The sequence below is a fragment of the Ranitomeya variabilis genome, chromosome 2, assembly GCF_051348905.1.
Source record: "Ranitomeya variabilis isolate aRanVar5 chromosome 2, aRanVar5.hap1, whole genome shotgun sequence".
Classification (NCBI taxonomy): Eukaryota; Metazoa; Chordata; class Amphibia; order Anura; family Dendrobatidae; genus Ranitomeya; species Ranitomeya variabilis.
The window spans coordinates 401,771,746-401,915,924 of NC_135233.1; the positions used below are offsets into that span (position 1 = coordinate 401,771,746).

Consider the following 144,179-nt stretch of genomic DNA (forward strand, 5'->3'; position numbering starts at 1 on the left):
GCTTTGGCTGCACATTGACTCACTGGTTGGTTTTGGTTGCACACTCGCTCACTGGTTGGCTTTGGTTGCACTTTGGCTCACTGGTTGTCTTTGGTTGCACATTGGCTCGCTGGTTGGCTTTGGTTGCACACTGGCTCACAGGTTGGCTTTGGTTGCACATTGGCTCACTGGTTGGCTTTGGTTGCACATTGGCTCACTGGTTAGCTTTGGTTGCACACTTGCTCATTGATTGGCTTTGGTTGAACATTGGCTCACTGGTTGGTCTTACTTCCTTCTAAAACTATAATTTGGGATTAGATTCTAACAAATAAAACATCTGCAATCAATTATCTTGATTATGTGATTTAGTTTGCCATAAAGAGTTTGTGTGCTTGGGATCCAGGGATTAGATTTTGACACCATTGAGTAGAGTGACTGATGTGGGATCCCTCTCCAAGTCCTAAGGGTGCTTTCACAATGTTATTAATTACACACTCGGCGGCCTTGTTGGGGCTTACATCCAAAACGACCCCCCCAATTTACAAGAGTGGGAAGTGGGGTTGGACCGTGCATATATCTTAGGGCATTGTGAAACACCGTAAGACACTAGAGCCCATCCCCCATCCTTCCCCCAGCTTTGATTGAAGGACCATAATAGTTTTCCACAATCTATGGAGATGAGAGATTGAACCATCATGAAAAAAAGTAGTCATGCAGGCTGATGAGGCGTAAATCTAGTAATGGGGCCGTCTTCTTCCTTGTCACCCTCCTATTACTAGTGATGAGCGAACCTAAACTGTAAAGTTGGGGTTTCGTACAGGACATTTTATGTCTGGTGCTTAATTCCAAACATGGACTTGTCCCGGAAGTCCATACAGAGAGAGAGAGAGAGAATTCTCAAAGTTCGGATCCCCATTGACTTCTATGGGGTTGGGATTCGGGTAGAGTTCTAAATTGACTAAATTGACGAACCCAAACATCCACAAGTCCACTCATGCCTACCTATTACCCATCTAGGCTGCCTCTGCTTTTAAGTCACAGTACCCATTTCGTATATGGTCACATATACAGGTGCTTCTCACAAGATTAGAATATCATCAAAAAGGGAATTTATTTCAGTTTTTCAATAATCAAGTGAAACTCATATATTATGTAGAGTCATTACAAACAGAGTGATCTATTTCACGTGTTTATTTCTGTTAATGTTGATGATTATGGCTTACAGCCAATGAAAACCCAAAAGTCATTATCTCAGTAAATTGGTAGCTAGAAGGAATATAGAGCGCACATAGGGTCTTATCCGAGATAAAAGGAATATTCGTGAGAGATAGTATAAATTCACTCACCTATTATGGTTGTGTGAGACACAAACACTGCACTGAGCATTGGCAGCTGCTGATCAATTGATTTGGATATTTCTATGGATTCTGCTCTGTTCCCCTGTAGAACCTCATTATTCCTCTGCACGTCATAACGTTTGTTTTTATTTATTTTTTTTAGAAAGGAGGAAAGAAGATAAAAAGAGAAAAAATATATATATACTAGCTGCTTCCAGCCAGCTAACCCTCGGCACGCTCATTGCTATCTAATTAACGCTGCTGGTGATTAAACTAAAGTAAATAATGACGACATTCAATAGCGCTTACGCAGGTGGTAAATTAACTTGAAGTTAATAACAATAATAATCATTAAAAATCTGAATAATACTAATAATCAATCCTACGATTTAGTCGATATTGTTGCTGTCAATCAGCTACTGCATCTCTGTCCGGATTTCCCTGCGGCCTGTGAGATGGACCTGGCGACTCTTCTTGGCTCATTTTGTTTGGGAGAATGCGGATGCAATTAAATATACGTTTACCTTGGCTGAAGTGGTTGAATTACATAGAAAGGAAGTACTGCGTGTGGTAATGTGGGGGGGCGGAGCCTCGTGTGGTAATGTGTGGGGATGGAGCCTCGTGTGGTAATGTGTGGGGACGCAGCCTCATGTGGTAATGTGTGAAGATGGAGCCTCGTGTGGTAATGTGGGGGGGCGGAGCCTCATGTGGTAATGTGTGGGGATGGAGCCTCGTGTGGTAATGTGTGGGGACGCAGCCTCATGTGGTAATGTGTGAGGATGGAGCCTCGTGTGGTAATGTGGGGGGGCGGGGCCTCGTGTGGTAATGTGTGGGGACGAAGCCTCATGTGGTAATGTGTGGGGACGGAGCCTCATGTGGTAATGTGGGGGAACAGAGCCTCGTGTGGTAATGTGGGGGAAGGATTATGTGTGGTAATGTGGTGGGGGGCGAAATTATGTGTGGTGATGTCATGGGGGGGCGGGAATATGTGTGGTAATGCGGTGGGGGGTGGGATTATGTGTGGTAATGTGGTGGGGGGCGGGATTAGGTGTGGTATTGTGGTGGGGGCGGGATTATCTGTGGTAATGTGGTGGGGGGGCGGGATTATATGTGGTGATGTGGTGGGGGGCAGGATTATGTGTGTTAATGTCATGGGGGGGCGGGAATATGTGTGGTAATGTGGTGGGGGGTGGGATTATGTGTGGTAATGTGGTGGGGGGCGGGATTAGGTGTGGTATTGTGGTGGGGGCGGGATTATCTGTGGTAATGTGGTGGGGGGCGGGATTATGTGTGGTGATGTGGTGGGGGGCGGGATTATGTGTGGTAATGTGGTGGGGGGGCGGGATTATGTGGTGATGTGGTGGGGGGCCGGATTATGTGTGGTAATGTGGTGGGGGGCAGGGTTATGTGCGGTAATGTGGGGGGGGGCGGGATTATGTGTGGTAATGTGGTGGGGGGGATTATGTGTGGTGATGTGGTGGGGGTGGGATTATGTGTGGTAATGTAGTGGGGGGGCGGGATTATGTGTGGTAATGTGGTGGGGGGCGGGATGATGTGGTGGGGGGCGGGATTATGTGTGGTGATGTAGGGGGGGCGGGATTATGTGTGGTAATGTGGTGGGGGGCGGGATTATGTGTGGTAATGTGGTGGGGGGCAGGGTTATATGTGGTAATGTGGTGGGGGGCAGAATAATGTGTGGTAATGTGGTGGGGGGCGGGATTATGTTTGGTGATGTGGTGGGAGGCGGGATTATGTGTGGTAATGTGGTGGGGGGGCGGGATTATGTGGTAATGTGGTGGTGGGATTATGTGGTAATGACGTGGGGGGGCGGGATTATGTGCGGTGATGTGTTGGGGGGTGGGATTATGTGTGGTGATGTGATGGGCGGGCGGGATTATGTGTGGTGATGTGGTGGGCGGGTGGGATAGTCTGTGGTAATGTGGTGAGGGCGGGATTGTGTGTGGTAATGTGGTGGGGGCGGGATTATGTGTGGTGATGTGATGGTGGGGCGGGATTATGTGTGGTAATGTGGTGGGGGGCGGGATTATATGTGGTAATGTGGTGGGGGGCGGGATTAGGTGTGGTATTGTGGTGGGGGGCGGGATTAGGTGTGGTATTGTGGTGGGGGCGGGATTATCTGTGGTAATGTGGTGGGGGGGCGGGATTATATGTGGTGATGTGGTGGGGGGCAGGATTATGTGTGTTAATGTCATGGGGGGGCGGGAATATGTGTGGTAATGTGGTGGGGGGTGGGATTATGTGTGGTAATGTGGTGGGGGGCGGGATTAGGTGTGGTATTGTGGTGGGGGCGGGATTATCTGTGGTAATGTGGTGGGGGGCGGGATTATGTGTGGTGATGTGGTGGGGGGCGGGATTATGTGTGGTAATGTGGTGGGGGGGCGGGATTATGTGGTGATGTGGTGGGGGGCCGGATTATGTGTGGTAATGTGGTGGGGGGCAGGGTTATGTGCGGTAATGTGGGGGGGGCGGGATTATGTGTGGTAATGTGGTGGGGGGGATTATGTGTGGTGATGTGGTGGGGGTGGGATTATGTGTGGTAATGTAGTGGGGGGGCGGGATTATGTGTGGTAATGTGGTGGGGGGCGGGATGATGTGGTGGGGGGCGGGATTATGTGTGGTGATGTAGGGGGGGCGGGATTATGTGTGGTAATGTGGTGGGGGGCGGGATTATCTGTGGTAATGTGGTGAGGGGTCGGGATTATGTGTGGTAATGTGGTGGGGGGCAGGGTTATATGTGGTAATGTGGTGGGGGGCAGAATAATGTGTGGTAATGTGGTGGGGGGGCGGGATTATGTTTGGTGATGTGGTGGGAGGCGGGATTATGTGTGGTAATGTGGTGGGGGGGCGGGATTATGTGGTAATGTGGTGGTGGGATTATGTGGTAATGACGTGGGGGGGCGGGATTATGTGCGGTGATGTGTTGGGGGGTGGGATTATGTGTGGTGATGTGATGGGCGGGCGGGATTATGTGTGGTGATGTGGTGGGCGGGCGGGATAGTCTGTGGTAATGTGGTGAGGGCGGGATTGTGTGTGGTAATGTGGTGGGGGCGGGATTATGTGTGGTGATGTGATGGTGGGGCGGGATTATGTGTGGTAATGTGGTGGGGGGCGGGATTATATGTGGTAATGTGGTGGGGGGCGGGATTATGTGTGGTAATGTGGGGGGGTGGGATTGTGCGTGGTAATGGGGCGGGATTGTGTGTGGTAATGGGGTGGGGGTCGGGATAATGTGTGGTAATGTGGTGGGGGCGGGATTATATGTGGTAATGTGGTGGGGGGCGGGATTATATGTGGTAATGTGGTGGGGGGCGGGATTATGTGTGGCAATGTGGGGGGGTGGGATTGTGCGTGGTAATGGGGCGGGATTGTGTGTGGTAATGGGGTGGGGGTCGGGATAATGTGTGGTAATGTGGTGGGGGCGGGATTATGTGTGGTAATGTGGGGGTGGCATTATACACTCACCGGCCACTTTATTAGGTACACCATGCTAGTAACGGGTTGGACCCCCTTTTGCCTTCAGAATTGCCTCAATTCTTCGTGGCATAGATTCAACAAGGTGCTGGAAGCATTCCTCAGAGATTTTGGTCCATATTGACATGATGGCATCACACAGTTGCCGCAGATTTGTCGGCTGCACATCCCAAAGATGCTCCATACAAGGCAGGATGGATCCATGCTTTCATGTTGTTTACGCCAAATTCTGACCCTACCATCCGAATGTCGCAGCAGAAATCGAGACTCATCAGACCAAGCAACGTTTTTCCAATCTTCTACTGTCCAATTTCGATGAGCTTGTACAAATTGTAGCCTCAGTTTCCTGTTCTTAGCTGAAAGGAGTGGTACCCGGTGTGGTCTTCTGCTGCTGTAGCCCATCTGCCTCAAAGTTTGACGCACTGTGCGTTCAGAGATGCTCTTAGGCCTACCTTGGTTGTAACGGGTGGCGATTTGAGTCACTGTTGCCTTTCTATCAGCTCGAACCAGTCTGCCCATTCTCCTCTGACCTCTGGCATCAACAAGGCATTTCCGCCCACAGAACTGCCGCTCACTGGATTTTTTTTCTTTTTCGGACCATTCTCTGTAAACCCTAGAGATGGTTGTGCGTGAAAATCCCAGTAGATCAGCAGTTTCTGAAATACTCAGACCAGCCCTTCTGGCACCAACAACCATGCCACGTTCAAAGGCACTCAAATCACCTTTCTTCCCCATACTGATGCTCGGTTTGAACTGCAGGAGATTGTCTTGACCATGTCTACATGCCTAAATGCACTGAGTTGCCGCCATGTGATTGGCTGATTAGAAATTAAGTGTTAACAAGAAGTTGGACAGGTGTACCTAATAAAGTGGCCGGTGAGTGTATGTGGTAATGTGGTGGGGGGTGGCATTGTGTGGTAATGTGGTGGGGGCAGGATTGTGTGGTAATGGGGTGGGGGTCGGGATTATGTGTGGTGATGTGGTGGGGCCAGAGCTACTGTGCAGGGGGTGGGATTATGTGTGGTGATGTGGTGGGGGGGCGGGATCATGTGTGTTAATGGGGTGGGGGGTGGGATTATGTGTGGTGATGTGGTGGGTGAGCGGGATTGTGTGTCGTGATGTGGTGCGGATTGTGTGTGGTAATGTGGGGGGGTGGGATTCTGTGTGGTAATGTGGTGGGGGTTGGATTGTGTGTGGTAATGTGGGGGGCGGGATTGTGTGTGGTAATGTGGTGGGGGGTGGGATTGTGTGTGGTAATGTGGTGGGGGTGGGATTGTGTGTGGTAATGTGGTGGGGACAGGATTGTGTGTGGTAATGTGGTGGGGGTGGGATTGTGTGTGGTAATGTGTGGGGGTGGGATTGTGTGTGGTAATGTGGTGGGGGCAAGATTGTGTGTGGTAATGTGGTGGGGGGCGGGATTGTGTGTGGTAATGTGTGGGGGTGGGATTGTGTGTGGTAATGTGTGGGGGCGGGATTATGTGTGGTAATGTGGTGGGGTGGGATTGTGTGTGGTAATGTGGGGGGTGGGATTGTGTGTGGTAATGTGGTGGGATTGTGTGTGGTAATGTGGTGGGGTGGGATTGTGTGTGGTAATGTGGTGGGGAGCGGGATTATGTGTGGTAATGTGGTGGGGGGCGGGATTATCTGTGGTAATGTGGTGGGGGGGTGGGATTGTGTGTGGTAATGTGGTGGGGGTGGGATTGTGTGTGGTAATGTGGTTGGGGTGGGATTGTGTGTGGTAATGTGGGGGGGTGGGATTGCGTGTGGTAATGTGGTGGATGTGGGATTGTGTGTAGTAATGTGGTGGGGGCGGGATTGTGTGTGGTAATGTGGTGGGGGTGGGATTGTGTGTGATAATGGGGTGGGGGCGGCATTATGTGTGGTGATGTGGTGGGGGGCGGAGCTACTGTGCAGGGGGCGGGATTAGCGAGTAATCATGATGCCTCTTATATATATACTGTAGATATATATATATATGTATGTGTGTATGTGTTTGTATGTGTATGTATATGTATATATATATTTTTATTTTTTTTCCAGGGATTTTTTTTGGTTTTCCACTATCTCTTTGATTTCACAGACTCTTGTGAAACTACCACCAAACAAACCAAGCCAATCGAATCCACCCACGGCTCAATGGTTCAAAACATCAGTAGCAGGGTCCTGACAAAGAATAAATGTTTTAACACCATAGGTTCTAGCACTCCTCCAGCTTGCAAAAGTTATTCATTTACTTAACTACTCTTTTTAATGTGTTTTTTTGTATTTAAATTTTTACATGTATGAGCAATGGTTTTAAGTGCTATACTCAGTTATATTTTATGATTGTTTTGTGTGTTTTATGATGTACATACAGTGGGGAAAAAAAGTATTTAGTCATTCAGCAATAGTGCAAGTTCCACCACTTAAAAAGATGAGAGGCATCTGTAATTTACATCATAGGTAGACCTCAACTATGGGAGACAAACTGAGAAAAAAAAATCCAGAAAATCACATTGTCTGTTTTTTTATCATTTTATTTGCATATTATGGTGGAAAATAAGTATTTGGTCAGAAACAAAATTTCATCTCAATACTTTGTAATATATCCTTTGTTGGCAATGACAGAGGTCAAACGTTTTCTGTATGTCTTCACAAGGTTGCCACACACTGTTGTTGGTATGTTGGCCCATTCCTCCATGCAGATCTCCTCTAGAGCAGTGATGTTTTTGGCTTTTCGCTTGGCAACACGGACTTTCAACTCCCTCCAAAGGTTTTCTATAGGGTTGAGATCTGGAGACTGGCTAGGCCACTCCAGGACCTTGAAATGCTTCTTACGAAGCCACTCCTTCGTTGCCCTGGCGGTGTGCTTTGGATCATTGTCATGTTGAAAGACCCAGCCACGTTTCATCTTCAATGCCCTTGCTGATGGAAGGAGGTTTGCACTCAAAATCTCACGATACATGGCCCCATTCATTCTTTCATGTACCCAGATCAGTCGTCCTGGCCCCTTTGCAAAGAAACAGCCCCAAAGCATGATGTTTCCACCACCATGCTTTACAGTAGGTATGGTGTTTGATGGATGCAACTCAGTATTCTTTTTCCTCCAAACACGACAAGTTGTGTTTCTACCAAACAGTTCCAGTTTGGTTCCATCAGACCATAGGACATTCTCCCCAAACTCCTCTGGATCATCCAAATGCTCTCTAGCAAACTTCAGACAGGCCCGGACATGTACTGGCTTAAGCAGTGGGACACGTCTGGCACTGCAGGATCTGAGTCCATGGTGGCGTAGTGTGTTACTTATGGTAGGCCTTGTTACATTGGTCCCAGCTCTCTGCAGTTCATTCACTAGGTCCCCCCGCATGGTTCTGGGATTTTTGCTCACCGTTCTTGTGATCATTCTGACCCCACGGGGTGCGTGGAGCCCCAGATCGAGGGAGATTATCAGTGGTCTTGAATGTCTTCCATTTTCTAATTATTGCTCCCACTGTTGATTTCTTCACTCCAAGCTGGTTGGCTATTGCAGATTCAGTCTTCCCAGCCTGGTGCAGGGCTACAATTTTGTTTCTGGTGTCCTTTGACAGCTCTTTGGTCTTCACCATAGTGGAGTTTGGAGTCAGACTGTTTGAGGGTGTGCACAGGTGTCTTTTTATACTGATAACAAGTTTAAACAGGTGCCATTACTACAGGTAATGAGTGGAGGAAAGAGGAGACTCTTAAAGAAGAAGTTACAGGTCTGTGAGAGCCAGAAATCTTGATTGTTTGTTTCTGACCAAATACTTATTTTCCACCATAATATGCAAATAAAATGATAAAAAAACAGACAATGTGATTTTCTGGATTTTTTTTTCTCAGTTTGTCTCCCATAGTTGAGGTCTACCTATGATGTAAATTACAGACGCCTCTCATCTTTTTAAGTGGTGGAACTTGCACTATTGCTGAATGACTAAATACTTTTTTGCCCCACTGTATATGTTTGAATATGTGTTTAAGTCAGATTCCCCTCCTACTGGGTGTGGTGTTTTTTTTGTAAGGAGGCGTCTCCATGTGCCTTCTTTTGCTATAAATACAAGACCATGTATGTGTATGTGTATAGACTGTCCTGAGGAAGTGGTGTGATCACCACGAAACGCGTAGAAATGAAGTCTATTCTCTATTACATCTACTTGGACATCTCTGGTACATTATCCTGACAGGCCAGCAGTACAGTCTGATGCCCCATTCTCTTCACCTAGCAAAGTATCTCAGTAAATTAGAATACTTTATAACACCAGCTTGAAAAATTATTTTAAAATGCGAAATGTTGTCCTACTGAGATGTCTGTTCAGTAAATGCACTCAATAATTGGTCGGGCTCCTTTTGCATCAAATACTGAATCAATGCGGCATGGCATGGAGGTGATCAGCCTGTGGCACTGCTGAGTGGTTATGGAAGCCCATGTTGCTTTGATAGTAGCCTTCAGCTCGTCTGCATTGTTGGGTCTGGTGTCTCATCTTCATTTTGAAAATACTCCATAGATTCTCTATGAGGTTAAGGTCAGGGAAGTTTGCTGCCAATCAAGCACAGTGATACTGTTGTTTTTACACCAGGTATTGGTACTTTTGGCAGTGTGGACAGGTGCCAAGTCCTGCTGGAGAATTACATTTCCATCTCTAAAAAGCTTGTCAGCAGAGGGAAGCATGAAGTGCTCTAAAATGTCCTGGTAGACGGCTGCGCTGACTTTGGGCTTGATAAAACACAGTGGACCTACACCAGCAGATGACATGGCTCCCCAAACCATCACTGATTGTGGAGACTTCACACTAAACCTCCAGCAGCTTGGATTGTGGCCTCTCCTGTTATGATCCTGGTGGTTAGAACACATGAACTGACCTGATAAGTAAACCCAAAAATACGGACAAGCTCTGGGAATGTGGGAACTTCACTGACCACAATTCTGATCCTATCAAACCACACTATAGGCAGCCGTGGAGCGTTCCTAACTCGGCCTAGACGCCTCGTTCACAGCCTGAGAAACTAGCTACCCCTAGAGAGAAACAAAGCCTCACTTGCCTCAGAGAAATTTTCCCCAAAGTGTAAGCAGCCCCCCACAAATAATAACGGTGAGTTTAAGGGGAAAACACAAACATAGAAATGAAAATAGGTTTTAGCAAATGAGGGCCGCTAATAACTAAAAAGTCAGAAGATAGCAAGGAATCTGTGCGGTCAGTATAAAATACTACAAAAGTATCCACGCAGAGAATACAAAAAGACCCCCACACCAACTCACGATGTGAGGGGCGCAACTCCGCACCCCAGAGCTTCCAGCTAGCAATCAAATAGCATATAAGCAAGCTGGACTGAACTCATAACATACTGAGAAACATTTTCAAATAGAAATGAGCAAAAAAGGACTAGCATGAACTTAGCTTCTCACGAGGAGACAGGTCACAAGGGAAGTCCCAGAGAGATCTGAACCAGTACTGAATACAACAACAGCAGGCAACAAGTAAAGGTCCAGATGGAGTTAAATAGGCAGCAGGCCTAGCAGGAAACGAGGCAGCTGGAGTCCAGCTACAGACCAGCCGTAACACTAAAGGCCACCAGAGGGAGCCCTGTTGTGAATTTGCTTTTTGCTCCCTCTAGTGGTTACTAGTTTTTTGACTCTGGTTTTTCTGTCATTCCTTTTATCCGCACCTGGGTCGTTAGTTAGGGGTGTTGCTATATAAGCTCCCTGGACCTTCAGTTCTATGCCTGGCAACGTAGTTATCAGAGCTAGTCTGCTGTGCTCTTGTCTACTGATCCTGGTTCCAGTTATATCAGCTAAGTCTGCCTTTTGCTTTTTGCTATTTGTTTTGGTTTTGTATTTTTGTCCAGCTTGTTCCATATCTACATCCTGACCTTTGCTGGAAGCTCTAGGGGGCTGGTGTTCTCCCCCCGGACCGTTAGACGGTTCGGGGGTTCTTGAATTTCCAGTGTGGATTTTGATAGGGTTTTTGTTGACCATATAAGTTACCTTTCTTTATTCTGCTATCAGTAAGCGGGCCTCTCTGTGCTAAACCTGGTTCATTTCTGTGTTTGTCATTTCCTCTTACCTCACCGTCATTATTTGTGGGGGGCTTCTATCCAGCTTTGGGGTCCCCTTCTCTGGAGGCAAGAAAGGTCTTTGTTTTCCTCTACTAGGGGTAGCTAGATTCTCCGGCTGGCGCGTGTCATCTAGAATCAACGTAGGAATGATCCCCGGCTACTTCTAGTGTTGGCGTTAGGAGTAGATATATGGTCAACCCAGTTACCACTGCCCTATGAGCTGGATTTTTGTATTCTGCAGACTTCCACGTTCCTCTGAGACCCTCGCCATTGGGGTCATAACAGTTTGCCAGGCCAGTATTAAATGTTTAATGCATTGCAGAAGAGGGATTATAAGAAAGAAGATTCTGAGTTTTTTTTTTTTTTTTTTCTTCTTCCCCTTTACCTCAGAGTGGCTATGCTTGCTGCAGACATGAATGTCCAGACCTTGATTACAAGTGTGGACCAGCTGGCTACTCGTGTGCAGGGCATACAAGACTATGTTATCAGAAATCCTATGTCAGAACCTAAAATACCGATTCCTGAACTGTTTTCCGGAGACAGGTTTAAGTTTAGGAATTTCGTGAATAATTGTAAATTGTTTTTGTCCCTGAGACCCTGTTCATCTGGAGATTCTGCTCAGCAAGTAAAAATTGTTATTTCGTTCTTACGGGGCGACCCTCAGGATTGGGCTTTTTCGCTGGCACCAGGAGATCCGGCATTGGCTGATCTTGATGCGTTTTTTCTGGCGCTCGGTTTACTTTATGAGGAACCCAATCTTGAGATTCAGGCAGAAAAGGCCTTGCTGGCTATGTCTCAGGGGCAGGACGAGGCTGAAGTGTATTGCCAAAAATTTCGGAAATGGTCCGTGCTGACACATTGGAACGAGTGTGCACTGGCCGCTAATTTTAGAAATGGCCTTTCTGAAGCCATTAAGAATGTTATGGTGGGTTTTCCCATTCCCACAGGTCTGAATGATACTATGGCACTGGCTATTCAAATTGACCGGCGGTTGCGGGAGCGCAAAACCGCAAATTCCCTCATGGTGTTGTCTGAACAGACACCTAATTCGGTGCAATGTGATAGAAAAACCGCAAATTCCCTCATGGTGTTGTCTGAACAGACACCTGATTTAATGCAATGTGATAGAATCCTGACTAGAAATGAGCGGAAAATTCATAGACGCCGGAATGGCTTGTGCTACTACTGTGGTGATTCTACACATGTTATCTCAGCATGCTCTAAACGTATAGCTAAGGTTGTTAGTCCTGTCACCGTTGGTAATTTGCAACCTAAATTTATTCTGTCTGTAACTTTGATTTGCTCACTGTCATCTTATCCTGTCATGGCGTTTGTAGATTCAGGTGCTGCCCTGAGTCTCATGGATCTCTCATTTGCTAAGCGCTGTGGTTTTACTCTTGAACCATTAGAAAATCCTATTCCTCTTAGGGGTATTGATGCTACACCATTGGCAGCAAATAAACCGCAGTATTGGACACAGGTTACCATGTGCATGACTCCTGAACACCGCGAGGTGATACGTTTCCTGGTTTTACATAAAATGCATGATTTGGTTGTTTTAGGGCTGCCATGGTTACAGACCCATAATCCAGTCCTGGACTGGAAGGCTATGTCAGTCTCAAGTTGGGGCTGTCGTGGTTTTCATGGGGATTCCCTGCCTGTGTCTATTGCTTCTTCTACGCCTTCGGAAGTTCCGGAGTATTTGTCTGATTATCAGGATGTCTTCAGTGAGTCTGAGTCCAGTGCACTGCCTCCTCATAGGGACTGTGACTGTGCTATAGATTTGATCCCAGGCAGTAAATTTCCTAAGGGAAGACTGTTTAATCTGTCGGTACCTGAACATACCGCTATGCGTTCATATATCAAGGAGTCTCTGGAGAAAGGACATATTCGTCCGTCTTCTTCCCCTCTTGGTGCGGGATTCTTTTTTGTGGCAAAAAAGGACGGATCTTTGAGACCTTGTATTGATTATCGGCTTTTAAATAAGATCACTGTCAAATTTCAGTATCCTTTACCTGACTTGTTTGCCCGGATTAAGGGTGCCAAGTGGTTCACCAAGATAGACCTTCGTGGTGCGTACAACCTTGTGCGCATTAAGCAAGGTGATGAATGGAAAACCGCATTCAATACGCCCGAAGGTCATTTTGAGTACTTGGTGATGCCTTTTGGGCTCTCCAATGCGCCTTCAGTTTTTCAGTCCTTTATGCATGACATTTTCCGGAAGTATCTGGATAAATTTTTGATTGTTTATCTGGATGATATTTTGGTTTTTTCTGATAATTGGGATTCGCATGTGGAGCAGGTCAGGTTGGTCTTTAAAATTTTGCGTGAAAATTCTTTGTTTGTCAAGGGCTCAAAGTGTCTCTTTGGTGTACAGAAGGTTCCCTTTTTGGGGTTCATTTTTTCCCCTTCTGCTGTGGAGATGGACCCAGTCAAGGTCCGAGCTATTCTTGATTGGACTCAGCCCTCGTCAGTTAAGAGTCTTCAGAAGTTCTTGGGCTTCGCTAACTTCTACCGTCGTTTTATCGCTAATTTTTCTAGCATTGTGAAACCTTTGACGGATATGACCAAGAAGGGCTCCGATGTAGCTAACTGGGCTCCTGCTGCCGTGGAGGCTTTCCAGGAGTTGAAACGCCGGTTTACTTCGGCGCCTGTTTTGTGCCAGCCTGACGTCTCACTTCCCTTTCAGGTTGAGGTGGATGCTTCGGAGATTGGGGCAGGGGCCGTTTTGTCGCAGAGAGGCCCTGGTTGCTCTGTTATGAAACCTTGTGCCTTTTTCTCTAGGAAGTTTTCGCCTGCCGAGCGAAATTATGATGTGGGCAATCGGGAGTTGTTGGCCATGAAATGGGCATTTGAGGAGTGGCGTCATTGGCTTGAGGGTGCTAAGCATCGTGTGGTGGTCTTGACTGATCACAAAAATCTGATGTATCTCGAGTCTGCTAAACGCCTTAATCCGAGACAGGCCCGCTGGTCATTGTTTTTCTCCCGCTTTGATTTTGTTGTCTCGTATTTACCAGGTTCAAAGAATGTGAAGGCCGATGCTCTTTCTAGGAGCTTTGTGCCTGATGCTCCTGGAGTCGCTGATCCTGTTGGTATTCTTAAAGATGGAGTTATCTTGTCAGCTATTTCTCCGGATCTGCGACGTGTGTTGCAGAGATTTCAGGCTGATAGGCCTGAGTCTTGTCCACCTGACAGACTGTTTGTCCCGGATAAGTGGACCAGCAGAGTCATTTCCGAGGTTCATTCCTCGGTGTTGGCAGGTCACCCGGGAATTTTTGGCACCAGAGATCTGGTGGCCAGGTCCTTTTGGTGGCCTTCCTTGTCAAGGGATGTGCGGTCATTTGTGCAGTCCTGTGGGATTTGTGCTCGAGCTAAGCCTTGCTGTTCTCGTGCCAGCGGTTTGCTCTTGCCCTTGCCTGTCCCGAAGAGACCTTGGACACATATCTCCATGGATTTCATTTCTGATCTTCCGCTATCTCAGGGCATGTCCGTTATCTGGGTGATATGTGATCGCTTCTCCAAGATGGTCCATTTGGTTCCTTTGCCTAAGCTGCCTTCCTCTTCCGATCTGGTTCCTGTGTTTTTCCAGAACGTGGTTCGTTTGCACGGCATCCCTGAGAATATTGTGTCAGACAGAGGATCCCAGTTCGTTTCCAGGTTCTGGCGATCCTTTTGTAGTAGGATGGGCATTGATTTGTCGTTTTCGTCCGCTTTCCATCCTCAGACTAATGGACAGACGGAGCGAACCAATCAGACTTTGGAGGCTTATTTGAGGTGTTTTGTCTCTGCTGATCAGGACGATTGGGTGACATTCTTGCCGTTGGCTGAGTTTGCCCTTAATAATCGGGCTAGTTCCGCCACCTTGGTTTCGCCTTTTTTCTGCAACTCTGGTTTCCATCCTCGCTTTTCTTCGGGTCATGTGGAGCCTTCTGACTGTCCTGGGGTGGATTCTGTGGTGGATAGGTTGCAGCAGATCTGGAATCATGTGGTGGACAACTTGAAGTTGTCACAGGAGAAGGCTCAGCGCTTTGCCAACCGCCGCCGCGGTGTGGGTCCCCGACTACGCGTTGGGGATTTGGTATGGCTTTCTTCCCGCTTTGTTCCTATGAAGGTCTCCTCTCCCAAATTTAAACCTCGTTTTATTGGGCCTTACAAGATATTGGAAATCCTTAATCCTGTATCTTTTCGTCTGGATCTTCCTGTGTCGTTTGCTATTCACAATGTATTTCATAGGTCCTTGTTGCGGCGGTACATTGTGCCTGTAGTTCCTTCTGCTGAGCCTCCTGCTCCGGTGTTGGTTGAGGGCGAGTTGGAGTACGTGGTGGAGAAGATCTTGGATTCTCGCCTCTCCAGGCGGAGGCTTCAGTACCTGGTCAAGTGGAAGGGCTATGGTCAGGAGGATAATTCCTGGGTGGTCGCCTCTGATGTTCATGCGGCCGATTTAGTTCGTGCCTTTCATGCCGCTCATCCTGATCGCCCTGGTGGTCGTGGTGAGGGTTCGGTGACCCCTCACTAAGGGGGGGGGTACTGTTGTGAATTTGCTTTTTGCTCCCTCTAGTGGTTACTAGTTTTTTGACTCTTGTTTTTCTGTCATTCCTTTTATCCGCACCTGGGTCGTTAGTTAGGGGTGTTGCTATATAAGCTCCCTGGACCTTCAGTTCTATGCCTGGCAACGTAGTTATCAGAGCTAGTCTGCTGTGCTCTTGTCTACTGATCCTGGTTCCAGTTATATCAGCTAAGTCTGCCTTTTGCTTTTTGCTATTTGTTTTGGTTTTGTATTTTTGTCCAGCTTGTTCCATATCTACATCCTGACCTTTGCTGGAAGCTCTAGGGGGCTGGTGTTCTCCCCCCGGACCGTTAGACGGTTCGGGGGTTCTTGAATTTCCAGTGTGGATTTTGATAGGGTTTTTGTTGACCATATAAGTTACCTTTCTTTATTCTGCTATCAGTAAGCGGGCCTCTCTGTGCTAAACCTGGTTCATTTCTGTGTTTGTCATTTCCTCTTACCTCACCGTCATTATTTGTGGGGGGCTTCTATCCAGCTTTGGGGTCCCCTTCTCTGGAGGCAAGAAAGGTCTTTGTTTTCCTCTACTAGGGGTAGCTAGATTCTCCGGCTGGCGCGTGTCATCTAGAATCAACGTAGGAATGATCCCCGGCTACTTCTAGTGTTGGCGTTAGGAGTAGATATATGGTCAACCCAGTTACCACTGCCCTATGAGCTGGATTTTTGTATTCTGCAGACTTCCACGTTCCTCTGAGACCCTCGCCATTGGGGTCATAACAGAGCCCATGAACAGAACTCACAAAGTACCACTCAAGACCACAGGAGGGAGCCCGAGAACGGAATTCACAACAGTACCCCCCCCCTTGAGGAGGGGTCACCGAACCCTCAACAGAGCCCCCAGGCCGATCAGGACGAGCCAAATGAAAGGCACGAACCAAATCGGCAGCATGGACATCAGAGGCAACAACCCAGGAATTATCCTCCTGACCATAGCCCTTCCATTTAACCAAGTACTGAAGCTTCCGTCTCGAAATACGAGAATCCAAGAACTTCTCCACCACATACTCCAATTCTCCCTCGACCAACACCGGAGCAGGAGGGTCAACAGACGGAACCACAGGCACCACATACCTCCGCAACAATGACCTATGGAACACATTATGAATGGCAAAAGATGCTGGAAGGTCCAAACGAAATGACACCGGATTGAGGATTTCCAAAATCTTATAAGGACCGATGAAACGAGGTTTGAACTTAGGAGAGGAAACCTTCATAGGAACATAACGAGATGACAACCATACCAAATCCCCCACACGAAGTCGGGGACCCACACAGCGACGGCGATTAGCAAAGCGCTGAGCCTTCTCCTGTGACGTCAAATTGTCCACCATGTGGTTCCAAATCTGCTGCAACCTATCCACCACAGAATCCACCCCAGGACAGTCAGAAGGTTCAACCTGACCTGAGGAAAAACGAGGATGAAAACCAGAATTACAAAAAAAGGAGAAACCAAAGTAGCGGAACTAGCCCGATTATTGAGGGCGAACTCAGCCAATGGCAAAAAAGTCACCCAATCATCCTGATCAGCAGAAACAAAACATCTCAGATAAGTTTCCAAGGTCTGATTCGTACGTTCGGTTTGGCCATTCGTCTGAGGATGGAAGGCCGAAGAAAAAGACAAATCAATGCCCATCTTAGCACAAAAGGACCGCCAAAATCTGGACACAAACTGGGACCCTCTGTCAGACACAATGTTCTCCGGAATACCATGCAAACGGACCACATTCTGAAAAAACAGCGGAACCAAATCAGAGGAGGAGGGTAACTTAGGCAAAGGCACCAAATGGACCATTTTAGAAAAACGATCACAAACCACCCAGATGACAGACATCCTCTGAGAGACTGGAAGATCTGAAATAAAATCCATGGAAATATGCGTCCAAGGCCTCTTCGGGACAGGCAAAGGCAAAAGCAATCCACTGGCACGAGAACAGCAGGGCTTGGCCCGAGCACAAATCCCACAGGACTGCACAAAGGAACGCACATCCCGCGACAAAGAAGGCCACCAAAAGGACCTAGCCACCAAATCCCTGGTACCAAAGATCCCAGGATGACCCGCTAACACTGAAGAATGAACCTCGGAAATAACTCTACTGGTCCATCTATCTGGGACAAACAGTCTCTCCGGTGGACAACGGTCAGGTCTATTGGCCTGAAACTCCTGCAGCACCCGCCGCAAATCAGGGGAGATGGCAGACAAGATCACCCCCTCTCTGAGGATACCAGCCGGCTCAGAAACTCCCGGAGAGTCAGGCACAAAACTCCTAGAAAGGGCATCAGCCTTCACATTCTTTGAGCCCGGAAGGTATGAAACCACGAAATCAAAACGGGAGAAAAACAGCGACCATCGAGCTTGTCTAGGATTTAACCGCTTGGCAGACTCGAGATAAATCAAATTCTTGTGATCCGTCAAGACCACCACGCGATGCTTGGCTCCCTCAAGCCAATGTCGCCACTCCTCGAATGCCCACTTCATTGCCAACAACTCCCGATTACCAACATCATAATTCCGCTCGGCAGGCGAAAACTTTCTAGAAAAGAAAGCACATGGTCTCATCACCGAGCCATCAGAGCTTCTCTGTGACAAGACAGCCCCTGCTCCAATCTCAGAAGCATCAACCTCGACCTGAAAGGGAAGAGAGACATCAGGCTGACGCAAGACAGGAGCCGAAGAAAACTGACGTTTCAGCTCCTGAAAGGCCTCAACGGCCGCAGAAGACCAATTAGTCACATCAGCACCCTTTCTAGTCAAATCCGTCAAAGGCTTAACTACACTAGAAAAATTAGTGATGAAGCGCCGGTAAAAATTAGCAAAGCCCAAGAACGTCTGAAGGCTCTTCACCGATGTAGGTTGAGTCCAGTCATAAATGGCCTGGACTTTAACTGGATCCATCTCGATAGTAGAAGGGGAAAAAATAAAGCCCCAAAAGGAAACCTTCTGGACTCCAAAGAGACATTTAGAGCCCTTCACAAACAAGGCATTGGCACGCAGGACCTGAAACACCATCCTGACCTGCTTCACATGAGACTCCCAATCATCAGAAAAGACCAAAATATCATCCAGGTACACAATCATGAATCTATCCAGATACTCTCGGAAGATGTCGTGCATGAAGGACTGAAACACGGAAGGGGCATTAGAAAGCCCAAAAGGCATCACCAAGTACTCAAAAAGACCTTCGGGCGTATTAAATGCTGTCTTCCATTCATCGCCCTGCTTTATACGCACAAGATTATAAGCTCCTCGAAGATCTATCTTGGTGAACCAACTAGCCCCCCTAATCCGAGCAAACAGATCGGACAGCAGAGGCAAAGGGTACTGAAATTTGACCGTGATTTTATTTAGAAGGCGATAATCTATACAGGGTCTCAGAGAACCATCCTTCTTGGCCACAAAAAAGAACCCTGCACCCAAAGGTGACGAGGACGGACGAATATGCCCTTTCTCCAAAGACTCCTTTATATAGCTCCACATAGCGGTATGTTCTGGTACAGATAAATTAAAAAGTCGACCCTTAGGGAACTTACTACCAGGAATCAAATTTATGGCACAATCACAATCCCTATGAGGAGGTAGGGCACTGGATTTGGGCTCATCAAATACATCCTGGTAATCCGACAAAAATTCAGGGAGTTCAGAAGGAGTAGAAGAAGCAATTGACACCAAAGGAACATCGCCATGTACCCCTTGACAACCCCAACTTGACACAGACATTGCTTTCCAATCCAGGACTGGATTATGAACCTGCAGCCATGGCAGACCCAACACGACAACATCATGCAAATTATGTAACACCAGAAAGCGAATAACCTCCTGATGTGCAGGAGTCATGCACATAGTCACTTGAGTCCAGTATTGAGGCTTATTCTTGGCCAATGGCGTAGCATCAATTCCCTTTAGTGGAATAGGGAATTGCAATGGCTCCAAGATAAAACCACAGCGCCTGGCAAATGACAAATCCATCAAATTCAGGGCAGCGCCTGAATCCACAAAAGCCATAACAAGTAGGATGACAGAGAGCAAATCAAAGTAACAGACAAAATGAATTTAGGCTGTACAGTACCAATGGTGACAGACTTAGCGAACTTCTTTGTGCGCTTAGAACAATCAGAGATAACATGAGTGGAGTCACCACAGTAAAAGCACAACCCATTCTGACGTCTGTGATTTTGCCGTTCAATTCTGGTCAGAATCCTGTCACATTGCATAGACTCAGGCTTCTGTTCAGAAAACACCGCCAGATGGTGCACAGGTTTGCGCTCCCGCAAACGCCGATCAATCTGAATGGCCAAAGACATTGACTCATTCAGACCCGCAGGCGTGGGGAACCCCACCATAACATCCTTAAGGGCTTCAGAAAGACCCTTTCTGAAAATCGCTGCCAGGGCACACTCATTCCATTGAGTGAGCACAGACCACTTCCTAAACTTCTGACAGTAAACCTCTGCTTCATCCTGACCCTGAGAGAGAGCCAGCAAAATCTTTTCTGCCTGGTCTACTAGATTAGGTTCCTCATAAAGCAATCCAAGTGCCAGAAAAAACGCATCCACATTTAGCAATGCAGGATCTCCTGGTGCCAGGGAGAATGCCCAATCTTGAGGGTCACCACGTAACAAAGAAATAATAATTTTAACTTGCTGAGCAGGGTCACCAGAGGAATGAGGACTCAGAGAAAGAAACAATTTGCAATTATTTTTGAAATTCAAAAACCTAGATCTATCTCTAGAGAACAGCTCAGGAATTGGTATTTTAGGTTCTGACATAGGACTGCGAACTACATAATCCTGAATGCTTTGTATCCTTGTAGCAAGCTGATCCACACAAGAGGACAGACCTTGAATGTCCATATCTGCAGCTGAGTCCTGAACCACCCAGAGATTAAGGGGAGGAGAGAGGCTAAACACACTGCAGAGGAAAAAAAAAAAAAACCTCAGAGCTTCTCTTATCCCTCTTTTGCGATGCATTAACACTTTACTGGCCTGCTGTACTGTTATGATCCTGGTGGTTAGAACACATGAACTGACCTGATAAGTAAACCCAAAAATACGGACAAGCTCTGGGAATGTGGGAACTTTACTGACCGCAATTCTGATCCTATCAAACCACACTATAGGCAGCCGTGGAGCGTTCCTAACTCGGCCTAGACGCCTCGTTCACAGCCTGAGAAACTAGCTACCCCTAGAGAGAAACAAAGCCTCACTTGCCTCAGAGAAATTTTCCCCAAAGTGTAAGCAGCCCCCCACAAATAATAACGGTGAGTTTAAGGGGAAAACACAAACATAGAAATGAAAATAGGTTTTAGCAAATGAGGCCCGCTAATAACTAAAAAGTCAGAAGATAGCAAGGAATCTGTGCGGTCAGTATAAAATACTACAAAAGTATCCACGCAGAGAATACAAAAAGACCCCCACACCGACTCACGATGTGAGGGGCGCAACTCCGCACCCCAGAGCTTCCAGCTAGCAATCAAATAGCATATAAGCAAGCTGGACTGAACTCATAACATACTGAGAAACATTTTCAAATAGAAATGAGCAAAAAAGGACTAGCATGAACCTAGCTTCTCACGAGGAGACAGGTCACAAGGGAGGTCCCAGAGAGATCTGAACCAGTACTGAATACAACGACAGCAGGCAACAAGTAAAGGTCCAGATGGAGTTAAATAGGCAGCAGGCCTAGCAGGAAACGAGGCAGCTGGAGTCCAGCTACAGACCAGCCGTAACACTAAAGGCCACCAGAGGGAGCCCATGAACAGAACTCACAAAGTACCACTCATGACCACAGGAGGGAGCCCGAGAACGGAATTCACAACACTCTCCACTCTTCCTCCAGACTCTGGGACCTGGATTTCCAAATGAAATGCAAAATTTACTTTCATCTGAACACAACACCTTAGACCACTGACAACAGTCCAGTTCTTTTTCTCCTTAGCCCAGGTAAGACGCTTCTGGCGTTGTCTATTGGTCATGAGTGGCTTGACACAAGGAATGTGACACTTGTAGCCCATGTCCTGGATGCGTCTGTGTGTGGTGGCTCTTGAAGCAATGACTCCAGCAGCAGTCCACTCCTTGTGAATCTCCCCCACTTTATTGAATGGCCTTTTGTTAACAATCCTTTCAAGGCTGTGGTTATCCCGGTTGCTTTCGCACCTTTTTCTACTACATTTTTCCTTCCACTGAACTTTCCATTAATATGTTTGTATACAGCACTCTGTGAACAGCTGGCTTCTTTAGCGATGACCTTTTGTGGCTTCCCCTCCTTGTGGAGTGTGTCAGTGACTGCTTTCTGGACATCTGTCAGCTCAGCAGTCTTCCCCATGATTGTGGAGCTACTGAAACAGACTACGGGAACTTTATAAACACTTAGTAGCATTTACAGTACAGGTGTTTATTGTTAATTATTCTAATTTACTGAGATAATGACTTTTGGGTTTTCATTGGCTGTAAGCCATAATCATCGACATTAACAGAAATAAACACATGAAATAGATCACTCTGTGTGTGATGACTCTATATAATATATGACATTCACTTTTTGATTATAGTCTATTTTTGTGAGAAGCTCCTGTATATTTCACCTATAACCTGATATCCCGACATGTTAGGTTATAGGGTGAAGTCCATGGACTTGTGTCCACCTTCAACTTAACAAACTATATATGTGAGAATAACACTCATCTTCCTTTAAATAACCTCCCGTGCACAAAGCTTACTGAAATCCTTAAATGTTTCATGGACTGGTGAAGTTTTGTGTCAGCGACTCCTCACGTGTTGTTCATTACAACTCATTATCAAAACCTTCTGCTGTTGTGAATTGGTTCAAGAAAACATCATGGATTACTTATAATTACCCAAAACCGACAGAAAAAGTGGTGCTGGCTCCCCTTTACCAACGACATTAAGAGAAACATGTTCCCGGATTAATATGTGCATGCTCCAGAAAACACAAACAGTCAAGAGATTATCGAGGAGGCTGGGAGATGGTTGCTTGATACTTTGGGTTTATTTAATGCAAAGGAAAAGGAAAATAAGAAGAATATAAAAGTAAGAAGTGAAAATGTCTCATCTGCAGAAGGAATAAAACTTTATAGTTTAATTTCCAGAATGGAACCGATCAGCAGATGGGTTTGGGGGACAATCCTTGGTCCAGGCTCCTTATATCCGCTATGCCCTGGGGCCAGTGCAGACATTGTACTTGTAATTGCCATCATGATGGACATTCAAAAGCGTACCCCTCCATTGCCTCCCTGATTTCTCATTGCTAGGGGCTGTATTGTATCTAAATGGTTGACAGTTCAGGCTAGCGGCATTCTCAAAGCACAGACGTGCACCCTCCCATGCTGCCGTATATGAGGCTGCAGGCAGTCAGCTTCAAACCTTTGCTTGCAAATGCTATGAAAAAGATGCAATTGAGAGTTATTTGCCTGGGAGACCAGCCACCGCAAACAGACCGCAGGAGTGGCTGGTAATGTACAGTGAGGACAATAAGTATTTGATGTGCTGCTGATTTTGCAAGTTTTCCCACCTACACAGAATGGAGAGGTCTGTAATTTTCATCTTAGGTACACTTCACCTGTGAGAGACATAATCCAAAAATAAAAAACAGAAAATCACATTGTAGGATTGTTACATAATTAATTTGATTTTAATTCCATGAAATAAGTATTTGATACAATAGAAAAACAGAACTTAATATTTGGTCCAGAAACCTTTGCTTACAATTACAGAGGTCAGACCTTTCCTGTAGTTCTTGATCAGGTTTGCACACACTGCAGCAGGGATTTTGGCCCCCTCCTCAATACAGATCTTCTCTAGATCTTTCAGGTGTCAGGGCTGTCACTGGGCAACATTGAGTTTCAGCTCCTCCAAAGATTTCCTATTGGGTTCAGGTCTGGAGACTGGCTGGGTGAGTCCAGGACCTTGATATGCTTCTTGCGGAGCCACTCTTTAGCTGCCCTGGCTGTGTGTTTCGGGTCATTGTCATGCTGGAAGACCCAGCCACGACCCATCTTCAATGCTCTTACTGAGGGAAGGCCAAAGTCTCGAGATACATGACCTCATCCATTCTCCCTTCAATACGGTGCAGTTGTCCTATCCACTTTGCAGAAAAACACCCCCAAAGTATTATGTTTCACCATGCTTCACGTTTGGGACGGTGTTCTTGTGGTTGTACTCCTTCTTCTTCCTCCAAACATGGCAAGTGGAGTTAACAACAAAAACTATTTTTGGGCCCATCTGACTACATGACCTTCTCCCGTGCCTCCTCTGGATCATCCAGATGGTCATTGGTGTGAAGCGATGGCCGGGGGACCACCACGGTGCAGGAAGACTACTGTACACAAGATGAGGTGCAAACAACAAAGGGTAGATTTATTGGAAGGCAAGGGATGAAGTGAATGAGGAAGATGCAAACAGGGATACAATGGCAAAAGACAATTTACAAGAGTTATAAACGTTATCTTTCCCATAAAATAGCACGGTGCTCCAACTATTACAGACTCAAAATATGTGTAACCAGCAAATGTAAACAATAAACAAGTGATGATGCTACTCTACGTATAACCTCCCTGGCCTTTACTAAGCAGGCCACACGGCTCCCATGTACTGACTATTGAAGCCTACACTAGGCCCTAACAGGTGCACCAAACAGGAACAAACTCACGGTGATGTTGGAGAATCAGCTCCAGTCCCGGGGGGCCCCCAGCAGTCTAATATGGTGGTGCGCACGGATTTCTGTCAGCTCTGTGAAGCGTGGTCTTCTCCTTGCTTCTGGATCCTAGGGATGCTCATGGAAACTGTAAATCCCTTCCTCTGTATCTTCGTGGCTCTCTTGCAGCTATATCAGGACACAGTTCTTCTCTTTTTCAGCTATCAGCACAAAAGTCCCCTCAGCAGCAGCCTCAGCTCACACACGCTGCTCCAGCTCCACACCTGCACTCTGTACAGACTAGCTCATTACACCGAATAATGCAGGGGAGAAGCAGAACATTCCATCATGCCAGACAAGGGGGTGCAGCCTCTTAAAGTGACAGCGTGTTCCATACTGTCCATAACAGCACCACCCTATTACATGCCTCCCTTCTTAATGATGGTCGTCCTCAGCCATCACAGCATCAGGGTCAAAGTGTAATGGAAGAACGTGCAATGTGGAAACAGCACCTATAGAGGAGGCAACAAAGGTGTAAAAACAGACAGAGCACACTGTTCTACTGTCACGGGGAGACTAGGTGGGTGAGAGCTAATAACCCGGGCCCCTGCAATTTCCCTCAGACTAGGGGAAATGCTGACTGACCCTCTACTTGAAGTTTACACTGATGGTGTGCATGTCCAGGCCTCGAACCTCACCCTGCCTCCTGTTACAACCCTAAGCTGAAAACCTTCGCCCTCCACCCAGTGAATGTAATACACCAATACCCACAGTTAGCACAGACAAGGATAAAGGAAAATATACACCACGCCGCAGTCACTCAGGAATACACTATAAATGTGCAGGGCAAAATAAACACAAATATAGGAAGGAGTAAATAAGACAAAGGAAAATACACCACCAGCAACGATTCTCCAACAACCAGCTCTCCACTCCAGACCGAGATAACAACGCAAGACAGAAGCTATAATCGGCGACGCCCAATGATCCGGAGAACTATTTAAAGGCCATGGGCATGGCCCAGCTTCCAATCCAAGGATCAGGTAAATTAACCCTGGAACAGCTGGACCAAACCTAGCCAACGCCAATGAGCAAATAGTGGTCAAAAGCGGAATTACCACTGTCGAACGACCTGGTCTGAACAGCGTCCGACATGACATCTACATATCGGACTGGTGGAACCCCTGCATTAGACCTCTGGGATCTCCGAAGCTCTTGGCTGTCAGGCAAGGCTTGACTACCTTCCAGAGGAACACTTGTTGCAGGAGACATTGTGAGCTCTTGTCTGGTCTTGTCCTCGCATGGTGGTACTGGTACATCCATGGGATTACTGTCTCTGTGCGGCTAAGGACCCCCTACTATGTCAGGGACGGTCCACCACTCCTCACCGATTTCACCATCAGGCATGACAGATTCAGGAAGTGGAGTCGTGCCTTCAGGCGACAATGGTGTAGAACAGACCTCAGACCGGCAAGGCCGCAGCATATTCCTGTGAAGTACTCTAGGGCGGATGTCCTATTCTCAATCTGTACCTTGTAGACAGGGCCGTTAGCATACACTCGCTCGATAACCTTGTATGGCTGTACTTCCCATCTCTCACTTAGTTTTCCCTTGGGGCGTTTCTCTCTGACTAATACTCGATCTCCAGGTTGGAGCGGTAACTCTTGAATCGGTTTGTGACCCGTATGTTCTTTTTCTTGCAGCTGCTGACCTGCCAACCGCCGTATCGTTTGCAATCGTTGCCGATGCTCTTTCACCCATGAGGTGACAGTTCGCTCCATCAGCTCCTCTGGCTGTTCCAAATTCAGCTCAATGATCTCTCGTCCAGCTCTTCCAAACAACAGTAGATAGGGGGTATAACCCGTGGTGGAGTGGACCCGATTGTTGTAGGTCCAGATCAATTCTGGCAGATAGTCTGGCCAACACGCCTTCTTATCCTCCTCCAACGTTCTCAGCATTTGAAGTAAGGTTTGGTTGAAGCGTTCACAAGCTCCGTTGCCTTGAGGGTGGTAAGGGGTGGTCCGGGACCGCTCGATGCCATACATGCGATACAATTCTTCCATCACCTTGCCTTGGAAACATGCGCCTTGGTCGGAATGGATGCACTTTGGGCACCCATACACCCGGATGAAGTCTTGACAGATGGCTCGCGCCGCCGATTCCGCAGTCTGATCTCTAGTCGGAGTGACTACTGCGAACTTAGAGAAATGATCGGTCAAAAAACAGTATTGCAGCCCCTGGGCCGAGTGTCCCACAAGGAGATAGTTGATCATTAAGACTTCTAGCGGTTCCTTAGTTTGTATGGTCTGGATGGGTGCCCTCTGTTTGGTACTCTTAATGAGGTCACATACTCGACATTGCAGGCAAACCTCTTCCACCACAAGCTCCAACCGGGGGCAATACACATACCGCTGTAACCATTGATAAGTCTTTGTGGGGCCGAAGTGCGCTCCAAATTCGTGGGCTTCTTTAGCTACTTCTTGAGCCATCCTTCCTGGGATGACCACTTGCCACCTTACTTCCATATCTTTTGGCTGTTGCCTCTTACGATATAGCACTTCCAGTCTATCCCACTGGTGTAACACACTCCTTATTTCAGAGTCCAGATCATCTCTCTCTTGTTTGCCAGGCTTACGCTTTTGAGTTACCCACCATTTCATCTGTCTCAGCCCTTCGTCTTCATCCTGAACGTGTCCCCATTCCTCATTGGTTCTCCTCAGGGACCGGGCTAATGCGCAGGCCTCCCTACTTGACTGGGCCGCAACCATTGGGGGCTTAAACTTACGAAAGTCTGGGGTTTCTTCCTCTTCGAATTGCTCATCAAGATGTCCCACTGGAGTCTCCACAGTCACTCTTGACAGCCCATCAGCATTTGCGTTTTCGGTAGCAGAGCGATAACGGATGGTAAAGTCCAACTTGACAAGGCGAGCCACCCACCGTTGTTCCAAGGCAACCAATTTAGCATTCTCAAGGTGGGCCAAGGGATTATTGTCTGTTCGAACTTGAACCTTGGTACCTGTCAGGAAGCCTGCAAACTTTTCTGTCATGGCCCACACCAGGGCCAGGAGCTCTAACCGGAAGGAGCTGTAATTGTGAGGGTTTCTTTCGCTGTCTCACAGGGACCTGCTAGCATACCCGATGACTCTCTCATGTCCATCCTGTATCTGAGAAAGTACTGCACCGAGTCCATGAAGGCTACCATCTATGTACAACAGGAATGGTTGATCGAAGTCTGCGTAGGCCTAAATCGGGGCTGAGGTAAGGGCATTCTTTATAGCCTGGAAGGCCTCGTCTTGTCCCTGTGCCCAGGGGATGCGCTGGGTCTTCGGCACTCCAGCGGTCCCCCTCAACAACTCATTAAGAGGACCCGCCACCTTCGCGAAGTCTTTAACAAACCGGTGGTAGTACCCAGCGAGTCCCAGGAAGGCCTAGAGTTCTCTCACTGTTCGAGGGACTGGCCACTTCTGGATAGCAGCCACTTTTTCTGGCGAGGGTAGAACTCCATCTTGTGACACTATGTGGCCCAGGTACTCGATCTCTCTCTTGAAGAGGTGGCACTTCTTTGGCTTCACATTCAGGTTATGAGCACATAGCCTACCAAGTACCTGTCCAAGGCGGGTAAGGTGTTCTTCGAATGAGGCCGAAAACACAATGATGTCATCCAGATAGATCAGGGTAGCCTCAAAATTTAAGTCTCCCAAACACTTTTCCATCAGCCGTTGAAATGTGCCTGGAGCATTGGAGAGCCCAAAGGGCATCCGGTTAAACTCAAACAGCCCCATAGGGAGGATGAAGGCGGTTTTCTCTTTGTCTTTCTCTGCCACGGCTACTTGCCAGTATCCGCTTGCTAGGTCCAGGGTGGAGAAGTACTTGGCTTTCCCCAACGTTGTCAAGGATTCCTCGATGCGGGGCAACGGATACGAGTCTCGAACAGTGCAGGCATTGAGTTTCCTGTAATCTACACAGAACCGGATGGTCCCATCCTTTTTCTTGATGAGCACCACCGGGGCTGTCCAAGGGCTTTGACTACTCTGCACCATTCCTGAATCCAGCATCTGCCTCAGTAATGTTTTCACCTCTTGATACATCTTGGGCGGGATCTGCCGGTATCGTTCTCGAATTGGACGAGCTTCCCCAGTCAGTATCTCATGCGTGATGGCTTCAGTACAGCCGAAATCTTCGGCGTGTCAGGCGAATGCGGCCTGATTTTCCCACAGCGTAGTTTCTATTTCTTTCACACGCTCAGGGCCCAGAGCCTTCACATCCACTTCCATTTGATCAAGGATGACCCGTCCACTCCACTCGGGGGATGGCGTCTCTTCGTCCCCTGCAGCAACTGCTAGGGTCCACCCCGCACCTTCTTTCGGTGATAAAGACATCTCCTTCTGACTCATCACTTCACCCTTATGTAGGTGCACCAGGGCCAGATCTGTCCCTCGTGGCAAGGTGACCTCCCCGGGGCCCACATTCAAAGCTCTTAAGGGGACATGTCCTCGCTGGACCACAGCTATCGTGCGATCTATCATGACTTCTTGGTCCACTCACCCGCCTACCACAGGCTGAACAACCACTTCCAGCCTGTCAAGGTTGCGGTGAGTCCTCACTGGAAGGTTTACTATAGTTTCTCGCTCGGGAGGTAGGATTACAGGTTCTTTGCCAGGGGCCCTGATGACCCCTACCGTCTGATAAGATGGCACACTCTTCTGTGTCCCACAGACGCGGATCAGTCTTTGAAGGGCTTCTTGAGTAGGCTTATGTGTAGTAGCCTTCTTCCAATATCCAGGTCCCCGTTTGGTAAACATAATCTGATTGAGATTGGCATTCTTCAGTTTCAAGAAATCGCACGTTGAACAAGTCGGGATATCCTGGTTAAATTTACATTCGGACCAATTTACAGACACAATTCCGATTATTTCATATCTTCAGCGTCTTGTCTTCCCCTCCTCTTTCTCTAAAAAGGTAAATAGTCATGCAGTTCTTTATATGCATTTTTTAGCGCAGGTATTTATATGTATATATATATTTTTAGGTATATGTTATATATATTTTATATTTATTGATTTAATTTCTCTCCCCCCCCCCTTTTTTTGGTTTAGGGGCCATACCAGCTGCTCTTAATGCATTTTATTCTCATTTCTCATTAGCGCCGCTACACCATTTATTTATTTATAATCTGATTGAGTTCACATAGGATATTCATTCCAGTACTACAGGCACATCTTCCTTGATAGGCTCAGGGACTAGCAGGATCCCTTTTCTCCCAACTTCTTGCCCATAGATTCGAATATTCATCCACACAACCCCTGTGACCGGGATCGGTTGTTGGTTAGCAGCAAACAACCGGATCAATGTCTCTTTTTCTGGCTTGGCCAGGTCCTGGAAATGCTGCTTGAAATTCGCTTCTGGCATCGTTGTCACTTGTGACCCGGTATCTATCAGGCAATCCACTAGAACTCCTTCGAATTCAGCATGTAGGATGGGGCTCCTAGCAATCAAGTGTTCATTATGATATGGAGCGGCCTCTCTTCTCGCCTCCCCCGCAGAGTGCCGCACTACTGCGGGGGTTGATAGTTTTAACGGCGGCTTCCGCTGGCCTTGAGTATAGTTCCGACAGTCTCTGGCAAGGTGCCCCTGTCCTCCACATTCCCAGCACTGGATGCCTCCTCCTCGCCGGGGGGTACCTCGAGCCTGTCCTTGTGCCTCTGGTGCCTGATGGGAGAGGGCTTGCTCCCACTGATCCCTTATCGGTCGGGCTGAAGAATGGTTGCATGGGTACGGTGGGTCAGACTGTTGTAGTTCCCCCACTCTTCGCTCCATCCGGGTCAGTTTCTCTTGCACGTTGACAAGGGACCGCTGCAAGTCCTGCACCACCTGGACCAGCACCTCCTGATGTTTTGGGTCCCCTCTGGTATTTGCGCCCTGGACACGCATCACCCCAGATGCATAGCTCTCTTCTTTACTTCGGGCCACTGTTTCCGCCAGGATTTGATGAAATGTAAGAGCCGGATCTGCCCAGACCCGTTCTGACAGTGCTCGCCTCAAGGATGTGCTGTGCAGTCCCAGAATGAATTGCTCCCAGAGTATCCGGTCTTTAGAGTCCATGCTGCCAAATCCATCCGCCTCCTTTCTCTGCACCTCTGATAACACTTCTTGCAGTGCTGTTGCATACTGAGAAATTCTTTCTTCTTCCCGCTGCAGCCTAGAGAAAAATTTGGCGCGAAGGTGTCCGGCGCTAGCAGTCTCGCCGTAGATCTCTTCAAGGAACTTCACTAGCTCCTTCAGGGTACTACTGGTGAGTTCTGGTTGTGGGCAGATGTTTCTACGGGCTTCTCCCTCTAGGGAAGTTAACGCAATGTTCACTTCGAGGTCTGGGCTGATGTTATAAATCTTCAGGGTGCCTTGCAGCCGGGACACCCAGTCGGACAGTGGCATATTCTTGCTGTCAAACTTTGGTAGCACACTAAATATGGTGCCTATAGGGAGTGTCCTTGCAGGGGTTCCACCAATGCCCACAGCATCTCCATTAACATTAGCATTCCCGTCATTGCTGTCTGCTGCCTCCAACTTAGTGACAGTACCCTGCTCGCAGCGCCACTTGAAGCGATGGCCGGGGGACCACCACAGTGCAGGAAGACTACTGTACACAAGATGAGGTGCAAACAACAAAGGGTAGATTTATTGGAAGGCAAGGGATGAAGTGAATGAGGAAGATGCATACAGGGGGATACAATGGCAAAAGACAATTTACAAGAGTTATAAACATTATCTTTCCCATAAAATAGCACTGTGCTCCAAATATTACAGACTCAAAATATGTCTAACCAGCAATTGTAAACAATAAACAAGTGATGATGCTACTCTACGTATAACCTCCCTGGCCTTTACTAAGCAGGCCACACGGCTCCCATGTACTTACTATTGAAGCCTACACTAGGCCCTAACAGGTGCACCAAACAGGAACAAACGGTGATGTTGGAGAATCAGCTCCAGTCCCGAGGGGCCCCCAGCAGTCTAATATGGTGGTGCGCACGGCTTTCTGTCAGCTCTGTGAAGCGTGGTCTTCTCCTTGCTTCTGGATCCTAGGGATGCTCCTGGAAACTGTAAATCCCTTCCTCTGTATCTTCGTGGCTCTCTTGCAGCTATATCAGGACACAGTTCTTCTCTCTTTCAGCTATCAGCACAAAAAGTCCTCTCTGCAGCAGCCTCAGCTCACACACGCTGCTCCAGCTCCACACCTGCACTCTGCACAGACTAGCTCATTACACCAAATAATGCAGGGGAGAAGCAGAACATTCCATCACAAGGGGGTGCAGCCTCTTAAATGACAACGTGTTCCTTACTGTCCATAACAGCACCACCCTATTACAGGTGAACTTCAAACAGGCCTGGACATGTTCTGGCGTGAGCAGGGGGACCTTGCGTGTCCTGCAGGATTTTAATCCATGACGGTGTAGTGTGTTACTAATGGTAATGTTTGAGACTGTAGTCCCAGCTCTTTTCAGGTCATTGAACAGGTCCTCCTGTGTAATTCTGGGCTGATTCCTGACCATTCTCAGAATAATCCTTATCCCACGAGGAAAGATCCTGCATGGAGCCCCAGAGCTAGGAAGATTGACAGTCATCTTGTGTTTCTTCCACTTTCTAATAATTGTGCAGACAATTGTTGCTTTCTCACCAAGCTGCTTGCCTAGTGTCCTGTAAGCCAGAGGTGTCAAACTGCATTCCTCGAGGGCCACCAACAGGTCATGTTTTCAGGATTTCCTTGTATTGTACAGGTGATAATTTAATCACCTGCACATAATGATTCCAGCACCTTGTGGAATGCTAAGGAAATCCTGAAAACATGACCTGTTGGCGGCCCTCGAGGAATGCAGTTTGACACCTCTGCTGTAAGCCATCCCAGCCTTGTTCAGGTCTACAATTTTGTCCCTGGTGTCCTTAGACCGCTCTTTGGTCTTGCCCATGGTGAAGAGGGTGGAGTGTGATAGAGTGTGTGGACACAGAGTTGGTGACAGCATTCATGCACGGTGCCCACACCCTGCTTGCTCAGGGTCCTGGCTCTTGCAAGTCTTATCTCTCCCTGTTCCACCTCTGTGGCGTCTTCTTATTCTGACTCAGCGACACTGAGGAGTTTGGAGCAGAGGAGCGGCCAGCGACGAGTGGTGAGTATTTCATTTTTTAATGTTTGGATCAATATATGGGGCCCATTATATACTGTATGAAGCAATATATGGGACTCATACTACATGGGGCCCATCCTACACTGTATGGAGCATTATATGGGGCCCATTATATATGGAGCAATATATGGGGTTCATTATTCTGTATGGAGCATTATATAGGGTCAATTTTTCTGTTTATAGCAATATTTAGGGCTCATTATTCTGTATGGAGCAATATATGGGGCTCATTATTATGTATGGAAAATTATATGGGGCACATTCTGTATGGATTATTATATGGAGCCCATCAGATACTGTATGGAACATTATATGGGGCCCATCATGCATGGAGCAATATATGGGGCTCATTAGTCTGCACACATCATTATATGGGGTCCATTATACTCTATTGGGCATTATATGGAGCCATTATTCTGTAAGGAGCATTACATGGGGCTCATTATTCTGTGTGGAGCACTATCTGGTGGCGATTATACTGTATATATGGGGTCTATTGTACTGTATGGAGCAATATATGGTGCTCATTATACTGTATGAAGCATTATATGGGGCTATTTATACTGTATAGCGAATTAAATGGATTCCATTATGCTGTATGGAACAATATATGTGGCTCAGTATACTGTATGGAGGACTGTGTGGTGCCCATAATACTGTATAGAGGATATACGTGGCTCAGTATACTGTATGGAGCATGATATTGTATTATGTCGTACCCATAATACTGTATGGAGGACTATGAGGTGCCCAAAATACTGTATAGAGGACTGTGGTGCCCATAATACTGTATGGAGAATTATGTGGTGCCCATAATACTGTATAGAGGACTATGTGGGGCTCATTATTCTGTATCAAGGACTATACTGTCCGGTTTCTGAGCTATTGTAGAATTTACAATAGATATCACTCATGTAATGTAACAAGTGAAATCTTTTGCATTATATTACACCTATATTTCTCTGCCATATCTGTGCATCATGAATCGTGGTATTTGTTAAAAGGACCCACTTTGACTCTTTCGCCCGGGACCCACGAAAACCTGGAGCCGGCCCTGTGTGGACAAGAGTCTTTTATACAGGTAACGAGATCAAACAGAAGCAATTAATCCAGGTAATGAGAGCAGAGTAAGAGGCTTCTTATAGAAAAGCTAACAGGTCTGTGAGAGACAGAATTCTCGCTGGTCGGTCGGTCATCAAATACTTATTTCATGCAATAAAATGCAAATTAATTATGTAACAATCATACAATGTGATTTTATGGTTTTTATTTTTAGATTCTGTCTCTCACAGGTGTAGTGTCTACGATAAAAATTACAGACCTCTCCATTCTAGGAGGGAAATCTCGCAGAATCGTCAGTGTATCTAACACTTATTTTCCCCACTGTAGGTAACAAACTGTAAATTATACAATTAAAAATCCCTCTGTTCTAGTGAATGAAGATGAATTTTATTAAGAGGTAAACTGCAGAGTTGTTGTTTTTACAGGCATTTTGCCATTTTATTCATTTATGACAGATGAGCTTCATGGTGAAAATGTTTTTTTTTATAAATATCCAATCACATTTTTGTTTAAATTGAATGTAACTGATTTACTCCTGTAGTTTACTACAATTAACTTGTATTTGTGATAAATATTCACTTGTGGTTGAAATCCTCGTCCAATATCCTGTCATATGTTACAAGCCCGGCTATTACTGAGCATCTGCCACTGATTGTGCAAAATCTTCCAAATTACCTACAGGTGTTTTTAGTAAAAATTAATGTGAGAAACAAAGTTATTTAGAAATTTGCCAAAATTATTTGCAAAACTGCCATGTGTCTGTCTATACAGTAATTATGTGAGGCCTGTTCATTGTAAAGAAGGCTCTTACTGACTCCTATCAGCAGAGTCACGTGAAATTGTAAGATGATGGATAATATATACTGAAAAACATCTAAGTCTAACTCCACGATGAGGACAAAAAGGGGACAAAATAATAACAATCAAAGTGAAATACGACAGATGTATATAGAATATAAGCTGGAATAAACATAGGTATAGTCAGTTTTTAACAAAATACACCACAAGGAAAACAAGTTTTTACTTTTAATATCAATTATTATTTATCCTGTACTGAACCTGAGTTACCTACTGTATTATACCCCAGAGCTCCACTCACTATTCTGCTGGTGCAGTCACTGTGTACAGACATTACATTACTGATCCTGAGTTACATCCTGTATTATACCCCAGAGCTGCACTCACTATTCTGCTGGTGCAGTCACTGTGTACATACATTACATTACTGATCCTGAGTTACATCCTGTATTATACTCCAGAGCTGCACTCACTACTCTGCTGCTGCAGTCACTGTGTACATACATTACATTACTGATCCTGAGTTACATCCTGCATTATACACCAGAGCTGCACTCACTATTCTGCTGGTGCAGTCACTGTGTACATACATTACATTACTGATCCTGAGTTACATCCTGCATTATACTCTAGAGCTTCACTCACCATTCTGCTGGTGCAGTCACTGTGTACATACATTACATTACTGATCCTGAGTTACATCCTGTATTATCCTCCACAGCTGCACTCACTATTCTGCTGGTGCAGTCACTGTGTACATACATTATATTACTGATCCTGAGTTACATCCTGTATTATATTCCAGAGCTGCACTCACTGTTCTGCTGGTGCAGTCACTGTGTACATACATTACATTACTGATCCTGAGTTACATCCTGTATTATACCCCAGAGCTGCACTCACTATTCTGCCGGTGCAGTCACTGTGTACATACATTACATTACTGATCCTGAGTTACATCCTGTATTATACCCCAGAGCTGCACTCACTATTCTGCCGGTGCAGTCACTGTGTACATTCATTACATTACTGATCCTGAGTTACATCCTGTATTATACCCCAGAGCTGCAATCACTATTCTGCTGGTGCAGTCACTGTGTACATACATTACATTACTGATCCTGAATTACATCCTGTATTATACTCCAGAGCTGCACTCACTATTCTGCTGGTGCAGTCACTGTATACATACATTACATTACTGATCCTGAATTACATCCTGTATTATACTCCAGAGCTGCACTCACTATTCTGCTGGTGCAGTCATTGTGTACACACATTACGTTACTGATCCTGAGTTACATCCTGTATTATACTCCAGTGCTGCACTCACTATTCTGTTGGTGCAGTCACTGTGTACATACATTACATTACTGATTCTGAGTTACATCCTGTATTATACTCCAGAGCTGCACTCACTATTCTGCTGGTGCAGTCACTGCGTACATATATTACATTACAGATCCTGAGTTATAGTGATTTTTAATCGCATCATCCGTATGACATCAGTATGACATCCGTATTGCTGTCCGATTTTTACGCACCAGTGTCCTTTGAAAAGCCGGCAAATCAGCGCCGTGTACAGTAAAATCACACTGACAGGTTAGAATAGAGTAGATATATGCACATAGAATAGGTATATATACATATATATATGTCAGTGAGACACCTATATATGTATATTTATATTTAATGCAGCGCTAGATAGCATAAAAGCCGCTAATTCAATTGCCGGCTTCTCATTTCTCCTTCACAAACCCGACATGATATGAGACATGGTTTACATACAGTAAACCATCTCATATCCCTTTTTTTTGCATATTCCACACTACTAATGTTAGTAGTGTGTATGTGCAAAATTTGGCCGCTGTAGCTGCTCAAATAAAGGGTTAAATGGCGGAAAAAATTGGCGTGGGCTCCCGCGCAACTTTCTCCGCCAGAGTGGTAAAGCCAGTGACTGAGGGCAGATATTAATAGCCTAGAGAGGGTCCATGGTTATTGGCCCCCCCGTGGCTACAAACATCTGCCCCCAGCCACCCCAGAAAAGGCACATCTGGAAGATGCGCCTATTCTGGCACTTGGCCACTCTCTTCCCACTCCCTGTAGCGGTGGGATATGGGGTAATGAAGGGTTAATGCCACCTTGCTATTGTAAGGTGACATTAAGCCAGATTAATAGTGGAGAGGCGTCAATTATGACACCTATCCATTATTAATCCAATTGTTTGAAAGGGTTAAAAAACACACACACACGATTTAAAAGTATTTTAATGAAATAAACACAGCGGTTGTTTTAGTATTTTATTGCTCTCTCATTCCATCAGCAACACCCTCGCTTGGCAAAACAATAAACACACAATATACATACCCTCTCTGATGAACTGTCACGTCCCACGAGGTAATCCATCTGAAGGGGTTAACTAATATTACAGGCACGAGCTGCGATAAACCACTCGCTGGTGCCTGTAATCCCCGGGTGCTGAAAGGAAAGCAGTGATCTATACTATGCGCCCCTGCTGGATGTTCTCATGAACTGCAGCCTGGGAACTTTTTCCCACGCTCCAGGTCATATGAGGACATCCACCAGGGGGCGCATCACCGCGACTGAAGGAAATGTAGGTCAATGACCTACATTTCCTTCATTCGCCGGGGAATTACAGGCACGGAGCACAGCTGCATTAGCAGGGCTCCTGCTTGTAAATTATTTTAACCCCTTCAGATGGATTACTTAGTGGGACGTGACGGGTCAGCAGAAGGTATGTATATTGTGTGTTTATTGTTTTGCCAAGCGAGGGTCTGCAAATGGATTGAGAGAGCAATAAAATATTAAAACAACCGCTGTGTTTATTTCATTAAAATACTTTTAAATCATGTGTGTGTGTGTTTTTTAACCCTTTCAAACAATTGGATTAATAATGGATAGGTGACATAATTGACGCCTCTCCATTATTAATCTGGCTTAATGTCACCTTACAATAGCAAGGTGGCATTAACCCTTCATTACCCCATATCCCACCGCTACACGGGAGTGGGAAGAGAGTGGCCAAGTGCCAGAATAGGCGCATCTTCCAGATGAGCCTTTTCTGGGGTGGCTGGGGGCAGATGTTTTTAGCCACGGGGGGGCCAATAACCATGGACCCTCTCCTGGCTATTAATATCTGCCCTCAGTCACTGGCTTTACCACTCTGGCGGAGAAAATTGCGCAGGAGCCCACGCCAATTTTTTCCGCCATTTAACCCTTTATTTGAGCAGCTACAGCGGCCAAATTTTGCACATACACACTACTAACATTAAGGTACCTTCACACAAAACGACTTGTAGCGTCCTCGCTAGCGATATCGTTTAGTTTGACACTCAGCAGCGATCAGGATCCTGCTGTGATGTCGCTGGTCACTGAATAAAGTCCAGAACTTTATGTGGTCGTCCGATCGCCGTGTATCGTTGTGTTTGAAAGCAAAAGCAACGATACCAGCGATGTTTTACACTGGTAACCAGGGTAAACATCGGGTTGCTAAGCGCAGGGCCGCGCTTAGTAACCCGATGTTTACCCTGGTTACCAGCGTAAAAGTAAAAAAAACAAACAGTACATGCTCACCTGCGCGTCCCCCAGCGTCTGCTTCCTGACACTTACTGAGCGCCGGCCCTAAAGTGAAAGTGAAAGCACAGCGGTGACGTCACCGCTGTGCTGTTAGGGCCGGAGCTCAGTCAGTGTCAGGAAGCAGACGCTGGGGGACGCGCAGGTGAGTATGTACTGTTTGTTTTTTTTACTTTTACGCTGGTAACCAGGGTAAACATCGGGTTACTAAGCGCGGCTCTGCGCTTAGCAACCCGATGTTTACCCTGGTTACCCGGGGACCTCGGCATCGTTGGTCGCTGGAGAGCGGTCTGTGTGACAGCTCCCCAGCGATCAAACAGCGACGCTGCAGCGATCGGCATCGTTGTCGCTATCGCTGCAGCATCGCTTCGTGTGAAGGTACCTTTAGTAGTGTGGAATATGCAAAAAAAAAAGGGATATGAGATGGTTTACTGTATGTAAACCATGTCTCATATCATGTCGGGTTTGTGAAGGAGAAATGAAAAGCCGGCAATTGAATTAGCGGCTTTTATGCTATCTAGCGCTGCATTAAATATAAATATACATATATAGGTGTCTCACTGACATATATATATGTACATATACCTATTCTATGTGTATATATCTGCTCTATTCTAACCTGTCAGTGTGATTTTACTGTACACCGCGCTGAATTGCCGGCTTTTCAAAGGACACCGGTGCGTAAAAATCGGACAGAACTCGCATGGTGCGAGTGCTGTGCGATTTTTTTCTCGCACCCATTGACTTGCATTGGCGAGTCTCGTCCGAGACTCGCAGCAAATCGCAGCAAGCTGCGATTTTTTTCTCAGTCCGATTTCGGCCGAGAAAAAAATCGCAAATGAAAAGACACCTATTGAATAACATTGGTCCGAGTGCAATCCGATTTTTTATCGGATTGCACTCGTCCGTTTTCCTCGCCAGTGGAAATGTACCCTATCCCTGAGATACCTGACGATTGAACATACAGGTGGCGGCTTCTTCAGTCTGTACAGATCCAGGGATGATAATTTATATTATCTGACTAAAGTCTTCACATTCTTTCATTTATCAGTACAGCGCTGAGGAGTCTGCGTGACATGAGGGTCCTCAGCCCAAAACTGCAGTGTAGTTATATGATGTATCGATTATCACAGGCACAATCTTTACTAATGTACAATGTTCTAAAGTCTCCAATCCTGACTGATACAATGTGATAATAGAAGATACAACATCACAAAGATGCAAAATAATAAAGTGTTCACTGCTACAGGTCCTTCTCAAAAAATTAGCATATAGTGTAAAATTTCATTATTTACCATAATGTAATGATTACAATTAAACTTTCATATATTATAGATTCATTATCCACCAACTGAAATTTGTCAGGTCTTTTATTGTTTTAATACTGATGATTTTGGCATACAACTCCTGATAACCCAAAAAACCTGTCTCAATAAATTAGCATATCAAGAAAAGGTTCTCTAAACGACCTATTACCCTAATCTTCTGAATCAACTAATTAACTCTAAACACATGCAAAAGATACCTGAGGCTTTTAAAAACTCCCTGCCTGGTTCATTACTCAAAACCCCCATCATGGGTAAGACTAGCGACCTGACAGATGTCAAGAAGGCCATCATTGACACCCGGCCGGCGCTTACACAGTGCAGGGAAGCGGACGCCGGGGGGCGCGACAGACACCGGAATGTAAGTATGTAGTGTTTGGTTTTTTTTACATTTATACTGGTAACCAGGGTAAACATCGGGTTACTAAGCACGGCCCTGCGCTTAGTAACCTGATGTTTACCCTGGTTAGCCGGGGACTTCGGCATCGTTGGTCGCTGGAAAGCTGTCTGTGTGACAGCTCTCCAGCGACCACACAACAGCGAAACAGCGACGCTGCAGCAATCGGCATCGTTGTCTATATCGCTGCAGCGTCGCTTAATGTGACGGTACCTTAATCCTATCCTGTGTGATACTGTGTGCTGAGCTGTGTATCTAATCCTCTCCTGTGTGATACTGTGTGCTGAGCTGTGTATCTAATCCTCTCCTGTGTGATACTGACTGCTGAGAGCTGTGTATCTAATCCTCTCCTGTGTGATACTGTCAGCTGAGCTGTGTATCTAATCCTATACTGCGTGATACTGTCTGCTGAGCCCTGTATCTAATTATATGCTGTGTGATACTGTCTGATGAACTGCTGTATCCAAACCCATCTAGTGTTATTGTTGGCTGAGCAGTGTATCTAATCCTATCCTGTGTGATAATGTGTGCTGAGCCGTGTATCTAATCCTCTCCTGTGTGATACTGTGTGCTGAGCCGTGTATCTAATCCTCTCCTGTGTGATACTGTCTGCTGAGCTGTGTATCTAATCCTATCCTGTGAGATGCTGTCTGCTGAACCGTGTATCTAATCCTATCCTGTGAGATACTGTCTGCTTAGCCGTGTATATAATCCTCTCCTGTGTGATACTGTCTTCTGAGCTGTGTATCTAATCCTATCCTGTGTGATACTGACTGCTGAGCCGTCTATCTCATCCTATCCTGTGAGTTACTGTCTGCTGAGCCGTGTATCTAATCCTCTCCTGTGTGATACTGTCTGCTGAGCTGTGTATCTAATACTATCCTGTGTGATACTGTCTGCTGGGCCGTGTATCTAATCCTATCCTGTGAGATACTGTCTGCTGAGCCGTGTATCTAATCCTCTCCTCTGTGATACTGTCTGCTGAGCTGTGTATCTCATCCTCTCCTGTGTGATACTGTCTGCTGAACTGTGTATCTAATCCTATCCTGTGTGATACTGTCTGCTGAGCAGAGTATATAATCCTATCCTGTGTGGTACTGACTGCTGAGCCGTGTATCTAATCCTGTCCTGTGTGATACTGTCTGCTGAGCTGTGTATCTAATCCTATCCTGTGAGATACTGTCTGCTGAGCCGTGTATCTAATACTCTCCTGTGTGATACTGTCTGCTGAGCTGTGTATCTCATCCTCTCCTGTGTGATACTGTCTGCTGAGCTCTGTATCTCATCCACTCCTGTTTGATACTGTCTGCTGAGCCGTGTATCTAATCCTATCCTGTGTGATACTGTCTGCTGAGCTGTGTATCTCATCCTCTCCTGTGTGATACTGACTGCTGAGCCGTGTATCTCATCCTCTCCTGTGTGATGCTGACTGCTGAGCCGTGTATCTAATCTTCTCCTGTGTGATACTGTCTGCTGAGCCGTGTATCTAATCCTCTCCTGTGTGACACTGTCTGCTGAGCCGTGTATCTAATCCTCTCCTGTGTGATTCTGACTACTGAGCCATGTATCTCATCCTCTCCTGTGTGATACTGTCTGCTGAGCCGTGTATCTAATCCTCTCCTGTGTGATACTGTCTGCTGAGCCGTGTATCTCATCCTCTCCTGTGTGATACTGTCTGCTGAGCCGTGTATCTCATCCTATCCTGTGTGATACTGTCTGCTGAGCAGTGTATCTAATCCTATCCTGTGTGATACTGTCTGCTGAGCCGTGTATCTAATCCTATCCTGTGTGATACATAGTTACATAGTTACATAGTTATTAAGGTTGAAGGAAGACTTTAAGTCCATCTAGTTCAACCCATGGCCTAACCTAACATGCCCTAACATGTTGATCCAGAGGAAGGCAAAAAAAACCCATGTGGTAAGAGTAACTCCACCATGGGGAAAAAAATGCCTTCCCGACCCCACATACGGCAATCAGACTAGTTCCCTGGATCAACGCCCTATCAAGGAATCTAATGTATATACCCTGTAATATTATACTTTTCCAGAAAGGCATCCAGTCCCCTCTTAAATTGAAGCAATGAGTCACTCATTACAACATCATACGGCAGAGAGTTCCATAGTCTCACTGCTCTTACAGTAAAGAATCCGCGTCTGTTATTATGCTTAAACCTTCTTTCCTCCAGACGTAGAGGATGCCCCCTTGTCCCTGTCTCAGGTCTATGATTAAAAAGCTCATCAGAAAGGTCTTTGTACTGTCCCCTCATATATTTATACATTAACATAAGATCACCCCTTAGTCTTCGTTTTTCCAAACTAAATAGCCCCAAGTGTAATAACCTGTCTTGGTATTGCAGACCCCCCAGTCCTCTAATAACCTTGGTCGCTCTTCTCTGCACCCGCTCTAGTTCAGCTATGTCTTTCTTATACACCGGAGACCAGAACTGTGCACAGTATTCTAAGTGTGGTCGCACTAGTGACTTGTATAGAGGTAAAATTATGTTCTCCTCATGAGCATCTATGCCTCTTTTAATGCATCCCATTATTTTATTTGCCTTTGTAGCAGCTGCCTGACACTGGCCACTGAATATGAGTTTGTCATCCACCCATACACCCAGATCTTTTTCATTGACGGTTTTGCCCAGAGTTTTAGAATTAAGCACATAGTTATACATCTTATTACTTCTACCCAAGTGCATGACCTTACATTTATCCCCATTAAAGCTCATTTGCCATTTATCAGCCCAAGCTTCTAGTTTACATAAGTCAGCCTGTAATATAAAATTGTCCTCCCCTGTATTGATTACCCTGCAGAGTTTAGTGTCATCTGCAAATATTGAAATATTGAAATACTACTCTGAATGCCCCCTACAAGGTCATTAATAAATATATTAAAAAGAAGAGGGCCCAATACTGACCCCTGTGGTACCCCACTACTAACCGTGACCCAGTCCGAGTGTGCTCCATTAATAACCACCCTTTGTTTCCTATCCCTGAGCCAACTCTCAACCCACTTGCACATATTTTCCCCTATCCCCATTATTCTCATTTTATGTATCAACCTTTTGTGTGGCACCGTATCAAAAGCTTTTGAAAAGTCCATATACACTACATCTACTGGGTTCCCTTGGTCCAGACCGGAACTTACCTCTTCATAGAAGCTGATCAAATTAGTCTGACATGATCGGTCCCTAGTAAACCCGTGCTGATACTGGGTCATGAGGTTATTCCTCTTCAGATACTCCAGTATAGTATCCCTTAGAATGCCCTCCAGGATTTTACCCACAGTAGAGGTTAAACTTACTGGCCTATAATTTCCGAGTTCAGTTTTTGTCCCCTTTTTGAATATTGGCACCACATTTGCTATACGCCAGTCCTGTGGTACAGACCCTGTTATTATGGAGTCTTTAAAGATTAAAAATAATGGTCTATCAATGACTGTACTTAGTTCCTGCAGTACTCGGGGGTGTATCCCATCCGGACCCGGAGATTTGTAAATTTTAGTGATTTTTAGACGCCGCTGTACTTCCTGCTGGGTTAAGCAGGTAACATTAAATTGGGAATTATTATCACTAGTCATATTGGCTGCCATGGGATTTTCTTTTGTAAATGCTGATGAAAAAAAGTCATTTAGCATATTGGCTTTTTCCTCATCCTCATCCACCATTTCACCCAGACTATTTTTAAGGGGGCCAACACTATCATTTTTTAGTTTCTTACTATTTATGTAGTTAAAGAATATTTTGGGGTTATTTTTGCTCTCTCTAGCAATGAGTCTCTCTGTCTCAATCTTTGCTGCCTTAATTTGCTTTTTACATAATTTATTTAATTTTTTGTATTTATTTAATGCCTCCTCACTACCTACTTCCTTTAATTCTCTAAATGCTTTCTTTTTGTCACTTATTGCGCCCTTACAGCTCTATTTAGCCATATTGGTTTCCTCCTATTTCTAGTATGTTTATTCCCATACGGTATATACTGTGCACAGGTCCTATCCAGGATGCTAATAAACGTCTCCCATTTTCTTTGTGTATTTTTGTGTCTCAGGATATCGTCCCAGTTAATTGCACCAAGATCCTCTCTCATCCGTTGGAAATTTGCCCTCCTGAAGTTTAGTGTCCTTGTCACCCCCCTACTACCCATCTTATTAAAGGTTACATGAAAACTTATTATTTTGTGATCACTATTCCCCAAGTGACCCCCAACCCTTATATTTGATATGCGGTCTGGCCTGTTGGTTAATATTAGGTCTAGCAGTGCCCCCCTTCTTGTTGGGTCCTGAACCAGTTGTGAAAGGTAATTGTCTCTCATAGTTGTCAAAATCCGATTACCTTTACTGGAACTGCAGGTTTCTGTTCCCCAATCTATCTCAGGGTAGTTGAAGTCCCCCATAATAATGACTTCTCCTTGAGTTGCAGCTTCATCTATTTGCTTTACAAGGATATTCTCCATTGCTTCCATTAGTTTTGGAGATTTATAACAAACCCCTATCAGTAATTTATTATTTTTTCCCCCTCCCCTTATCTCCACCCACAGGGACTCTACATTTTCATTAGATTCACCTATATTATCACGCAGGATGGGTTTTAAGGTCGATTTTACAAACAGACACACCCCACCCCCTCGCTTATCTGTACAGTCATTTCTGAACAGGCTATAGCCCTGCAAGTTAACAGCCCAGTCATGGCTCTCATCCAGCCACGTCTCAGATATCCCCACCATGTCATAATTATGCTCCAACAACATTAGTTCTAATTCGTCCATTTTGTTGGCGAGGCTTCTGGCATTAGTATACATGCACTTGATGTTCCTCTCTGTACCTCTATTCTTTCTTAAATTACTAACTGTTCTAACCCCACCCCCCATGCCACCGCCACCCCCAACTTCCTTATTTGTGCCCAGGTCTCTATCTGCACTATCTTCCCCACCTATAAAATGGATACCCTCCCCCCCCATTTCCTAGTTTAAACACTCCTCCAACCTTCTAGCCATTTTCTCCCCCAGCACAGCTGCCCCTTCCCCATTGAGGTGCAGCCCGTCCCTAGCGTAGAGCCTGTAGCTGAGCTGTGTATCTAATCCTATCCTGTGTGACACTGTCTGTGGAGCATTGTATCTAATCCTCTCCTGTGTGACACTGTCTGCTGAGCTGTGTATCTCTGTTAGTTTTTGTCACTGTATCTTCTGGCTCTACAGTTTGTGGGGGCCCCCCGCATCTCTGCAGCATTGCTTCTTTCACAATGTCTTGGAGTTCTGGAAGAAGTGAGAAACATTTCCAGGTGACATCATGGTCAGCTCCTTGGTCCTTTCATCCCCTGCCCCCATGTGCTGCTGTCAGGATTGGATACATTGTATCCTCACACATTACTGACAATGATGGAGGAGATTAACCCTGTAGTAGCTGCGGCCTGTATACTATAATATGGTCACCGCCTCTGCTCTCAGTCATTGATCTTCATGTATTTTACAACCAATCGTTGAAATCCTATACAGGTAAGCGTAGCTGTCCTTTCAGAATAAGTTGCGTGTAAATGAGAAATAACGCTATTCCTGACCATTATATGAGTGGTGTTATATGTAATTTTCACTTGTATCTGAGCTGGTGGGTGTGGATGAGCTGCTATGATGTCTCTGCACACACAGACATGAGGGTTTCCTGCTGCACATATTTAGCAGCAACATGCGTGTGGCACCCCAGGAGTCTGGTTGCCACAATGGCATTGCCTTCCTCACAGGGGGTTGATGTCATGTCTGGAAGTAAGGAGGGATCCCCTTAGCAGGTAACACAAACATACAGCACTTTCCTGACTCCAGACCAGAAGGGGGAGCTCTAAACCCAGTTTCAGGGTAACTTCCCTATAAGTTCTGGTCTGGAGGCGGGGTTAGTGAGTTCAGTGTGAGACAGTGAAGGGAGAGGAAGCATGTGAGGAGAGAGACTGGGAGTGGAGCTGTGACTGATCTCTTCCCAGGATTAAGATCAAAAGGAACCGCACACCAGAGTCCATGGTTGCACGGGTACTAAAGGCCCAGCAACTAGTATCGGAGGGCAGGAGATTGCAGGTCTCCTGGCCCATCTGACACCTGGAGGCACCACAGCAGGTCAGGAGCCTGGGGCAGCCAGTGAGAAGACAGTGCCCATGCAAGGCTCATGCTGTGAACCATATGGGTTAGGAGTAACAGACACGGAGAGGAACTTGTTAAGCTTTAGGCAGCAAGGGACAGAGAGCACAGCACAAAATTAAGGCTTCCGAACCCACCTGGCTAGGTGGATCCCAAGTTACTCCCAGGCCGGCCGGACCCCATCCTCACCTGTAACCTGTGCCCCGGACTGCACCTGCAATTCACCAGTAAAAGGTAAAGGAATCCCTGTGTCCTCCAATTATTTCCTGCACCCCACCATCTATCATCCCTTATCAATTGCATCAGTAGCCCTGGGGCCCCGCTCCACCTGTGGGGAGCAGAGCCATCCTCGCTGCGTTACTATCTGCCCCAGCGGATCTCTTTAAGCGGCGTCGGCCATCCTGGCCGAACACCATAGGTGGCGTCACAAATCGTCCCCCATAGACTTTATTTTCCACTTCCCTTCCTCATTTTTGATGGACGCCCAGAGCCACGGACCGGGTCACCGCCTCCGTGATCACCCATTTAAGTACCGCCAGACCCGGCCCGAGTGCCCCACGGTCCTAGCGTGTGCTCCATGGAGGCTGTTGTGCAGCAGTACTGAGCAGTGTAGCTGGGAATTCTGCACTTCATTGATTTAAAACACTTACTGGAAAGCAGCAGCTGGTTCTGTCTGTGCCTGTCTCCACTCTTCTCCATCTTTCCCCTGGCACCCTCCTGCTGCCCACTGTAAACTCCAATAAGCAGTTATGTTCTGATCCCTCAGGGAGCTGGATGTCCATCTTGCTTTGATGCATTTTAACAGCTTTTCAGAGTCAGGGAATGATGAATTCAGGAGGCGGGGTGGAGGAAATGAAGAGGCTCATAAGTGGAGGAAGAAGCTGAATTTTCTGATAAGCTTCTTGTATTCATTTGGTTGGTTTATTCAGATAGCAAAGGCCATGTAAACTACAGGAAAAAGCAGAATGGCTGAATCTCCTCTGCTGCGGCCAGGAAGGCGACATTTACCCCTAGGCCTGTGCAGGGAGTCTGGAGCTCTGTCATCTGCAGTTTTGCCTCTGTCCTACATATCGTTTGGACACTGGGGGAAATATTCTGGAAATTAATCATTCTAGTTAATGATATTAATGTCTGACATATTTCGATACTTGTGTATGACTGATATTAGCCCCCTCTTTTACAGCGCTGTGTCTCAATGACATGTGTGATTACTGTCTCTTTAAGAGATATACTGTATGTATTATACTGTATATCGGACTGGATGGTAAAGCGCTGCAGAACATGTTGGCGCCATATTAAAAAGATTATTATGTGCGACAGTACAGAGAGCAAATTATATAAGTGGCTCATGCTATGGGGAATATACCGTCTGAGCGCAGGGGTCTCCCAGGTGATGGGGGAGACGGAGCTCATGTCCGCAACACCTGCCGTCCCCCCACTCTGATTAATGTCACTTGTGCAGCTGTGAACGGAGAAGAGAAAAATGATCCAGACGTTTCCAATCAGATCCGCAAAGTGGAGAAATGTAATTAGGGAAAGTGACGCGATAATGTGAACCCGACAGACAGAAAACACAAACACAGCGGCCGGCGAGCGACGCGCAAATATCACACCGAGCAGAGCAATAAACAACACAGAGCAAGACGATACATCCAACCGTGCCACTAGGGTGAAATGTGGGCTTCTCACCCCCTCAAGCTCGCTGCTCCAATGTGAAGACCCCGTGACTTTGGCATAGTCTGTGTGCGGCCCATAATAAATAATCCATATATAATATACAAATCGGAAAGAAACACTGCAATAGAAATAAGTAATAAATCTAAAGAATCCAGTCTAATAGTTACTGAATAAAAAGTATTATTCCCAACCAGCTACTGAACAACGTCCACTATTCCAAGACCAATAATGCCACATACAAGGGACAAATTATGCCGCCACATGGTGACCACCAACCGGCTACTGAACAACGTCCACTATACCAAAACCAATAACACCACATACAAGGGACACATAATACCGCCACACGGCGACCACCAACCGGCTACTGAACAGCATCCACTATAACAAGACCAATAACACCACATACAAGAGACACATAATACCACCACACGATGACCACCAACCGGCTACTGAACAGCATTCACTATACCAAGACCAATAATGCCACAAGCAAGGGACAATACCGCCACACGGTGACCATAAATTACTACTTCATAGTGTCTGAATATAACCACCATCCTGTTACTGAGCAAAAGCCACTGTGCAAGACCCATACATCAATAATACTACATATCGGAGAAAGACTGCCACACCATGACCATATATCACCTGTATATACCCTGATGACTAAATAATACCACCACAATGATGATTAATCAAAGCCAGTATCACTGATCCCAATACTGCCCCGTACTGTGACCTTATAGTGGTAGACGGCAGCGGTACATGGGGGCTCTGCAGGCCATGTATACAGCGATCACTGGTGATATCTCCAGGGCTTTCCTCTTTTCTCCTTCACCCGGCACAGATGGCGGTGACTTCTCCCAGCCAGGACTCGTCTCTGCAGTAATATTCTCCTCGCCATATTGCCCCCCCAAACAATAGTATTGTCCAGTTTATACCCCCGTCCGTTGTGAGGTCCCTCTTTGTGGCCCTCATATAGTAGTAATATTCCCCTTTGTGCCTCCATACATTATTAATGGTCCCTTGTGGCCCCATCCAGTAGTAATGCCCCATGTTGTGTCTCCGCAGTGATAATAATATTGGCCCCCACAGTCGTCCCATTCACGCCACAATTTAAAAAGAAGCAATCGCTGACCTGTTCCCGCTGTCATGACGAGCGGCTTGTTCTTCCTCCTCCTCCCATCACAAGTGGCGCTATGGGGTTACACCATTGTGCCGCCTGAGATGGGACTATGATGGCCCCTGGTGGGCAGGGGGTTTCTATCATTACCGGGAGCCGGTGGTTCTCTGCTCTGCAATAGTTTTCAACTGGATGTGCAGTTTAGGAATTGTGCTGGAAGTCCCGTCCCTTTCTAGGTCTCACTCGTCCCTGTAATTGTGCTCTTCCATTGGGGAAACGTTTATGTCAGTAGTTTGTATCTTTCTCGCCTTTCTTCCTCTTGTAGCGGTCGGTCGGTCTCACTCACATTTTTGGTTATCAGTTCATTATCAGGAGGTGCAGACGTTTCCCTTTGGGACGTCAGGAATGTGTCATTTCCAGCAGTCAGGAAGCAGCAGCAGGTGTCACGTTCCTGACATGTGTATATATACTGAATATATATTGTCGCCTTCTCTACTGTGCAGGACACACGCACCAGACGGAGATGGAAAATCCATTTCTCCTTGGAATGCGTTTCCTCCATACTGATGAGCAGTTGTGCAGGAATGAGCGGACATGGTGACTGTTTCCACTGATATTAATAATCTGCTGGATCAGGTGCCCGTAGTCCTGATTACATAATGTTTCTGGACTATGAAGCTTCTCCGCAGTCCGGAGCAGCAGATCTGAGCACTGGCTTCTCATAGCCAAGTATTCTGGACTAAGTGGGGGCGGGACCAGCTGCACCGCTGCAGATGATCATGTCTGTGTCACTCCGCGAGGGCAGGGCCACCTGCACTGTCATCACTTCACCAATCAAGAAACAAGTGCCATTGCTGTCAGTCAGAGAAACAAAGTAACAATCCTGCAGGTATCATTCATCTTTCAGACTTTTCAGGCTGAATTTTTGCTTTTCAGCCGAACGGCTTCTTGTTAACCATTTATTTTAGGTAGACTTCTGAAAACTGTCCGGTTCTGCTCTTATTTTATTCTTGATGCTCTCTTGATTATTCCATTTTTTGTAAATCCATCATATTCAGGAGAGGAGTGGGAATAAACGAAGAGAAAAACCGGCCACTGGGTCCTCTAAATGTATATCATCTGTACATTGTTACTTTGTTTCTCTTCCTAAAAGCAGCAGAACGTCTGGAAGAGATTCACATGCGATTATGTCTCCACAAGGCGAGATATTCTCCAAGTTATAGTATTATAGTAATAGAAACAGGAAAACTATTATTGACTCTGAACTCTGGTGCTGGAGAAGACTGCTGAGAATCCTGTGAAGGGAAAGGAACCAGGATGAGGGGATGGCTAAGTAATCTGTATTCCATGGCACCAGTTTGGGGGGCTAAAAGCATCGGCTGACAAGAAAGCCAATCTTTGACCATAACGAACCAAACCAATAACTTGTCTGAAATTTCACAATATTTTTGACTTGTTATGAGAAGCAGAGTTGAAACCCGAAGATCAAAGACCTAATGTAAAGTCTTCACCAGATGCCTCCAACTCCGCACATATCAACCATTCATATGTCGCAAAGTAGAGCTCTCCCGGACATGTGAGTCTCAAAACAGTATGGATATTCATTATTCAACTGATGAAAGAATAATCCCAATGGAACAGACATTTATGGTCAAAGAAGGTAAAAGGGAGAGATGAAGACTACGACTTCATAAAACATCGAGACCCAAAACAAGAGCTGACTGGCCATTCTGTAGGAACCTCATTCATGTAATGACCAAGAAAAAGCAACATTCTAATGGCCTTTACTCATACTAATATACTCTGGCAGAATTAATTTATGAGACCATCATCAAAAGTGACCAGAAAGTATTTGGCAATGAGAGGGTTAACCCCCCCATGTCAGTATAATATGTCCAATCCCTCATGGGACAACCAACAGAATCTGCACCGACATCTGCAGTAAACTGAGAACATCCATGAGGGACATAGGTCATCAGAATTCCCAGTCCTGAGCTCCGAACAAGAAACCCTTAATATCCTAATTAATGATAAAAAGATTGGTCCGGAGAGACCCCTGTGGGCTGTACGCATCGGCCATGTGATAAGACTGGAGGAAACTGGGAGCACTGGGAGTGATTGATGATGTAGTGAAAACAAGAGACACGACACAAGAGGAAAACAAAGCGGAAAAATAATGGTGCGGACATGGGGGCTTTTCTAGGGTTGACGAGGTTCTTGGGTTTCCTTTGAATTTATGCTGGTTTTGCGTATTCTGTGCTTCTAATGAGGAGAATTGTGGAGGATATTTCTGAATATTGAATACGAAGAAATGATAAGAATTAGGTGGCCATCTACATAATGGGATGATCTGCTGGTCTGTATGGGGAGGTCGGCGTCTGTATGGGGAGATTGGCGTTTGTATGGGGAGGTCAATGTCTGTATGGGAAGGTCAATTTCTGTACGGGGAGGTCGGCGTCTAGATGGGGAGGTCGACGTGTGCACTGGGAGTTTGGCGTCTGTACGGGGAGTTCAGCATCTGTATGGGGAGGTCAGTGTCTGTACGGGGAGGTCGAGGTCTGTACATGGAGGTCAGCGTCTGTACGGGGAGTTCGGCGTCTGTACGGGGAGTTTAGCATCTGTACAGGGAGGTCGGCGTCTGTACAGGGAGTTTGGCATCTGTACGGGGAGGTCGGCATCTATATGGGGAGGTCAGCATCTGCACGGGGAGGTCGAGATCTGTAGGAGGTCAGCGTCTGTACGGGGAGGTCGATGTCAGTATGGGGAGGTCAGCTTCTGTATGGCTAGGTTGGTGTCTATCTGGGGAGATCAATGTCTGTATGGGAAGGTCAGCGTCTATATGGGGAGGTCGATGTCTGTACGGGGAGGTCGACGTCTGTACGGGGAGGTTGGCGTATGTACGGGGAGGTTGACGTCTATAGCAATTGATGCATTCATGTCCATGTCCAATTGTGAGGCTGAGATCTTTGTGGAGTCTTCTGTGGCCCCGGAGGATGGAAGATCCCAGGACAGAGGCAGGGGATAGACTGTGTCAGTCGTATTTATACTTTCAGTAAGAAGAGATTTTGGAATGAGTACCTTGCATTGGCAGATCTGGTTGAATCCTGTCTTACATAAAGCTGCGGTCTGTCTTGGTCACACATGTGCATCAATGTGGCAAACGTTGTCAGGACAGAGGCCAAACAGTGTCCGCCGAGACTTCATCAGCCGTAAAACATCAAAGTTTTGTTTTTTTGAGAATTTTGAGCACAGAGCACTGTGTCTATCTGTACGTGCGTGTGTGGACATATCCTAGCCTAAATGGTCATTGCCATTTCAACAAACTTACACCAGCAGTACAAGTGACTATAAGAATCTCTGTAATATATCTTACCAGACAAATCATATTACTGCTGCCTATTGAAGCCAATTGAGAGGGGAAGAAGAGGACCAGAGCTGAAATAGAGAAAGAAGCAAAAAATTTGGCCAAAAATTGTGAGCCCATCCACCAGTGTCAAGGTAATCTCATGGATCAGATGGGTCCCTGACCTAACTGCCCAATGTGAACACTTACCTCTGGCTAATGTCTTTTCCATTACTTACTTATGTACCATTTTTTATGACTTGAGCACCCCGCCCTTCACTATGCTGTGATTTTAATTACATCCAATCACACTTTGATCCAACCTACCTATAAATACAGGCTTTACCAAGACATTAGCCAGAGGTAAGTGTTCACACTAGGCAGTTAGGTCAGGGACCCATCCGATCCATGAGATTACCTTGACGCTGGTGGATGGGCTCACAATTTATGGCCAAATCTTGTGCTAAGCATCTCATGTGTTTTTTCATAGATTTCAAAAGCCATTATGCTAGTCACACTTCATGGATTTCACATTGACCTTTCTTAGTACAATTTAATGCAACCTTTTTCTTTATTTGCTATGCAAGTTTTTTGGTATGCACTAGTTTAGACTAGTTCTTTGTTCCGTCAGTTTTCCATTACTTACTTACATAACATGTCTCTATCAGCCGAAATATGGAAAAATTATAGCTCTTAAAATATGGTGATGCAAAAAAATTCTTTTAGGGTGTGACATCAGTCAAACATAAAAACCAGATATAAATCTGGTATTGCTGTAATTGCACCGACCTGAAGAATAAAGTCACCTAATCACCCTAAACACTTATACCGCACGAGGAATGGCGTAAAAAAAAAATAAAACCAATTCTTCACCTGCTGTTGATTTGTTCATTCTGCCTTCCAAAGATTGCAGTAAGGCTCAGCGCACATTTATCCTGTGCTCTGCACTGAGCGCTTGCACCAGGGTTTCTGTATAAAACTCTAAAATACGTGATTCAGATAGAACCCCGGCGGAAGATTCCACACAATGAGGCAGATGGAGGCACTGTTACCTGTGATCTGGCGGTATCCATCTTTTTAGGATTGCATAAATGTGTCATTGTCCTAAAAGGACATTGCTAAACAGAGGCCAGATGGAGTCTAGAGTAACTCTGCTGCCTCATTATAGTGAATGGATCACCCTGGGGTTTCATCTGTCATGTCACTCTGAGATTTAGATGGAAACCCCGATGTAAGTGCTCAGCGTAGAGCGCCGGATAACTGTGATCATTAATGTTATGTACAATGCTCCCAATAAAAGCTTCAACTCAATCCAGATAAAAGCAAGTTCCTACTCACATCTGTCATCTGTTAACGGAAATATAGGGGCTTCCACAATATTGGTAGCACAAAGGCTCTGGAAAAGTGTTATGGCTCCTCACCCCCCAAAAGAAATTCAGCAAATTCTCTGCTCCCAAATGAAAATGTCCCCCATCCCCTCTGAGCCCCACAGTGTACCTAAACCACAGTTAGTGTCTACATGTTTGGCATTTTTGTAGCAATGAGATTCCGCCTAATTTACAGATGCATGACCTGGGCACAAAGTAAGGGCACTACAGCGGCAGTTTGCAATTTTCACTCAATAATGTCCACTGCTGCTTGTTTATGAAAAACACCCATGGACACAAAATCATAACTACATCTGTAGATAAATTCCCAAAAGGGTATAATTTCCAAAATGGGGTCACTTGAGGGGGAATTCTGCTCTTCTAGCACTTGGGTGCTCTATATATGGAGTCCACAAACTATTAGAGAAAATTGGATGCTCCAGAATACCTCCTGTATAACATTTAGCCATACAGCGAGGCTCGGGAGGCAGGAGGGACAGAGTGCTGTGTGCCAATAGAGCGCTGTTCCTCCTGAGTTTCTCCGTATGGCTAAGCACTACTGTACAGCCACATATGGGGTATTTCTACATTCAGAAGAAATTGTGGGACAAATTTTGGGGCCATTTTACCCATTTCTCAGTGTGGAAATGTAAAATATGAGGTTAACACAAAATTTTGGTGGTAAAAATGTAATTATTTTTTTCTTCATTGCCCAATGGTATTTAATTCTGTGAGACACATGTGGCGTCAATATGATCACTGCACCCCTAGATGAATTCATTGAGAGGTGTAATTTGTAAAATGGGGTCACTTATTGGGGGTTCTGCTGTTCTGGCACCTCAGGGACTCTGCCTATGTGACATGGCACCCTCAAACCAGTCCAGCAAAATGTGAACTCCAATATGGCGCTTCTTCCCTTCTGAGCTTTGCACTGTGCCAGTTTTCGACCACATATGGGGATATCTGCGTACTCAGGGGAAATTGCACAACAAATTTTGGGGTCGATTTTCTTATGCTATCCTTGTGAAAATAAAAAAATTGGGGCTAAATAATATTTTCACGGGAAAAATTAGATTTTTTTATTTTCATGGCTCAATGTTATAAACTTCTGTAAAGCATCCGGGGGTTCAAGGTGCTAACTACACAAGTAGGTAAGTTCCCTGATGGGTCTAGTTTCAAAAATGGTGTCATTTGAGGGGGTTTCTACTGTTTAGTCACATCAGGGGCTCTCCAAATGTGACATGGCGTCCACTAATTATTCCAGCAAATTTTGCATTCAAAAAGTCAAATGACGCACCTTCCCTTCCAAGCCCTGCTGTGATCCCAAACAGTGGTTTTCCTCCACATATTGGGTATCTCCGCACTCAAGAGAAATTGCACAATAAATTGCATGCTGCAATTTCTCCTGTTAACCTTGTATAAATGCAAAATTTGGGGCTACAAATCATTTTTGGAGAGAAAATGTGATTTTTTTTTTTGTATTTTCACGGCTCAATATAATAAACTTCTGTGAAGTACCTGAGGGTTCAAGGTGTTCACCACACTTCTAGGTAAGTTTCCTGAGGGGTTTAGTTTCCAAAGTGGTGTTACTTGCTGGCGGTTTCCACTGTTTAGGCACATAGTGAGTTCTCGAAACTCAACATGGCATCCGCTAATTATTCCAGTAAATTTTACATTAAAAAAGTAAAATGGCGCTCCTTCCCTTCCAAGCCCTGTCATGTGCCAAAACAGCGTTTTTCCCCACATATGAGGTATCGGCATGGTCAAAAGAAATTGCACCACAAATTTTGTGGTCCGTTTTTTCCTTTCACCCCTGTCAAAATAAAAAAGTTGGGTCTAAAATAAAATTTTTGTGACAAAAAGTTAGATATTCATTTTTTTTCCTTCCACATTCCAAAAATTCATGTGAAGCACCTGAAAGGTAAATAAACTTCTTGAATGTGGTTTTGAGTACCTTGAGGGGTGCAGTGTTTAGAATGGTAAATAGATCAATGGCTGCACTCAATTTTACTGTACTAAAGCAAGGAAATGTGTGATACATGAAATGTGAATAGCATACTGGCTTGTGAAATCTATGAAAAAACACATGAGATGCTTAGCACAAGATTTGGCCAAAAATTGTGAGCCCATCCACCAAACGTAGTACTATTTTTTTCTGACTTGAACGCCCCGCCCTTTACCATGCTGTGATTTTAAGGCTTTACCATGTTATTAGCCATAGGTAAGTGTTCACACTAGGCAGACAGGTCAGGTACCCATCCGATCTGAGATTACCTTGACGTTTGGTGGATGGGCTCACAATTTTTGGCCAAATCTTGTGCTAAGCATCTCATGTGTTTTTTCATAGATTTCACAAACCACTATGCTATTCACATTTCACGTATCGCACATTTCCTTGCTTTAGTACAGTAAAATTGAGTGCAGCCATTGATCTATTTGCTATATAAGTCTTTTTTGGTTATGCACCAGTTCAGACTAGATTGGTGTTTAGAATGGTGTCACCTTTGGGTATTTTCTTTCATATGGACCCCTCAAAGTCACTTCCTAAAAAAAATGGTTTTGTAAATTTTGTTGGAAAATGAGAAATCGCTTAGCAACTTTTAACCCTTTTAACTTCCTAACCAAAAAAAAATTATGTCTAAAATATGGTGGTGATGTAAAGTAGACACATGGGAAATGGTATTTATTAACTATTTTGTGTGACATATCTGTGATTTCAGGGCATAAAAATTAGAAGTTTGAAAATTGAAAAATTTTCACAATTTGCCAAACTTCTATTTTTTTCACAAATAAACGCAAGTCAAATTGAATAAATTTTACCACTATCATAAAGTACAATATGACATGAAAAAGCAATCTCAGAATCACCGGGATATGTTGAAGCTTTCCAGAGTTAATACCACATAAAGTGACAGTGGTCAGAACTGTAAACTTTGGTCTGGTCAGGAAGGTGAAACATGCTTGGGGGTTAAGGGGTTAAATATTTTAAGTCTTTTTCTGAGTAATCCTACCAAAAAATTTATTCAAGCAAAGCAAATATGATATAATGACTTTATTAATCCATAATGATAATTGATAAAAAAAAAAGCACAACAGACCATTAAAAACACGAAATATAAAAATGAGGAGAAAAGTGTGCCAGATGGAATTAATACATTATAAGAAAATGGTATAATAGGCAAGGATAACAATACAAATATATATATAAAATATAGTGCATCATTTATTGACCAGGAAATCAACTTATTAATCTAAAATGTAAACTCCCATCTGACTCGAAAAGTGCAAAGTAAGACTATTTACTGAAGATGGACCGCAGACCGACCCCAAGTTCTGTGCCTCGTCTGCAGTAATCCTTTATTGTTCCAGTACAGAGAAACCTTCCTCCGTCTCATCGCATCTTTAATTATCGTCCTTCAGCTTTCTGTAAATATAAAAAGAAAAGCTTTGAAGGAAATGAAACGAGAAGCAGACCATGACAAGGCGAAAGCAAAAATTCCCATTATGAAGCGTAGGATGTTTGATTAATGATTAGACCCATTTTATAGCCTGCAGGACCCGAACGTTCCCAGCAGCTGAATTTATCGCACACGACTGCTTTATGCTACGCGGATCTCCAGGAATGAGCGCCACATGGCACTGCTACATGCCACAACTCATATCTTACCGGCCCATGATAATCCATTTACAGGGCCAGGCCTACGGACAACGCATCCATTATCCTGGGAGGATGTCAAGAAAAAACCCAGAAATCTAAACTGAATTTATAAGGAGAAAGTAAGAACGTACGACCCACTCATTCCGACACTCAGAAAGCCCTGATATTCCTTAGTGCTGTCACATGGATTAGACCAGACTAAGCCTCATGATATGGGGGGGAAGTGTGAACGCGAAAGACAAAACAAGGAATAGCATGTAACAAGCCGCGGTATTATACATATTCCAGGTAGCGCACATCCCGGAATACTGAGCTCTGGTATTAGTAGGGGGATTATCTAGGGGCAAATGCAAGAAGGAGGTAGAACATACAATGGTCACATTTCTAGAATTAGACAGGAGAATTCTCCACCTTCTCCGAATTTGATCAGGAAAATAGTATTTGTAGTAAATGCAAATCGAAAGTCCTGCAATAGTCCTGAAAAGACAGGTATTGATGACTGAATTTCACCACACTGAAATTCAGTGTGTCCTTCCCTGGTCCTTCCTTTAGGACACAGTGACTCTCCCAGGTCCTTCCTCTAGGAAACAGTGACTCTCACAGGTCCTTCCTCTAGGACACAGTGACTCTCCCAGGTCCTTCCTCTAGGGCACAGTGACCTTCCCAGGTCCTTCCTCTAGGACACATTGATTCCCTGGTCCTGCCTCTAGGACACAGTGACTCTCCCTGGTCCTTCTTCTAGGACATGGTGACTCTCCTAGGTCCTTTCTCTGAACACGGTGACCCTCACAGGTCCTTCCTCTAGGACACGGTGACTCTCCCAGTGTTAGCATCGCTGCTCCTACTCACCTCCGTCGCTCCACCTCTGGGTCCCGGCACACTCTTTCTGCTCCTTCAGCAGCTGCTCTCCCTGCTCGTTCCTGCCACTCAGCTCCATGGTCGCGGTGCGCTGTTCTCTGTGCTCCTTCAGCGGCGCCTGCTCCTCCTGCTTTTGGGTCCCAGCGCACTCGTCTCCATGGTGCTCCTTTCCTGCTTCCTGCCTCTGGCTCCGCTGGGGGGATTCGTCTTCTGCGCAGGCATCCTGGCTTCTCTAGAGGGCGCACGCGCTACAATCCCTCTGCTATCGGATACCTGGACCCGGTGATCTCTGTTGTGAACTATACTTCTTGGCTCCCTCTTGTGGTCACTAGTGGTTTGGCACTTGGATTGTCTTTTCCCAGGTTGGTACTCACCTGGTTCGTTAGGCCTGGGGTGTTGCTATTTAAACTTCCTGGATTCTCAGTCCAGTGCCTGGCATCGTTGTAATCAGTTCATTTCTGTTTGCCCCTGTCTTCAGGTCCTGGTTCCTTGCAAGATAAGCTAAGTCCTGCTTTCTTATTTTTGTTTATTTGCATTGTTCTCATTTTTGTCCAGCTTGCACAAAATGTGATTCCTGATATCGCTGGAAGCTCTAGGGGGCTGATATTCTCCCCCCTCACCGTTAGTCGGTTCAGGGGTTCTTGGATATTCAGCGTGGATATTTTTTGTAGGGTTTTTTGCTGACCATATAAGTCATCTTACTATATTCTGCTATTAGTTAGTGGGCCTCTCTTTGCTAAAATCTAGTTCATTCTTACGTTTGTCTTTTCTTCTTACCTCACCGTTATTATTTGTTGGGGGCTTGTACTATAACTTTGGGGTCTTTCTTCTTGAGGCAAGAGAGGTCTTATTTTCCCTGACAGGGTTAGTTAGTTCTCTGGCTGGCGCGAGACGTCTAGGATCAACGTAGGTACGTTCCCCGGCTATTGTTAGTTGTTTGTGCTAGTATCAGGTATATGGTCAGCCTAGTTACCACTTCCCTATGAGCTGGTATTTATGTTTGCAGACTTTGCTGTAATCTCTGAGATCCTCTGCCATTGGGATCATAACAGATCTCCTACAGCCAATCCGGGTGAGGTATTTAGTATATCAGGCCGTCTCCCCTGCATGGGGGTGCCTGATCGTCATTAGCTTTCTGCTTGTGTCTCTGGCCTCTCTGTTCTCAGTGTTTATCATCCTTGTGCTTCTCACGCTATCCTGTGTCCGTGCTCTCCTCTGACTCAGCTTAGCATTTCCTACCGTCCATTTTTCCCTAAATCCGCTCTCTCTCTCTCTCTCTGCAGATCCACCTTTGTCCCAGCTCCTCTGTATTCCAGTACCTAGGTGCGTGTACTTTCTGAAGCAGTTGTTCCGGTCGTCTTGGTTCGTTATTCTGTTCCCCAGTACCCTCTAGGTTTTTGTCTTATTCCCTTCCTCCCTCCTTCTGAGCCGTCCCTCTCGGTATTAGCTACTGTGGTCTGGTGACCTCTGGGCCTGCTCCTGATGGTCCCTGTATAGGGGTCGGTCTCACTAGGTCAGCTCGCCCAGGGATATGTCTTTTCCACGGTCCAGTGGGTCCACTCTAGCCCCACCTCCTTGGTAGCGTCACACCCAGGTCCTTCCTCTAGGACATGTTGATTCTCTTAGGTCCTTCCTCTGGAAACGGTGACCCTCCCAGGTCCTTCCTCTAGGACATGGTGACCCTCCCAGGTCCTTCCTCTAGGACATGGTGACTCTTCCAGGTCCTTCCTCTAGGACACAGTGACCCTCCCAGGTCCTTCCTTTAGGACACGGTGACTCTCCCAGGTCTTTCCTCTAGGACATGTTGATTCTCTTAGGTCCTTCCTCTGGAAACGGTGACCCTCCCAGGTCCTTCCTCTAGGACATGGTGACCCTCCCAGGTCCTTCCTCTAGGACATGGTGACTCTTCCAGGTCCTTCCTCTAGGACACAGTGACCCTCCCAGGTCCTTCCTTTAGGACACGGTGACTCTCCCAGGTCTTTCCTCTAGGACATATTGATTCTCTTAGGTCCTTCCTCTGGACACGGTGACCCTAACAGGTCCTTCCTCTAGGACACGTGACCCTCCCAGGTCCTTCCTCTAGGACATGGTGACTCTCCCAGGTCCTGCCTTTAGGACACGGTGACTCTCCCAGGTCCTGCCTCTAGGACATTGTGACTCTCCCAGGTCCTTCCTCTAGGATGCTCCTAGGTCCTCCTCCCGGACATGGAGTCGCTCCTCAGTCCCGCCTCCCAGACGCGGAGACGCTCCTCTGTCCCACCTCCCGGATACGGAGATGTTCCTTGGTTCCACCTCCCGGACACGGAGACGCTCCTCGATCTCGCCTCCCGGATGCAGAGACGCTCCTCAATCCCATTACTATCTAATGTCCTCACTACTGTAATACAGTGGATGATACGTGTCGCTCAAGTGTATGAGTGGGTGCTCTGAAGTATAACAAGAAGTCACATAAATGAAATATAATATTAATAAACTTCGGCACCTCAAGTTGCAAGTTAATGAAAGTTTATATCTGAACTTGAATCACAGACATTCAAATTAAGCCAACGTTTCGGCCCGTATGTGGCCTTTATCAAGGTAAGTCTATAAGATACAAACACAAAGTACAAAGTTAAAACTGACAAAAAATAAAAAGCATCATATCAAGTAACGTTGGCTTAATTTGAATGTCTGTGATTCAAGTTCACATATAAACTTTCATTAAAGGGAACCTGTCACCCCCAAAATCGATGGTGAGGTAAGCTCACCGTCATCAGGGGCTTATCTACAGCATTCTGTAATGCTGTAGATAAGCCCCCCGATGTAACCTGAAAGATAAGAAAAACAAGTTAGATTATACTCACCCAGGGGCGGTCCCGCTGCGGTCCGGTCTGATGGGCGTCTCAGGTCTGCTCCGGCACCTCCTATCTTCATTCCATGACGTCCTCTTCTGGTCTTCACGCCGCGGCTCCGGCGCAGGCGTACTTTATCCTCCCTGTTGAGGGCAGAGCAAAGTACTGCAGTGCGCAGGCGCTGGGCCTCTCTGACCTTTCCGGCGCCTGCGCACTGCAGTACTTCGCTCTGCCCTCAACAGGGCAGACAAAGTACGCCTGCGGCGGAGCCGTGGCAGGAAGACCAGAAGAGGACATCATGGAATGAAGATGGGAGGCCCCGGACCGGACCTGCAACGCCCATCGGACCGGACCGCCCCTGGGTGAGTATAATCTAACGTCTTTTTTTCCTTTTTCAGGTAACATCGGGGGCTTATCTACAGCATTACAGAATGCATTACAGAATGCGTAGATAAGCCCCTGATGACGGTGAGCTTACCTCACCCATCGATTTTGGGGGTGACAGGTTCCCTTTAGCATCGGCTTCGTATTGTTCGGAGGCCGTGGTGAAGGAGTTTTGTGCAAAGTAATTGAACTACAGAAGACTCATTCTGACGTCCATATTGAGCCTTGGGTAGTATTTATTATACTATGTAACTGTGGTAGTGGCAGTGGTGTATGTAGCATTGGGTCACAGGAGCCAGGGGCACATCACGGGGCCCCATCACAAAAGTCTGAATTAAATTTAATTATATGACTTAATATTGATCAGAATTAAGTATGCTGACATCCCCTTACATACGGTATGAGCCCGCACACAATCCCCCTATATACTGTAAGTGCTCACACACAGCTCCCCTATATACACGTATGGACCTGCACAAAGTCCCCCTATATACAGTATAAGCCAGCACACAGTCCCCTATATATCATATGAGCCGACACACCACCCAATATAGCCTCCTATATACCGTAAGAGCCCCCACATAGCCTCCTATATACAGTATGACCGCCACATAGCCTCCCATGTATAGTATGAGCTCCCACATAGCCTTCTATATACAGTATGAACCCCCACATAGCCTTCTATATACAGTATGAGCCTCACATAGCCTCCTATATACAGTATGAGCCTCACATAGCCTCCTATATACAGTATGAGCCCCACATAGCCTCCTATATACAGTATGAGCCTCACATAGCCTCCTATATACAGTATGAGCCTCACATAGCCTCCTATATACAGTATGAGCCCCACACAGCCTCCTATATACAGTATGAACCCCCACATAGCCTCCTATATAAAGTATGAACCCCCACATAGCCTCCTATACAGAGTATGAGCTGCCACATAGCCTTCTATGTACAACATATGCCCCATGTAGCCCCATACATACAGCCTGAGCCCCCACATAGCCTTCTACATACAGTATGGGCCCCACATAACCTCTTATATACAGTATAAGTCCCCTATATACAATAGGAGCCCCACAGAGCCCCCTATATACTTACAAGTTGTCCATATAATTGGGGAGGGCACTGCTTCAGCCCTTCTGCTGTCTCAGTCCACAAGCCGGGCCGGAACAGCCAGAGGGCCGGATGTGGCCCCCAAGCCGCACTTTGCCCAGGTCTTGTGTAGGGTAATAAAATAGTAACATTAAAAAAGTAATAAAAATAATGTAAAAATGTCTAACTATTCTTAAAATGTAAAGATTAATATAAGCAAAACCTACAGGGTGAAAGGCAAATTGTAATTCCATTGCTATGTTCCTCAAAATGGGGTAAATGTGATTTGGGGATAAGGGGTTCAATACTGGACCAGCGGAAGGGACTCGGGGAGTAGTAGTGGCTCACGGGTTCGGAGCCTAAAGTACTTGCTTTGCCCGATGCTCTGACCACCCAGGACCCACCACTGTTGTCAGAACCATAGTTCACTATTTACTGCCGCACATTTCAGCTTCAGACGTTTGTAAAGAACACAGGAAAAATTGTTCATGGAGCAAAAATCTCCATATAAATAGAGACAATCAATAAATGGACAAATGTCCATATAAATAAAACTGATGTGACTCTTAAAATAACACAAGGCGTAAATCCAGACATTAAAGGGATAAACCTCATTACCATTGTCTTCATAGCTTATTCAGATGTCGGTTATTTTTAGGTGCAAAAATTTCAGGAAACATAAAAAAAAGGAAATTATGATGTTAAAGAATGTAGTTAATGAAGCAGCGGTGACATCAAGGAAAATAATAATAAAGTGCTTATAACTGATTCATTTGCTTGGCTGTATAAAAACTTTACACCCACAAGGTTCTTGGGATACAAACCCCCCAAATTGGGGAAATTTACTAAAATACAAAAAAATTGTAACAAGAGAAATGATAATAACATATATAAGTAGAGATCTGTGATATCAAAACCAAGGGAGAAATAGCGCAGTAACTGCAGCAACCATTCTTATAAGATGTCCACAATAATTTCATGTACGAAGGATCTGCAGCAAAAGTGAACAAAAAAACTACAGGTAACAAAACTATTAAGATTGCAATCGACATAGTTAAAGACCAGTGGCGCTTGCTACATTAACTATCTTGCAGCAGATAGTGACACAGTACCACTCCTCTGTGTCGCTGTCTATAAATAATTCTAAATCTGCGCTAGATTTAATCCCTCACTAATTGTATGGGCCCGTAGTAGAAAGCGCTCACTATGTAATCAGCAATGGTGATCTAGTTATATACAGAGTGAATGGTAAAAAGTTGGAAGTGTTCCTAGGGAAGGTCCCTGAGGAAGGAATACGTCTATTCCGAAACGCGTAGGAATTGGTCCAGCCCGCTATCCTTAGCCAGTCACGTGAGCATTCACGTGACCGTGACGTCATGTAAGGTCCTGTACCGACAGTGAACCAAGCGGCTACACAGTGCAGCACTCATCTACTCCACGCTGGTAACGACTTCAGGGTGTTCTGCCGCCGGCCGGGGCAGCTCCCACAGTCCTTACACTCTAAGGTAACACATCTGATCTTCTAATACGGATCTTTGGAACTGACAAACATCAGAGAAGCGGAAGAACTGAAAGAATACACTTGGGCGCACCAAGTAAAATCCTTTCAGCTACACCCGAAGTGTTTGTTTCATGATCCCTCTGTGATATTTTTATGTTTTTAATAGATGTATATCCATTTTCACGTATCTTTGAATGCAGTTGCAGTGGACTGAATAGGCTGGGTACACTTCCAACTTTTTACCATTCGCTCTGTATATAACAAGATCACCATTGCTGATTACATAGTGGGCGCTTCCTACTACGGGCCCAAACAATTAGTGAGGGATTAAATCTAGTGCAGATTTAGAGTTATTTACAAGATTGTAATCTAGCGTAAGGCTAAGCGTACATGTCCAGTAATCAGCAGTGTAGCTACCAGGGGGCAGAGGGTTCAGGGACCCCACCTTCGGAGGGACCCAATCATAGCTACGCTTCCTTTAACTGTATCGGCAGGCACAGCTCACCTATAGAGTTAAACTCTCCAGCAGAGTAGGAAGACACAATTGCCGCTATAGGGCCCCTGAGCCCGGGGGGCCAACGTCAGCACCGGGCCCCACACTCATCATTGTAACTTCAACTGTATTGACATACATCAGATGACATTGAGCATCAGATGAAACTTCCCTCCCCATCATTCTTCTTGACGTCTAAGCAAAGCAGGCACGATGATGTCACTACATGGAGCCCACTACACTGAGATTCAGAGTGCTCACTGTAGAGACCGTAGCAGCAGGGGAAAGAGGAGGAGAGGTAAGCATTGTATTATTTATTTTAGAACATTGTGATGGCTAGAATACCATATTGAGGACTATGTGGGGTGCATTACACTGTACAGAGGACTATGGGGTGCATTATACAATGCAGAGGACTATGGGGTGCATTATACTATTCAGAGGACAATGGCGTGCATTATACTGTACAGAGGACTATGGGGTGCATTATACTGTACAGAGGACTATGGCATGATTGCACTATACAGAGGACTATGGCATGCATTACTCTGTACAGAGGACTAAGAGGTGCATTACACTGTACAGAGGACTATGGGGTGCATTATACTGTACAGAGGACTATGGGGTGCATTACACTGTACAGAGGACTATGAGGTGCACTACACTGTACAGAGGACTATGAGGTGCATTATTCTGTACAGAGGACTATGGGGTGCATTATACTATACAGAGGACTATGGGGTGCATTATACTGCACAGAGGACTATTTAGTGCATTATACTATACAGAGGACTATGGCATGAATTATACTATACAGAGGACTATGGGGTGCATTATACTATTCAGAGGACTATGACATGTATTATGCTGTACAGAGGACTATGGGGTGCCTTATACTATACAGAGAACTATGGCGTGCATTACACTATGCAGAGGACTATGGCATGCATTACTCTGTACAGAGGACTATGAGGTGCATTACACTGTCCAGGGGACTATGGCGTGCATTACACTATGCAGAGGACTATGGCGTGCATTACTCTGTACAGAGGACTATGAGGTGCATTACACTGTACAGAGGACTATGGGGTGCATTATACTGTACAGAGGACTATGGCATGCATTACACTATACAGAGGACTATGGTGTGCATTACTCTGTACAGAGGACTATGAGGTGCATTACACTGTACAGAGGACTATGGGGTGCATTATACTGTACAGAGGACTATGGGGTGCATTACACTGTACAGAGGACTATGAGGTGCATTACACTGTACAGAGGACTAAGGGATGCATTATATTGTACAGAGGACTATGAGGTGCATTATACTGTACAGAAGCCAATGGGGTGCTTTTTATTGTACAGAGGACTATGGGGTGCCTTATTCTAAACAGAGGACTATGACATGCATTACACTGTACAGAGGACTTTGGGGTGCAATATACTGTACAGAGGACTATGGGGTGCATTACACTGTACAGATGACTATGAGGTGCATTATACTGTACAGATGACTATGGGGTGCTTTATACTGTACAAAGGACTATCAGGTGCATTATACTGGACAGACGACTATGGGGTGCATTGTACTATACAGAGGATTATGAGGTGCATTATACTGGACAGAAGACTATGGGGTGCATTATACTATACAGAGGATTAAGGGGGTGCATTATATTGTACAGAGGACTATAGGGTGCATTATGCTGTATGAACGACTATGGGGTGCATTATAGTGGACAGAGGACTATGGGGTACATTATACCATACAAAGGATTATGGGGTGCATTATATTGTACAGATGACTATGGGGTGCATTATATTGTACAGAAGAATATGGTGTACATTATACTGTATAGAGGATAATGAGGTGCATTATGCTGTAGGAAGGACTATGGGGTGCATTTTACTGTACAGAGCACTATGGAGGGCATCATACTGTACAGAGGACTATGGCCTGCACTACTGTTTGCTGCACAGAGGATTATGGGGGTGCATTCTATTGTACAGATGACTATGAGGTGCATTATACTGTATAGAGGACAATGAGGTGCATTATGATGGAGCATTATATGGGGCCCATCTTGTATGGAGCATTATATGAGGCCCAGCACATACTGGAGAATCATATGGGGCCCATTATATATGGAACAATATATGGGGCCCATCATATTCTGGAGCATTATATGGGGTCCATTATATACTGCAGCATTATATGGGGCCCGTCATATACTGGAGCATTATACAGGGCTGATTCTGTATGCAGCATTATATGGGGCACATCATATACTGTATGGAGCATTATATAGTTCCTCCGCCCAACCCTCCGAACCAAACCCTTAGCTACACCTCGGCCAGTAATCATCTGCTAGAACGGATCCAACAGCATTCGTTTACAAAAAAGTTGTGTAGACACTTTACAACAGGAAATATTAGTCAAACATTTCTCCTATGTGCAAGAATATAACTACTATAATACTGCTCCTACGAACAAGAATATAACTACTATAATACTGCACCTATGTACAATAATATAACTACTATAATACTGCTCCTATGTACAAGAATATAACTACTATAATACTGACCCCTATGTACCAGAACATAACTACTATAATACTGCTCCTATGTACAAGAATATACTATAATACTGCTCCCTATATACAAGAATATAACTACTATAACACTGGCACTATGTACAAGAATATAACTACTATAATACTGCTTCTATGTACAAGAATATAACTACTATAATACTGCTCCTATGTACAAGAATATAACTACTATAACACTGCTCCTATGTACAAGAATGTAACTACTATAATACTGCCCCTATATACAAGAATATAACTACTATAATACTGCCACTATGAACAAGACTATAACTACTATAATACTGCCTCTATGTACAAGAATATAACTACTATAATACTGCTCCTATGTACAAGAATATAGCTACTATAATACGATACGATACACTTTATTGATCCCGTGGGAAATTATGGTATCACAGCAGCACACTTACATCATAAGAATCATAAAATGAATTACTTAATTGACATGACAGTTTGTTGACAGAAGGACATTATACATTAGAATAGGACATACACAGCGGGTGAACTGAAAAGTAGAAGAAATAAAGTAGACATTCACCTTTATGATTTAACCCTAATGTTATTGTTGTACATCCCCATAGCAGTTGGCACAAACGATTTCCTAAATTTTTCCTTCTTACACCTCAGAAGTATTAGCCGGTTACTGAAGGTGCTCTTCTGTCTCATGAATAGCTCATATAATGGATGTGCATTATTGTTCATAATTGCCCTACACTTTCTCAGAGTTCTTCTCTCCACTACTTCCTCAAAAGAGTCCAGATTGCAGCCCACAGCAGAGTTTGCCTTTTTGATAAGCTTATTCAGCCTATTAGCATCAGAGGCCCGCACACTATTACCCCAGCATATGATTGCAAAAAAAGATGGCACTTGCCACCACAGACTGGTAGAACATTTCTAACATTATGCTGCACACATTAAAAGACCTCAGTTTCCTTATAATATAACTAGCTATTGAACCCGTTCTACGCCCGGGTGGCGAGCATTTATATTGGAATATGGTCTCCATCCTGGTATGTGCTGCTCCCATCCTGTCATATGCTGCTCCATCCTGCGCCCCCATCCTGTCATGTGCTGCTCCACCGTGTCATGTGCTGCTCCATCCTGCGCCCCCATCCTGTCATGTGCTGCTCCACCGTGTCATGTGCTGCTCCATCCTGCATCCCCATCCTGTCATGTGCTGCTCCACCGTGTCATGTGCTGCTCCATCCTGCGCCCCCATCCTGTCATGTGCTGCTCCACCGTGTCATGTGCTGCTCCATCCTGCGCCCCCATCCTGTCATGTGCCACTCCACCGTGTCATGTGCTGCTCCATCCTCATCCCCATCCTGTCATGTGCTCCCATCCTGCGCCCCCATCCTATCACGTGCTGCTCCATCCTGCGCCCCCATCAGTGCGGGCGGCTGTGCTGAGTGCGGGCGGCTGTGCTGAGTGCGGGCGGCTGTGCTGAGTGCGGGCGGCTGTGCTGAGTGCGGGCGGCTGTGCTGAGTGCGGGCGGCTGTATGTGGCTGTGCTGAGTGCGGGCGGCTGTATGTGACGTGGCTGTGCTGGGTGCGGGCGGCTGTGCTGGGTGCGGCAGCTGTGGACGGCTGTGCTGGGTGCAGCGGCTGTGCTGGGTGCGGCGGCTGTGCGTGGCTGTAGGCGGCTGTGCGTGGCTGTGGGAGGCTGTGCTGTGGGCGGCTGTGCTGGGTGCGGCGGCTGTGCTAGGTGCGGCGGCTGTCCGTGGCTGTAGGCGGCTGTGCGTGGCTGTGCTGGGTGCAGAGGCTGTGCGTGGCTGTGGCGGCTGTGCTGGGTGCGGGCGGCTGTGCTGAGTGCGGGCGGCTGTGCTGAGTGCGGGCAGCTGTATGTGGCTGTGCTGAGTGCGGGCGGCTGTATGTGACGTGGCTGTGCTGGGTGCGGGCGGCTGTGCTGGGTGCGGCAGCTGTGGACGGCTGTGCTGGGTGCGGTGGCTGTGCTGGGTGCAGCGGCTGTGCTGGGTGCGGCGGCTGTGCGAGGCTGTGCTGGGTGCGGCGGCTGTGCGTGGCTGTGGGCGGCTGTGCTGGGTGCGGCGGCTGTGCTGGGTGCGGTGGCTGTGCTGGGTGCGGCGGCTGTCTGTGGCTGTAGGCGGCTGTGGGCGGCTGTGCGTGGCTGTGCTGGGTGCGGAGGCTGTGGCGGCTGTGCTGGGTGCGGCGGCTGTGATGGGTGCGGCGGATGTGCTGGGTGCGGCGGATGTGCTGGGTGCGGCGGATGTGGGTGGCTGTGCTGGGTGCGGCGGTTGTGCGTGGCTGTGGGCGGCTGTGCTGGGTGCGGCGGCTGTGCGTGGCTGTGCTGGGTGCGGCGGCTGTGGGCGGCTGTGCTGGGTGCGGCGGCTGTGCTGGGTGCGGCGGCTGTCCGTGGCTGTGGGCGGCTGTGGGAGGCTGTGCTGGGTGCGGCGGCTGTGCGTGGCTGTGGCGGCTGTGCATGGCTGTGCTGGGTGCGGCGGATGTGCTGGGTGCGGCGGCTGTGCTGGGTGCGGCGGCTGTGCTGGGTGCGGCGGCTGTGCGTGGCTGTGGGCGGCTGTGCTGGGTGCGGCGGCTGTGGTCGGCTGTGCTGGGTGCGGCGGCTGTGCGTGGCTATGGGTGGCTGTACGTGGCTGTGGGCGGCTGTGCGTGGCTGTGGTCGGCTGTGCTGGGTGCGGCTGTGCAGGGTGCGGCGGCTGTGGTCGGCTGTGCTGGGTGCGGCGGCTGTGCGTGGCTGTGGTCGGCTGTGCTGGGTGCGGCTGTGCGTAGCTGTGGGCGGCTGTGCAGGGTGCGGCGGCTGTGGTCGGCTGTGCTGGGTGCGGCGGCTGTGCGTGGCTGTGGGTGGCTGTGCTGGGTGCGGCGGCTGTGCGTGGCTGTGCTGGGTGCGGCGGCTGTGCGTGGCTGTGGGCGGCTGTGCTGGGTGCGGCGGCTGTGCTGGGTGCGGCGGCTGTCCGTGGCTGTGGGCGGCTGTGGGAGGCTGTGCTGGGTGCGGCGGCTGTGCGTGGCTGTGGCGGCTGTGCATGGCTGTGCTGGGTGCGGCGGATGTGCTGGGTGCGGCGGCTGTGCTGGGTGCGGCGGCTGTGCTGGGTGCGGCGGCTGTGCGTGGCTGTGGGCTGTGCGTGGCTGTGGGCGGCTGTGCTGGGTGCGGCGGCTGTGCGTGGCTATGGGTGGCTGTACGTGGCTGTGGGCGGCTGTGCGTGGCTGTGGTCGGCTGTGCTGGGTGCGGCTGTGCGTAGCTGTGGGCGGCTGTGCAGGGTGCGGCGGCTGTGGTCGGCTGTGCTGGGTGCGGCGGCTGTGCGTGGCTGTGGTCGGCTGTGCTGGGTGCGGCTGTGCGTAGCTGTGGGCGGCTGTGCAGGGTGCGGCGGCTGTGGTCGGCTGTGCTGGGTGCGGCGGCTGTGCGTGGCTGTGGGCGGCTGTGCTGGGTGCGGCGGCTGTGCGTGGCTGTGGTCGGCTGTGCTGGGTGCGGCGGCTGTGCGTGGCTGTGGGCGGCTGTGCAGGGTGCGGCGGCTGTGGTCGGCTGTGCTGGGTGCGGCGGCTGTGCGTGGCTGTGGTCGGCTGTGCTGGGTGCGGCGGCTGTGCGTGGCTGTGGTCGGCTGTGCTGGGTGCGGCTGTGCGTAGCTGTGGGCGGCTGTGCAGGGTGCGGCGGCTGTGGTCGGCTGTGCTGGGTGCGGCGGCTGTGCGTGGCTGTGGGCGGCTGTGCTGGGTGCGGCGGCTGTGCGTGGCTGTGGGCGGCTGTGCTGGGTGCGGCGGCTGTGCTGGGTGCGGCGGCTGTCCGTGGCTGTGGGCGGCTGTGGGAGGCTGTGCTGGGTGCGGCGGCTGTGCGTGGCTGTGGCGGCTGTGCATGGCTGTGCTGGGTGCGGCGGATGTGCTGGGTGCGGCGGCTGTGCTGGGTGCGGCGGCTGTGCTGGGTGCGGCGGCTGTGCGTGGCTGTGGGCTGTGCGTGGCTGTGGGCGGCTGTGCTGGGTGCGGCGGCTGTGCGTGGCTGTACGTGGCTGTGGGCGGCTGTGCGTGGCTGTGGTCGGCTGTGCTGGGTGCGGCTGTGCGTAGCTGTGGGCGGCTGTGCAGGGTGCGGCGGCTGTGGTCGGCTGTGCTGGGTGCGGCGGCTGTGCGTGGCTGTGGTCGGCTGTGCTGGGTGCGGCTGTGCGTAGCTGTGGGCGGCTGTGCAGGGTGCGGCGGCTGTGGTCGGCTGTGCTGGGTGCGGCGGCTGTGCGTGGCTGTGGGCGGCTGTGCTGGGTGCGGCGGCTGTGCGTGGCTGTGGTCGGCTGTGCTGGGTGCGGCGGCTGTGCGTGGCTGTGGGCGGCTGTGCAGGGTGCGGCGGCTGTGGTCGGCTGTGCTGGGTGCGGCGGCTGTGCGTGGCTGTGGTCGGCTGTGCTGGGTGCGGCGGCTGTGCGTGGCTGTGGTCGGCTGTGCTGGGTGCGGCTGTGCGTAGCTGTGGGCGGCTGTGCAGGGTGCGGCGGCTGTGGTCGGCTGTGCTGGGTGCGGCGGCTGTGCGTGGCTGTGGGCGGCTGTGCTGGGTGCGGCGGCTGTGCGTGGCTGTGGGCGGCTGTGCTGGGTGCGGCGGCTGTGCGTGGCTGTGGTCGGCTGTGCTGGGTGCGGCGGCTGTGCATGGCTGTGGTCGGCTGTGCTGGGTGCGGCTGTGCGTAGCTGTGGGCGGCTGTGCAGGGTGCGGCGGCTGTGGTCGGCTGTGCTGGGTGCGGCGGCTGTGCGTGGCTGTGGTCGGCTGTGCTGGGTGCGGCGGCTGTGCGTGGCTGTGGTCGGCTGTGCTGGGTGCGGCTGTGCGTAGCTGTGGGCGGCTGTGCAGGGTGCGGCGGCTGTGGTCGGCTGTGCTGGGTGCGGCGGCTGTGCGTGGCTGTGGGCGGCTGTGCTGGGTGCGGCGGCTGTGCGTGGCTGTGGTCGGCTGTGCTGGGTGCGGCGGCTGTGCGTGGCTGTGGGCGGCTGTGCAGGGTGCGGCGGCTGTGGTCGGCTGTGCTGGGTGCGGCGGCTGTGCGTGGCTGTGGTCGGCTGTGCTGGGTGCGGCGGCTGTGCGTGGCTGTGGTCGGCTGTGCTGGGTGCGGCTGTGCGTAGCTGTGGGCGGCTGTGCAGGGTGCGGCGGCTGTGGTCGGCTGTGCTGGGTGCGGCGGCTGTGCGTGGCTGTGGGCGGCTGTGCTGGGTGCGGCGGCTGTGCGTGGCTGTGGGCGGCTGTGCTGGGTGCGGCGGCTGTGCGTGGCTGTGGTCGGCTGTGCTGGGTGTGGCGGCTGTGCGTGGCTGTGGTCGGCTGTGCTGGGTGCGGCTGTGCGTAGCTGTGGGCGGCTGTGCAGGGTGCGGCGGCTGTGGTCGGCTGTGCTGGGTGCGGCGGCTGTGCGTGGCTGTGGTCGGCTGTGCTGGGTGCGGCGGCTGTGCGTGGCTGTGGTCGGCTGTGCTGGGTGCGGCTGTGCGTAGCTGTGGGCGGCTGTGCAGGGTGCGGCGGCTGTGGTCGGCTGTGCTGGGTGCGGCGGCTGTGCGTGGCTGTGGGCGGCTGTGCTGGGTGCGGCGGCTGTGCGTGGCTGTGGTCGGCTGTGCTGGGTGCGGCGGCTGTGCGTGGCTGTGGTCGGCTGTGCTGGGTGCGGCGGCTGTGCGTGGCTGTGGTCGGCTGTGCTGGGTGCGGCTGTGCGTAGCTGTGGGCGGCTGTGCAGGGTGCGGCGGCTGTGGTCGGCTGTGCTGGGTGCGGCGGCTGTGCGTGGCTGTGCGTGGCTGTGGGCGGCTGTGCTGGGTGCGGCGGCTGTGCGTGGCTGTGGTCGGCTGTGCTGGGTGCGGCGGCTGTGCGTGGCTATGGGTGGCTGTGGGCAGCTGTGCTGGGTGCGGCGGCTGTGCGTGGCTGTGGGCGGCTATGGTCGGCTGTGCTGGGTGCGGCGGCTGTGCGTGGCTGTGCGTGGCTGTGCTGGGCGCGGCCATTTTCTTGGTCCTGCTCCCGGAGTCGGCGCCTGCGCAGTCCGCGCTTTCCGGCGCCATTTTCTTGAAGACACTGCAATGTGTCTTCAAGAAAATGGCGCCGGAAAGCGCGGACTGCGCAGGCGCCGATTCCGGGAGCAGGGGGACAGTCACGGCCCGGAAGCGCGTCGGTGGAACGGGTCAGGTAAGTATACTCACCCTCCGCCTCCTGGCTCGTCCCTGCTTGTCCGGTGGAGATCGCGGTGTGCGTTCAGCGCTTACGCATACCGCGATCTCCTGGGAGCGTCGCTCTGTGCGGTCCAGACTGCGCCGGCGCTTGCGCAGTCTATAGAGGCTTCGGACAGAGTGACGCTCCCAGCGTTATATTATAGATATATATATATATATATATATATAATATATATAATATATAATACTGCCCCTTATATAATACTGCCCCTGTGTATAAGAATATAACTATTATAATACTGGCTCTATGTCCAACAATATAAGTACTATAATACTGCTCCTCTGTACAAGAATATAACTACTATAATACTGCACCTATGCACTAGAATATAACTACTATAATACTGCTCCCTATGTACAAGAATATAACTACTATAATACTGCCCCCTATGTACAAGAATATAACTACTATAATACTGCTCATATGTACAAGAATATAACTACTATAATACTGCTCCCTATGTACAAGAATATAACTACTATAATACTGCCTCCTGTGTACAAGAATATAACTGCTATAATACTGCTCCCTATGTACAAGAATATAACTACTATAATACTGCCCCTATGTACAAGAATATAACTACTATAATACTGCTCCCTGTGTACAAGAATATAACTACTATAATACTGCTCCTATGTACAAATATATAATTACTGTAATACTGACCCCTATAAACAAGAATATAACTACTATAATACTGCCCCTATGTACTGGAATATAACTACTATAATTCTGCTCCTATGTACAAGAATATAACTACTATAATACTGCTCCTATGTACAATAATATAACTACTATAATACTGACCCTTTGTACAAGAATATAATTACTATAATACTGCCCCCTATGTACAAGAATATAACTACTATAATGCTGCCCTCATGTACAAGAATACAACTACTATAATACTGCTCCTATGTACAAGAATACAACTACTATAATACTGCTCCAATGTACAAGAATATAACTACTATAATACTGCCCCCTATGTACAAGAATATAACTACTATAATACTGCCCCTATGCAGGGCCGTATTTGCCACTAGGCACTTGAGGGCACGTGCCTAGGGGGGGACAATGCAGGGGGCGGCACCTGAGCAAGGTTTGTTTTTTTTTTCTTAATTTTTTATAAGTCCTGGGCTGGGTCACCTCCCGACCGAACGCCCATCCGCCCCCCGCCCCAGATGCCCGCCCGCCTCCCACCCACCCTCCTTGAAGACAATACTCACCCTGCTCCAGCGATGCCTGGTCTCGACGTCTGCAGCTCGTCCTGAATGAGCGGTCACGTGGCACCGCAAGATGGGAGCGGGGGGTGGAGAGATGAGCCATGCATACGGAGGGGGAATATGAGCCATGCATACAGGGGGGGGGGGGGGAATATGAGCAATGCATACAGGGGGGAATATGAGCCATGCATACAGGGGGGGGGGATATGAGCCATGCATACAGGAGGGGGAATATGAGCCATGCATGGGGGGGGGGAATATGAGCCATGCATACAGGGGGGAATATGAGCCATGCATACAGGGGGAATATGAGCCATGCACACAGGGGGGGGAATATGCGCCATGCATACGGGAGGGGGAATATGAGCCATGCATAGGGGGGGGGGAATATGAGCCATGCATACAGGGGGGGGGAATATGAGCCATGCATACAGGGGGGAATATGAGCCATGCATACAGGGGGAATATGAGCCATGCACACGGGGGGGGGGGGGAATATGAGCCATGCATACAGGAGGGGGAATATGAGCCATGCACATGGGGGGGAATATAAGCCATGCATACGGGGGGAATATGAGCCATGCATACAGGGGGGGGGGGAATATGAGCCATGCATACGGGGGGGATATGAGCCATGCATACAGGGGGGGGGGGAATATGAGCCATGCATACGGGGGGGATATGAGCCATGCATACATGGGGGGAATATGAGCCATGCATACAGGGGGGGGGGGATATGTGCCATGCATACAGGAGGGGGAATATGAGCCATGCATACAGGGGGGGGAATATGAGCCATGCATACAGGGGGGGAATATGAGCCATGCATACAGGGGGGGAATATGAGCCATGCATACATGGGGGGAATATGAGCCATGCATACATGGGGGGAATATGAGCCATGCATACAGGGGGGAATATGAGCCATGCACACAGGGGGGGAATATGCACCATGCATACGGGGGGGGGGAATATGAGCCATGCATACAGGGGGGGGGGATATGTGCCATGCATACAGGAGGGGGAATATGAGCCATGCATACAGGGGGGGGGAATATGAGCCATGCATACAGGGGGGGAATATGAGCCATGCATACAGGGGGGAATATGAGCCATGCATACATGGGGGGAATATGAGCCATGCATACAGGGGGGAATATGAGCCATGCACACAGGGGGGGAATATGCACCATGCATACGGGGGGGGGGGAATATGAGCCATGCATCCAGGGGGGGATATGAGCCATGCATACAGGAGGGGGAATATGAGCCATGCACATGGGGGGGGATATGAGCCATGCATACGGGGGGAATATGAGCCATGCATACAGGGGGGGGGGATATGAGCCATGCATACGGGGGGGGGGGATATGAGCCATGCATACATGGGGGGAATATGAGCCATGCATACAGGGGGGGAATATGAGCCATGCATACAGGGGGGGGGATATGAGCCATGCATACAGGGGGGGATATGAGCCATGCATACAGGGGGGGGGGGGATATGAGCCATGCATACAGGGGGGGGATATGAGCCATGCATACAGGGGGGGAATATGAGCCATGCATACAGGGGGGGGAATATGTGCCATGCATACAGGAGGGGGAATATGAGCCATGCATACAGGGGGGGGAATATGAGCCATGCATACAGGGGGGAATATAAGCCATGCATACAGGGGGGGGGGAATATGAACCATGCATACAGGGGGGGGATATGAGCCATGCATACAGGGGGGATATGAGCCATGCATACAGGGGGGGAATATGAGCCATGCATACAGGAGGGGGGGGAATATGAGCCATGCATTCAGGGGGGGATATGAGCCATGCATACAGGGGGGGAATATGAGCCATGCATACAGGGAGGGGAATATGAGCCATGCATACGGGGGGGATATGAGCCGTGCATACAGGAGGGGGGAATATGAGCCATGCATAGAGGTGAGGGAGAATATGAGCCATGCATACGAGGGAGGGGGAAAATAAGAACTATGCATACAGGGGGGGGGGAATATGAGCCATGCATACAGGGGGGGGAATATGAGCCATGTATACAGGGGGGGAATATGAGCCATGCATACAGGAGGGGGAATATGAGCCATGCATACAGGAGGGGGGATATGAGTCATGCATATGGGATGGGAGGGAGATGAGCCATGCATACAGGAGGGGGGTCATTATACAGAATTGAGCATTATGTTAGGCTGTTATACAGTATGGAGCATCATGTGTGGCCATTATACAGTATGGAGCGTCATGTGTGGCCAATGGCCATTTTACAGTATGGAGCATCATGTGTGGCCATTATACAGTATGGAGCATCATGTGTGGCCATTATACAGTATGGAGCACTTTGTGTGGCCATTATACAGTATGGAGCACTGTGTGGCCATTATACAATATGGAGCATCATGTGTGGCCATTATACACTATGGAGCATCATGTGTGGCCATTATACAGTATTGAGCATCATGTGTGGCCATTATACAGTATGGAGCACTGTGTGGCCATTATACAGTATGGAGCACTGTGTGGCCATATTTTTTTTTGTTTATGATTATTGTATATAAAACAGTGTGATCAGCAGTGCTAAATGGCTGTGGTTGGGATGTGGATATGGGTGTGACTAGTTGTGAAATGGGTGTGGTCCGAGGCATGGCCTAAAATTTGCTACGCGCGCCGCAAACTTTATACCTCCTTCCCTTCTTCAAAAGTTGAGAGGTATGGTACCACATTTGCCAGATCACGGCAAGTGCCGTAAATCCCATAGGGAATGAATGAGGCCGAACGCAGTGTTGCTGTAAGTGATCCGTTACGCGGCAGATGCAGAAAAACTGCCCGATCTGCTGCAAAAGGCGACTTTCACATCAGCGATTCTTGCCAAAGTCATGGCCGATAGTGTCATACTCACCAAAGGGGGAGGAAGCACTAAAAGTGCCTAGGGCAGCAGAAACTCTAAATACGGCCCTGCCCCTATGTACAAGAATATAACTACTATAATACTACCCCTATGTACAAGAATATAACAACTATAATACCGCTCCCATACAAGACACTCAATGTGTTATTGACCCATCCTGCGTTTACATTTTATGTATGGTTTGCATTTCAGAGATTACAGTACACATCTGTCTGCAGCCACCACTAGGGGTAGCTCCCTGTATACAGAGCTACATAAGATCATGTCTGCAGTCACAACTGAAGGGAGCTCGCTGTACACAGACATACATAAGATTCTGTCGGCAGCCACCACTAGGGGGAGCTCCTTGTATACAGAGATACATGATAAGATCCTGTCTGCAGCCACCATTAGGGGTAGCTCCCTGTATACAGAGATACATGATAAGATCATGTCTGCAGCCACCATTAGGGGGAGCTCCCTGTATACAGAGATACATAAGATCCTGTCTGCAGTCACCACTAGAGGGAGCTCCCTGTATACAGAGATACATAAGATCCTGTCTGCAGTCACCACTTGAGGGAGCTCCTTGTATACAGAGATACATAAGATCCTGTCTGCAGTCACCACTAGAGGGAGCTCCCTGTATACAGAGATACATAAGATCCTGTCTGCAGTCACCACTAGAGGGAGCTCCCTGTATACAGATACATGACAACATTCTGTCTGCAGCCACCACTAGGGGGAGCTCACTGTATGCAGAGATACATGATAATATAATGTCTGCAGCCACCACTAGGGGGAGCTCACTGTATGCAGAGATACATAATATAATGTCTGCAATCACCACTAGGGGCAGCTCCCTGTATGCAGAGATACATGATAACATTCTGTCTGCAGCCACCACTAGGGGGAGCTCCCTGTATACAGAGATACATGATAACATTCTGTCTGCAGCCACCACTAGGGGGAGCTCACTGTATACAGAGCTACATGATAAGATCCTGTCTACAGTCACTACTAGGGGGAGCTCCCTGTATACAGAGATGCATGATAAGATCCTGTCTACAGTCACCACTAGGGGGAGCTCTCTGTATACAGAGATACATAATAGCATTCTGTCTGCTGCCACCACTAGGGGGAGCTCCCTGTATACAGAGATACATGATAAGATTCTGTCTGCAGCCACCATTAGGGGGAGCTCCCTGTATACAGATACATGATAAGATTCTGTCTGCATCCACCACTAGGGGGAGCTCCCTGTATACAGAGATACATGATAAGATTCTGTCTGCAGCCACCACTAGAGGGAGCTCCCTATATACATTGATATATAAGATTCTGTCTGCAGCCACCACTAGAGGGCGCTCCCTGTATAAAGATTTCTTCTGCTTCAGTAGGAGGCATGGCAAGCAAAAATAAGTACATATGTATCAGACATTTTCCAGTTAGGACCCTAGAAAGATAAGTTTATGAGATTAGATGCCCTTATTATTATCTCTATGGAATACAATCCGCTTTGTGCATTGCTGTATTTCATGGTATAACTAGACAGATATATAGATAAACCACTAACATGTTCTTTGGTCGTTCTCCATTTCACGCTATGTTAGACAATTGGCGATGCTCCAGGGTTCTCCCCGCGCTGCAGTTAATCACTTCCATCTTCTGTTTTCCTTAGAATTATTGAGAAATTATAGAGCACAAGAGCCAAGTAAATGAAATGATTTATATTTGCTCCAGAGCTGTAATCATAATTCTGTGTTTGATAACAGTCAAGGACATGGGCTGCGAACATCAGTAGCAGTATGATGTATTTCTTGGCAGACCTCCTGCTTTTCCCTTTCACCCTGGAAGCTTTTGTAGCAATATAGTTACCGTAATAGATGGGAATAAATTAATCTGCATTTAATTTTCCAATTGGTTTTCTTAGTTTCCAATATAATTATCAGACTGGATTATTGCTGCAAGAATTTTTGGAATTCGATGGCACAAAGATAATTGGAAAACAAAATAGGCAGAGCTGGGAATGCGAGTACTGCATGAATGCATGGCCATTGGGAAACATCAGCAATGTCAGCGCTATGTCACTGGTATTTCCAGCTGTTGCCTGTAGAGGACGACGCAGCTCTCCTGCATAGTTACGGGACAGTAGTGGACTGTAGGCCTGTGGTGGGGTCTATGGATCACAGGCCGCCGCTCTGACTGCACATTAATTACATTGTATAGCATTGTTTGCCTCTGAATCGCCATCTACTGAATGCACGGCGTTCTCTCCCATCTTTGCTGCTCTCTAGGCACTGGCTCCATTAGTAATAGGTGACACTATGTGGCCAAGGTTGGACTCTATGTAAGGAGTGTAGTATATAGCATGAAGCGGAGCCATGTATAGAGCTGATCAGACATTATATTGCTCCCATGATTCTGCCTGGATCGGCATTTCATGGGCTTCTTAACCCCCTAGAAACCATTGATAAATATCATTGATAACCTTATTAATTCCAGGACAATTACTGTAATAAAAATAAAAATATTAACCAAACAGATAGAAGAGACATCATTGCTGACGAAAAAGATGTCAATAATACTGTAATGTATTCCACAGACACCAGATATTTTCAGCCAACCCACAGGAAACAAGGAATTATTATTATTGTTTATTTATTATTATTTATATAGCGCCATTGGTTCCATGGTCTGTACATGAGAAGGAGAAACAAACAAAATACAGATATAAGATACAATCTAACAATGGTAGACTAGTACAGAGGGGAGAGGACCCTGCTCTTGCGGGCTTACATTCTACAGGACTATGGGGAAGGAGACAGTAGGTTGGGGGTTGCAGTAGCTCCGATGGTGTTGAGGTGGCCGTGTGGTCAGTGCAGGCTGTAGGCTTTCCTGAAAAGGGGGGTTTTCAGGTTCTGTCTGAAGGAGCCGAATGTGGTGGATAACCGGAAGTGTTGGGGCACTGAATTCCAGAGGATGGGGGATATTCGGGAGAAGTCTTGGAGGCGGTTGGGTGAGGAGCGAATAAGTGTGGAGGAGAGAAGGAGGCCTTGGGAGGACCGGAGATTACGTGAGGGAAGATATTGGGAGATTAGTTCAGAGATATATGGAGGAGACAGGTAATGGATGGCTTTGTAGGTCAGTATTAGTCATTTGAACTGAACACGCTGAGGAATTGGGAGCCAGTGAAGAGATTTGCAGCAGGAGAAGCGAGGAAAGACATGAACTAATCAGGCAGCAGAGTTAATGACAGACTGTAGAGGTGCAAGAGTGTTAGCAGGGAGGCCACAGAAAAGGATGTTGCAGTAGTCGAGGCGGGAGATGATGAGGGCATGCACAAGCATTTTAGTACAAAGTTGAGGAAAGGACGGATACTAGAGATATTTTTGAACTGGAGGCGACAGGAAGTGGAAAGAGCTTGGATGAGCGGAGTGAAGGACAGGGCAGAGTCAAGGGTTACTCCGAGGCAGCGGACTTCCGGTACGGGGGAAAGCGTGATGTTGTTAATTGTGATAAATAGATCAGTTAAGGAAGATCTGTGAGATGGAGGAAAGATGATGAGTTCAGATTTGTCCACACTGATCTTGAGGAAGCGAGAGGAGAAGAAGGAGGATATGGCGGATAGACACTCTGGGATTCTGGACATCAGAGAGGTGACGTCTGGGCCAGAGAGACAGATCTGAGTGTCATCAGCATAAAGGTGGTACTGGAAGCCATGGGACTTTATGAGTTGTCCCAGGCCACGTGTATAGATTGAGAAGAGAAGGGGTCCTAGGACAGAGCCTTGAGGGACACCAACAGAGAGAGTGCGGGATGAGGAGGTAGTGTGGGAGTGGGAGACGCTGAATGTGCGGTTGGAAAGGAATATGATTAACTATACACCAGAACTGATTAATAACCCATAAAACACCGGGGCTATAATTGTGACTCCATCAGATCAGTATTTGACAAACAGAAAACTTTTTCTTTTGTTCATTACACTCTTTTCATGCAGTGAATCTTAGGACTGAACTGTGAGTCACATTGTCATAGCTACTAGTTAATTGGTGACTAGGATAAAACAAATGAGAAAGAACGTATCTCAAGAACAATGCACTAAAATAAGTATTTGAAGTAGGAGGTTTTTTTTGTTTTGCTTGTTAAAGTTACTGTTATTGTTACTTTTCTTAAAAGTGCAAAATAAAGATAAAAAATGTTGATAAAACTGCGGAAACAAAAGAATGAAACTAGAGAAGGAGGCAGACCTCTCTGCTAATACACAATATAGTCCAAGTACAGCGCACTGCTGCTTATTAATGAACATTTGTGTTATAAATTCAACTCCCATCATAAAAGGAATACAGAGATTTACTGAAACTACTCTTCAAGTACAAAATGGTTTTATAAATGCCTCAACATGTTTCTATTGGCTGAAAATGTAATGCACTAAATTCCATAAGAATTCAATTAAGATAATGTCTAATTTGACCCCAAACGACCTGTATGATATCAAATGATTAAATTATTATTACAACCAAGATGAAGACAGATTACTGTGATTATCTATCTCTGTCAACATCTACCTGACGGGCAAACATTAACTGTGAACGTGAACAATGCAGAAAAATGATGTGACTTAATGTAACCATTCGTTCCAGAAGTTTCTGTAATATAACAAGTTTTCTATTTACTTTCAAAAGAAAACTTACAAATAAGTGAAAAAATGAAATATAAAGATCAAAATGAAAAAATTATTGGAATGTTGTGGTAGATCGACTCACTCGGCTTCTTAAAGAGGTAGACACAGGAACCGATTCTATTTAAAGTCCGGCCGGCTTATAGCAGTCCTCATAAACCATGGCACCAGAAAACGTAAAAACAGCCTTTGTCCGGCACAAGGTAAAACATAAAGTATCAAGTCCATACAAGACTGCTGGTTAGCCCACTTGGCTTAGAGTCCAGCTTCTTAGTTCTTTTAGCAAAGGTGCTCAATCCAGCAGATCTGCAACCTCCTCACACACAGCCCTGTGTGAGAGAAACAATTCTCAACTTACAACTGAACTGCACCCAGTGGTGGCGATGTGGTGAGCAGCTGTCTCTCCCAACTCATCAGCTGTCATGGCTGATTAACCCCTCTCAGAACTTAGTGTGCTGGAGCATTTTCCTATATATACTAAAGTATTACTTCAAGTTAATTTCCCAAACATTAGATGTCAGACAACCACCTTACATACCTCCCCCCTCTGACTAAATCCATAGGCTTGGCATCTTCTACCACTCGACATGTTATTCTCAGGAGGCCATCAGCAATACCATGTAACTCCCAGCTCTTTGTTCTACATTGAAGCAGAAATCCTGCAGAGTTAGAAAGCAGTGGATAACAAAAGCGTTTCCCCCCATTTTTTTCTGATCCACTTGAGTAGGGTATGGTCTGATATTAATTTAAATTTTCGCCCTAAGAGATAGTGTCGTAATGTATCCACCACTTAAGGTACCTTCACACGAAACGACTTTGTAACGATATCGCTAGCGATCCGTGACGTTGCAGCGTCCTGGCTAGCGATATCGTTTAGTTTGACACGCAGCAGCGATCAGGATCCTGCTGTGATGTCGCTGGTCGCTGAATAAAGTTCAGAACTTTATTTGGTTGTCCGATCGCCATGTATCGTTGTGTTTGACAGCAAAAGCAACGATACCAGCGATATTTTACACTGGTAACCAGGGTAAACATCGGGTTACTAAGCGCAGGGCCGTGCTTAGTAACCCGATGTTTACCCTGGTTACCAGTGTAAAATGTAAAAAAACCAAACAGTACATACTTACATTCGCATCCCCCGCCGTCTGCTTCCCACACTGACTGAGCGCCGCAAAGTGAAAGTGAAAGCACAGCACAGCGGTGACGTCACCACTGTGCCCTGCTACTGCCAGCGCTCAGTCAGTCAGTCAGTGCAGGAAGCGGACGCCGGGGGACGCGAATGTAAGTATGTGCTGTTTGTTTTTTTTACATTTTACGCTGGTAACCAGGGTAAACATCGGGTTACTAAGCGCGGCCCTGCACTTAGCAACCCGATGTTTACCCTGGTTACCCGGGGACCTCGGCATCGTTGGTCGCTGGAGAGAGGTCTGTGTGACAGCTCTCCAGCGATCAAACAGCGACGCTGCACTGCAGCGATCGGCATCGTTGTCGCTATCGCTGCAGCGTCGTTTCGTGTGAAGGTACCTTAACTTTATGATCAAACATTTCTTTTCTACCATGGAATAATTTTTCTTACATGCTCCTCTTCGTGTATCTCCTGAGAAAGGATCGCTCCAAATTCGACTTCTCAGGCATTCATTTGGAGTACAAATTCCTTTTAAAGTTGGGGTCAATCAGGACCGAATGCTTACGCAGAGCTACTTTCAGTTCTTGAAATGCCATCTCTGCCTCCGACGTCCATTTAGCCATAACTAATTTTGCCCCCTTAACAACCAGAAGTATTTTTGTTTTTGCATTTTTATTTTTTGCTCGCCTTCTTCCCAGAGCCATAACTTTTATATTTTTTGGTCAAAATGGCCATGTGAGGGCTTGTTTTTTGCAGGATGAGTTGTACTTTTGAACGACGCCATTGGTTTTAACATATCATGTACAGCAAAACGGGAAAAAAAATCCAAGTGTGGTGAAATTGCAAAAAGTGCAATCCCACAGTTGTTTCTTGTTTTTTTTTTTTTTTACCATATTCAATAAATGATAAAACTGATCTGCCAATAAGATTCTCCAGGTCATTTTGAGTGGACAGACACCAAACATGTCTAGGTTCTTTTTTTATTCAAGTGGTGAAATAAAAAATTCCAAAATGTATTAAAAAAAAATTGCACCATTTGCCGATACCCGTAGCGTCTCCATTTTTCATGATCTTGGATTGGGTGAGGGTTTATTTTTGTGTGCCAAGCTCACATTTTTAATGATACCATTTTGGTACAGATATGATCTTTTGATCGCCTGTTATTGTATTTTAAAGGGACTCTGTCACCTGAATTTGGAGGGAACAATTTTCAGTCATATGGGCGGGGTTTTTGGGTGTTTGATTCACCCTTTCCTTACCCGCCGGCTGCATGCTGGCTGCAATATTGGATTGAAGTTCATTCTCTGTCCTCCGGAGTACACGTCAGCGCAAGGCAATATTGCCTTGCGTAGGCATGTACTACGGAGGACAGAGAATGAACTTCAATCCAATATTGCAGCCAGCGGGTAAGGAAAGGGTGAATCAAACACCCGAAAACCCCGCCCATATGACTGAAAATTGTTCCCTACAAATTCAGGTGACAGAGTCCCTTTAATGCAATGTTGCGGCGACCAAAAAAATTTAATTCTGGCGTTTTTACTTTTTTTCTCGTTATGCCGTAACGATCGAACAAGTTGATACCAAATATGTGTATATTTGATTTTTTTTTTTTATTGTTTTATTTTGAATGGGGCGAAAAGGGGGTGATTTGAACTTTTCTATATTTTTTATTTTTTTAGCTTTTTTTAAATTTTTTTAATTGTTTCATTCTTCAATAGTCTCCATGGGAGACTAGAAGCTGCAGTTGTCCAATCAGCTCTGCTACATACAGGCGGTGATCAGATCGCCTGTATGTAGCAGAATTACTCACTTGCTATGAGCACTGACCACCGGGCGGCGCTCATAGCAATCCAGCAGTGACAACCATAGAGGTCTGCTGGAGACCCCTCTGGTTGTCATGCAAACCCATCGGTGACTCGCGATCACGTGATGGGGTCACCGATCGGTGGGATTAACGTTACACTTGACGGAAGCACAAGTTAAATATCGCTGTCAGAGATTGACAGCAGCATATAACGAGTTAACAGCAATGGGTCGATCGTGATTCCATCTGCGGCTGTTGCGGGCACATGTCACCTGTATATATCAGCTGACTTGTGCCCGGAAAAGGTACTGGCTCAGAGCCTGAGCCCGCACCAAACAGGGGAAGTCCGACATCGAAGTACTATTAGGCCCGATGTCAGAAAGGGGTTAAAGAGGTCAGTGAGGGGTGTGGCCACAATGGCAAATTTTGCCATTATGGTACCCCACGATTCCCATAAAGGCACTAACTTGCTTCTTTGGGAATGGTTTTGGCCGGTTCTGGTTTGCATCCACTTTATTGAACTGGGGTTTGATTTTGCCTTTACCGTCTACATAACTAAGGCATTTGGCCTCCTCTTTCCCCGTAGCAAAATTTTTTGAATTTAAAGAGAACTACGCCTTCCTGAGTGCATCAAACACTACGTGGACCTTTTCCAGATGACTTCCCCAATCCGGGCTGAAGATTGCGATATTGTCCATATGAGCCACAGCTTAATTCTTTGAGGGTGCAAAAAACCGGTCCATGTCCCTCTGGAAGGTGGCTGGAGAGCCCTGCAGTCCAATCGGCGTTGAGACATATTGGAAGCAACCATCGGGTATAAAGAAAGCCATGATCTCCTTGGCTTCTTGTGACACGGGGATTTGCCAATATCCCTTTGTGAAATCCAATGTGGTTATGTATCTCACTGACCCAAGTCTCTCGATTAGTTAATCAACACACGGCATCGGATATGTGTCTAACTTGAAGACTTTGTTCAGCTTTCGAAAATCGATGCCAAATCTCCATTCTCCATCAGGTTTTGGGACAAGGACAATCGGATTAGACCACCAGCTGTTAGATTCCTCAAGTACGCCAAGATTCAGCATACTCTTTACTTCCTTGGAGGTCGGTTCTCTGTGGGCTTTTGGAATTCGATAGGGCTTTGACATCACCTGGTCATGGGTTCTGTCAGATTCTTGTGTTCTATGACATCAGTACACCCCTGCAAATCTAAAAACAGGTTCCTGTTCTGCTGCAGCAATTCTTGACATTGCTGTTTTTGAGCCTTCGACAATGTTTGGCTACTGTGACGTCTTCAATGTCCCCATCTGGCTTAACCAGCAAACATGGAGCTTCAGTGGGGTCCCTGTCTTGTCAAACCTTGGTGGGTAGCGGCACAAGGAGATTTCGGAAGTTAGAGGTTGGAGTGGTTAACTGGCAGGAGGGACAGGACTTGCAATACCTTTATACTTCCCAGTGACATCCAGGCCAATTGGACCTCCGCATGACCTGTTCTTGAGTTTTGTCCACTCCTAGAAACCATAAGTAAGATGCTGGGTGAGAAGAAGTCAACTGTTGGTGCAATAGTAAGAAGATGGAATAAATACAAAATGACTGTCAATTGACATCGATCTGGGGCACCATGCAAAATCTCACCTCGTGGGGTATCCTTTATCATGAGGAAGGTGAAAGATCAGCCTAATACTACACGGGAGGAACTTGTTAATGATCTCAAGGCAGCTGGGACCACAGTCACCAAGAAAACTACTGGTAAAACATTATGCCGTAAAGGTTTAAAATCCTGCAGTGCCCGCAAGGTCCCCCTGCTCAAGAAGGCACATGTGCAGGCCCATTTGAAGTCTGCCAATGAACATCTGGATGATTCTGTGAGTGATTGGGAGAAGGTGCTGTGGTCATATGAGATAAAATTGAGTTCTTTGGCATTAATTCATCTTGCCGAGTTTGAAGGAAGAGAAATGCTGCCTATGACCCAGAGAATACCATCCCCACTGTCAAGCATGGAGGTGGAAACATTATGTTTTGGGGTGTTTCTGTGGTTAGGGCACAGGACTACTTCACCGCATCAATGGGAGAATGGATGTAGCAATGTACCATAAAATCCTGAGTGACAACCTCCTCCCCTCCGCCAGAACATTAAAACTGGGTCGTGGCTGGGTCATCCAGCAAGACAATGACCCAAAACATACAGCCAAGGCAACAAAGGAGTGGCTCAAAAAGAAGCATATTAAGGTCGTGGAGTGGCCTAGCCAGTCTCCAGACCTTAATCCCATATAAAACTTATGGAGGGAGTTGAAACTCCGAGTTGCCAAGTGACAGCCTCAAAATCTTAATGATTTAGAGATGATCTGCATTGAGGAGTGGACCAAAATTCCTCCTGACATGTGCGCAAACCTCATCATCAACTACAAAAATGTCTGACTGCTGTGCTTGCCAACAAGGGTTTTACCACCAAGTATTAAGTTGTTTGCCAGAGGGATCAAATACTTATTTCTCACTGCAAAATGCAAATAAATGTATGTAATTTATACAATGTGATTTTCTGGATTTTATTTTTGATATTCTCTCTCTCAAAGTTAAAATTTACCTACCCTTAAAATTATAGACGGTTCATGTCTTTGCTAGTGGCCAAACTTACAAAATCAGCAAGGGATCAAATATTTATTTCCCCCACTGTATATCTGAAAGAGGGAGAAGGGACTCAGAAAATAAGCGTTAATCAAGGTGTTTGAGATTTCTGCAAGGGTTTGCCTGTTTGTGGACCTGGAGAGGAGAGGGAAGAGAAAGTAAGCAGGTTGTGGTCAGAAAGAGGGAGCTGCGAGTTAGAGAGGTTAGATAGAGAGCAGAGGCTGGTGAAGATATGGTCCAGTGTGTGACCATCTTTGTGAGAGGCTGTTGAAGACCAATGAGCGAGGCCGAAGGAGAAGTGAAAGATAGAAGTTTAGTGGCAGCTGAGAGGGAAGTGTCAATGAGAATGTTGAAGTCGCCATGATGATAGTGGGGATGTCAGTGAAAAGGAAATTAAGCTGCCAGGTGGTGAAATGGTCAAAAAAGGTGGTAGCTGGCCCTGGGGGGCGGTAAATGACAGCAGTTTGAGGTTGGTGGAGTAGATGTGCACAGGAAGGGAGGGTAAGGAAGGGTAGCAGTGTTATATTAAGACAGTCTCCTGCTGTGAACATAATTGATTGTATTCACTGTCAGGAAGCAAAGATCCTAAAATGGTTACGTTAAATCAGTCATACAGATGAAAATAGGAAGCTTTGTAGTCTGATATTGATGAAATTTGCTTTTTCCTTCAGTACCGGTTTTTCATTGTCAAAATTTTGAATTCATGAGTTAAAGGGGTCTACAGTGAATACAGATTTTCTCCTTACTTAAATTGGAGGTCACAATTGGTGCTCATAAAGTTTTATGAAGTGTAACTGTAGTTTCAGGAGAATTTGCAGCAGACTGTATGTGCTTGGCTCTATCTCCTCACACTCTGCATGTGTATGCCACTAGCTTCTTTCCCTCTGCCTCTAGCTCCTCCCACTCTGCATTTTCCTCCCCCTCTGTTGTTGTCCGCTAGCTTCTTCCCTCTGCTTAGTGCTGTCCTAGCTCCTCCCCCTCTGTCTGGTTCTTCTCTAACTCCTCCCCAGCTGCAAGGATCTAACTCTAGCCCATCGGTCTCTACAAGGGACTGCATCTAGTTTCTTCCATTTTTGCATCTGCCTCTAGCTCCTCCCCTCTATGTGTCTGTAGCTCTTCCCCCTCTCTGGTTATTCCTCCAGCTCCTCCCATGCTCTGGGTCTTCCTCTAGCTCATCTGCCTATAGCTCCTCCCTCTCTGGACTGCCTCTAGCTCCTCCCTCTCTCTGGACTGCCTCTAGCTCCTCCCTCTCCCTGGACTGCCTCTAGCTCCTCCCTCTCCATCAGCCACTAGCTCCTCCTCCTCTGGGTCTGTCTCTAGCTCCACCCCCTGTATTGGTCTGCCTCTATCTCCTTCCTCACTCTGGGTCTGCCTCTATCTCCTTCCTCTCTGCATCTGCCTCCAGCTTCTCCTTATCTCTGGACTGCCTCTAGCTCCTTCCTCTCTCCATCCACCTGTAGCACCTCCTCCCCTGGGTCTGCCTCTAACTCCACCTCCTGTATTGGTTTGCCTCTAGCTCCTTCTCATTGGTGTGTGTCTGCTGCTAGCGCCTCCTCTGTGTGCGTCTTTCTCTAGCTCCTCCATCTCTGTATGTGTCTGTAGCTCTTCCCCCTCGCTGGTTCTTCCTCTAGCTCCTCCCTCTCTCTGGGTCTTCCTTCAGTTTCCCCCACTCTCTGGGTTTGCCTCTAGATCCTTCTCTGGGTTCTGCCTCTAGCTCCTTCTTGTCTGTATGGGTGTGCCTCTAGCTCCTCCTTCTGTATGTCTATGCCACTAGCTCCTCCCCTGTATGTGTCTGCTTCTAGCTCCTCCCTCTCTATCTGTGCTTGTCTCTAGCTCCTCCCTCTCCATCTGTGCTTGTCTCTAGCTCCTCCTTCTCCATCTGTGTTTGTCTCTAGCTCCTCCCTCTCCATCTGTGTTTGTCTCTAGCTCCTCCCTCTCCATCTGTGCTTGTCTCTAGCTCCTCCTTCTCCATCTGTGTTTGTCTCTAGCTCCTCCCTCTCCATCTGTGTTTGTCTCTAGCTCCTCCCTCTCCATCTGTGTTTGTCTCTAGCTCCTCCTTCTCCATCTGTGTTTGTCTATAGCTCCTCCTTCTCCATCTGTGTTTGTCTATAGCTCCTCCTTCTCCATCTGTGTTTGTCTATAGCTCCTCCCTCTCCATCTGTGTTTGTCTCTAGCTCCTCCCTCTCCATCTGTGCTTGTCTCTAGCTCCTCCCTCTCCATCTGTGTTTGTCTATAGCTACTCCCTCTCTGGTTCTTCCTCTAGCTTCTTTGTCTATAGCTCTTGCTCCACCCCCACTGTCTGGGTCTGCCTTTAGCTCCTCCCTCTCTGAGTGTCTGCCTTTAGCCCCTCCCAATTTATATCTGCCTCTAGCTCCTCCTTGTCTGTCTGGGTCTTCCTCAAGCTCCTCCCCTGTATGTGTCTGCCTTTAGGTCCCCCTTTGTCTGGGTGTGCCTTTAGCACATTTCCCTCTCTGTCTGCCTCTAACTACTCCCCCTCTTTCTGGGTCTGCATCTAGCTCCTCCCCTCTCTGTTTGCATTTAGCCCCTCCCCTTTATGCCTCTAGCTCTTCCACCCTCTCTATCTCTAGCTCCTCCCCATCTGTCTGCCTCTAGCTCCTCCCCTTCTTTCTGGGTCTGCCTCTAGCTCCTCCTCTTCTATAGGTGTAATGAGAAGCTATGACACCTCTGGAGGATGTGACATTGATGAGGAGAGACTGCCATCTGCTGGCTGGCTGAAATCAAGCGGAACCAAAGTGTGCTGGAAGATTTGCAGGGGGAGAGGCCTCATGTGCTGGACCGGATCAGGTGACCCTCAGGAAGGATTGCCCTGATACAAAAGCCCTGCTTGCCAAACCATGAGGAGAATTTGTGCCGTGGAAGAGAGCAGAGCAGATGTGCTCCAGAGACACCACTGAGACCAGCATGACCGGCCTCAGCGGGGAGTTTGCGTCACCCAGGTGCCGGTCACCACCTGGCAAGGTCAAGATTACGCCAAATTACTCCAAATAGTGCCTACACAGGTCAGAGCCAGGGTCTGCGCCCTGCACTGGTCAAGCCTTCAAGGCCCTACAGCACCTGTCAAGAGTAGTGTTGAGCGATACCGTCCGATACTTGAAAGTATCGGTATCGGAAAGTATCGGCCGATACCGGCAAAGTATCGGATCCAATCCGATACCGATACCCGATACCAATACAAGTCAATGGGACTCAAGTATCGGACGGTATTCCTGATGGTTCCCAGGGTCTGAAGGAGAGGAAACTCTCCTTCAGGCCCTGGGATCCATATAAATGTGTAAAAGAAAGAATTAAAATAAAAAATATCGCTATACTCACCCTCCGACGCAGCCTGGACCTCAGCGAGGGAACCGGCAGCGTTGTTTGTTTAAAATTCGCGCTTTTACTTGGTTACGTGAAGTCCCGGCTTGTGATTGGTCAGGGCGGCCATGTTGCCGGGACGCGGACCAATCACAGCAAGCCGTGACGAAATTACGTCACGGCTTGCTGTGATTGGTCCGCGTCCCGGCAACATGGCCGCCATTAACCAATCACAAGCCGGGACGTCACGGGAGGCTGGACACGCGCGCATTTTAAAATTGGCGCGTGTCCAGCCTCCCGGCTTGTGATTGGTTGCGCCGCGGTCAACCAATCACAAGCCGGGACGTCACGGGAGGCTGGACACGCGCCCATTTTAAAATGCGCGCGTGTCCAGCCTCCCGTGACGTCACGGCTTGTGATTGGTTGCGTCTCCCATGTGACTGCGACGCAACCAATCACAAAGCCGGGACGTAATTTTAAAATCCTTAAGGACCTGAAATTACGTCACGGCTTGCTGTGATTGGTTGCGTGCCGGTCACATGGGCGGCACGCAACCAATCACAAGCCGGGACTCACGTAAAGGAAAGAAAAGCGCGAATTTTAAACAAAGAACGCTGCCGCTTCCCTCGGTAAGGTGCAGGCTGCGTCGGAGAGGTGAGTATAGCAATATTTTTTATTTTAATTCTCTCTTTTACACATTTTTACATTAATATTGTTTCGATACCGATACCCGATATCACAAAAATATCGGATCTCGGTATCGGAATTCCGATACAGCAAGTATCGGCCGATACCCGATACTTGCAGTATCGGAATGCTCAACACTAGTCAAGAGCTGAGACCCGGTCCTCTCCACACCAAGCCTGAGAGACTTATGCCGACGGTCAAGCCAAGAAGAGCAATGAGAAGACTGCGACAGGTGAGGCCCGCCGGTGATTGCGGAGAAACAGAGTGAGTGACTGTGGCTGTCAATGCCAACTATCACCTAAGGTATCAGGGTCAGCTGGGACTAGGATTACAGGTTGAGTGCATGGGAGGCTCAATGGGCTTTGATAGACCACCCCAGGAAGAGACTTGCGGCCTAGCGGGAAAACCCGGTGACCCCCGCTAGGGCCAGAGCTTCAGAGAGAACATACATGTCACTAAGATGACTGGGCACACCACCTTTGTGAAAAGGACACAAATGTTAACTAGAGAAAGACATCCTTGGTTATTACAAACTCATTGTTATTCGTTTTACTGTTGATTTACTAAAACTAATTGTTTAAAGTTAAGGCTGTATATAACTAGAATTGTATCAACCCCTGGCTGTTTCCCGCCTCGTGATCTCTGTGCATCCAGTCACCTGCATTACATGAGGCTGCCTCTAGCTCCTCCCCTTCTGTGTCTGTCTCTGGGTCCTCCGCTATGTCTGCCTCTAGCTCCTCCCCCTCTGTGTCTGTCTCTGGGTCCTCCGCTGTGTCTGCCTCTAGCTCCTCCCCCTCTGTGTCTGTCTCTGGGTCCTCCACTATGTCTGCCTCTAGCTCCTCCCCCTCTGTGTCTGTCTCTGGGTCCTCCGCTATGTCTGCCTCTAGCTCCTCCCCCTCTGTGTCTGCCTTTAGCTCCTGCTCTCTGTTTCTGCTTCTAGATCCTCCTCTGTCTGTTTCTGCCTCTAGTTCCTACTCCCCTCTCTGTCTTCCTATAGCTCCTCCTCTGTCTGTATCTTCTTCTAGCTCCTCCTGTCTGTGTGTGCCTCTAGCTAGCTCCTTCCCTTCTGTGTCTGCCTCTAGCTAGCTCCTCCCCCTCTGTCTGCCTCTAGCTCCTCCTCTATGTCTGTCTGCCTCTAGCTCCTCCTACCCTCTGCCTGCCTATAGCTCCTCCCCTGTATGTGTCTTCCTCTAGCACCTCCCCTGTTTCTGTATGCCTCTAGCTCCTCCTCTATGTCTGTCTGCCTATAGCTCCTCCTCCCCTCTCTGTCTGCCTATAGCTCCTCCCCTGTATGTGTCTTCCTCTAGCGCCTCCTTTGCATCTGTCTTCCTCTAGCTCCTCCCCTCTGTCTTCCTCTAGTGCCTCCCCTCTGTCTCTGTATGCCTTTAGCTCCTCCTCTATGTCTGTCTGCCTATAGCTCCTCCTCCCCTCTCTGTCTGCCTATAGCTCCTCCCCTGTATGTGTCTTCTTCTAGCTCCTCCTCCCCTCTGTCTTCCTCTAGCGCCTCCCTTCTCCATAGAATTTTAAATGCACTAACTGCCATCTCCTCTCTCAATAATGGAGAAATCACTGAATATAGACTTCACCCCTCTAAGTCTGTAATTTCTGCAATGTTTCATGGCTCAGAAAACTGCAGGCGATACAAAGGGCTGTAACTTGTGCTGTGAGATCATTGGTGACTGTGAGGGTCACTTCTCTTCTCTGGACCCCTAAACTGATAATAAGTTAAAAATAATCATTAAAACACAGCACCTTGGTATCACTAAATGCTTCATAGCTCCCAGAATGCACTGCGCTCTGGAAATGGGAAACCAGCAGAATTGCGAATGCAGCTCTGGATGTGAGAAAAGTACAAGGCATGAAGAGTTGCTTATAACTGCACCGTACATGTGGGTTTCCCTTTAAGAGCGGTTCATCTGACGTCTCCTGAGGATTGAGCCGCGTCCACCTGAGCCTTAAAGTGAGGATTTACTGTATGCAGCTAATGTCCATTATCCATAACCAAGAGGCGCGAGGTCAAAGGTGACGACACGTGTCTATATGCTGAACTCCTAACCTGGAGAGTGAGGAGGATGGGGGTAGTGATCCAGTGGCCTGAACAGAAGCTAAGAAATCGGCTTGTTGATCAACGATTTGGAATGTAACAGAAGAGCTAATTAAAGGGGAATACTCCCAAAATGACAATGACATTTCTCCTTTGCTCTGAACTCCTATGTGCGCTCGCTGCAGCTCCCGACTTCTCCCATCCTCGGACTGACATTAGGACAAGCTACTTCTTGTCGTCCATGTTGGATTCCATGGGGCTGAAGTCTCACCCATCGTGCACTTCTCTCTACATAGTCTTTCTTTGTTTTGCCCCATTTCCCTCTGTTAGTTCCCCCTGGCAATCAGTGCGACCAAACTAATGAGATGTTATAAAGAAGAATTACCCACAATTCAGCTGAAAACCAGGAGGATTTAGGGGACGCTCCGCTCTACTCCCCTGTAAAATGCTCAGTGCTGTTTGTATCATAAGAACAGAATATTTCTCCTGTCCGGACACATCCAAATCTCTCTGGACACATTTGCAGCCGTCTCATTAAAAATGTCGTTAGGCAAATGAACATGAATCCTAATTACTTTTCTCCCCACTAATGGGAACAAGAATGCAAGAAAGGTACCAAGGCCCTGCTCCGGAGCAATAATCACAATCAGACTGCATGTTAATGCCCAGCTCCGGAGCAAAAATCACTATCATTGCCCAGCCCTGGAGCGAAAATCATTACCAGACCAGGTATCAAGGCCCGGCTCCGGAGCAAAAATCATCATCAGGTTGCATGTTAATGCCCGGCCCCAGAGCAAAAATCATCTTCAGATTGCATGTTAATGCCCATGTCACGGAGTGACTGACCCGGTATAAAACGACCCAACCGTAGGTCTGTCACGAACAGCACAACACACAAGGGAACACTGGGGACACAATTACAATGGTGGGCCCTGTCGGTAGGGACTGGGGGAATGGGCACCTCCTGCACTGGCCTGCAGATGTGCCCTGATCTTGCTACCGTCCCTATACGGTTTCTTTCAACCCGTCGCTGACCAGGATACCTAGTCCCTCACTTGCCCTGCACCTATCCCTAAGTAGGGAACTGGCAGGTAAGAGCACTGGTCCCACCGCTGCACTAATACAACACGGGGTAAGGAAATACAGACAAGGTACAGGAAAACAACACTTAGCTTAATACTGCAAGGCACAGCACAGCAGGAAGAAACACCAGATTCACTGGACACAGCAGTAGAACAACAGTTCCCAGCAAGCTCCTTCTCCCAGCTTGATCGCTTTAGAATGAACTAAAACTGACAGTCAGCTGATGAACCAGGTGACCTCTTAAAGGATGGAGGGAGTGGTCACCACAAACATCAGCTGACCCACCAGCAATGCAATAACACCAGCGGCCACCGGGGTGGGAAAACTGTATTAACTCCCGATGATCAGAAAGGAAAAAAGGTCTTAAACTGAGGTAAACCAGATCTGCCACAAATCCAAAATTGGATCGTGACAGCCCAGCTCCGGAGCAAAAATCACAATCAGACTGCAGGTTAATGACCGGCCCCGGAGCAAAAATCATTTACAGACCAGGTACCAAGGCCTGGCCCCGGAGCAAAAATCACAATCAGACTGCATGTTAATGCCCGGCTCCGGAGCAAAAATCATTAACAGACCAGGTACCAAGGCCCGGCCCTGGAGCAAAAATCACAATTAGACTGCATGTTAATGCCCGGCTCCGGAGCAAAAATCATTAACAGACCAAGTACCAAGGCCCAGCCCCGAGGCAAAGGTAAAAAAAAATCATCATCAGATTGCATGTTAACCCCTTAATCCCGTATGACGTACTATCCCGTCAAGGTGACCTGGAACTTAATTCCGGGTGACGGGATAGTACGTCATACGCGATCGGCCGCGCTCACGGGGGGAGCGCGGCCGATCGCGGCCGGGTGTCAGCTGCCTATCGCAGCTGACATCCGGCACTATGTGCCAGGAGCGGTCACGGACCGCCCCCGGCACATTAACCCCCGGCACACCGCGATCAAACATGATCGCAGTGTACCGGCAGTATAGGGAAGCATCGCGCAGGGAGGGTGCTCCCTGCGGGCTTCCCTGAGACCCCCGGAGCAACGCGATGTGATCGCGTTGCTCCGAGGGTCTCCTACCTCCTTCCTCCCTGCAGGTCCCGGATCCAAGATGGCCGCGGCATCCGGGTCCTGCAGGGAGAAAGGTGGCTTACCGAGCGCCTGCTCAGAGCAGACGCTGATAAGCCTGCACCGATGTAAGTGAGATCGGTGATCTGACAGAGTGCTGTGCACACTATCAGATCATCGATCTGTGATGTCCCCCCCTGGGACAAAGTAAAAAAGTTAAAAAAAAATGTTTCCACATGTGTAAAAAAAAAATAAAAAAAAATTCCTAAATAAATAATAATAAAAAAATATATATTATTCCCATAAATACATTTCTTTATCTAAATAAAAAAAACAAAACAATAAAAGTACACATATTTAGTATCGCCGCGTCCGTAACGACCCAACCTATAAAACTGCCCCACTAGTTAACCCCTTCAGCAAACACCGTAAGAAAAAAAAAAAAAAAACGAGGCAAAAAACAACGCTTTATTACCATACCGCCGAACAAAAAGTGGAATAACACGCGATCAAAAAGACTGATATAAATAATCATGGTACCGCTGAAAACGTCATCTTGTCCCGCAAAAAACAAGCCACCATACAGCATCATCAGCAAAAAAATAAAAAAGTTATAGTCCTGAGAATAAAGCGATACTAAAATAATTATTTTTTCTATAAAATAGTTTTTATCGTATAAAAGCGCCAAAACATAAAAAAATGATATAAATGAGATATCGCTGTAATCGTACTGACCCGTCAAATAAAACTGCTTTATCAATTTTACCAAACACGGAACGGTATAAACGCCTCTCCCAAAAGAAATTCATGAACAGCAGGTTTTTGGTCATTCTGCCTCACAAAAATCGGAATAAAAAGTGATCAAAAACGGTCACGTGTCCGAAAATGTTACCAATAAAAACGTCAACTCGTCCCGCAAAAAACAAGACCTCACATGACTCTGTGGAGCAAAATGTGGAAAAATTATAGGTCTCAAAATGTGGAGACACAAAAACTTTTTTGCTATAAAAAGCGTCTTTTAGTGTGTGACAGCTGCCAATCATAAAAATCCGATATAAAAAACGCTATAAAAGTAAATCAAACCCTCCTTCATCACCCCCTTAGTTAGGGAAAAATAATAAAATTAAAAAAATGTATTTATTTCCATTTTCCCATTAGGGTTAGGGTTAGGGCTAGAGTTAGGGTTAGGGCTAGGGTTCGGGTTGGGGCTAAAGTTAGGGTTAGGGCTAGGGTTAGGGGTAAAGTTAGGGTTAGGGTTGGGGCTAAAGTTAGGGTTAGGGTTGGGGCTAAAGTTAGGGTTTGAATTACATTTACGGTTTGGATTAGGGTTGGGATTAGAATTATGGGTGTGTCAGGGCTAGGGGTGTGGTTAGGGTTACCGTTGGGATTAGGGTTAGGGGTGTGTTTGGGTTAGGGTTTCAGGTAGAATTGGGGAGTTTCCACTGTCAGGCACATCAGGGGCTCTCCAAACGCGACATGGCGTCCAATCTCAATTCCAGCCAATTCTGCGTTGAAAAAGTAAAACAGTGCTCCTTCCCTTCCGAGCTCTCCCGTGCGCCCAAAAAGGGGTTTACCCCAACATATGGGTTATCAGCGTACTCGGCACAAATTGAACAACAACTTCTGGGGTCCAAGTTCTCTTGTTATCCTTGGGAAAATTAAAAATTTGGGGGGCTAAAAATCGTTTTTGTGAGAAAAAAAAAATAATTTTATTTTCACGGCTTTGCGCTATAAACTTTTGTGAAACACTTGGGGGTTCAAAGTTCTCACAACACATCTAGATAAGTTCCTTTGGAGGTCTAGTTTCCAATATGGGGTCACTTGTGGGGGGTTTGTACTGTTTGGGTACATCAGGGCTCTGCAAATGCAACGTGACGGCTGCTGACCAATCCATTTAAGTCTGCATTCCAAATGGCGCTCCTTCCCTTCTGAGCTCTGTCATGCGCCCAAACAGTGGTTCCCCCCCACATATGGGGTATCAGCGTACTCAGGACAAATTGGACAACAACTTTTGGGGTCTAATTTATCCTGTTACCCTTGTGAAAATACAAAACTGGGGGCTAAAAAATCATTTTTGTGAAAAAAAAAAAAGAATTTTTATTTTCACGGCTTTGCGTTATAAAGTGTAGTGAAACACTTGGGGGTTCAAAGTTCTCACAACACATCTAGATAAGTTCCTTGGGAGGACTAGTTTCCAATATGGGGTCACTTGTGGGGGGGTTTGTACTGTTTGGGTACATCAGGGGCTCTGCAAATGCAACGTGACGGCTGCAGACCAATCCATTTAAGTCTGCATTCCAAATGGCGCTCCTTCCCTTCCGAGCTCTGTCATGCGCCCAAACAGTGGTTCCCCCCCACATATGGGGTATCAGCGTACTCAGGACTAATTGGACAACAAATTTTGGGGTCCAATTTATTCTCTTACCCTTGTAAAAATACAAAGCTGGGGGCTAAAAAATCATTTTTGTGAAAAAAAAAATATATATATATATTTTCACGGCTCTGCGTTATAATCTGTAGTGAAACACTTTGGGGTTCAAAGCTCTCAAAACACATCTAGATAAGTTCCTTAGGGGGTCTACTTTCCAAAATGGTGTCACTTGTGGGGGGTTTCAATGTTTAGGCACATCAGGGGCTCTCCAAACGCAACATGGCGTCCCATCTCAATTCCAGTCAATTTTGCATTGAAAAGTCAAATGGCGCTCCTTCCCTTCAAAGCTCTGCCATGCGCGCAAACAATGGTTTACACCCACATATGGGGTATCAGCGTACTCAGGACAAATTGCACAACATTTTTTGGGGTCCAATTTCTTCTCTTACCCTTGGGAAAATAAAAAATTGGGGGCGAAAAGATAATTTTTGTGAAAAAATATGATTTTTTATTTTTACGGCTCTGCATTATAAACTTCTGTGAAGCACTTGGTGGGTCAAAGTGCTCACCACACATCTAGATAAGTTCCTTAGGGGGTCTACTTTCTAAAATGGTGTCAATTGTAGGGGGTTTCAGTGTTTAGGCACATCAGGGGCTCTCCAAACGCAACATGGCGTCTCATCTCAATTCCAGTCAATTTTGCATTGAAAAGTCAAATGGCGCTCCTTCCCTTCCAAGCTCTGCTATGCGCCCAAACAGTGGTTTACCCCCACATATGGGGTATCAGCGTACTCAGGACCAGGGCCGGACTGGGACTAAAATTCAGCCCTGGCATTTGAAGTCACACAGGCCCATTTGTCACATGGTGACTGTATAATATCTTTGTACACTTGTAGGTTACAAGAAGTGAGGGGAGTGTAACACGACTATATAACATATAATCACAGCTGTATACAGCATTACAGCTCAGTCCCCATAGAATGTAATACAGCGCAGCCCCCATAGAATGTAATGCAGCCAGCACAGCCCCCATAGAATGTAATGAGGCCAGCACAGCCCCCATAAAATGGAATGCAGCCAGCACAGCCCCCATAAAATGGAATGCAGCCAGCACAGCCCCCATAGAATGGAATGCAGCCAGCACAGCCCCCATAGAATGGAATGCAGCCAGCACAGCCCCCATAGAATGTAATGAGGCCAGCACAGCCCCCATAAAATGGAATGCAGCCAGCACAGCCCCCATAGAATGGAATGCAGCCAGCACAGCCCCCATAGAATGGAATGCAGCCAGCACAGCCCCCATAGAATGTAATGAGGCCAGCACAGCCCCCATAGAATGGAATGCAGCCAGCACAGCAGCCATAGAATGGAATACAGCCAGCACAGCCCCCATAGAATGTAATGCAGCCAGCACAGCCCCCATAGAATGGAATGCAGCCAGCACAGCCCCCATAGAATGGAATACAGCCAGCACAGCCCCCATAAAATGGAATACAGCCAGCACAGCCCCCATAGAATGGAATACAGCCAGCACAGCCCCCATAGAATGGAATGCAGCCAGCACAGCCCCCATAGAATGGAATACAGCCAGCACAGCCCCCATAGCCCCACAGCCCCCCAATCCAGTCATCACTCATTGATAAAAAAAACAAACAAACACTCTACTCACCTCTCTCCTCGTGCCCCGCGCTGCTCCTGGCTCCGGTCTCAGCAGCCGCAGTCTGCCCGCCCGGTCACACAGCAGGTGCGCGATGATATGACGTCATCGCGCACCCGCAGTGTCAGCGGCAGGCAGAGCGGGGAATGATGGGAGAGGGGGCGTCAGCGGACGCACTCTCCTCCATCATTGCATTCAACTGTACTGGCGTCTATGACGCCGGTATAGTTGAATGCGGGGCCGGGAGTGTGCCGCGAGAGCGGGGGGAGTGTGCCGCGACAGCGGGGGGAGTGTGCCGACAGCGGCACACTCGAGCGGTCCACTACTGCCATCGGCCCTTCTGGCATTTGCCAGAACTGCCCGATGGCCAGTCCGGCCCTGCTCAGGACAAAGTGTACAACAACATTGGGGGTCCATTTTCTCCTGTTACCCTTGGTAAAATAAAACAAATTGGAGCTGAAATAAATTTTGTGTGAAAAAAAGTTAAATGTTCATTTTTATTTAAACATTCCAAAAATTCCTGTGAAACACCTGAAGGGTTAATAAACTTCTTGAATGTGGTTTTGAGCACCTTGAGGGGTGCAGTTTTTAGAATGGTGTCACACTTGGGTATTTTCTATCATATAGACCCCTCAAAATGACTTCAAATGAGATGTGGTCCCTAAAAAAAAATGGTGTTGTAAAAATGAGAAATTGCTGGTCAACTTTTAACCCTTATAACTCCGTCACAAAAAAAAATTTTGGTTCCAAAATTGTGCTGATGTAAAGTAGACATGTGGGAAATGTTACTTATTAAGTATTTTGCGTGACATATGTCTGTGATTTAAGGGCATAAAAATTCAAAGTTGGAAAATTGCAAAATTTTCAAAATTTTCGCCAAATTTCCATTTTTTTCACAAATAAACGCAAGTTATATCGAATAAATTTTACCACTAACATGAAGTACAATATGTCATGAGAAAACAATGTCAGAATCACCAAGATCCGTCAAAGCGTTCCAGAGTTATAGCCTCATAAAGGGACAGTGGTCAGAATTGTAAAAATTGGCCCGGTCATTAACGTGCAAACCACCCTCGGGGCTTAAGGGGTTAATGCCCGGCCCTGGAGCAAAAATCAACATCAGATTGCATGTTAATGCCCGGCCCAAAAATCAATTGACAGACCAGGTACCAATGCCCTTTTGTCTGCCCTTATTCACAAGCTGAGGTCAACTCTGACACATGGTAAGGTTTTTATTAGACAGAGTAGGACCGTCCCAATCAGGGTCACCTTGTCGATGGTGTCTTATGCTATTTTTGATCACAGAAATAACATGAATCTGACAAAAGTAATAATAAATGAAAGATTTATGAAAATGAACAGATGAAAGTCAGACATTGCCTTTTCCACCATGCTTCCACAGAATTTAAAAAATAACTCATGAAATCGGCCTGGACAAAAATGATGGGACCCCTGAAAAGAATGTGACAAAAGGGACATGATAAATCGCGGTGTGTCCACTAACTATCATCACAGGGGTCTACAATCCTGGAATCAGTGAGTGTCTGGTATATAGGGCTACAGATACTCGCTGTTCTGTGTGGTGACATGGTGTGTATCACACTCAACTTGGACCAGAGGAAGCGAAGGAAAGAGTTGTTCCAGGAGATTAGAAAGAAAATTATAGACAAACATGTTACAGGTAAAAGTTATAAGACATCTCCTAGCAGCTTGATGTTCCTGTGACTACAGCTGCACATATTATTCAGAAATGTAAGATTCATGGACTGTAGCCGACCTCCCTGGATGTGGCCGCAGGAGCAACATTGATGACAAATCAAAGAGACGGATAATACGAATGGTAACAAAAGAGTCAGAAAAACTTCTAAACAGATTAAAGATGAACTTCATGCTCAAGGAACATCAGTGTCAGATCGCACCATCCGTCTTTGTATGAGCCAAAGTGGACTTCATAGGAGAAGACCAAGGAGGACACCATTGTTGAATAAAAAATTAAAAAAGCCAGACTGGAATTTGCCAAACTACATGTTGACAAGCCACAAAGCTTCTGGGAGAATGTGCTAAGGACAAAATCATGGAGGAGGCTCTGTTATGTTCTGGGGCTGCTTTGCTGCATCTGGCACAGTGTGTCTAGAATCTGTGCAGGGTACAATGAAATCTCAAGACTAGGGTTGAGCGAAACGGATCGGACAAATTAAAAAATCGCTGACTTTCGGCAAAGTCGGGTTTCATGAAACCCGACAAGATCCTAGTGTGGGATCGGCCATTAGGTCGGAGATCTGCGCGCAAAAGTCGCGTTTCATATGACGCTTTCAGCGCCATTTTTCAGCAAATGAAGGGTGACACAGAGTGTGGGCAGCGTGATGACATAGGTCTCGGTCCCCACCATCTTAGAGAAGGGCATGACAGTGATTGGCTTGCTTTCGGCGGTGTCACAGGGACTATAAAGGGGCGTGCACGCCGACCGCCATCTTATTTCTGCCGATCTTAGCATAGGGAGAGGTTGCTGCAGCTTCATCAGAAAAAGGGATATAGTTAGGGAGGGAATATTAACCCCCAAACTGCATGTGCTGTAGCGATTTCCACTGTCCAACACCACCTTTTTTTTGCAGGGACAGTGGAGGCTATATTTTTGTGCATCAGCTCTGTAGCTTATTAGGCTGCCTTATAAGGCTCCCTGATAGCTGCATTGCTGTTTGCACGCTGCTGTGCAAACCAACTGCTTTTTTAAAAGCAAAAATCCTGTTGCTCCTTTCTGCACAGTTATCTTGTTTATTTGTCCACACTTTTGTGTACAGCAGTCCTTTTTATTGCTGCCATACTTGTCCTGAGATCATTGTAGGGAGACTGAAATTGTACTACAGTCCTTGTATTTTTTCATATATCTTCCAGCCACTTTCTGCCACTTACATTGTGCTGTTTTATACACTGGGCCTGAGGTTTGGTTCAGTCTCCAAAAAAAAAAAGTGAGAATCAAATTCTCACAAAGTGGATATACTTCAGTCCTGTTAGTTTGTCATATGTCAGCCAGCCACTTTCTGCCACTTAGATTGCGGTGTTATATACACTGGGCCTAAGTTTTGGTTCAGTCTCCCAAAAAAAAAGGGAGATTTAAATTCTCAACAAGTTTATATACATCTTCTACCTTGTTTTACAGTACCATATAATGGTTGTTATTTTGGTTAGATTTTCCAAAAAATGAGGATGTCTGGTGGAAGAGCCCGTGGGCGGTGGTTGCCTGCTGGTACTGATGGTGGTGCATCTGGTGGTAGTGGCAAAAGCACAATAGCACCTAAGGCTGGAGGTGTTGAGCCAGCGTCATCGTCTGGCTACACAAGGCCTCGAAGGCTCCCTTATCTGGGAGTAGGAAAACAGCTTTTAAAGCCATATCAGCAGGAAAATGTTTTGGCTTTCCTTGCTGACTCAGCCTCTAGCTCTTTCGCCTCCTCTTCAGAAAGTTCCAAATATAAAAGCAGCGAGTCATCAGTGGATGCTCCCGGTAAGGAACAAGACGTTTCCTTGTGTCCTTCACCCAAACCAAAAGTGAAGGATGCGTCAGACGACACTACAGGTTACTCCATGGAGCTCTTTACACATACCGTGCCTGGGTTAGAAAGGGAAATTGTTAACTGCCCATTACAAGATGAATCGGACATGGAGTGCACTGATGCACAGCCACAGCTAGATTATTATGCTGTTCCATTGACTCAGATCACTACATTGCCCTCGCAGTGTACTGAGCCAGAATCTGACCCTCATGAGACTATGGTGCCCCGTCACGAACGCTATAGCACCTTACACGGTGACACAGAGGAAGGTGCACATGACATTGAAGAGGACGTGATAGATGACCCAGTTGTTGACCCTGATTAGCAGCCATTGGGGGAAGAGGGTGCCGCTGCCAGTAGCTCAGAAGCGGAGGAGGATGATCCGAAGCAGCCATCTACATTGCAACAGCTGTCATCTGGCAGGCCCGTATCAGGGCAAAAATGTTTGTCAAAAACAAAAACAGTTTTAGGACAGCGTGGCCATCCGGTGAAAGTAGCACAGCGTACAATGCCTGAAAAGGTATTCCATAGTAGGAAGAGTGTAGTGTGGCAATTTTTAAACCAAGATCCGAATGAACAGTCAAAAGTTATCTGTAAGAAATGCTCAAAGACCTTTAGCAGAGGGAAGAATCTTCAAAATTTTAATACAACGTGCATGCGTAGACATTTAACCAGCATGCACTTGCAAGCCTGGACTAACTACCAAACGTCCCGTACCGTTGGTGCACCTGCTCAGAATGAAGGTCGTCAGCAACGCTTCATTGCTTCCCTCACTGTAAGCCCACCGGAAAGGACATCACCAGCAGCAAATGTGGAGGTATCGTCGCAAGGCCAAAGCAGTCAGGGAATCGCAAGGTTTTTGGTAGGAAACACTGTATGTAGGCCAACATCAAGAATACCATCACCAACCCTCTCTCAATCCGCCATGTCCACCACCACCACCGCTAGTTCCACCATATGCAGCTCTCCAGTCCAGCTCACCCTACAAGAGACTCTCGTTAGGAAAAGAAAGTACTCATCCTCTCATCTGCGTACACAGGGTTTGAACACCCACATTGCTATACAAATCTCGTTAGAGATGATGCCCTACCGGTTGGTTGCAAGCAAAGTTTTCAAAGACCTGATGGCCTACGCAGTACCACGCTATGACCTACCCAGTCGGCACTTCTTTGTGAGAAAAGCCATCCCAGCCCTCCACCAGCATGTCAAAGACCGCATTGTCCATGCACTGAGTCAATCAGTCAGTGGAAAGGTGCACCTCACAACAGATGCATGGACCAGTAGGCATGGCCAGGGACATTACGTGTCCATCATGGTGCACTGGGTTAATGTGGTGGATGCAGGGTCCACAGGGGACAGCCATAGTGGGACAGTTCTGCCTAGCCCACGGTCTAGGAAACAGTTGGCTGTACGCATTCGCCACCCCTCCTCCTCCTCCTCCAGAAGCGAAAGCTCATCCACAGAGCGCAGTCGCACGACCACTCCATCCGCAGCTGCCAGTGTTGCACACGAGGTGTCCCATTATCGAACAGCAAGTGGTAAGCGTCAGCAGGCTGTGTTACAAATGAAGTGTTTGGGCGACAAGAGACACACCGCGGAAGTACTGGCCGAGTACTTGCAGCAACAAACTCAGTCATGGCTGGGCAGTGTACATCTTGAGGCAGGCAAAGTAGTCAGTGATAACGGAAGGAATTTTATGGCTGCCATAGCCCTTTCAGAACTGTAACACATACCTTGCCTGGCTCACAGCTTGAACCTGGTGGTGCAATGCTTCCTCAAAAATTATCCGGAGTTACGAGCCCTGCTCCTGAAGCTGCGAAGACTTTGCTCGCACATCCGCCGGTCGCCCGTACACTCCAGCCGTATGCTGAATCATTAGCGATCGCTGAATCTTCCCCAGCACCGCCTAATAATCGACGTTGCAACAAGGTGGAACTCCACACTGCACATGGTTCAGAGGCTGTGCGAACAGAGGCGTGCTGTAATTAATTTGTGGGAGGATACACATACACGGGCAGGCACTTGGATGGCAGACAAGGAGTTGTCTGGTGTGCAGTGGTCGAAGCTACAAGACCTCTGTCAAGTCCTTCAGTGTTTTGAGGAATGCACACGGCTGGTAAGTGCAGACGACGCCATCATAAGCATGAGCATCCCACTAATGCATCTGCTGATGCAAAGTTTGATGCACATTAAGGAGCAGGCGTCTGCAGCCGAGGAGGAGGGAAGCCTTGATGACAGTCAGCCATTGTCTGCTCAGGGAACTCTCCTGGACGAGGTTGCGGACGAAGAGGAGGAGGAGGATGATGATGGGGATGAATATTTATGGGAGGAGGATGTTTCTCAGGGGGCAATAGAAACTGGTGGCATTGCAAGGTCAGGTACAGGGTTTTTGCGGGACACAAGTGATGTTGATTTGCAAGAAAGTGGTCCTCAACCCAGCACAAGCAGTAAATTGACACCTGGAACATTGGCCCACATGGCTGAGTATGCCTTGCGTATCCTAAAAAGGGATCCCGCATTATCAAAATGATGACCGATGACAATTACTGGTTGGCCTGCCTCCTGGATCCACGATATAAAGGAAAATTACAAAATATCATGCCACATGAGAACCTTGAGCAAATATTGGCTACCAAACAAGCAACTTTTGTAGACCGTTTGGTTCAGGCATTCCCAGCACACAGCGGCGGTGATGGTTCTCACACGAGCCATAGGGGGCAACATGGCAGAGGTGTTAGAGGTGCACAAATCCGATGTGGCGCTGGACAGAGGGGTTTTATGACTAGGTTGTGGAGTGATTTCGCAATGACCGCTGACACGACAGGTACTGCTGCATCGATTCAAAGTGACAGGAGACAGCATTTGTCCAGTATGGTTACGAACTACTTTTCATCCCTTATCGATGTTCTCCCTCACAGGTAATTCCCCTTTCGTTACTGGGCATCTAAAATAGACACCTGGCCTGAATTGGCAGAATATGAATTACAGGAGCTCGCTTGCCCTGCTGCTAGTGTGCTATCAGAAAGAGTCTTCAGTGCTGCTGGTTCAATACTGACCGAAAAAAGGACACGTCTGGCTACCCAAAATGTTGATGATCTAACCTTCATTGAAATGAACCAATCATGGTTTTCAAATAATTTTGCCCCATCGTCCCCTGCTGACACGTAGCTTGCCTGAAAAATGTCTTGCTTTTGGCCTCCTCTTACTGACTTCTCCAATTCCTCCATTTGCAGCTGCTGAATGTCCACCATAGGCCATTTTTATACCTCCCTAAATGGGCTGACTCCCCCCACAGGGCCGTGGTCACCACCTGGCGCAAGCACCCGTGCGAGTGCCGTTTGCCTGGACACGTGGGTGGGCCCACTCTTGGGCGACGGCACTGGCACAGGGTCCCTCATAGTACAATGAAGTGTCTCTGACGGTGGTGATGCACAACCAACGTCAGACACACCATCGTAATATGAGGGGCCCTGTGCCAGTACCGCCGCCCACGAGAGAGTGTTCCCCCCCCCAGCTCGAACAGTGCTCTACCACTTGCAATACTTACCTCTCCCTGCTCCACTACTGTGCAGTCTGTGCTGTTACATCCTTCAATGACACTGCCAATACAAATTTGTTGAAATGATAGATGATTGTTAAAATATACAGGGGCCCTGGCCTCCATTTAGACCAGTTAATACTTTGCGCCTACTACCACTGTCTGCTACTCAGCAGAGGAGCCCACCCCTGTACCTAGCTATGCCATGTGTTTATTTATGAACAATTTTTTGGCAGACATTTAGCCCACTTAATTATTTGGGCCTACTAACTTAGTCTGCTACTCATTACAGTTTTCCTCCACTGAACAAAGCAATGCCGCCTGTTTAGTCCTGTTACCACATTTGAACTGCATTTAGCCTACTTTATTATTTGGGCCTACTAACTGTGTCTAACGCTCATTACAGTTTTCCTCCACTGAACAAAGCAATGCCGCCTGTTTAGTCCTGTTACCACATTTGAACTGCATTTAGCCCACTTTATTATTTGGGCCTACTAACTGTGTCTGCTACTCATTACAGTTTTCCTCCACTGAACAAAGCAATGCTGCCTGTTTAGTCCTGTTACCAATTTTGAACTGCATTTAGCCTACTTTATTATTTGGGCCGATATCTGTGTTTCCTCCTCATCCTGCCCATTGCCCAGCCACTGCTAGATGAGTCTGCTGGTACATTGACCCAGACCTCTACATTCCCCTTGCACTCTACACAGCCAGAATCTGACCCTGCTGAAAGTCAGGTTCCCCTTCCCGCATACTATACCACCTTACACGGGGACAAAGAGGAAGGTGCAGATGAAAGTGCAGGTTCCTTCATCAGGTGAGGGGGGCATACTCGTTGGCAACGTCACTGGCACAGGGCCCCTCATAGTACGCAAAAGTGTCTCTGCCAGTGGGAGGCGCAACCCATCGTCAAACACACCGCCGTACTATGAGGGGCCCTGTGCCAGTGCCAATGAGTGGGCCCCCCCTGCTTGCTCAGGATCACAGCACTTGCAAAGTTGAAATACTTACCTCTCCCTGCTCCACCGCCGTGACGTATTCCGCATTTCCTGGGCCCTACCCCCCCACAACTTTAGCCAAATGACCCCCAGTTTTCAATGCCTAACTATTATTATAAAGTAAATTAAGATTGACAAGCTCAAGTAATAAGAATTGATGTTTTTGGCATTAAAATGGGCACTGTAGGTGTTTTCCTGACCTCCACTCACTGCCGACTTTGATTCCCCATTGACTTGCATTGGGTTTCGTGTTTCAGTCGGCCCCCAACTTTTCGCAAAAATCGGCCGATTTCACCTGACCCAACTTTTGACAAAGTCGGGTTTCGCGAAACCAGACTCGATCTGAAAAAAGTAAAAGTCGCTCAACTCTACTCAAGACTATCAAGGGATTCTAGAGAGAAATGTTCTGCCCAGTGTCAGAAAGCTTGGTCACAGGTCATGGGTCTTGCAACAGGATAATGACCCAAAACACAAAGCTGAAAACACCCAAGAATGGCTAAGAATAAAACGTTGGACTATTCTGAAGTGGCCTTCTATGAGCCCTGACCTAAATCCTATTCAGCATCTTTGGAAAGAGCTGAAACATGTCGTCTGGAAAAGGCAACCTTCAGACACGAGACAACAGGAGCAGTTTGCTCTTGAGGAGCGGCCAGAATACCTGCCGAGAGATGCAGAAGTCTCATTGAGAGTTACAGGAATCGTCTGATTGCAGTGATTGCCTCAAAAGGTTGTGCAGCAAAATATTAAGTTAAGGGTTCCATCATTCTGTCCAGGCCGATTTCATGAGTTTTATTATTTTTTTTAATTCTGTGGAAGCATGGTGGAAAAGCAATGTCTGACTTTTATTTCTTCATTTTCATAGATCTTTTATTTATTATTACTTTTGTCAGATTCAAGTTATTTCTGTGTCCATTGTGGGTTTTCTGTTATTAAACGAAGGAGAACAACAATTTTGACCATGTGTGTATTTAGTTACAGCAGGGTTTATGTTTATTTTGCATCTTGTAGGTTTTGTATGCTTTATGGCCAAAGTGAACATGCGATTATGTGCTGCATGTATACCAACTTCAATCAAGCTCAATTTTTGTGGTTTTTTTTTCTCGGCACTATATGGCGGCATTATATGGGCTGTATACAGCAGTAGTAAATTGGCACTATACAGCGGTATTACATGGACTGCATATGGTGCGGTATCGGAGCACACCACTTAGTACACTGCTCAAAAAAATAAAGGGAACGCTTAAACAGAACATAACTCCAACTACATCAAACTTCTGTGAAATCAAACTGTCCACTTAGGAAGCAACAAGATTGACAATCAATGTCACATGCTGTTGTGCAAATGGAATAGACAACAGATGGAAATTATTGGCAATTATCAAGACACCCTCAATAAAGGAGAGGTTCTGCAGGTGGGGACCACAGACCACATCTCAGTACCAATGCTTTCTGGCTGATGTTTTGGTCACTTTTGAATGTTGGTTGTGCTTTCACACTCGTGGTAGCATGAGACGGACTCTACAACCCACACAAGTGGCTCAGGTAGTACAGCTCATCCAGGATGGCACATCAATGCGAGCTGTGGTAAGAAGGTCTGCTGTGTCTGTCAGCATAGTGTCCAGAGGCTGGAGGCACTACCAGAAGACAGGCCAGTACACCAGGAGATGTGGAAAGGGCAATAAGAGGGCAGCAACCCAGCAGCAGGACAGCTACCTCTGCCTTTGTGCAAAGAGGAACAGGAGGAGCAATGTCAGAGCCCTGTAAAATGACCTCCAGCAGGCCACAAATGTGCATGTGTCTGCACAAACGGTTAGAAACCGACTCCATGAGGATGGTCTGAGTGCCCAACGTCCACAGATGGGGGTTGTGCTTACAGCCCAACACTGTGCAGGATGCTTGGCATTTGCCACAGAAGGATTGGCAAATTCGCCATTGGCGCCCTGTGCTCTTCATAGATGAAAGCAGGTTCACACTGAGCACATGTGACAGACGTGACAGAGTCTGGAGATGCCGTGAAGAGCGATCTGCCTGCAACATCCTTCAGCATGATCGGTTTGGCAGTAGGTCAGTAATGGTGTGGGGTGGAATTTCTTTGGAGGGCCGGACAGCCCTACATGTGCTTGCCAGAGGTAGCCTGACTACCATTAGGTACCAAGATGGGATCCTCAGACCCCTTGTGAGAACACATGCTGGTGCGGTTGGCCCTGTGTTCCTCCTAATGCAGGACAATGCCAGACCTCATGTGGCTGGAGTGTGTCAGCAGTTCCTGCAAGATGAAGGCATTGAAGCTATGGACTGGCCCGCCCATTCCCCAGACCTGAATCCGATTGAACACATCTGGGACACCATGTCTCGCACCATCCACCAATGTCACATTCCACCACAGACTGTCCAGGAGTTGGTGGATGCTTTAGTCCAGGTCTGGGAGAAGATCCCTCAGGAGACCATCCGCCGCCTTATCAGGAGCATGCCCAGGCATTGTATGGAGGTCATACAGGCACGTGGAAGCCACATACACTACTGAGCATCATTTCCTTGTCTTGAGGCATTTCCACTGAAGTTGGATCAGCCTGTAACTTAATTTTCCACTTTGATTTTGAGCATCATTCCAACTCCAGACCTCCGTGGGATATTAGTTGTGATTTACATTGATCATTTTTAGGTTTTATTGTTCTCAACACATTCCACTATGTAATGAATAAAGATTTACAACTGGAATATTTCATTCAGTGATATCTAGGATGTGGGATTTTAGTGTTCCCTTTATTTTTTTTAGCAGTGTATATAGTATAATATGCACTGTATATGGCGGTAGTATCTTAGCACTGGGCATATTATGTGGAATGAAGACTAGAGTTGAGCGACTTTTACTTTTTTCGGATCGAGTCGGGTTTTGCGAAACCCGGCTTTGTCAAAAGTCGGATCGGGTGAAATCGGCCGGTTATTGCGAAAAGTCGGGGGCCGACTGAAACACGAAACCCAATGCAAGTCAATGGGGAATCAAAGTCGGCAGTGAGTGGAGGACAGGAAAACACCTACAGTGCCCATTTTAATGCCAAAAACATCAATTCTTATTACTTAAGCTTGTCAATCTTAATTTACTTTATAATAATAGTTAGGCATTGAAAACTGGGGGTCATTTGGCTAAAGTTGTGGGGGGGTGGCTCAAGATTTTCTTGGGCCCAGGAAACGCGGAATACGTCACGGCGGTGGAGCAGGGAGAGGTAAGTATTTCAACTTTGCAAGTGCTGTGATCCTGAGCAAGCAGGGGGGGCCCACTCGTTCGTAGGAAGGTGCAGATGAAAGTGCAGGTTCCTTCATCAGGTGGGGGGGCATACTCGTGGCGACGTCACTGGCACAGGGCGCCTCATAGTACGGCGGTGTGTTTGATGGCGGGTGGCACCTCCCACTGGCAGAGACACTTTTGCGTACTATGAGGGGCCCTGTGCCAGTGACGTCGCCAACGAGTATGCCCCCCCACCTGATGAAGGAACCTGCACTTTCATCTGCACCTTCCTCTTTGTCCCCGTGTAAGGTGGTATAGTATGCAGGAAGGGGAACCTGACTTTCAGCAGGGTCAGATTCTGGCTGTGCAGAGTGCAAGGGGAATGTAGTGGTCTGGGTCAATGTACCAGCAGATTCATCTAGCAGTGGCTGGGCAATGGGCAGGATGAGGAGGGAACACAGTTAGTTGGCCCAAATAATAAAGTGGGCTAAATGTAGTTCAAATGTGGTAACAGGACTAAACAGGTGGCATTGCTTTGTTCAGTGGAGGAAAACTGTAATGAGTGGCAGACACAGTTAGTAGGCCCAAATAATAAAGTGGGCTAAATGCAGTTCAAATGTGGTAACAGGACTAAACAGGCGGCATTGCTTTGTTCAGTGGAGGAAAACTGTAATGAGTGGCAGACACAGTTAGTAGGCCCAAATAATAAAGTAGACTAAATGCAGTTCAAATGTGGCAACAGGACTAAACAAGTGGCATTGCTTTGTTCAGTGGAGGAAAACTGTAATGAGTGGCAGACACAGTTAGTAGGCCCAAATAATAAAGTGGGCTAAATGTCTGGCAAAAAATTGTTCATAAATAAACAGGTGGCATAGCTAGGTACAGAGGTGGGCTCCTCTGCTGAGTAGCAGACAGTGGTAGTAGGCGCAAAGTATAAACTGGTCTAAATGGAGGCCAGGACCCCTGTATATTTTAACTATCATCTATCATTTCAACAAATTTGTATTGGCAGTGCCATTGAAGGATTTAACAGCTCAGACTACACAGTGGTGGAGCAAGGAGAGGTAAGTATTGCAAATGGTAGAGCACTGTTCGAGCGGGGGGAACACTCTCTCGTGGGCGGCGGTACTGACACAGGGCCCCTCATATTACGACGGTGTGTCTGACGTTGGTTGTGCACCACCACCGTCAGAGACACTTCATTGTACTATGAGGGACCCTGTGCCAGTGCCGTCGCCCAAGAGTGGGCCCACCCACCTGTCCAGGCAAATGGCACTCGCACAGGTGCTTGCGCCAGGTGGTGACCACGGCCCTGTGGGGGGAGTTAGCCCATTTAGGGAGGTATAAAAATGGCCTATGGTGGACATTCAGCAGCTGCAAATGGAGGAATTGGAGAAGTCAGTAAGAGGAGGCCAAAAGCAAGACATTTTTCAGGCAAGCTACGTGTCAGCAGGGGAAGGTGGGGCAAAATTATTTGAAATCCATGATTGGTTCATTTTAATGAAGGTTAGATCATCAACATTTTTGGAAGCCAGACGTGTCCTTTTTTCGGTCACTATTGAAGCAGCAGCACTGAAGACTCTTTCTGATAGCACACTAGCAGCAGGGCAAGCGAGCTCCTGTAATGCATATTTTGCCAATTCAGGCCAGGTGTCTATTTTAGATGCCCAGTAACCAAAGGGGAATGACCTGTGAGGGAGAACATCGATAAGGGAGGAAAAGTAGTTCGTAACCATACTGGACAAATGCTGTCTCCTGTCACTTTGAATCGATGCAGCAGTACCTGTCGTGTCAGCGGTCATTGCAATATCACTCCACAACCTAGTCATAAAACCCCTCTGTCCAGCGCCACATCGGATTTGTGCACCTCTAACACCTCTGCCATGTTGCCCCCTATGGCTCGTGTGAGAACCATCACCGCCGCTGTGTGCTGGGAATGCCTGAACCAAACGGTCTACAAGAGTTGCTTGTTTGGTAGCCAATATTTGCTCAAGGTTCTCATGTGGCATGATATTTTGTAATTTTCCTTTATATCGTGGATCCAGGAGGCAGGCCAACCAGTAATTGTCATCGGTCATCATTTTGATAATGCGAGGGTCCCTTTTTAGGATACGAAACGCATACTCAGCCATGTGGGCCAATGTTCCAGGTGTCAATTCACTGCTTGTGCTGGGTTGAGGAGCACTTTCTTGCAAATCAACATGACTTGTGTCGCGCAAAATCCCTGTACCTGACCTTGTAACGCCACCAGTTTCTATTGCCCCCTGAGAAACATCCTCCTCCCATAAATATTCATCCCCATCATCCTCCTCCTCCTCCTCTTCATCCGCCACCTCGTCCAGGAGAGTTCCCTGAGCAGACAATGGCTGACTGTCATCAAGGCTTCCCTCCTCCTCGGCTGCAGACGCCTGCTCCTTAATGTGCATCAAACTTTACATCAACAGACGCATTAGTGGGATGCTCATGCTTATGATGGTGTCGTCTGCACTTACCAGCCGTGTGCATTCCTCAAAACACTGAAGGACTTGACATAGGTCTTGTAGATTCGACCACTGCACACCAGACAACTCCATGTCTGCCATCCAAGTGCCTGCCCGTGTATGTGTATCCTCCCACAAATTAATTACAGCACGCCTCTGTTCGCACAGCCTCTGAACCATGTGCAGTATGGAGTTCCACCTTGTTGCAACGTTGATTATTTGGCGGTGCTGGGGAAGATTCAGCGATCGCTGATGGTTCAGCATACGGCTGGAGTATACGGGCGACCGGCGGATGTGCGAGCAAAGTCTTCGCACCTTCAGGAGCATGGCTGGTAACTACGGATAATTTTTGAGGAAGCACTGCACCACCAGGTTCAAGGTGTGAGCCAGGCAAGGTATGTGTTTCAGTTCTGAAAGGGCTATGGCAGCCATAAAATTCCTTCCGTTATCACTGACTACCTTGCCTGTTCAAGATGTACACTGCCCAGCCATGACTGAGTTTGTTGCTGCAAGTACTCGGCCAGTACTTCCGCGGTGTGTCTGTTGTCGCCAAAACACTTCATTTGTAACACAGCCTGCTGACGCTTACCACTAGCTGTTCGATAATGGGACACCTCGTGTGCAACACTGGCAGCTGCGGATGTAGTGGTCATGCGACTGCGCTCTGTGGACGAGCTTTCGCTTCTGGAGGAGGAGGAGGGGTGGCGAACGCCTACAGCCAACTGTTTCCTAGACCGTGGGCTAGGCAGAACTGTCCCACTATGGCTGTCCACTGTGGACCCTGCATCCACCACATTAACCCAGTGCGCCGTGATGGACACGTAACGTCCCTGGCCATGCCTACTGGTCCATGCATCTGTTGTGAGGTACACCTTTCCACTGACTGATTGCTTCAGTGCATGGACAATGCGGTCTTTGACATGCTGGTGGAGGGCTGGAATGGCTTTTCTCGCAAAGAAGTTCCGACTGGGTAGGTCATAGCGTGGTACTGCGTAGGCCATCAGGTATTTGAAAGCTTTGCTTTCAATCAACAGGTAAGGCATCATCTCTAACGAGATTAGTATAGCAATGTGGGCGTTCAAACCCTGTGTATGCGGATGAGAGGATGAGTACTTTCTTTTTCTAATGAGAGTCTCTTGTAGGGTGAGCTGGACTGGAGAGCTGCATATGGTGGAACTAGCGGTGGTGGTGGTGGACATGGCGGATTGAGAGAGGGTTGGTGATGGTATTCTTGATGTTGGCCTACATACAGTGTTTCGTACCAAAAACCTTGTGATTCCCTTACTGCTTTGGCCTTGCGACGATACCTCCACATTTGCTGCTGGTGGTGTCCTAACCGGTGGACTTACAGTGAGGGAAGCAATGTAGCGTTGCTGACTACCTTCATTCTGAGCAGGTGCACCAACGGTACGGGACGTTTGGTAGTTAGTCCAGGCTTGCAAGTGCATGCTGGTTAAATGTCTACGCATGCACGTTGTATTTAAATTTTGAAGATTCTTCCCTCTGCTAAAGGTCTTTGAGCATTTCTTACAGATAACTTTTGACTGTTCATTCGGATCTTGGTTTAAAAATTGCCACACTACACTCTTCCTTCTATGGAATACCTTTTCAGGCATTGCACGCTGTGCTACTTTCACCGGATGGCCACGCTGTCCTAAAACTGTTTTTGTTTTTGACAAACGTTTTTGGCCTGATACGGGCCTGCCAGATGACAGCTGTTGCGATGTAGATGGCTGCTGTGGATAATCCTCCTCCGCTTCTGAGCAACTGGCAGCGGCACCCTCTTCCCCCAATGGCTGGCAATCTGGGTCAACAACTGGGTCATCTATCGCCTTCTCTTCAATGTCATGTGCACCTTCCTCTGTGTCACCGTGTAAGGTGCTATAGCATTCGGGACGGGGCACCATAGTCTCATCCGTGTCAGAATCTGGCTCAGTACACTGCGAGGGCAATGTAGTGATCTGAGTCAATGGAACAGCATAATAATCTAGCTGTGGCTGTGCATCAGTGCACTCCATGTCCAATTCATCTTGTAATGGGCAGTTAACAATTTCCCTTTCTAACCCAGGCACGGTATGTGTAAAGAGCTCCATGGAGTAACCTGTAGTGTCGCCTGACGCATCCTTCACTTTTGGTTTGGGTAAAGGACACAAGGAGACGTCTTGTTCCTGACCGGCAGCATCCACTGACTACTCGCTGCTTTTATATTTGGAACTTTCTGAAGAGGAGGCGAAAGAGCTAGAGGCTGAGTCAGCAAGGAAAGCCAAAACTTTTTCCTGCTGCTCCGGCTTTAAAAGCTGTTTTCCTACTCCCAGATAAGGGAGCCTTCGAGGCCTTGTGTAGCCAGACGATGACGCTGGCTCAACACCTCCAGCCTTAGGTGCTATTGTGCTTTTGCCACTACCACCAGATGCACCACCATCAGTACCAGCTGGCAACCACCGCCCACGGGCTCTTCCACTAGACTTCCTCATTTTTGGGAAAATCTAACCAAAATAACAACCATTATAAGGTACTGTAAAACAAGGTAGAAGGTGTATATAAACGTGTTGAGAATTTAAATCTCCCTTTTTTTGTGGGAGACTGAACCACATCTCAGGCCCTGTGCATAAAACAACACAATGTAAGTGGCAGAAAGTGGCTGGCTGATTATACGACAAACTAACAGGACTGAAGTATATCCACTTTGTGAGAAAATGAATCTCACTTTTTTTTGGGAGACTGAACCAAAACTCAGGCCCAGTGTATAAAACAACACAATGTAAGTGGCAGAAAGTGGCTGGCTGATACACAACAAACTAACAGGACTGAAGTATATCCACTTTGAGAGAATTTGAATCTCACTTTTTTGGGGGGGAGTGAAGCGATGGCCGGGGGACCACCACGGTGCAGGAAGACTATTGTACACAAGATGAGGTGCAAACAACCAAGGGTAGATTTATTGGGAGGCAAGGAATGAAGTGGGTGAGGAAGATGCAAACAGGGGTATGCAATGGCAAGAGACACTTTAAAAGAGTTATAAAGTTTATCTTGTCCGCAACATAGCACGGTGCTCCAATTATTACAGACTCAGAATATGTCTCACAAGCAAATTTAAACAATAAACAAACAACGATACTACTCTACATATAACCTCCCTGGCCTTTACTAAGCAGGCCACACGGCTCCCGTGTACTGACTACGGAACTACACTAGGCCCTAACAGGTGCACCAAACAGGAACAGACTCACGGTGATGTTGGGGACTCAGGTCCAGTCCCAAGGGGGCCCCCAGCAGTCTAATATGGCGGTGCGCACGGCTTTCTGTCAGCTCTGTGAAGCGTGGTCTTCTCCTTGCTTCTGGATCCTAGGGATGCTCCTAGAAACTGTAAGTCCCTTTCTCAGTATCTTCGTGGCTTCACAAACTAGCACAGAACAGCCACCTTGCTGTACCCGGAAAAGTCTTGCAAATTTCACAAGTACACTCTGTCTCAGGCTGTGGGACCTTTCTTGTAGCAAACAACACACAGTTTTCTCTGTAGCAGCTTCAGCTCACACACACAGTTCAGGCTCAACTCCTCCCCTAATTCTAGAGCAGCTCATCTTCCCAGTCTATAGCAGGGGGAAGCAGAACATTCCATCACACCAGACAAGGGGGTGCTGTCTCTTAAAGTGGCAGCGTGTTACTCTCCATAACAGCACCACCCTCTTACATGCCTCCCTTCTTAATGATGGTCCTCCTCGGCCATCACAGAATCAAGGTTGAAGCGTAATGAAGGAACGTGCAATGCGGAAACAGCACCTACAGAGGAGGCAACAAAGGTGTAACAGACAGAGCACACTGTTCTACATATCGGACTGGTGGAAGCCCTGCATTAGACCTCTGGGATCTCTGAAGCTCTTGGCTGTCAGGCAAGGCTTGACTATCTTCCAGAGGAACACTTGTTCCAGGAGACATTGTGAGCTCTTGTCTGGTCTTGTCCTCGCATGGCGGTACTGGTACATATATGGGATTACCGTCTCTGTGCGGCTGAGGACCCCTACTGTGTCAGGGACGGTCCACCACTCATCATCGATTTCACCATCAGGCATGACAGATTCAGGAAGTGGAGTGGCACCTTCAGGCGACAATGGCGTAGAACAGACCCCAGACCGGCAAGGCCGCAGCATATTTCTGTGAAGTACTCTAGGGGCGGATGCACCATTCTCAATCTGTACCTTGTAGACAGGGCCATTAGCATACACTCGCTCGATAACCGTTTACGGCTGTACTTCCCATCTCTCACTTAGTTTTCCCTTAGGGTGTTTCTCTCTGACTAATTCTCGGTTTCCAGGTTGGAGCGGTAACTCTTGAGTTGGTTTGCGGCCCGTATGTTCTTTTTCTAGCAGCTGCTGACCCGCCAACCGCCGTATCGTTTGCAATCGTTGCCGATGCTCTTTCACCCATGAGGTTACAGTTCGCTCCATCAGCTCCTCTGGCTGTTCCAAATTCAGCTCAATGATCTCTCGTCCAGCTCTTCCAAACAGTAGATAGGGGGTATAACCCGTGGTGGAGTGGACCCGATTGTTGTAGGTCCAGACCAATTCTGGCAGATAGTCTGGCCAACACGCCTTCTTATCCTCCAACGTTCTCAGCATTTGAAGTAAGGTTCTGTTGAAGCGTTCACAAGCTCCGTTGCCTTGAGGGTGGTAAGGGGTGGTCCGGGACCGCTCGATGCCATACATGTGATACAATTCTTCCATCACCTTGCCTTGGAAACATGCGCCTTGGTCGGAGTGGATGCGCTTTGGGCACCCATACACCCGGATGAAGTCTTGACAGATGGCTGGCGCCGCCGATTCCGCAGTCTGATCTCTAGTCGGAGTGACTACCGCGAACTTAGAGAAATGATCGGTCATCACCAAACAGTATTGCAGCCCCTGGGCCGAGTGTCCCACGAGGAGATAGTCGATCATCAAGACTTCTAGCGGTTCCTTAGTTTGTATGGTCTGGATGGGTGCTGTTGTGAACTCTGTTTCCGGGCTCCCTCCTGTGGTCGTGAGTGGTACTGTGTGAGTTCTCTCTTTGGGCTCCCCCTGGTGGCTCTTTTTGTTATTTTGCAGGTTTCTGGCTGGGATCAGCTGTCTTGTCATCTGCTAGTTAGGTTTCCTATTTAATCCAGCTGGTCCTTCATTCCTTGCCTGTTGTCGTTGTATTCAGTGCTATTCTGATTGCTCCTGTCTACATCCGTTATCAGTCTCTCCAAGAGAAGCTAAGTTTTGTTTGCTTATTTTTGCTCATCTGTGTTCAATATGTTTCCTAGTATATGATGAGTTTTGTCCAGCTTGCTAATATGTGATTTCCCAGCTTGCTGGTGCTCTGGGGTGCTGAGTTGCTCCCCCCACATCGTTAGTTGGTGTGGGGGTTCTCGCATTCTCTGCGTGGATATTTTTGCATAGGGTTTTTTACTGACCGCACAGATCCCTTGCTATTTTCTGCTATCTAGCGTTAGCGGGCCTCATTTGCTTAACCTGTTTCATCTCTGCGTTTGTCTTTTCCTCTTAACTCACCGTTATTATTTGTGGGGGGCTTCTATATCTCTGGGGTTATTTCTCTGAGGCAAGTGAGGTCTTTACTTTCTCTTTAGGGGTAGTCAGTTTCTCAGGCCGTGAAGAGACGTCTAGGATTTCAGGAAACGTTCCACGGCTGCCTATAGTGTTGCGGTTAGGATCAGGTTTGCGGTCAGTCCAGTTACCACATCCCCAGAGCTCGTCCTATTTTCTTCTACTTAGCTGGTTAGATTTGTGATCATAACAGTACAACAGGATCATAACAGTACAACAGGCCAAAAGTGTTAAATGCATCGCAAAAGTGGGATAAGAGAAATCCTGAGTTCAATTTTTTTTTTCTGCTCTGCAGTGTGTCCTTCTTCTCTCCTCCCCTTAATCTTTGGGTGGCTTTGAGTTCAGCTGCAGACATGGATATTCAGAGTCTGACTTCTAGTGTGGATCATCTTGCTGCAAGGGTGCAAAGCATTCAGGATTTTGTTGTTCACAGTCCTATGTCTGAGCCAAAAGTACCTATTCCTGAGTTTTTTTCTGGAGATAGATCTAGGTTTCTGAATTTTAAGAATAATTGTAAATTATTTCTTTCTTTGAGACCTCGTTCCTCTGGTGATTCCGCTCAGCAAGTTAGAATTGTTATCTCCCTGTTACGTGGCGACCCTCAAGATTGGGCTTTCTCCCTGGCGCCAGGAGATCCTGCATTGCTGAATGTGGATGCGTTTTTTCTGGCGCTTGGATTGCTTTATGAAGAACCTAATCTTGAGAACCAGGCAGAAAAGGCCTTGCTGCCTCTCTCAGGGCCAGGATGAAGCTGAGGTGTATTGTCAAAAATTTCGGAAATGGTCGGTGCTTACTCAATGGAATGAGTGTGCCCTGGCTGCAAATTTCAGAGAAGGTCTTTCTGAAGCCATTAAGAATGTTATGGTGGGGTTCCCCACGCCTGCGAGTCTGAATGAGTCAATGGCTTTGGCCATTCAGATTGATCGGCGTTTGCGGGAGCGCAAACCTGCGCACCATCTGGCTGTGTTTTCTGAACAGAAACCTGAGTCTATGCAATGTGATAGGATTCTGACCAGAATTGAACGGCAAAATCATAGACGTCAGAATGGGTTGTGCTTTTACTGTGGTGATTCAGCTCATGTTATCTCAGCATGCTCTAAATGCACAAAAAACTTCGCTAGATCTGTCACCATTGGTACTGTACAGCCTAAATTCATTTTGTCTGTTACTTTGATTTGCTCTCTGTCATCCTACTCAGTTATGGCTTTTGTAGATTCAGGTGCCGCCCTGAATCTGATGGATTTGTCATTTGCCAAGCGCTGTGGTTTTATCCTTGAGCCATTACAGTTCCCTATTCCATTGAAGGGAATTGATGCTACGCCATTGGCCAAGAATAAACCTCAGTACTGGACCCAAGTGACCATGTGCATGACTCCTGTACATCAGGAGGTGATTCGCTTTCTTGTGTTATATAATTTGCATGACGTTGTCGTGTTGGGTCTGCCATGGTTGCAGGCTCATAATCCAGTCCTGGATTGGAAAGCTATGTCTGTGTTGAGTTGGGTGTTGTAAATTGGATTTTGGGCTCCCCCGGTGGCCACTGGTGGAATTGAACTCGTGTGCATCATCCCCTCTGTTCACCTGTTCCCATCAGGATGTGGGAGTCGCTATTTAACCTTGCTCCTCTGTCACTTCCATGCCGGTCAACATTGTAATCAGAAGCCTTTCTGTGCATGTTCCTGCTACCAGACAACTTCCAGCTAAGTCGGACTTTTGTCCTTGTTTGTTTTTTGCATTTTGTTCCAGTTCACAGCTGCAGTTTTGTTTCTGTGTCTGGAAGGCTCTTGTGATCTGAAATTGCCACTCTGATGTTATGAGTTAATACTAGAGTCTTAAAGTAATTTCAGGATGGTGTATTGATAGGGTTTTCAGCTGACCATGAAAGTACCCTTTCTGTCTTCCCGCTATCTAGTAAGCGGACCTCGATTTTGCTACACCTATTTTCATACTACGTTTGTCATTTTCATCTTAAATCACCGCCAATATATGTGGGGGCCTCTGTCTGCCTTTCGGGGAAATTTCTCTAGAGGTGAGCCAGGACTATATTTTCCTCTGCCAGGATTAGTTAGTCCTCCGGCCGGCGCTGGGCGTCTAGGGATAAAACGCAGGCTACGCTACCCGGCTACTGTTAGTTGTGCGGCAGGTTTAGTTCATGGTCAGTTTAAGTTTCCATCCTTCCAAGAGCTAGTTCCTATGTATGCTGGGCTATGTTCTCTTGCCATTGAGAACCATAACAGTTGGGGTTGCCAGGAAATTCATGGCGATGCTCCCTTGGTATCAATTGCTTCCTCTACTCCTTCTGAAGTCCCTGAGTTTTTGTCGAACTACCAGGATGTATTTGATGAGCCCAAATCCAGTGCCCTACCTCCTCATAGGGATTGTGATTGTGCTATAAATTTGATTCCTGGTAGTAAGTTCCCTAAGGGACGACTGTTTAATTTGTCTGTACCAGAACATGCCGCTATGCGGAGCTATGTAAAAGAGTCTTTGGAGAAGGGACATATTCGCCCCTCCTCGTCCCCTCTTGGTGCGGGATTCTTTTTTGTGGCCAAGAAGGATGGTTCGTTGAGACCCTGTATAGATTATCGCCTTCTAAATAAAATCACGGTCAAATTCCAGTATCCCTTGCCATTGTTGTCTGATCTGTTTGCTCGGATTAGGGGGTCTAGTTGGTTCACCAAGATAGATCTTCGCGGTGCGTATAATCTTGTGCGTATAAAACAGGGCGATGAATGGAAAACAGCATTTAATACGCCCGAAGGCCATTTTGAGTACTTGGTGATGCCTTTTGGACTTTCTAATGCCCCTTCTGTGTTTCAGTCCTTCATGCACGATATCTTCCGAGAATATCTGGATAAATTTATGATTGTGTATCTGGATGATATTTTGGTCTTTTCAGATGATTGGGAATCCCATGTGAAGCAGGTCAGGATGGTATTTCAGGTCCTGCGTGCCAATGCCTTATTTGTGAAGGGTTCCAAATGTCTCTTCGGAGTCCAGAAAGTGTCCTTTTTGGGCTTTATTTTTTCTCCTTCTTCTATTGAGATGGACCCAGTCAAGGTCCAGGCTATTCATGATTGGACTCAACCTACATCGGTTAAGAGTCTTCAGAAGTTCTTGGGTTTTGCTAATTTTTACCGTCGCTTCATTGCTAATTTTTCTGGTGTGGTTAAACCTTTGACGGATTTGACCAAGAAGGGTTCTGATGTGACTAACTGGTCTCCTGCGGCGGTTGAGGCCTTTCAGGAGCTGAAGCGCCGGTTTTCTTCGGCTCCAGTTTTATGTCAGCCAGATGTCTCTCTTCCCTTCCAGGTCGAGGTTGATGCTTCTGAAATTGGAGCAGGGGCTGTTTTGTCACAGAGAAGCTCTGATTGCTCTGTGATGAAGCCATGTGCCTTCTTTTCAAGAAAATTTTCGCCGGCTGAGCGAAATTATGATGTTGGTAATCAAGAGTTGTTGGCAATGAAGTGGGCATTTGAGGAGTGGCGACACTGGCTAGAGGGAGCTAAGCATCGTGTGGTGGTCTTGACTGATCATAAAAATTTTATTTATCTTGAGTCTGCCAAGCGGTTGAATCCTAGACAGGCTCGTTGGTCGTTGTTTTTCTCACGTTTCGATTTCGTGGTCTCGTACCTTCCTGGTTCGAAGAACGTGAAGGCTGATGCTCTTTCTAGGAGTTTTGTGCCTGACTCCCCTGGAGTTTCTGAACTGGCTGGTATCCTCAAAGATGGGGTAATTTTGTCTGCCATTTCCTCAGATTTGCGACGGGTGTTACAGGAATTTCAGGCGGATAGACCTGACCGTGTCCATCAGAGAGACTGTTTGTCCCAGATAGATGGACCAGCAGAGTTATTTCCGAGGTCCATTCTTCAGTGTTGGCGGGTCATCCTGGGATTTTTGGTACCAGAGATTTGGTGGCTAGATCCTTCTGGTGGCCTTCCTTGTCGCGGGATGTGCGTTCCTTTGTGCAGTCCTGTGGGATTTGTGCTCGGGCTAAGCCTTGCTGTTCTCGTGCCAGTGGTTTGCTTTTGCCTTTGTCGGTTCCTAAGAGGCCTTGGACGCATATTTCCATGGATTTTATTTCGGATCTTCCAGTCTCTCAGAGAATGTCTGTCATCTGGGTGGTTTGTGATCGTTTTTCTAAAATGGTCCATTTGGTGCCCTTGCCTAAGTTGCCTTCTTCCTCCGATTTGGTTCCGTTATTTTTTCAGAATGTGGTTCGTCTGCACGGCATCCCTGAAAACATTGTGTCTGACAGAGGATCCCAGTTTGTGTCCAGATTTTGGCGGTCCTTTTGTGCTAAGATGGGCATTGATTTGTCTTTTTCGTCGGCCTTCCATCCTCAGACGAATGGCCAAACCGAGCGAACTAACCAGACCTTGGAAACTTATTTGAGATGTTTTGTTTCTGCTGTCCAGGATGATTGGGTGACTTTTTTGCCATTGGCCGAGTTTGCCCTTAATAATCGGGCTAGTTCGGCTACTTTGGTTTCGCCTTTTTTTTGTAATTCTGGTTTTCATCCTCGTTTTTCCTCGGGTCAGGTTGAGTCTTCTGACTGTCCTGGGGTGGATTCTGTGGTGGATAGGTTGCAGCAGATTTGGAACCATGTGGTGGACAATTTGACGTTGTCACAAGAGAAGGCTCAGCGCTTTGCTAACCGTCGTCGCTGTGTGGGTCCCCGACTTCGTGTGGGGGATTTGGTGTGGTTGTCTTCTCGTTATGTTCCTATGAAGGTTTCTTCTCCTAAGTTTAAACCTCGTTTTATCGATCCTTATAAAATTTTGGAAATCCTCAACCCTGTGTCATTTCATTTGGCCCTCCCGGCATCGTTTACTATCCATAATGTGTTCCATAGGTCTTTGTTGCGGAGGTATGTGGTGCCTGTGGTTCCTTCTGTTGAGCCTCCTGCTCCGGTGCTGGTTGAGGGAGAATTGGAATACGTGGTGGAGAAGATCTTGCATTCTCGTATTTCAAGACGGAGGCTTCAGTATTTCGTTAAGTGGAAGGGCTATGGTCAGGAGGATAATTCCTGGGTTGTCGCCTCTGATGTTCATGCGGCCGATTTGGTTCGTGCCTTCCATGTGGCTCACCCTGATCGCCCTGGGGGTTCTGGTGAGGGTTCGGTGACCCCTCCTCAAGGGGGGGGGTACTGTTGTGAACTCTGTTTTCGGGCTCCCTCCTGTGATCGTGAGTGGTACTGTGTGAGTTCTCTCTTTGGGCTCCCCCTGGTGGCTCTTTTTGTTATTTTGCAGGTTTCTGGCTGGGATCAGCTGTCTTGTCATCTGCTAGTTAGGTTTCCTATTTAATCCAGCTGGTACTTCATTCCTTGCCTGTTGTCGTTGTATTCAGTGCTATTCTGATTGCTCCTGTCTACATCCGTTATCAGTCTCTCCAAGAGAGGCTAAGTTTTGTTTGCTTATTTTTGCTCATCTGTGTTCAATATGTTTCCTAGTATATGATGAGTTTTGTCCAGCTTGCTAATATGTGATTTCCCAGCTTGCTGGTGCTCTGGGGTGCTGAGTTGCTCCCCCCACATCGTTAGTTGGTGTGGGGGTTCTCGCATTCTCTGCGTGGATATTTTTGCATAGGGTTTTTTACTGACCGCACAGATCCCTTGCTATTTTCTGCTATCTAGCATTAGCGGGCCTCATTTGCTTAACCTGTTTCATCTCTGCGTTTGTCTTTTCCTCTTAACTCACCGTTATTATTTGTGGGGGGCTTATATATCTCTGGGGTTATTTCTCTGAGGCAAGTGAGGTCTTTACTTTCTCTTTAGGGGTAGTCAGTTTCTCAGGCCGTGAAGAGACGTCTAGGATTTCAGGAAACGTTCCACGGCTGCCTATAGTGTTGCGGTTAGGATCAGGTTTGCGGTCAGTCCAGTTACCACATCCCCAGAGCTCGTCCTATTTTCTTCTACTTAGCTGGTTAGATTTGTGATCCTCAGCCACTAGGATCATAACAGGGTGCCCTCTGTTCAGTACTCTTAATGAGGTCACATACTCGACATTGCCGGCAAACCTCTTCCACCACAAGCTCCAACCGGGGGCAATACACACACCGCTGTAACCATTGGTAGGTCTTTGTGGGGCCGAAGTGCGCTCCAAATTCGTGGGCTTCTTTAGCTACTTCTTGAGCCATTCTTCCTGGGATGACCACTTGCCACCTTACTTCCATATCTTTTGGCTGTTGCCTCTTACGATATAGCACTGACTCTCGCTCTTCCAGTCTATCCCACTGGTGCAACACACTCCTCATTTCAGAGTCCAGATCATCTCTCTCTTGTTTGCCAGGCTTCCGCTTTTTCATTACCCACCATTTCATTTGTCTCAGCCCTTCATCTTCATCCTGAACGTGTCCCCATTCCTCATTGGTTCTCCCCAGGGACCGGGGTAATGCGCAGGCCTCCCTTCTGGACTGGGCCGCAACCATTGGGGGCTTAAAATTACGAAAGTCTGGGGTTTCCTCCTCTTTAAGTTGCTCATCAAGATCCCCCACTGGAGTCTCCACAGTCACTCTTGACAGCCCATCAGCATTTGCGTTTTCTGTAGTAGAGCGATAACGGATGGTAACGTCGAACTTGGCTAGGCGAGCCACCCACCGTTGTTCTAGGGCCCCCAATTTAGCATTCTCAAGGTGGGCCAGGGGATTATTGTCTGTTTGAACTTGAATCTTGGCACCTGTCAGGAAGCCTGCAAACTTTTCTGTCATGGCCCACACCAGGGCCAGGAGCTCTAACCGGAAGGAGCTGTAATTGTAAGGGTTTCTTTCGCTGTCTCGCAGGGACCTGCTAGCATACCCGATGACTCTCTCATGTCCATCCTGTATCTGAGAAAGTACTGCACCAAGTCCATGAAGGCTACCATCTGTGTACAACAGGAATGGTTGATCGAAGTCTGCGTAGGCCAAAATCGGGGCCGAGGTAAGGGCATTCTTTATAGCCTGGAAGGCCTCGTCTTGTCCCTGTGCCCAGGGGATGCGCTGGGTCTTCGGCACTCCAGCGGTCCCCCTCAGCAACTCATTGAGAGGACCTGCCACCTTCGCGAAGTCTTTAACAAACCGGCGGTAGTACCCAGCGAGTCCCAGGAAGGCCTGGAGTTCTCTCACTGTTCGAGGGACTGGCCTCTTCTGGATAGCAGCCGCTTTTTCTGGCGAGGGTAGAACTCCATCTTGTGACACTATGTGGCCTAGGTACTCGATCTCTCTCTTGAAGAGCTGGCACTTCTTTGGCTTCACCTTCAGGTTATGGGCCCGCAGTCTTCCGAGTACCTGTCAAAGCCGGGCAAGGTGTTCCTCGAATGAGGCTGAAAACACAATGATGTCATCCACATAGATCAGGGTAGCCTCAAAATTTAAGTTTCCCAAACACTTTTCCATCAGCCGTTGAAAGGTGCCTGGAGCATTGGAGAGCCCGAAGGGCATCCGGTTAAACTCGAACAGCCCCATAGGGAGGATGAAGGCGGTTTTCTCTCTGTCTTTTTCTGCCACGGCCACTTGCCAGTATCCGCTTGCTAGGTCCAGGGTGGAGAATTACTTGACTTTCCCCAACGCTGTCAAGGATTTCTTGATGCGGGGCAACGGATACGAGTCTCGAACAGTGCAGGCATTGAGTTTCCTGTAATCTACACAGAACCGGATGGTCCCATCCTTTTTCTTGATGAGCACCACCGGGGCTGCCCAAGGGCTCTGACTACTCTGCATCACTCCTGAATCCAGCATCTGCCTCAGTAATGTTTTCACCTCTTGATACATCTTGGGCGGGATCTGCCGGTATCGTTCTCGAATTGGACGAGCTTCCCCACTCAATATCTCATGCGTGATGGCTTCAGTACAGCCGAAATCTTTGGCGTGATGGGCGAATGCGGCCTGATTTTCCCACAGCATAGTTTCTATTGCTTGAACACTCTCAGGGCCCATAGCCTTCACATCCACTTCCATTTGATCAAGGATGATCCGTCCACTTCACTCCGGGGATAGTGTCTCTTCGTCCCCCGCAGCAACTGCTAGGGTCCACCCCACGCCTTCTTTCGGTGATAAAGACATCTCCTTCTGACTCACCACTTCACCCTTATGTAGGTACACCAGGGCCAGATATGTCCCTCGTGGCAAGGTGACCTCCCTGGGGCCCACATTCAAAGCTCTTATGGGGACATGTCCTCGCTGGACCACAACTATCGTACGAGCTATCATGACTTCTTGGTCCACTCCTCCACCTACCACAGGCTGAACAACCACTTCCAACCCATCAAGGTTGCGGTGAGTCCCCACTGGAAGGTATACTATAGTTTCTCGCTTGGGAGGTAGGATTACAGGTTCTTTACCAGGAGCCCTGATGACCCCTACCGTCTGATAAGATGGCGCACTCTTCTGCGTCCCACAGACGCGTATCAGTCATTGAAGGGCTTCTTGAGTAGGCTTATGTGTAGTAGCCTTCTTCCAATATCCAGGTCCCCGTTTGGTAAACATAATCTGATCGAGTTCACGTAGGATATTCATTCCCAGTACTACAGGCACATCTTCCTTGATAGGCTCAGGGACTTTTTCTCCCAACTTCTTGCCCACAGATTCGAATATTCATCCACACGACCCCTGTGACCGGGATCGGTTGTTGGTTGGCAGCAAACAACCGGATCAATGTCTCTTTTTCTGGCTTGGCCAGGTCCTGGAAATGCTGCTTGAAGTACGCTTCTGGCATCGTTGTCACTGGTGACCCGGTATTTATCAGGCAATCCACTAGAACTCCTTCGAATTCAGCACGTAGGATGGGGCTCCCAGCAATCAAGTGTTCGTTTTGATATGGAGCGGCCTCTCTCCTCACCTCCCCCGCAGAGTGCCGCACTACTGCGGGGGTTGGTAGTTTAACGGCGGCTTTCACTGGCCTTGAGTATAGTTCCGACAGTCTCTGGCAAGGTGCCCCCGTCCTCCACATCCCCAGCATTGGATGTCTCCTCCTTGCCGGGGGGTACCTCAAACCTGTCCTCGTGCCTCCGATGCCTGACGGGAGGGGGCTTGCTCCCACTGATCCCTTATCGGTCGGGCTGAAAAATGGTTGCATGAGTACGGTGGGTCAGACTGTTGTAGTTCCCCCACTCTTCGCTCCACCTGGGTCGGTTTCTCTTGCACGTTGACAAGGGACCGCTGCAAGTCTTGCACCACCTGGACATGCATCTTCCCAGACACATAGCTCTCTTCTTTACTTGGGGCCACTGTTTCCGCCAGGATTTGACAAAACGTAAGAGCCGGATCTGCCCGGACCCATTCTGACAGTGCTCGCCTCAAGGATCTGCTGTGCAGTCCCAGAATTAATTGCTTCCGGAGTATCCGGTCTTTAGAGCCCATGCCACCAAATCCATCCGCCTCCTTTCTCTGCACCTCTGCTAACACTTCTTGCAGTGCTGTTGTGCAGCGCCCCAGAGTCCTGGTCATTGCAGTACTGTTGCTCCGCCACTAAGGGGGGCTATGGTACGTCTGATGGCACTGAAGGAGTTCATCTGACCAGGTATCACAGACACCAATACACTTCACAGTCTGGCCTCCAGGGGGAGCTTAGGGTTCTATGTATTAGGCCACTCCTCACAATCTGGTAAAACTGGGGGTTAGGCAGGAAGTTAGAAGAGAAAGCTGACTGGGTTGGAACCAGGCAACACCTTGTGGCAGAGGGTGTTGTAGGGGAAGATTCGGAGGGGTCCCTGTCAGGGGTGGGATCCTGACAGAGGCCTAGCAACCAGAGAGAACATTACGGGACCGCGCCTGCACGATATAGCGGCGGTACCCCAAGAAAGGACAAGAAGCGAGGTTTATTGTGCTGAGTGAGAAACGAGATCAACGCAACAAGGAGAATACCAGTAGGAGTCGTGCTGTAAGACGAGGCAACATCCTATTGAGGCGCATAACCGGTGGCCGGAACGCCGAGGAAGTATAGAGCTCCAGGCCAAACTTCAAACCTACGGCAGGACAGTCAGTTATAGGCGGGCTGTCTCACCCAATTGACCTAGGAAGACACAAGGGGGGTAACAACAGGAGTGGGGCGACGCTAGAGTCCCGGAAGAGCTCCGAGCCTCCCCGTCATACGGGTGCGTCCTAACCATAAGATCTGGGGGACGTGGAAGAACATCAGAATCAAGTTGTGAGGGAACACGAGAAACAGACACAACAGTTGTGAGGACTATCCCGTGGTGCTTAGCAGGGAAGGACTACAACACACAAGCGCTAGAAGGTAGGCACAGATTTCCACCTGCAAAGGGAACTCTGGATGTGCCATCGGACCGGCCAGGCTTGCGCAGCCCGGTTAACCGTATTCCGGATTGAGGATCCTGAAGCCTTCAGTAAAGAGGTAAAGAGACTGCAACCTGGTGTCCTCGTTATTTACTGCAACCTGCACCGCACCACTACAACATCACCACCATCCCGCACACCTATCATTGTACGCCCCTCAGCAGGGTCACGGACCGGGTCTAGCCACCGTGACAACCCCAGAACAGAGACTCAGAGGCCCGGTACCGGCTACCCCTTGGCCCTGCGGCAGTGGGGGCGCTACAACTTGGCGTCACGAACAGGATCTACTTAAGCCTGAAGAATCAGGTCATGTGTGCCTTGGAACTGTGATTTACTATACTTGGACTGTGACTTATTGCAAAGACTGTGGATTGCCATTTGCCGCCAAAAACTACCGCCATTGCAGTGCTGAGGAGAGCGCAGGAGAAGAAGAGGGGAGTGGAGTGGGCGTAGACAAGCTGAAGAGCGCGAAAGACAATGGCCGCCCAGTCTAAATATTTCTGCACTGTGAGGACGTGTCCGTCAGCAGCCGAGATCCGCCTCCTGATTCTCAATGGTGGGCGGAGACAGAGAAAACGAAACCGCCCACGAAGGAGAGAGCGGGAAAAGGATCAGGAAGCGACCCACGTGGAGGACGCCATGGCCAGCAGCTCGGGACCCGAATGTGGGGTTGAAGCAGAAGTCTCCCCCAACTACCCGGACGAGCACCGCAGCCCATTCTCCATGGACAGCGCTGATCTCTTGCAGGCTGAGATGGGGGACTTGATCCACCAGCTCCTTCAGCTGAACGTGAAGGCCCCGGCTCCGCACCAGGTAGCGCCGGAAGGAAGTCCTCTGGCACCGGATCCTGTACCACTACCGGAGTTGTTGCTGAGGCCCTCGCCGACACAGCCAGCGGAACCCGTCGCGGAGGAGGAGCCTGCAATGGCTGGTGAGTCCGCTGACCCCGTCCCGCTGGCAGAGGGCTTGTTAGTAGGCCCCGTTGCGGCACCCCCTCTCCCTGGGACCCATAGACTCCAGCGCCTGTTACCATGGGAGGAGGCAACGGGTATGGAACACCTCCTGAAAGCCCCGATTCCGCCAACTACCATGCTGTGTGAGGCCCATGTGGAGCGCACGGTATGCTGCTGGGTGAACCCAGGATCCAACCTCATGGGGTTCCCCGGGGTGAAAACACGGGAAGGGGAGATGGTGCAGGCCCTGAGCTGGGAGGAATACCAGACTCAGCTGGAACAGCAGTGGAAGGAGCAGGAAAAGGCGTACCAGGCCGGGCTGGAGGCCCACCATCAAAAAGACCTGGCGGTTAAGGACCGGGCCCGCAAGGACCCCACCGCTCACCAGGCCCCGCGCAGGCAGGGCACTATTGTCGCCTTCAAACTCCGCGGAGGTTGTGGCTCTATCAAAGAACCGGGCCTATACGCCGAAGTCTTCGTCAATCGGCGGGATGTGGAGTCGCATCTCAGGGAGGGCCACCCAGACCGGGATCTCTACCCGGGGGACGAAGTCACATACACCCGGCATTTTGGGGAAAAGGGGTGGTTCGCCCTGAATGTCCACAAAAAGTGTAGCCCCGTGACACCCTCGACTAAGGTGTCGGAGAAGCTGTCCCCCATAGCCAAGGTGCTCCCTTATGATCAGCCCACGGTCATCACCAAGACCACCGTGGTCACCCCAACGTGCACTATGGTCAAGACCACGACCTGCAGCATCGTCACCTCAACCACCCTCGTGGCGACGGAGGCGCCTCTTCAGGTGGGCGGTGCCCCTGCTGCCCCAGAACTGAAGACAGTGGGTACGCAGACCCCCAGATGGGACAACACTCCTCCTTACGCAGTACCCGGCGGCGGGCAATATCCACAGGGGTTGCCTCCGTCGGTGCTGCCTCCTGAGTGGTTCAAGTAAATGTCCTGATTTTCTGAATATGTATATAGTTAACTGTTTGTCCTTCTGATGTTTTGCTGCTACAACCCGACTAGGGTTAACTCTTAAAGGGATCCCTTTGTTTACCCGGGATCCCTTCTTCTGCTTTTTGTTTTTGTTTCCTGTTTGTTCATCATTGAAAGAACTGCTGAATCATGAACAATGCATGATTACAAACTTTTTGTACATAGTTTGCACCTTCTTAAAGGTGCTCTCTACTGGTTTTACACAAGGAAATGACTCTTTGCGAAGACACTGGTCTTGGAACCAGCACCGGAGTCCTTATTGCGAACAGACTTGCAGCTTGAGAAGTTGCGCTACCTCATAGAGACTTGGTCCCCTCTTAAAGGGGATGTTCACATATTGCACTTATGAACCGTGTTGCCTTAAGATGGTTAAATGGCACTAATGTCTTGAAAGAAGTTAAATGTAGCTAACTAGTTGATTGTGAGAAATGTTTAATGATGTTGATAGAAGAATGAGGACAGAAAGTGAACCCGTACGGGGTTAGTCAGTGAGTCCTCCTAGGAGCCATACAGAGCTGGCTCAGTAATCCGAACTGAAAGATGGATGATAAGTTCTATACCGTGTATAGTAGTAGAAAGGCAGTAGGCCCGGGCAGAAAGGGGCGGTCCTGTAACGGAAAGGAGAGGCAGTAGGCCTGGAGCGGATAGGACAGGCGTGTTGTGGATTCTGTTTTTGGGCTCCCTCTGGTGGTTACAACTGGTACTGGGTGACTTTGGTGGGTTGCGGTCTCTGGTTTCCACCTGTCCATCAGAGGCTGGGTGTTTCCTATTTAACCTGGCTTTCCTGTCATTCCCTTGCCGGCTATCAATGTATCAGTGTGTCTCTGTTACCTTTGCTACCTGCTCCTAGGCCTTCAAGACAAGCTAAGTCTGGATTTCCCTGTTTCATGTTTGCTTTCATGTTTTTAGTCCAGCTTGCAGATATGTAATTCTCTGCTGCTGGTTGCTCTAGTGGGCTGAAATTACCACTCATGTACCATGAGTTGGCACATGAGTTCAAGTAATTTCAGGATGGTATTTTGAAGGGTTTTAAGCTGACCGCGCAGTTCACCTTTTGTATCCTCTGCTATCTAGCTTAAGCGGGCCTCATTTTGCTGAATCTGTTTTCATAACTACGTTTGTGCCTTCCTCTCATTTCACCGTCATTATATGTGGGGGGCTGCTATTTCTGTGGGAATATTTCTCTGGAGGCAAGATAGGTCTGTGATTCTTCTGATAGGGGTAGCTAGATCTCCGGCTGGCGCGAGACGTCTAGAGTCCCCCCAGGAACGTTCCCCGGCTGCTGTTAGTTGAGTGTTGAGGTTCAGGATCGCGGTCAGCTCAGGTTCCATCACCCTAGAGCTCGTCCTGTTTTTGCCCGTGTTATGTGTTTAATTCCCTACCATTGGGAACATGACAGTATAGCCGGCCCACAAAGTGTTAATTGTTTGGGCTGAAGCAGGAGAAAAAGAAGTGTTGAAGGGAAATTTTTTATTTTTTTTCCCTCAGAGTTTTGCTGCCTAGCCCTTAATTGCTGTCTAGCTGCTTCTTACCTCCTCTTAACCCTTGAATGGCTCTGACCTTAGCTGTTTAACATGGATGTCCAGAGTTTGGCTTCCAGCCTGAATAATCTTGCTGCAAAAGTTCAAAACATACAGGATTTTGTTGTTCACACTCCTATGTCTGAACCTAGAATTCCTATTCCAGAGTTTTTTTCTGGAGATAGATCTACCTTCCTGAATTTCAGGAATAATTGCAAATTGTTTTTTTCTTTGAAATCTCGCTCCTTTGGAGACCCTGTTCAGCAGGTCAAGATTGTAATATCTTTCCTGCGGGGCGACCCTCAGAATTGGGCATTTGCATTGGCACCAGGGGATCCTGCATTGCTCAGTGTGGATGCGTTTTTTCTGGCACTGGGATTGCTCTATGAGGAACCTAACCTGGAGATTCAGGCTGAAAAGGCTTTATTAGCCCTCTCTCAGGGGCATGATGAAGCGGAAATATATTGTCAGAAATTTCGGAAATGGTCGGTGCTTACTCAGTGGAATGAGTGCGCCCTGGCTGCAAACTTCAGAGATGGTCTTTCTGAGGCCATTAAGGATATTATGGTGGGGTTCCCTGCGCCTACAGGTCTGAATGAGTCTATGGCTATGGCCATTCAGATTGATCGGCGTTTACGGGAGCGCAAACCTGTGCACCAGTTGGCGGTGTCTTCTGAACAGGCACCTGAGACTATGCAATGTGATAGAATTCAGTCCAGAAGTGAACGGCAAAATTATAGGCAGAAAAATGGATTGTGTTTTTATTGTGGTGATTCAGCTCATGTTATATCAGCATGCTCTAAACGCACAAAAAAGGTTGATAAATCTTTTGCCATTAGTACTCTGCAGTCTAAGTTCATTTTGTCTGTAACTCTGATTTGTTCACTGTCATCCATTTCCGTCGATGCCTATGTGGATTCGGGCGCTGCCCTGAGTCTTATGGATTGGTCATTTGCCAAACGCTGCGGTTTTAGTCTGGAGCCTCTGGAAGTTCCTATTCCTTTGAAGGGAATTGACTCTACACCATTGGCTATGAATAAACCGCAGTACTGGACACAAGTGACCATGCGCATGACTCCCGTTCATCAGGAGGAGATTCGCTTCCTTGTACTGTATAATTTACATGATGTACTAGTGCTTGGTCTGCCATGGTTACAAACTCATAATCCAGTCCTGGATTGGAAAACAATGTCTGTGTTAAGCTGGGGATGTCAGGGGGTTCATGATGATGCACCTCTGATTTCAATCGCTTCATCTACTCCTTCTGAGGTCCCTGCGTTTTTGTCTGACTATCGGGATGTTTTTGAGGAGCCTAAGCTCAATTCGCTCCCTCCTCATAGGGATTGTGACTGTGCTATAGAATTAATTCCTGGCAGTAAGTTCCCTAAGGGTCGTTTATTTAATCTGTCAGTGCCAGAGCATACTGCTATGCGGAATTATATTAAGGAGTCCTTGGAAAAGGGACATATTCGTCCATCTTCGTCCCCTCTGGGAGCAGGTTTTTTTTTCGTGGCAAAAAAAGATGGTTCCCTGAGGCCTTGTATAGATTATCGCCTACTGAATAAGATTACAGTCAAATATCAGTATCCATTGCCATTATTGACTGATTTGTTTGCTCGCATTAAGGGGGCTAGGTGGTTCACTAAGATAGATCTTCGCGGTGCGTATAATCTTGTGCGGATAAAGCAGGGTGATGAGTGGAAAACCGCATTTAATACGCCTGAGGGCCATTTTGAGTATTTGGTAATGCCTTTTGGACTTTCTAATGCTCCTTCAGTCTTTCAGTCCTTTATGCACAATATTTTCCGTGAATATCTGGATAAGTTTATGATTGTGTATTTGGATGATATTTTGGTGTTTTCTGATGACTGGGAGTCTCATGTTCTACAGGTCAGGAAGGTGTTTCAAGTCCTGCGGGCCAATTCTCTGTTTGTGAAGGGCTCAAAATGTCTCTTCGGAGTCCAGAAGATTTCTTTTTTGGGGTACATTTTTTCTCCTTCTACTATTGAGATGGATCCCGTCAAGGTTCAGGCGATTTGTGACTGGACACAACCTACATCTGTTAAGAGTCTTCAGAAGTTCTTGGGTTTTGCTAATTTTTATCGTCGGTTCATTACTAATTTTTCCAGTGTTGGAACTGATTTGACTGATTTGACTGATTTGACCTTTGACTGATTTGACTAAAAAGGGTGCTGATGTTGCTAATTGGTCTCCTACGGCTGTGGAGGCCTTTCAGGAACTTAAGCGCCGGTTTTCTTCTACTCCTGTGTTATGTCAACCAGATGTTTCACTTCCTTGTCAGGTTGAGGTTGATGCTTCCGAGATTGGAGCGGGGGCAGTTTTGTCACAGAGAAGTTCCGATGGCTCGGTGATGAAGCCATGTGCGTTCTTTTCTAGAAAATTCTCGCCCGCCGAGCGCAATTATGATGTGGGTAATCGGGAGCTTTTGGCCATGAAGTGGGCATTTGAGGAGTGGCGTCATTGGCTTGAGGGTGCTAGACATCGTGTGGTGGTCTTGACTGATCACAAAAATCTGATTTACCTTGAGTCTGCCAGGCGTCTGAATCCTAGACAGGCTCGTTGGTCGTTGTTTTTTTCTCGTTTCAATTTTGTGGTTTCATACCTGCCAGGTTCAAAGAATGTGAAGGCAGATGCTCTTTCCAGGAGTTTTGTGCCTGACTCTCCTGGAGACTCTGGGCCTACTGGTATCCTTAGGGATGGGGTAATATTGTCTGCCGTCTCCCCAGACTTGCGACGTGCATTGCAGGAGTTTCAGGCGGATAAACCTGATCGTTGTCCACCAGAAAGACTGTTTGTTCCGGATGATTGGACCAGTAGAGTCATCTCCGAGGTCCATTCTTCTGTGTTGGCTGGTCATCCTGGAATATTTGGTACTAGAGACTTGGTGGCCAGGTCTTTTTGGTGGCCTTCCTTGTCAAGGGATGTGCGCACCTTTGTGCAGTCTTGTGAAGTGTGTGCTCGGGCTAAGCCTTGCTGTTCTCGGGCCAGTGGGTTGTTGTTATCCTTGCCTATCCCGAAGAGGCCTTGGACGCACATTTCCATGGATTTTATTTCAGATCTCCCTGTCTCACAGAAAATGTCCGTTATCTGGGTTGTGTGTGACCGCTTTTCTAAGATGGTTCATTTGGTACCCTTGCCTAAGTTGCCTTCCTCCTCTGAGTTGGTCCCTTTATTTTTTCAGAACGTGGTCCGTTTGCATGGGATTCCGGAGAATATCGTTTCTGACAGGGGATCCCAGTTTGTGTCTAGATTTTGGCGGACGTTTTGTGCTAAGATGGGCATTGATTTGTCTTTCTCGTCTGCATTCCATCCTCAGACGAATGGCCAGACGGAGCGAACTAATCAGACCTTGGAAACTTATTTAAGGTGTTTTGTTTCTGCTGATCAAGATTACTGGGTTGCCTTTTTGCCACTGGCCGAATTTGCCCTTAATAATCGGGCTAGTTCTGCTACTTTGGTTTCTCCTTTCTTTTGTAATTCGGGGTTTCATCCTCGTTTTTCCTCTGGTCAGGTGGAGCCTTCGGATTGTCCTGGAGTGGACGTGGTGGTGGACAGGCTACATCAGATTTGGAATCAGGTGGTGGACAATTTGAAGTTGTCTCAGGAGAAGACTCAGCAGTTTGCTAATCGCCGTCGCCGCGTGGGTCCCCGACTTCTTGTTGGGGACTTGGTGTGGTTGTCTTCTCGTTTTGTCCCTATGAAGGTCTCTTCTCCTAAGTTCAAGCCTCGGTTCATCGGTCCTTATAAGATCTTGGAGATTCTTAACTCTGTATCTTTTCGTTTGGATCTCCCAGCATCGTTTGCTATTCATAATGTGTTCCATCGGTCGTTATTGCGGAGGTATGAGGTGCCCGTTGCTCCTTCGGTTGAGCCTCCTGCTCCGGTGCTGGTGGAGGGAGAATTGGAGTATGTTGTTGAGAAGATCTTGGATTCTCGTGTTTCCAGACGTAAACTCCAGTATTTGGTTAAGTGGAAGGGTTATGGTCAGGAGGATAATTCCTGGGTGGTCGCCTCTGATGTTCATGCGACTGATTTGGTCCGCGCCTTCCATAGAGCTCATCCTGATCGCCCTGGGGGTTCTCGTGAGGGTTCGGTGACCCCTCCTCAAGGGGGGGGTACTGTTGTGGATTCTGTTTTTGGGCTCCCTCTGGTGGTTACAACTGGTACTGGGTGACTTTGGTGGGTTGCGGTCTCTGGTTTCCACCTGTCCATCAGAGGCTGGGTGTTTCCTATTTAACCTGGCTTTCCTGTCATTCCCTTGCCGGCTATCAATGTATCAGTGTGTCTCTGTTACCTTTGCTACCTGCTCCTAGGCCTTCAAGACAAGCTAAGTCTGGATTTCCCTGTTTCATGTTTGCTTTCATGATATTAGTCCAGCTTGCAGATATGTAATTCTCTGCTGCTGGTTGCTCTAGTGGGCTGAAATTACCACTCATGTACCATGAGTTGGCACATGAGTTCAAGTAATTTCAGGATGGTATTTTGAAGGGTTTTAAGCTGACCGCGCAGTTCACCTTTTGTATCCTCTGCTATCTAGCTTAAGCGGGCCTCATTTTGCTGAATCTGTTTTCATAACTACGTTTGTGCCTTCCTCTCATTTCACCGTCATTATATGTGGGGGGCTGCTATTTCTGTGGGAATATTTCTCTGGAGGCAAGATAGGTCTGTGATTCTTCTGATAGGGGTAGCTAGATCTCCGGCTGGCGCGAGACGTCTAGAGTCCCCCCAGGAACGTTCCCCAGCTGCTGTTAGTTGAGTGTTGAGGTTCAGGATCGCGGTCAGCTCAGGTTCCATCACCCTAGAGCTCGTCCTGTTTTTGCCCGTGTTATGTGTTTAATTCCCTGCCATTGGGAACATGACACAGGCGGTCCTGCAGATGTAAAGAAGGAGAATGCAGAAAAGTTGATTAGCCTTATAATGTTTTATAAGAGGGTCTTTAGTGGATTTAGCGAGTACGTCCTTAAAGGCAATGTTAAATTATTGTTCAAAAATGTTGCACTTAGTAGAATACCCGGTTGGGTAAGAAAAGTTATTTATAGTATGTTATTTAAAGTATTTAACCATGTTTGTAACGTTCAAGTGTCCTCACCTCCCATAAAGGGAAGCTCTGTTAAAAAGTTTACTTGTACTTGCATTTTCAAAATTGTATGTCTTTTTGCTGACATGTATTGTTGTTTTCTTCCCAGTCCAGGAGTACTGGATTTAACCGGGGGGGAGTGCAGCGCTCCAGAGTCCTGGTCGTTGCAGAACTGTTGCTCCGCCACTAAGGGGGGCTATGGTACGTCTGATGGCACTGAAGGAGTTCATCTGACCAGGTATCACAGAAACCAATACACTTCACAGTCTGGCCTCCAGGGGGAGCTAAGGGTTCTATGTATTAGGCCACTCCTCACAATCTGGTAAAACTGGGGGTTAGGCAGGAAGTTAGAAGAGAAAGCTGACTGGGTTGGAACCAGGCAACACCTTGTGGCAGAGGGTGTTGTAGGGGAAGATTCGGAGGGGTCCCTGTCAGGGGTGGGATCCTGACAGAGGCCTAGCAACCAGAGAGAACGTTACGGGACCGCGCCTGTACGATATAGCGGCGGTACCCCAAGAAAGGACAAGAAGCGAGGTTTATTGTGCTGAGTGAGAAACGAGATCAACGCAACAAGGAGAATACCAGTAGGAGTCGTACTGTAAGACGAGGCAACATCCTATTGAGGCGCATAACCGGTGGCCGGAACGCCGAGGAAGTATAGAGCTCCAGGCCAAACTTCAAACCTACGGCAGGACAGTCAGTTATAGGCGGGCTGTCTCACCCAATTGACCTAGGAAGACACAAGGGGGTTAACAACAGGAGTGGGGCGACGCTAGAGTCCCGGAAGAGCTCCGAGCCTCCCCGTCATACGGGTGCGTCCTAACCATAAGATCTGGGGGACGTGGAAGAACATCAGAATCGAGTTGTGAGGGAACACGAGAAACAGACACAACAGTTGTGAGGACTATCCCGTGGTGCTTAGCAGGGAAGGACTACAACACACAAGCGCTAGAAGGTAGGCACAGATTTCCACCTGCAAAGGGAGCTCTGGATGTGCCATCGGACCGGCCAGGCTTGCGCAGCCCGGTTAACCGTATTCCGGATTGAGGATCCTGAAGCCTTCAGTAAAGAGGTAAAGAGACTGCAACCTGGTGTCCTCGTTATTTACTGCAACCTGCACCGCACCACTACAACATCACCACCATCCCGCACACCTATCATTGTACGCCCCTCAGCAGGGTCACGGACCGGGTCTAGCCACCGTGACAACCCCAGAACAGAGACTCAGAGGCCCGGTACCGGGTACCCCTCGGCCCTGCGGCAGTGGGGGCGCTACAGTTGCATACTGAGAAATTCCTTCTTCTTCTCGCTGCAGCCTAGAGAAAAATTTGGCGTGAAGGTGTCCGGCGCTAGCAGTCTCGCCATAGATCTCTTACATTAACTTCACTAGCTCCTTCAGGGTACTGCAGGTGAGTTCTGGTTGTAGGCAGATGTTTCTACGGGCTTCTCCCTCTAGGGCAGTTAACGCAATGTCCACTTCAAGGTCTAGGCTGATGTTATAAATCTTCAGGGTGCTTTGCAACTGGGACACCCAGTCGGACAGCGGCATATTCTTGCCGTCAAACTTTGGTAGCACACTAAATATGGTGCCCATAGGGAGTGTCCTTGCAGGGGTTCCACCAATGCCCACAGCATCTCCATTAAAATTAGCATTCCCACCATTGCTGTCTGCTGCCTCCATCTTGGTGACAGTACCCTACTCGCAGCGCCACTTGAAGCGATGGCCGGGGGACCACCACGGTGCAGGAAGACTACTGTACACAAGATGAGGTGCAAACAACCAAGGGTAGATTTATTGGGAGGCAAGGAATGAAGTGGGTGAGGAAGATGCAAACAGGGGTATGCAATGGCAAGAGACACTTTAAAAGAGTTATAAAGTTTATCTTGTCCGCAACATAGCACGGTGCTCCAACTATTACAGACTCAGAATATGTCTCACAAGCAAATTTAAACAATAAACAAATAACGATACTACTCTACATATAACCTCCCTGGCCTTTACTAAGCAGGCCACACGGCTCCCGTGTACTGACTACTGAAGCCTACACTAGGCCCTAACAGGTGCACCAAACAGGAACAGACTCACGGTGATGGGGGCCCCCAGCAGTCTAATATGGCGGTACGCACGGCTTTCTGTCAGCTCTGTGAAGCGTGGTCTTCTCTTTGCTTCTGGTTCCTAGGGATGCTCCTGGAAACTGTAAGTCCCTTTCTCAGTATCTTCGTGGCTTCACAAACTAGCACAGAACAGCCACCTTGCTGTGCCCGGAAAAGTCTTGCAAATTTCACAAGTACACTCTGTCCCAGGCTGTGGGACCTTTCTTGTAGCAAACAGCACACAGTTCTCTCTGTAGCAGCTTCAGCTCACACACACAGTTCAGGCTCAACTCCTCCCCTAATTCTAGAGCAGCTCATCTTCACAGTCTATAGCAGGGGGAAGCAGAACATTCCATCACACCAGACAAGGGGGTGCTGTCTCTTAAAGTGGCAGCGTGTTACTGTCCATAACAGCACCACCCTCTTACAGGAGACTGAACCAAAACTCAGGCCCAGTGTATAAAACAGCACAATGTAAGTGGCAGAAAGTGTCTGGCTGATATACGACAAACTAACAGCACTGAAGTACAGTTAGGTCCATATATATTTGGACAGAGACAACATTTTTCTTATTTTGGATATAGACATTACCACAATGAATTTTAAACAAAACAATTCAGATGCAGTTGAAGTTCAGACTTTCAGCTTTCATTTGAGGGTATCCACAATAAAATTGGATGAAGGGTTTAGGAGTTTCAGCTCCTTAACATGTGCGACCCTGTTTTTAAAGGGACCAAAAGTAATTGGACAATTGACTCCAAGGCTATTTCATGAACAGGTGTGGGCAATCCCTTCGTTATGTCATTCTCAATTAAGCAGAGAAAAGGCCTGGAGTTGATTTGAGATGTGGTGCTTGCATTTGGAAAGTTTTGCTGTGAAGTAAACATGCGGTCAAAGGAACTCTCCATGCAGGTGAAACAAGCCATCCTTAAGCTGCGAAAACAGAAAAAAACAAGCCGAGAAATTGCTACAATATTAGGAGTGGCAAAATCTACAGTTTGGTACATCCTGAGAAAGAAAGAAAGCACTGGTGAACTCATCAATGCAAAAAGACCTGGGCGTCCACGGAAGACAACAGTGGTGGAGGATAGAAGAATAATCTCCATGGTGAAGAGGAACCCCTTCACAACAGCCAACCAAGTGAACAACACTCTCCAGGAGGTCGGCGTATCAATATCCAAATCTACCATAAAGAGAAGACTGCATGAAAGTAAATACAAAGGGTTCACTGCACGGTGCAAGCCACTCATAAGTGTCAAGAATAAAAAGGCTAGACTGGACTTTGCTATAAAACATCTAAAAAAGCCAGCACAGTTCTGGAAGAACATTCTTTGGACAGATGAAACCATGATCAACCTCTACCAGAATGATGGAAAGAGAAATGTATGGCGAAGGCGTGGTACAGCTCATGATCCAAAGCATACCACATCATCTGTAAAACAGGGCGGAGGCAGTGTGATGGCTTGGGCATGCATGGCTGCCAGTGGCACTGGGTCACTAGTGTTTATTGATGATGTGACACAGGACAGAAGCAGCCGAATGAATTCTGAGGTATTCAGAGCCACACTGTGTGCTCAGATCCAGCCAAATGCAGCCAAACTGATTGGTCGTCGTTTCATCCTACAGATAGACAATGACCCAAAACATGAAGCCAAAGCACCCAGGAGTTAATTAAATCAAAGAAGTGGAATATTCTTGAATGGCCAAGTCAGTCACCTGACCTCAACCAAATTGAGCATGCATTTCACTTGTTAAAGACTAAACTTCAGACAGAAAGGCCCACAAACAAACAGCAACTGAAAACCACCGCAGTGAAGGCCTGACAGAGCATCAAAAAGGAGGAAACACAGCGTCTGGTGATGTCCATGAGTTCAAGACTTCAGGCAGTCATTGCCAGCCAAGGGTTTTCAACCAAGTACTAAAAATGAACATTTTATTTAAAATTATTGAATCTGTCCAATTACTTTTGGTCCTTTTAAAAACAGGGTGGCACATGTTAAGGAGCTGAAACTCTTAAACCCTTCATCCGATTTTAATGTGGATACCCTCAAATGAAAGCTGAAAGTCTGAACTTCAACTGCATCTGAATTGTTTTGTTTAAAATTCATTGCGGTAATGTCTATAACCAAAACTAGAAAAATGTTGTCTCTGTCCAAATATATATGGACCTAACTGTATATCCACTTTGTGAGAATTTGAATCTCACTTTTTTGGGGGGAGACTGAACCAAAACTCAGGCCCAGTGTATAAAACAACACAATGTAAGTGGCAGAAAGTGGCTGGCTGATATACGACAAACTAACAGGACTGAAGTATATCCACTTTGTGAGAATTTGAATCTCACTTTTGTTTTTTGGAGACTGAACCAAAACTCAGGCCCAGTGTATAAAACAACACAATGTAAGTAGCAGAAAGTGGCTGGCTGATATACGACAAACTAACAGGACTGAAATATATCCACTTTGTGATAATTTGAATCTCTTTTTTTGGGGGGGAGACTGAACCAAAACTCAGGCTTAGTGTATAAAACAAGACAATGTAAGTGGCAGAAAGTGGCTGGCTGATATACGACAAACTAACAGGACTGAAGTATATCCACCTTGTGAGAATTTGAATCTCACTTTTTTGGGGGGGAAGACTGAACCAAAACTCAGGCCCAGTGCATAAAACAACACAATGTAAGTGGTAGAATGTGGGTAGCTGATATGTGACAAACTAACAGGACTGAAGTATATCCACTTTGTGAGAATTTGAATCTCACTTTTTTTTTTGGAGACTGAACCAAAACTCAGGCCCAGTGTATAGAACAACACAATGTAAGTGGCAGAAAGTGGCTGGCTGATATACGACAAACTAACAGGACTGAAGTATATCCACTTTGTGAGAATTTGAATCTCACTTTTTTTTGGGGAGACTGAACCAAAACTCAGGCCCAGTGTATAAAACAACACAATGTAAGTGGCAGAAAGTGGCTGGAAGATATATGAAAAAATACAAGGACTGTAGTACAATTTCATTCTCCCTACAATGATCTCAGGACAAGTATGGCAGCAATAAAAAGGACTGCTGCACACAAAAGTGTGGACAAATAAACAAGATAACTCTGCAGAAAGGAGCAACAGGATTTTTGCTTTTAAAAAAGCAGTTGGTTTGCACAGCAGCGTTCAAACAGCAATGCAGCTATCAGGGAGCCTTATAAGGCAGCCTAATAAGCTACAGAGCTGATGCACAAAGATATAGCCTCCACTGTCCCTGCAAAAAAAAGGTGGTGTTGGACAGTGGAAATCGCTACAGCACAAGCAGTTTGGGGGTTAATCTTCCCTCCCTAACTGTATCCCTTCTTCTGATGAAGCTGCAGCAACCTCTCCCTATGCTAAGATCGGCAGAAGTAAGATGGCGGTCGGCGTGCACGCCCCTTTATAGCCCCTGTGACGCCGCAGAGAGCAAGCCAATCACTGTCATGCCCTTCTCTAAGATGGTGGGGACCGAGACCTATGTCATCACGCTGCCCACACTCTGCGTCCTCCTTCATTGGCTGAAAAATGGCGCTGAAAGCGTCATACGAAATGCAACTTTTGCGCGCAGATCGCCGACCTCATGGCCGATCCCACACTAGGATCGGGTCCGGTTTCATGAAACCCGACTTTGCCGTAAGTCGGCAATTTTTGAATTTGTCCGATCCGTTTCGCTCAACCCTAATGAAGACCCATCATGGTTGTCCTCTAGAAAACTTAGATGATAACGAACACGACTGGCTCTGCTTATAATAAGGATTGTCACTGAGCTCTCCGAGAGTCCCGAGCAGTAAAATGATTAATTCTGCAATGATTAAGAAAATGAAGCAGATGCCATGCGTAGGTCTGCACTCTGGGAAAGCCGGGTGATGGGCATGGGACACGGACCGGGTGATGGGCATGGGACTCTGACCGGGTGTTGGAACTTGCACCATGCCAATCTGCACTCCTATGATGCCGTCTGCACATGCTCTGCACGTACTCTGCACACATCATGGGACCCGCAGACACGGCTCATCATTAGCTCTTCGATCACTGCTTCACTTGTTGAAACAAGATTAAATTGTGGGATCAGAAATGGCGACAAATCCCAGAGCTGCGCACATTGCTCCACATCCTTGCGAGTCAGATCTTGGGGCGCCGGAAATGTAGAGAAATGGGACGTGCACCAAGAAGTGAGAAGGAAACCGCCTGACAGCAGCATACCTTACTGGGGCGAACGGGGCAATTACTTCCGGCCCTGCCCCCTCCAGCTCTACAAGCAGCTTACCCTACAGCTCTACAAGCAGCCCACCCTACAGCTCTACAAGCAGCCCACCCCACAGCTCTACAAGCAGCCCACCCCACAGCTCTACAAGCAGCCCACCCCACAGCTCTACGAACAGCCCACCCCACAGCTCTACAAGCAGCCCACCCCACAGCTCTACGAACAGCCCACCCCACAGCTCTACAAGCAGCCCACCCTACAGCACTACAAGCAGCCCACCCTACAGCTCTACAAACAGCCCACCCTACAGCTCTACAAACAGCCCACCCCACAGCTCTACAAGCAGCCCACCCTACAGCTCTACATACAGCCCACCCTACAGCTCTACAAGCAGCCCACCCTACAGCTCTACAAGCAGCCCACCCCACAGCTCTACAAACAGCCCACCCACAGCTCTACAAGCAGCCCAC

The 144,179-nt window shown here is 47.4% G+C and overlaps 1 long non-coding RNA gene across 1 annotated transcript; it reads right to left on the bottom strand.

The window, feature by feature from the left end:
- Nucleotides 1-56,092: 56,092 nt before the first annotated feature.
- LOC143809521 (uncharacterized) lies at nucleotides 56,093-57,855 on the bottom strand. The gene is made up of 2 exons (XR_013222314.1): nucleotides 57,563-57,855; nucleotides 56,093-56,479 (listed from the first exon to the last, which is right to left on the bottom strand). It is a non-coding gene; the product is annotated as an uncharacterized LOC143809521 (long non-coding RNA).
- Between the last annotated feature and the right edge of the window lie 86,324 nt (nucleotides 57,856-144,179).